The 142,843-nt window shown below is 48.0% G+C and overlaps 4 protein-coding genes across 7 annotated transcripts in view; 2 read left to right on the top strand and 2 right to left on the bottom strand.

Annotated features, from left to right (window-relative positions):
* The window catches only part of TESK2 (testis associated actin remodelling kinase 2), a 113,081-nt gene extending 68,952 nt beyond the window's left edge, over positions 1-44,129 (bottom strand). For both annotated transcript variants that reach the window (XM_054036893.1, XM_054036894.1), the window contains exons 1-4: positions 43,858-44,129; positions 33,022-33,331; positions 11,229-11,350; positions 1,027-1,075 (exon numbers count right to left, since the gene is read on the bottom strand). In XM_054036893.1, coding sequence (XP_053892868.1) covers positions 1,027-1,075; positions 11,229-11,350; positions 33,022-33,243 — 393 coding nt within the window. In that variant the 5' untranslated portion in view covers positions 33,244-33,331; positions 43,858-44,129. The remainder of the gene's footprint in view (positions 1-1,026; positions 1,076-11,228; positions 11,351-33,021; positions 33,332-43,857) is intronic.
* A 19,864-nt stretch (positions 44,130-63,993) lies between these two features.
* LOC128841843 (putative protein TPRXL) lies at positions 63,994-97,851 on the top strand. Its single transcript, XM_054037315.1, has 5 exons — positions 63,994-64,163; positions 85,939-86,400; positions 88,049-88,357; positions 88,575-88,741; positions 95,410-97,851. The coding sequence occupies exons 1-5, from the start codon at positions 64,091-64,093 to the stop codon at positions 95,452-95,454; spliced, it is 1,056 nt and encodes a 351-aa protein (XP_053893290.1). The 5' UTR covers positions 63,994-64,090; the 3' UTR covers positions 95,455-97,851.
* Positions 97,852-108,484: 10,633 nt separating this feature from the next.
* On the bottom strand, positions 108,485-128,638 carry LOC128842416 (golgin subfamily A member 6-like protein 7). 2 transcript variants are annotated; one of them, XM_054038405.1, is made up of 12 exons: positions 128,552-128,638; positions 125,192-125,377; positions 123,469-123,502; positions 122,841-123,001; positions 121,852-121,933; positions 121,093-121,273; positions 120,928-120,995; positions 119,313-119,389; positions 117,381-117,481; positions 114,255-114,349; positions 113,549-113,683; positions 108,485-110,608 (listed from the first exon to the last, which is right to left on the bottom strand). In XM_054038405.1, the coding sequence occupies exons 2-12, from the start codon at positions 125,255-125,257 to the stop codon at positions 110,472-110,474; spliced, it is 1,137 nt and encodes a 378-aa protein (XP_053894380.1). In that variant the 5' UTR covers positions 125,258-125,377; positions 128,552-128,638; the 3' UTR covers positions 108,485-110,471. The 2 variants fall into 2 exon arrangements, with proteins under 2 accessions (XP_053894380.1, XP_053894381.1); XM_054038406.1 differs by having other exon boundaries at positions 123,469-123,499.
* A 350-nt stretch (positions 128,639-128,988) lies between these two features.
* Positions 128,989-142,600, top strand: MMACHC (metabolism of cobalamin associated C). 2 transcript variants are annotated; one of them, XM_054036460.1, is made up of 4 exons: positions 128,989-129,086; positions 136,961-137,155; positions 140,786-140,938; positions 141,680-142,600. In XM_054036460.1, the coding sequence occupies exons 1-4, from the start codon at positions 128,997-128,999 to the stop codon at positions 141,989-141,991; spliced, it is 750 nt and encodes a 249-aa protein (XP_053892435.1). In that variant the 5' UTR covers positions 128,989-128,996; the 3' UTR covers positions 141,992-142,600. The 2 variants fall into 2 exon arrangements, with proteins under 2 accessions (XP_053892435.1, XP_053892434.1); XM_054036459.1 differs by lacking the exon at positions 128,989-129,086 and having other exon boundaries at positions 135,953-137,155.
* Positions 142,601-142,843: the final 243 nt, after the last annotated feature.

Below are 142,843 nucleotides of genomic sequence, written 5' to 3'. Positions count from 1 at the left end.
TTTGGGAACATTTGATCTAGCCTACCTCTGCTGGATGGATGGTGGCCACACCACAGAGCCCAGGAAGGGACAAAGAAAACATTTTGAAAAGGAAGAAATTTGTGATTTGGATGCCCCTCCCACAAACACATGAAAAATAAAGCATAAATGCCAGGTGCCCCAGAGGGAATGAACAGAGCAGGGAATCATCAAGTGATCCATCCCCTGTCGCCCATTCCCAGCTTCTGGCAAGCAGAGGCTAGGGACACCATCCCTACTAATAGTAATTGATGGACTTATCCTCCATGAACTTATCTACAGTGAAACCCCGCTATAAACACGATGATTGGGGTCCAAAAAATTCGATCGCGATAAAAGCGGGGTCGCAGTATAGCGGGGTTACAAACATTTACCATTTCAAGCCGGTCAGTTTCAAGCTGGTCAGTTTCTCTTGGGCAGAAAATGACTTGCGTACGCGAACTGCCCATAACAGTAACTGAAAGGGTGCAGCTCCAGCAGCGGGGGCTCTCAGCCATGCAGCGAGAGAGGGAAACACTTGGGGAGAGCAGGGGAGACGTGCAAGGGGCAGAGGAAGAGCGAGGAGCAGCTGGGGAGGAGAATGGCTCTTCTCGCCAAAAGGAGAAGCGGGGGTACAGAGGGAAAGAGGCAGTGGGGAAGGCTTGGGGCAGCCGGAGCGTTATATCCGAATTCGCGTTATCGCAGGGCGCGTTATAGCGGGGTTTCACTGTAGTTATTTTTTGAACCCTGTTATAGTCTTGTCCTTTTGGATACTCTGTTAATGGCCATTTTACATACCTAAATGTTGATTTTTCATCTAATTAAGGGCCCGTGTTTGAAAGTTGGGTGTTAGAAGTCTATTACTGAAATACAATTAAGAAGCCTGATTCTGTAACATTTACAGTAAGTGATCCTATCAAAGCCAGTGGGACTACTTGCATGAGTAAGTGCTACTCAACAAAATGTGGAATCTGGCCCCAGGGGAGTACACACAACAAACGGTTCAGTACTGAACATAAACAGTCTTACCTCAGTCAGTGCATGCAGTTGTCCTTGATGTACACAGACACCCATAAACCTACAAAACACAGAACAAAGGTTTTTTTAAAAATATATAAATAAAAACAACAGAAGTGAAGAGAGGAAGTGGTTCAATGTTCAAGCATTAGAAACAAGCAAGAATCAGTTCAGTGAAAACTGCACGTCTCAGGTCAGAACATTTAAAATCCTAGCTTAACAGAAGGGTGAGGGGCTATGGTACAATATTTTGAATGCCCAGTTCAATAGAGCTCAGGAGACAAGACTCAAACTCAAATGGAAAATTACTCACTAAGGGGTAAATTGTCATTTTCTCCAAGCCTTGCGGAAAGGCCAACATATAGCTACATCACCAGGGGAAAGGAAAGGGGTCAGAGTTACAATTAATTACCTTGCTTCCCACTTGCTCGGGGAGGGACACCCAAGCTGAGTAATTGGCTACAAGCCAATACAAATAGCAAATTACTTCCCCTTCTGCACTGGCTACATTGTGCTGGCTGTTATTGAAAGGCATGGGGAGAAGAGAAGCACTTTATGCTCCCATATTCTCCTGCACGGTCACATAGGGCAAGTGAACATTTTACCCTGAATGACTGTGTCATCATATGATTTCAAAACACCCAGACTGTAATCAACTACTTAGATTGTAAGCTCTTTGGGGCAGGGACCATCTCTCCGTGGTGTGTTGGTATAGCACCTACCACAATGGGGCCCGTGTCCATGACTGGAGCTCCTAGTATTGGTACTACAGAAGCACCTATCGTCCTTAGTTTTTAAGCACAATGAAGAGAATAGCATGCTAAACATTCAGCCTTAGGTTACAGGAGTGCAATCAGAATCTCACTTCCACACCTCGCCTTCCCACCAGGTTAAGCTCCTTGTGTTCACCACAAAAGGGCAATTTGTGTAGCAGATGTCACCCTGGGTGTGGCAAAATGTGAATGAAGACTAGTAAAGCAGAATGTAATAAATTCAAGGCCTCCCATTAGAAAGTTCATTAAAGCCTGACTTTTTACATACTATATAGACTCCAGAAGTGCACAGTTGATCCCATATCACTGTAATATGAGGTGTTTGCTTCATAATACAACCATTTTCAGTTGTATCATTTACAATTTGATCACTTGGGGGACAAAAACATGTTGTGTTAATGGCTGACTGAGGAACTCTTCCACGCACTCTCAACCCCACCCCACCCCAAAAAAAAAGGGTGTGAGCGGAAATGCATGGTTTCAGTAAATGTGCCCATTCTGGATGTGACAGAGGAACCTTGTGAAGGTCGATTTGTAGAAATAACGACCTTTTATACCCTAACACTTGTATTTAAAAACAAAATGATGCAAGGGACACATAGTACTAGTTAAGCTAAGCTGCTTTTGAAGAAATGAATGATCCCCACTGTTCTCTTGTCTAACAGCTGACTGGTAAATTACAGGCAACCCAAGAAAAACAATATAGATAAGGGCCTTTGCATAAGCCGAGCTGTGAAAATCTGTTTTCTGTAAGCAGGAGAAAAAATGGAACTTGCACCATAAACTCTGGTTTTCCATCGCTCTTGCCCCATAGAATAGCTTTCTTTACCATGGGGGAAAAAGGTGAAAATGTAAATACTCTCTGGTTCCTATAATGCCAAACTAGGGTGAGTTCAGAAAGAGAGACTTTTGGATATCCAGTCTATACAGCTGCTGCCTCTTCTCTCCTACGGGCAATTCCTTCCAAGGAAATCTGTACACAGGTCATTCAGATTTACAAACCTTGAAAAGGTCAGAAATACACCCATTCAAGAAGTAACTGACATCATGCAGCAAACTCTAAAATACATTTGATTAAACTAAGGCTATGGAGCTACACCACACAGACTGACAGCTTCATTCACAAAACAACCACGTCTGATACGCAATTCTGGCCTTCCAGGACATTTAGATCCCAGACTGCAGCGGATACTCCTGCACAAGTTCTGAGCGCTTGAAAATGTATTTTGTCCTTTGTGAAACAAAGACGACTGATGATATATTGCTGTTAATAACGTTTATTATTGCAACATTTTTGCTCAGTTAAAAAGGTTGCACCTTGTGGCAAATACATACACTAACATTTCCATCAACCCCAGATATCTAAAACAAGTTCTAAAGAATCTACACCTCCTTTTCTTTCAAGACAAGAATCAAACGGTTTGTCGTAGGAACACAAGTCTCATGGCTTATGCAATATATCTGACAAAAGAAGCTGGACTCAGATTATCCATTTTAACTACTTGTATAATGTGGAAGTTAATACAGTACATCTAGGCAGTAGGAACTCTATAGTAAAATTTGTAAAACAGCTTCCAACAGAAGCTCACACACTAACTCACTCAAACCCACAAAATCCAGATAACTCTACTTTGCTCCTAAAAAAATTACATTTTTTTTTCTAAATATGGAACTTCCATCTAAGAATCTTCAAACATTTCACATAAAAGAATGAATTAACCCCACACATCCATGACAGACGAAGGTCTTTTGGAAAAGAATGGGGTTTTAAAATGTATTTAAATCAAGTCTGATGTTAATCCAACAAGATGTCTGTGAAACAAGGTTTTTCTTTGTCGAAGGGAATGGTGACCACAAGAAAAATAATGCCAAAAAGCAGGTAAAATTCAGAAGTTTCAATGGCGTTAGCCTGTTCTGGTGGAATTTGTAAATTTTGTCAGCTAAACTGCTTGGGTCACAGGAGATCTCAATATCAAACCAGCAAATTATTTGATTCTAATTTTCTTATTTAACATATCTTTCCACATCCATTATAGTAAAAGATATAGTCTATATCAGAAGAAAAGTAACCTACAGCAGGTTTTCACAAAGGTCTTTGCTTTTTAAATACTAAAACCATTAGTAAAATTGAAACAGCCATTTAGGCCTTGGCTACACTGGTGCTGTACAGCGCTGCAACTTGCTGCACTCAGGGGTGTGAAAACGTCCCCCCCTCCCCCCCGAGCGCAGCGAGTGCAGCGCTGTAAAGCACCAGTGTGATCAGAGCCTGCAGTGCTGCACGCTCACCCACAGTGCTGCAAGCTACTCCCCTCGGAGAGGTGAAGTACTTACAGTGCTGCGAGAGAGATCTTGCAGCGCTGGCAGCACAACTACACTCGCGCTTCACAGCGCTGCTCCTGTGTGTAGCCAAGGCCTGAGTGGGTATTCACACACCCACATCTAGGTTGAAGAGGAATAGAAAGCAATAAACGCAAAGCACTAAGATAGTGATGTGACAGCTTGTGGTTTTATTAAAAAGAAGAAAAGTTTGAGACCAAAGAATTGCTAATTTTATCTGTTCATTCAGGAGGTATAAAAGCTAAGATAAGATAAGGCCAGTAAGATTTGACAGTGTCTCTATCAGAGGGAAACAAACAGAAAAAGATGCCCTGTTCTGCAGCCTACTACTATGAGCACTCAGATACTGCAGGAATAGGCAGCAGTTCAAAACCTAGAAACAAGAACAAAATTAACAACAATGAGAAATACTGGTTTTCTGTCTGGGAAATAAAGAATCTACCCCTTAAATAGAACTGAAACACGGCTCAGTAGCTATGAGCTCATACAAACAGGCTAGATCACAAATACATTTCTAAAACCCCACACTATTAGAAACTGCCCTGCAAGCAAAAAGAAACCAAGACAGTGTTGTTAATATATTTACAAGCAACATAAATTGTATCATTTAATCATTAGGAAAGAAACTAAGTTTTTTAAAAATCTGGAAAACAGATTTAAAGGACAAACAACATAGCTCCATCAATCCAAATGCCTGGATAACTTGCTCCTGTGTGTGCTGTGTCAGGCAACAGTGAGCCTCCAAGCTAACCCAAATACTGCTGAAAAATAATTGTGCTGAAGATAATGTAGGCAGCTACAATTTAGAAGATACAACTACTTAGTTAGATTTAGAAATTCTTTGCCCCGAGTGAGATTCCATTTCTCTGGACGAGAAGTAGACCTGATTGCTGAGCCATTAAGGATTATTCCTCTTGGTAAGAGAAACAAACAATCTTAAACAAAGACTGCCTTGCTAGATTGAAAATACACATCTAAAAGTCTAAAATTTACTTTTATTTGCTTGTGACCATTTCTAGCTTTCTTTCTTTTATTTGGTATCACTAAGCCTACGTCCCATTAACAAATGTGTTTATTTTAATCTAAACCAACCCAGTGCTGTGTTTAAATTGAAGTAATTGTTAACTCCAATTATTGTGGCAAGCTGCTAGGTGCTGTCTCTTTAAAGCAGCAAACTAACTTCATTATTTCTCTGAGTGGTCCAGGAGAGGACTGGACACTTCAAGGCAGGCAGTTTTGAGGGAAGTTCAGGACTGAGGCTATGCTGGGGTCACTTGGCTAGTAGTAACCAAGACTGGCGGAGAATAGTGTAACAAGCAGGCTGCTGGAGTCAGAATGACTGAACCAGGGCTGCTTACAACACAGACACTCAGTGCATGTTTGTATGCTGGCTGGGAGTGTCCAGACAAGGGAGCTACAGCAGCAGAGCATTTTAAGGCACCCCAGGTAACAGGGCAGGAGATGACAAACCTTTAACTGGTCTGGATTGCACCCCAAAATGTGACAACAGACACAGGGAAGGACTTCACTAAATCAGAATTAAAAACCTTCCATAGTTAATTGTACTAGATGTAATGCTAAATAAAAATGCATTTTAACAACTTTTTACTGTTGACACTGTAATCCATATCACATTTTAGTCCAAAGGTAAGTCATCTCACCGAGCCCCTTTTCAACTTCATAAATTTGTATTTATATTTATATATGTTATACCAGTATGTGCAAACCATTTTTAAAATAATTATTTTGATGATCCAGGTTATACGGGAAAATGAATCTGTTAAATCATTTTCTGACTCCCATCTGTTAATTACAAATCATGGTTCAGCATAAACATATTGAGGGTGCTAAAATAAACAATGCCAGCAGTCAGCCTATTGTAACATACTCAAATCACAAGTTATTCCACTGATGGGTGGGCTTGATGGGGACCAACTGCAGCAAAAGGAACTAGACTGGCATTATATTTCAAGGAGCTGAATTTGTATGTGCAAGCAGATGAAAGTAATTCTCCTTCAAGACAGCTCAAACTACACACATACACAGACTTTATTTTAGTTTTATTACATTTGCAGACGGTGGGGTTTAATCAATGAGTCAATCTGCCTGCATGTTCGCTGCCAAACAGCAATATTTTAAAGTGCTCCCATGAGGACATTTAAGACATGAGCTAAGACTTTCTGTGTCTAGAACATTTTTATATATAAAGGGCCCTGAAGTACTTATTAAATAAAGAAGCATTTTTCATTCAAACAGTAGTGATATTAAAGACTGAAATTCAATCACATACTGAAAGTGCACTAATCTAAAAGACAGACAGCACAGGAGAGGAAGGACTTGGGTTAACAGACTCCTCCATTAGTGAGCACTGTAGAACACAGAGCGGGACAAAAGAGCTTTGATCTCACAAGGATCAGAGTCCTGTAGATTGCCTTGGGTTGGAACTCCTGGAGATGATTGCATGTCAATATCAGCAACCAAGATTCCTCTCCTACATTTCTCTTTAAGGGTTACATTGTTCAATAGATGGTTTCAAGTAAAGTTATGGTCCAGAAAATGATTATGAAAAAATGGCACCTTCTTACTCAACAGATCTATTCCCACTGTGTGTTCAGAGTCATGCCTGCTGACTTAATGGCAGAACTAAGTTTATACTGCTTTTTATTTCTGTTAGCTCCACCATGCTAATATAGCTACAAGAGAAGGTACCAAAATATATTCAAAAATATCCCTTAAGAGAGATGGACTAAGTGGCTCCATTTTTGTTTTATTTTTGTGTGCGCGCAGAGATAATCCATAGGGTAGCACTGGCAATTTTTCATTTTCCTCAAAGGTACATTTGTGTTGGAGACCCCAAGATTCTATTTTTATAGATTCTCACGTTCAACATATACATGAGGTTGCCAGAGGTGGCAGCAAGGTAGCTTGGGATGTATTATCTCCAACAGGTGGAAACCCAGATTTAACTTTCCACTTCATCTGACCCAGCTGTGGTAGCTTGCTGGCTGAGGGCAGAGTTTGGGCAGCGGAATCTTTTAATATTGGTGATGATATGAAAGACAAAGAACACAGCTAGACTACTTATTCCACTCCCAGAGCCAGGGGCAACATATGATTCTAAAACCTTGGATATGGATAGAGATCAATACATATTCACTAAGCCCTGGGAAACAAACTAGAGCATCTTGACATTCTTGTGCCTAAATACTACTTTGAAATAAGAAAGAGACAAATCCACAGGCATAGCAAAGGATGATGATGGGCTTCACCTTAGCTGCACGCAAACTAGACGCTTGGCAATAAAAGAAAAAAAAATAAATACTCCCCATAAAACCATGAGTTGAAGAAATCCATCAAGTGCTGAGATGCACTTGGGTCTACAAAACTGTAAGTGGCTGTGGGTTAGGAGAAAGAAACTAGCCAGGAATTTCCAGCAATAAGGATGGGACAATACAGCCAGCAGACAAGCAAAAGCAGAATTTCAAACAAATTAAAATTAATTAATATTAGTGATGACAGTGATTTTATCAGTAAAAAAACAAGTAACTTTATATTAGAATATTTAAGCTAAGTGTGGGTTAACAGGAATGCTTGTGAAAAGAAGCCATCTAATTTAGTGTCAGACAAAGAGTAGAACAATAAACATCAATAAAATAAAGAGGTTCCTGGCTACTAACTACACCAGGAAGACATGTTAATGTAGAGAGGAAAGAGATATAATTTTGCAAACCACTTCCTAGGAGAAAGATCCTCCCAACCACACAAAAACCCCCACACAGCATGGCTCTCAAAAGGTTTCAGTCTGCAGAACAGAAGGAAGAGGGCCAACTGGTGACGTAGAGATCATAGTTTGAAAACCACTGCCATAAAACAATTGATTTTTACAGCATGTCAGAGCTTATAAGAGATGGGGTGACTTATATTTGCCTATTATGTAAGACCAAAGTTCACCTCAGAGTCAAGTGAAGAAGATGCATTAGTTAAAGATTGACCACAGAACAATTAGGTTTGATATCATGAGAGAGAACACCTTCCCTAGCAATAACAAAGGAAGAGAATTTTAGGGGGCAGATTTAAAAAAAAGTAATGAAGAAAAGAGTGTTAAAAGCAAGCTGAAGCACAGAATAGTCTTTAAATCCCTGGAACTGAAAAGTTACATATTCAAAGGACGTAAAATTTACTAGGAAATAATGGTTCTCTTTAAATCCAAATACAAGAATCCCAGAAAGTCATCCCAGAAAACCCTTCAACATAACCATATTATTGTAGAACATTCTCCTAATGACAGAATCTACATCGGATAGTGCTCCAGGCTACTGTTAAATGAGACTTACATGTGTGTTTTTTCCCTCACCACTATATATTGCAAAAGCAAATGCATGTCAGGTATGAATACGTACATGAACAAAAAAAAGTTGTACTAAACAGGATTAACAGTCTGTCGGCTCATTTCTTACAACAATGAATTAGAGGCACAGATGGTGTATAGACCTCTGTACAAAAATAAATAAATGAAAAGGAGTAAAGTAAAATACACATGTTGAACAGAGTAGCACTTCATGTTATTAGTTGGGGGACAGAGAGGGACAACTTCTTAAAAGGTGGAAATCCTGCCACAATCGTCCTAAGGAGACTGGAAAATACACTGTGCCAGGTAGGGCTCAAGTCTGAAATAAAATTGAAGAGGACAAACACAAAGTATCAATTACCTAAAATAGAAAGAAAAAACAACTGGCATGGAGTAAGTGTGAGAGAGATGAAGAACTGGCAAAGTGAAATACAATTTTTATATTGGTATTTACTGTAGACAATGAAGAAATTCCTATTTCAAGGGCATTTTCCAATGGGGAAGATAAAATCAGCAATTTTAATAGACAATGAATTTTTCCTAAGGAGGAAGCCTCAACTCAAGCAATTTGAAAAACTTAAGTGAATTCTACTCTGAAAAAGTGAACACACACAAGAAAACAGGTGAGCTGAATAAGAAGGGGTCATTTTTACATAATCAGAGTTGTATGTCCTTCCCTAAGGTGAGTGGGAGGGAATAAAGATCTATTACTGTCAGCCCTGCAGAACCACTGGGAGAGCAAACTGGATTATCTTCTGGTTCGCGTATAATCAACAGAATTATTGTTCCATTTCAGAGCCATCTGTGCAACACCATTGTCTTTAAATTATTCATAAATTCATAGAGTTTAAGGCCAGAAGGCAACATCAGATCATCTAGTCAGACGTCCTATGTCACAGGCCATTTCACCCAGTTACCCCTGTATTAGACCCAATAACTTGTGCTCTCACTGACACCTGTGCAACCCCACCAAAAGCAACAGGGCTACTCAGATGTAACTGAACGCAGCATTTGGCCAACAGATTCTCTACTACTGGTGATGACAAAGCACAGGCCAGAAAAGAAACAGGTTGACTTTCAGAGCAAGTTTGTAGGACTGGTAATTAGAACATTCATCTTTTTTGCAAACTTGATATGGAAAGCACTGAGATACACTGATTGTAAAACAAAGTCACTTGCAAATTGTATTCCAGTGCAACGATCAGCTGCCCAGGAGGGCCACACACCTGAGTATTCAGAATGAAATGAAGTGAGGAATATTCTTTATAAAAAGCTATTGTTCCTGAAGAACTGAAAGTTGCCCACCTGATGCCCCTAAAAAATATAAATAAAATAAAAGAGAACACCAACAGAAATGCTGGGAATTAGACCAGTGAGCCCTACCTTGGTAAACAGAAAATGGACTGAGAGTTTGATTAAGGGTAGATTAGTTTAACACTGATAAGGTCAAACCAGCATGGTTACTGTAAGACAAAATTGTGCCTCTCCAAACTGTTATTTGGAAAAAAAATAATAAAATAGATTGAACTGGTGGGGTACTTCATGGGGATTTCCAAACACTTCTGGTAAGTGTTCCTCATAAGTGACTATTAAGGGAAACAAATGAGGTAAAGGGGTAAAGTATATTGCCTTGCATTAATAATTGGTTAAGAGTCGTTCCAAAGAACAGAAAAGTTAACAGTGAGTATATTCCAGGGGTTGATACTGGGACCTGAGTTATTTAAGAATATGGAGGAGGAAGAGGAAACTGTCATTTCAATTTAATAAGTATTACAGATTTAAACATTCTGGGGATATTTTGCAGAGTAATGTTTCAATAAATTAACCTAGTGTAAACGTAAGGTAATGCACATTGGCAAAATGAGTCTGCACTTCTTACAAACACTGACGGGCTCTGAACTTGATGGACTCCCCAAGGAAAAACTTTAGTCATCATCATAGCTCAGTCAGGATGTTATGATGATTATCATCTGTACAGTGTACCCATGTTACTTGGGTACACAGTACAGATGATAATCATCATAACATTAGATTCTAACAATGTTATGGCCTCAGCTGAAGCAGTGCCTGTTGCTTGTCACCTAACCTTCAGGAAAGTATGGCTGAGACTGAAAAGGAACAAAGGGTGGCAACAATAATAGCTGCTTAGAAGTCTTTAGAAATGACATATGACAAGCTATTGCAAAACGTGGATGATTTACCCTTGAAAAGAGAAGTATTAATCAGAGCAGACTAATTTAACTCTAGTTTCTATTCTTCAATCCTTCTTATCCTGTCTCACAATACAAAAACAAGGGAACCCTCAAAATTAGAGGGCAGCAAGTTTAACACAAAGCGGAAGGAATACAACTTTGCACTAGGCATAGTTAACCTGTGAAATTCACCCCCACAGGTAGTTATCAATTAAAATACTGAAGCTTGATTATTATGTGACCCTTTCACAATAGTTTTAACTATGCACATTAAGACAAAGTAGAAATCAAATCTCTCCCTTCATATCAGTTGATTGCCTGTAGGGACAATTATGTTATGAAGACTTTCACGTGCGTCTGAGGAAACAGTTATTGCTTATTACTGGATGCAAAATGCCAAACTAGGTAATATGCGCTAGTATGAAAAATCCGATTTTAAAATTAGAGGCTCTCTATCTTGTGGATCCATAAAGTTCTAGATATACACAAAACCCTTTAAAAAAAGGTTCTTAGGAACCTTCTCTCGCCCTCTTCTACCCAATAGAAAAACAACAGCACCAGTACCTTAAGATGTTTGGATGCGACAGCCTGTTCATGAGCTGGATCTCTTTCAGCATATTTGCTCTGTTACTGCTCAGGATGTTCATCTTCAAAGCCATCACCTGGTCTGAAGTTTTGTGTCTCACCTACAGAATAAAAGCAAAATGAGCGGCTGACATTTTAACGGCAGGAAATGTAAGGTCAACGAGCCATTAACAGAGTAGCATATGACAAGCAGCAGGACATATGCCCTTCGTGTCTGAAACAAGTTAACAACTGTGCCATCTCTAGCCTTTAACATGGCTTTCCATTACCAGAGTGCTTGAGTACCTCCCAAGTATTTAAAAACCACCATTTCTCCCTCTTCTGTCACTACTCGCAGGAGAAAAAGCTTGGGAAATTTGCTCATATTTGTATGAGCAAGCGTAAAGAAACTGAAGAAAAAGTACACTGAAGAAATGTTTTTTTTTATTTAGTTCCAAATGTAGTTATTTCTGTGGTCACTCAGTCTCTTGAGGGAGGGAGTTCCACACTCGAAATCCCCTGAAAGCTGTCTCCAATGCAGGATAGCCCCGCTCCCTCCTCCGTCTCAACCAGGGATGACAGTTTCATTGTTCCTGTGGAAGGCTGCTGTCATGAGAAATCATGGTGGCTGATACAGAGGTGATCTGGAAGGTAGCTAGAGCCAACCCTACAGAGGTCTTTGGATATCAGGACAGACAGAGGAACTCTTCATCTATATCGCAAAGCAGTTCCATTTTGTTACATAAGTTCCACACACACACACACACACACCCACACACACCCACACCCACACACCTCCCCGCATGAGATTTTGGCTCCATTCCCACTTCTAATTACTAGAAGTTTTGAAAAAGGTTGAGCTTTTACTTTTTTTGTGCAAGAAAACACACAAAAAATACCCTAAGCCAAACTGAGCAATGGGAGTAGAAAAGCATGATCAGCCATGTATTCCTGCCTGACCCCCCCAAAAAGGCTATTACCAAGCAATAAACAAATTGTCCTTTACATTATAAAATTCCACAACCATTCCTCTTACGCTGCTAATGGCACATTGTCAAGGTAAAAATCTTGAGTTGTAACAAGTGTTTACCCATGTCACTACACAACAGATATTAAGAGAAAATGTTAACAATCCAATTCATTTGTCATCATTTATGCTTTCTACCTCTCAGGTTGGGCAACAAAAATCAGTTTCACTTTCAGATACTTAATGTTGCAGCAAATATTTAGTTTTCAACAACTGCAGGGGAATGTTTGCCTAAGTATTGTTTGCATTGGAATTAAAATCAATTGTCAAAGTATTTCTATTGGTCTTAGACTTTATTATAACTGGGTTTTATAAAATTAATTTTGAGGCAAATTTAAGCTGACATAGCCCCTTCAGATACATTCTGCTCAATTCCACTACCTCTTTTGGAGGACTGTTCAGTTTATCCACCACTTTTATAAAATAAGATTTCAGGAAGTTATATTATTATATGTATTAATTCACTTTCCACAATTTAAACCTGAAGTTCTGCTGTGCCTAATAACCAAACAGGTCAGGAATGGTGTCCCAGGCCTGTGTTTGCCAGAAGCTGGGAATGAGCGACAGGGGGATGGATCACTTGATGCTTACCTGTTCTGTTCATTCCCTCTGGGGCACCTGGCACTCGCCACTGTCGGAAGCCAGGAGACTGGGCTAGATGGACCCTTGGTCTGATCCAGTATGGCCACTCTTATGTTCACCAATTTTAGGTTTTATAATAAATCTTAGCTAGTTTAAATACTTTTATAAGGTCATCTACTCTCAAGATCAATAACCCCAGTTTTGTTACTTTCCTTACAGTTGGTCCCTCTGTGCCCTTAATTTTAATGCCCTAAAGAGTACTCTCTCTTGTTTAGCTATAATTTTTCTTTGAGTAATGTGAACAAAACTGGACACTGTACTCAAAAAGTAGTCTTTATAAACAGTTAGCACAAAACCCTGGGTCTTCAATAACACCATCCACTCCTCATAATGCATCCTATTCAGTTGTCTTTACAGTCACTACACACTTGAAAAGAAACTCTTTCCTCTACAGCATTAACTAGTTCCACTTAAACTACAACCTTGTTTGGACAGGATTTCTATCCAAGTGCATAACTTCAGACTTAGGCACGTTAAATTTCATAATCCATCCCCCTCAAAGTCTGATCACCACATCTATCGAATATACCCTGTAAAACAGCTACATCCCTCTGAGTCTTTGTCTTCCCTTTTGGAATCCTCCAAGTTTAGTGATTTCATTTGTTGCAGCTTGAAGAGAGGGGTGTTTTGGTGTGGGTTTTTTCTTGTTTTTTTAAAAAGACAGTACTAATTAAAATACAGAGCCCTGTAGAATCCTTTCCTACAACCTTGCACAAAAGAATATACACTTGTATTGTCAACTCTCTGCTTTCGATCCACTAAATAATTCCTTACCTCTTTAAATATGGAAAAAAGAAAAACAGGAGTACTTGTGGCACCTTAGAGACTAACAAATTTATTAGAGCATAAGTTTTCGTGGACTACAGCCCACTTCTTCGGATGCATATTCCATAGAAGTGGGCTGTAGTCCACGAAAGCTTATGCTCTAATAAATTTGTTAGTCTCTAAGGTGCCACAAGTACTCCTGTTCTTCTTTTTGCGGATACAGACTAACACGGCTGCTACTCTGAAACCTTTAAATATGGGTTAGGCAATTGCTTACTAACAGTTTATAAAATAATCCATTATGTGGAACTGTAAAAGTTTTCTGAAAAACAAACAAACATTAAATCTATTGCTTCCACTCGACCTAAGTCAGTGGTGGGGCAACCTGCGGCCCGTGGGTCGCACACTGCCCGTCAGGGTAATCTGCTGGCGGGCGGCGAGACAGTTTGTTTACATTGACCATCCGCAGCTTCCAGTGGCCACGGTTTGCCCACCACTGCTCTAGTACCACAACAGACTGGTTATTAGGAACTAAACCAAAAGCCAAGTCCGACAACTTGAAGGTTACTTCATATAGCTGGTCCTGCAAAGCAGTGAGTTTACAATTACTGTGATATATTCTACACCTAAGGTCAAATAAGTTTTACCCAATATTTCTTTGGCGAACCAAATTAAATTTTACAACTAATGAAAAAGCAATACAATTTGTATTACTTTGTAAATCCATTCATTATATGCTTTAAAAAAAAAAAACACTTCATTTTTGTGTTAGGGTTATGTTTGACTCCACAGTGCACTGTAAATTTAGAACCAGAACCCACAATACAGTAGGTATGGGGTTTTGGTTTGGTTTTTTACAATCCATTTATTGATACAGAACTGTGTATATTTCCCTTTCATTAGCTTGTTCTTGGTCAAATGAAGAAAGCCAAAAAGGGACTACAATCTTATTTTAAGAGAAAGCACACAATTCAATCAGAGGACTACTGTTCCAGACTTTGGCATTAGATATAAGCAGGCACAGCCGGGGGGGGGGGGGGGGGGGGAGGAGAAAGGGGGGGTTATTCGGCTGAATTAGGTATAAAATTTTCTACATAAAACTGCCCTGAAAGACCTATGAGCAAACTCAGATTCAGACTTAGAAGTGGCAATTGGGAGGGGTGTGGGTGTAGAAAAGAAACCCGGGAGTTAGTTTAATTTTTCATTATGCTATAAAAGTCATGACAAAGCCAAGATAAGGAAAGCAACAAAGTGTGTTGAGAGACAGCATAGGGCTGAGAGTCAATTCCCAAATTTTAACATCAGCTCTGTTGCTAACTCAAGTAGCTCTGGGCAAGACACTTCACCTCTATACTTCAGTCTCCCCATCTATAAAACGAGGATGACTAAACTCACCTACCTGCCTAGGGTGTTGAGAACTTTAAATCTGTGGAGCACTCTGAAGATGTCCATGTACCACTCTCTATAAGGCACTCTATAAGGTGCCACAGGACTCTGTTGCTTTTTTCAGTTCCAGACTAACACGGCTACTCATATACTACTCAGTATCATCTCACCACCCAAATTAAAGCATCTGCTAAATATTCCCTTGATTGTGCTGGTTTTATAATGTATAACCAAAATGCTTATAATATTATTACAGTATTTACATAAGCTACAGAAATTTTCTAAGATTAAGAAAAGTTAAAACAGCTCAGTTTGTGCACCAGTACTTTGATAAGAGAAAACACAAACTATCCCTTCTCTAATAGGTTGCAGCACAAGATTTGGCCTCAAATGCACACCATCAGCTCTCTCCATTGCATAAAAAACTTGTTAGTCATGAGGTAGAGGTACCCCAAAAATAGTTTGTCGATCTTTAAATTCCCCAAGCAGATTCTGAAAAGAGGAAACATTTCAAAGCAAAACTTTTTTTGGTAGAAAGCATTTTCCCTGCATTCCTTTTTAATCATTGAAAACATTTGTGTGTTTTTTAAGAAGCTTCTCCTTCCTCTTTGAGCCTGCAGTGAAGTCATGATCCTATGTTTAGGATACCAGTCTGTTGCGACAGAAGTGATTTGTATCACAAATACAGATTGAGGATTTCACCAGAGCCTCAGATAAGAGAAGATTAGGGTACCAGGGAATGGCAATTTCGTTATAAAAATCACGTAACTGATAGTAGAATTGATGCATCTAAATTTGCATCTTCCTGAAGGCCTTTCTATAGTGCCACAATGACATTTTAATTTTAAAAAGTTACAAATAAATAATTTCCTAATACACTGTTATGTTAAGTATTTTTATGATACAGCCTCCAAGAAGTAAGTTTTCTTGGCGGAGCACCACAATTTAGCCACACAACTCCCCATGTTATAAACATCTGGAGTTACAGTACATGCCATGCAACATCTTGGGACAGTATCTTCCAGTGCACTGTACTGCACACTGGGAACGAAGGGGAAGAAGTGTATTATTACCACCACACTGACACGGTCAGCCTATCTGAGCCCTGTAACATTCATCTTTCTGACACACGTGTGCCCACCGACACAATCAGCTGTCTTGAAATGATCAAACACACCAAGAACAGTTTCTATCAGAACCATCTGTCCTCTCACCAACCTTTACCATATCTTCAAACACCCACCCACCCCCAAGAGTCCCACAAATAGGAGGCCTAATCAAGCAATTCAGAAGAGAGAAAACTACTCATCTGCTGATGACAGAAAGCTGGACCTGACAGAAGATGGTAAGAGTTTTAAATAGAAGCAATTTGGAATTCTCTCCTCGCCTCCCAACCTCTTCACATCCACTGTCAAGGTAAAAGTCTATCCTAAGCATCTGGGATGGAAAAGGAAAGCGTTTCAATTTACTACAGTACATCCATAGTAGTTTCTTTGAACTTTTCCTTTCTATACTTGATATATTCATCAATGGCACAAACATGCTCCATCACTATAGCACACAGATAGGCGCTAGCCACAAAGCATTAAAATCCATCATCTGAGAGGCATCCTATTTCCCTGTTGTATTGTCACTACAAGAAACAAACTAAAAATTCCCATATAAAAGGTCCATCATAGAGATCCTCCCGTGCTATGTACTCTCTTCCATAAGGTCACTCACATTAATATTGGAAGTATGCCAACGTGGTCCACTTATATGAACAACAGGAACCCTGCACCTTTCCCTCAGTACCCTGCTGTGAAAGGGCTTACACAAACATGGATGTTTTGCCAGCTGGCAAAAAATCAGAAAATCCCAGTGCAGCCAGCCCACCATATCTCCATCCAAGAACAGAAAGCTCACAGATCATTTTAATTGTGCTTGAAAAGTTGTGAGGTCTAAGACAAGAGAGACATATTTTTGTGCCAGTGTAGTCTTGCCACCTGCTTTTCTACTGGAAAACCACACAATGATAATGACTCACATTGACATAGCCCTTTCAGCCAGAAGGAAAGCAAAGGCCTGACACACTTCACAAATGACCAACAAAAAAATAGTGACTGCACTTGTTGATTGCAGTGATTATCTAGTTTATTCTGTCTTGCCTGTTGGCTAACAGGCACGTCTTCACTGGCAACGTTAAAGCGCTACAATGGCAGTGCTTTAACGTGGTTTGTGTAGTTGCAGCACAGCTCTAAAAAAACCCACCTCCATGAGGGGAATAGCTGTCAGCGCTGGTGCACTGTCTACACTGCACTTTACAGCGCTCAGGGAGGTGTTTTTTCACAAGTTGCAGTGCTATAAAGTGCCAGTGTAGACAAGCCCGTAGTACCTAAACACCTTTATCATCTTGTAAGTACGTACCCTATTTAACTGCAATACACCAACAATTTAGCATAGGAAGTTTTAAAAGGTCAAAACAAACAATTAGAGAAGTTTCCATGTGGCTAATAACGTTAATATTTATGTAATTAATTGAAGCTTTTTTAAAAAACTAAAAAAATTCTCACTGAACATTTTTTAAATAGTGTGGCCCTAAAAAAAAAAAAAAAAAAGTTTAAGACTGAAATGGCTGTTCTGCTCCCTTCTTGATGCTGAGGAAGGGCTTTTCAGCCAGGAAGAAGCTGACTGACTAAACAGGGGAAAGAAACTCAAAAAATAATGTTTTTTATTAATTTCTTTCAGTCACAGTAATGTTAAGTCTTACTTGTAACAGCGGTAGGTACAAAGTTTTCTAGACAGAAATGTGATGTTCAAGTTGATATTTTAAAGTTTTTTCAAGACTACCACAAATCAGAGAATTTACTAGATCAGATAAAAGTTGGATTCTCTCTAGTTTCTGCTGTGTGGTGGCTGCTTAAGAGAAACATTAGAAAGATGTCCAAATTGTCCCTAACCTCTGTTTGCCACAAGCTGGGAATGGGCGACAGGGGATGGATCACTTGATGATTCCCTGTTCTGTTCATTCCCTCTGGAGCACCTGGCATTGGCCACTGTCAGAAGACAGGATACTGAGCTAGATGGACCTTTGGTCTGACCAAGTATGGCTGTTCTTATGATGGTACAAGTAGACCACTAAATACACATCTCAGTAACCTCTCTCTAAGCTTTCATGGCCCACATAATAATCAAACAGAATTTATTTTGGATACCAATCACAAAAAGTCTGTGCCACCACTGTTCTCTTCCCCCCCTCGTCCCCCACCCCCGCTGCCTGTCACATTCTGGGGGTGCAATCCAGACCAGTGAGCAGTTGTGTCACTGCCTGCTCTGTAACCCTTATGTGCCTTAAAAAGCTTTACTACTATGCCTGCCCAGGACATTCAGAGTCAGCAACAAGCAAGCCTAAGTCTCTGTGTGCTGTGCATCCCTCGATCAAGTACTGACTCCAGCTGACCCCAGCACCATATATCCATAACTTTTAACACACACTGCATACATATATTATGCAAGAATATTAATGATCTGTGAGTTATATAGCTTTCCAACGACATATTACATGACACCTTTTAGATACAGATTGTAACCATAGAGAGTTGGGGTTCACTAAATTGGTCAGACCTGCTGAAACCTGATGTCAGTGAGCCCCTGGCCCTGGGAGGCTCTTAGGGTCACACACACCCCATTACACTTGGCCTACAGTTTCTCCTATGCCTTAGCAGCTCAATTCTGGAGCACTGCTCCTTCCTACCTGTCAGGTATATACATATAGTACATAGTGTAAGAAAACATCCCTCCCAAACAAAATAGGCACCTAGAGTGCCCATCACTGAGTGGCACTGAAGTGTCATGTCAGGGGCAGGTCCTTAATCCCAGAGATTTTGCTTCTGCTATTTTGATAGAGCCTCGTATCAGGGGAGAGGGGCTGGGGTTCCTAGCCTAAAAACCAGAACCTGACTAAAATAAGAAATTTGGTGAGTGGGTGTCAGTGTCACCAACGAGCAACAAGACCAGTCAACCAGCACAGCATGCGAAACAGCAGGAGGACAAAGCAAGGATTCTGTCTCACTGCCATAGGCAACAAGAAGGAACTGGGGGAAGAAGATCAGACTCCCTCAGCACCGCATGCTCTTGGGCGAGGAGGTGCAAGGACATCTAGGCCATAGGCACAGCCCTAATGGACACTGTTGGCCAAAAGAATCCAATCTCTCATGCATGAGCCTCATATGTGGAATCCATGTAGACAATCACTTGAAGAACCACCCATGTTTGTAATCTGCAAGCAACAGGACTAACAATCCAGCTGCTGAAGCTTTTGACTCATGAATGTCACTGTGAAGGAGAAAAATGCCTTGAATGGGAGGTCTCCACTGAACATCTAGATGCTACAGAAAACAGTCCTGGTAGTAGATAGAATTCTTCCCTCAAGCTCGATAATGAATCATTGTCCCCGGATGATGTTAAAGGGATCACAATTTTACTGAATGAGATGTAAAACTGAGGTGATCACTACCTGCGGTCATGAAAGAGCCCATATGCATATTTTATATTTAATATTTGTTTTGCCGCTCAGTGTCCTGGCCAAATTCCTCTGAATTCCCCCTACAGTTTCATCTGAATACAGTAATATAGTTCACTGCCTGCCCTAAGAGTTTGAATAGTGTTGCTGCATTTCAGTGATGGGTCAAGGGATCCCTCTATATCCTTCACCTACCTCAAAGAGGTTATGGAACTATCTGAATGTTGAAAGGCATTAAAGAAATGCAAAACCATTATCAGTTCAAGGGGCATCCCGATCAGGCAGGCAGACTGGTTCCTTTTCTCAAATATCACTCCATGTCAACATGCAAAAGCCCTTTGGTTATTTTGTAGTACTCTTTCTACACATCTCCCTTAATGCCTACATTTTTAAAAATTCTAGTTAGTAGTTATATCCTAACCCTTCCACTACTTCTGTGAGTGAGGGACAATGCACAATAAAAGATACTCTGTGAACTACTGGGTGTGCATAGGTCTTGATGGGCAAAAAGGGTGGGGGTTTTCCATCATGATATTTCCATTGGGTTAGCATAAGGCAACTGAAAAGCCTGAATTTTAATAGGGTTTTTCACTTATGCTAAGCTAACTCAACTGAGCTAATATGATGGCAAATGTACCCTATTTTTCCCCTTAAAACAAAGCCAAGGAGGATAATTCAGTATAGCTAGTGAGACAGATGAGCAAGGCTACAATTCAAATTACACAGAAAACAGGAAAGGGGTAAAATGCACAGATTCTGCTTTCAGCCAGAACCGGATCACCTTGCGCCGCTCCCCCAACTTAATCTGAAATAGTCCAATCACCTTCCGGACATGTTGCGAAGCTTCCCTTTTTTTCCCCACAAGCATCTGAAAATGGGAGTGCAGTGGATTGGAAATTGTAAGGGAGGAGAATTGTTGGAGGGAGAGGAGATTAAGTTGCATGGCGTGGTGGTGGTGGTGGTGATGATAGTTATACAGAACTCTACTGCTGCAATTAACTTATTCATAGACTTTAAGGCCCGAAAGGATCATTAGATCATCCACTGACCTCTTGTATACCCCAGACCATTCAATTTCACCCAGTTACCCCTATTCTGAGCCCAATAAAACTTGCGTTTGACTGATGTACGTCTTCCAGAAAAGCATTGATTTGAAGACACCATCACTTCCCTTTGTAGTTTATTCCAATGGCTAATCACCCTCTTAAAATTTGAGACTCATTTCCAATTTGAATTTGTTTGACTTCAGCTTCCAGTCATTGGTTCCTGTGCTCCTTTTCCCTGCCAGACTGAGGAGCCCGTTAGTACTCAGTAGTTTCTCCATGAGAAGGTACCTATGCACTGTGAATCATGTCACCGCTCAATCTTTTTTGATAAACTAAACAGATTGAGCTTTATGGCCCTCATTGTAAGGCATTTTTTCTTCAGCCCTCAATTCATTTTTGTGGCTGTTTTCTGCTCCCTCTCCAATTTTTCAACATAATTTTTAAAAGGTGGACACTATAAATGTACACAGTATGCCAGTACTTACATACATCACAAATAATATGCTATGTCAACGGTATTAAGAGCATGTGAACAGGTGCCCTCTTAACATTTATATACATCTACATGAAATAAATAAAGTCCTTTACACACCAGCCAAACGGATTTATGCAGGACCCACAAATATCAAGGGTATTTTGCATCCTCACCTCTACATTTTAAGCTGTGTTTGAAGACTGCCTACTCCATCAGTTACACTAATTCAGGCTAACTCAAAGGACATTCCTCAATGCAACAGACAAATTCATCTTCCTAGTACAGGCCTAGTGATAGTGCTGCTCAGAAGGACATGTCAGAAAATGATAGAGAGAACCTTTAGATTAAGTAGTGACAAGCAGAAAATGCAGATGTGGGTTTGAGGTTTCCTGTGTGATTTGGCTGACTTAGCTGATATTATCAGCTGACTTCTACTGCAGTTCTGCCTTTATATTATTTTTACCCACAATTAGAAGTGCTATTAGTTTGCTTGAAAAGAAACCTAGAGAAGTTACACCTGTATCTCTGGATGAAAGCAAAACAGAGTCTGTTCTATTGTAGATCTGCACGACTAGCCCTTCAAACATTTTGACAGAATCGCCAAGTCTTCCACAAATAGGACAAAGCATGCACAGGTCACCAAACAGAGAAAATATGCAGGATCCCTTTACATATAGATATACCAGAAAGCAACACATCAGGGTACTTCATATAGCATCTCAGAAATGCCTCCTTCGCATTTGTATGTGACTACCTTAATTGCCTGCAGATTTAGAGTTTCCGCAAAGTTAGGTGCACGCATATGAAGCAGTAGAATATAATGTACAAATGTGACTCTGCTCAGTAACGGCAAACGGGGAAAGAAAAAATGTCCGAGATATTAGTGTAGGCAAGGGTTTTTCACGGTTTGCCTCTTATTTTGCCATCTTATTTCTAAGCGTAATCAAATCATTTCTAAGGTTTTTGTTGGGGGAGGGGACTTCAACAAACCTTTACTGCCACTGATGTAGAAGACTGCTCATTTGCGCCACTAGTTCCATTCATGATTAATTATTAGAGTCAGCTCCCTAGGTGAGTGGCTGAAATCAATACTTTTCTACAAGAAAATCTTTCCTCAATATCTGAGCTCCCTCACCTGTGTTTGACAGTTACAGCAGCAGCTAAGAACCAACTGTAAGGAGAGAGAAACAAATAAGAGTTTAGATGATATAAATGATGGAAATTGGTTAGGAAGCCACTCTCTGCCCAATGGCTCTCCTTACAAAGTTTTATTTTACTTTGGAAGGGCGATATGAAGCAAGGGAAGTATAAGAAAGATGCATCATCTGCTGCATTTACAACGACCATGGTAGGTGGAAAAGAAAACATATTTTATCATTAAGTCTGTACAAACAAAAACATAGCAAAGGCAACACTGAAAAGAGCGATTATATCTAGTGGCCAATACAAAGACTAGTTCTTAGGAGAAACTAAATGCAGTGGTGTCTAATGTACTAAAAAAAGACAAGAAAAAACACAGTCTGCTTAGTATGCTGCAAGTCCAGAAAGCCAAAAATATTAACTTGCATAAGCAGCATGAAACAAGCTGTGGTTACAAGTAGTTAGCATCAGTAAACCTCATATCCCAACAGCTAATATGCTCAAAACCAGCATTTTTCCTGCCTTCATTTATAAAGTGAAAATTACACACAAGTACTCTTCCTACTCAATGATTGTGAATATTATCATCCCTTCAAGAATGCAACCATGGCTTCAAATGTGGAGACAAAACGGGAGGGGAGGGAAGTGTGGTAGAGGTTATTAAAACACATACAACCGTACAACTCAGTATTGTACTCTGGGTCAAATTCATCCCATAATCCCATTTAAATCAGTTATAATTGCACTAGTTATGGATTTGTCTCATTACACTTTAGCTTTTGCATGTTTGTTTTCAAATGCCATAGCAATCCTAACATTTAAGATTAATGTTTAAATAAAATGTGAAAAATAAAAATATATTATAAAAAACACAAAATGATACATTTACTCTGAACTCCCAGAATCTCCTCCTTTTTAGTAGTTTTTTTTTTTTTTTTTTTTTTTTTTTTTTAAGGCTTTAAATTAATTCAGTGCAACTTAAAGGTGCTGGCTTGACCACCTGGAGACTGAAGTCCTATTTATGCAGAGAACAGGTGCCGCACAGACAGTAGCTATTAAAGCTTTATCACCCAGCCAATGTGACCACCTCCAATGATGAGAGTGCAGTTCAGTCTCCATGTCAATTCCATCTTTGGCCTTGCTGATGAGACTGTCAACAATGTGCAGATTTATATTTATATTTAAAACATGAAGGTTCAAATGGTTTATTGTTTATTTACCTGCTAACACACAAGGTTAATTAAGGATTCCAGGTTTGAAGTGTGCTCCCTGAAATGTCCCATGTCTGTGGTTTCCAAACTCTTTCCCAGTTGGGCTCCTCTTTGAATAGATCGAGGCTTGACATCCTCTCACCCATGTCTTCTTGTACTGTACCCCTAGTTCACATGTTGCTCTTGCTGCCTCTCCTTTCCATCCATTTTCTCCCCACCCCCTTGTCCTTTTTGGTGGGTGGGTTGTTTCTCCCTCCCTCCCCACACCACACTTTTTTTTATTCTCTGCATTTCTATTTTCCCCTGATATTTGTTCACAGTCCTGCTCATTTGGTGACTCCTCCTTTATTTCCACCAGGCAAACATGAAGGTCACATTACTGCTTTTGGAAGGGGACATGTGTTGGGGACATCCACTGGCCTCTTGCACAGTTGATCTGAACATCTCAGGAAAAGAGAAGCTTGGGCTGAAGGCAGCCTGCTGTTTGAGCCAAACACATGTAGCTAGCCCTGGAATGAGCTCAAACTGGGTCCAACTGCAGTCTTATACATAGCATGGCCCTTCAAAATCAGGGTTAGGCTAAGTTAGCAGGGCATCAGAGGCGAGGGAAAGAGGGGTTAGGATGGACAAAGTTTGCAATGAGTTCTATGAAAAGAGGATTCCATGACTGTCAATCCAGCACCTTAAATGAGCATTAAATTCAGTGAATGGTTTGAGGCTTTTAATAGGTGAGTGTTGAAAGGTTTTTATTAAAAAGTATGTTTTAAAAACAGATGTACTTTATAGCAAGATGCGAGACTCCTGACAGAAGTAATATTTAGTACTTATGCTATGCATTTATAACAAAGAAAGAGGGTGTAAATACAGACACCAGGAGCATGAACATCTACTAAACCCAGAACCTCCAGCACCAAAAATACAGGAGTCTACCACCTGATCTAAAGTGAATTCTCACTTCCGTTAAGATTCTGGGTTACGGTGTCTAGTATGGCTTATAGTTAAGAGTGCCAATCTCAGGTCAGACTCTCAAAAACACAAGGCAGACACCCCAAACCGGTGGTATAGCCCATAATTAGATTTCACCAAGCCCGTAACAAATGTGCACTCCTGGACTACTATGTTAGTCTTACCATGGAGCCACGGACAGTCCCCTTAAGCTCTCCAGCCCCTCTTTACCATCCAGACAAAATGAACTTTATGATGAAATGTTACTAGAACCAAAATTCACCACACATTAGGTTCTTCCAACCCCAAAGGGTCAGTCACTCACTCCAGGTCAATGGATGCTCCAGATCTCACACCAAAAACAATGCTGACATCCAATTTCTTTAGTAAAATAAAGATTTATTAGCTAAGAAAAGAAATGAGATGTATTGAGAGGTTAAAGCAGGTAAAATATGTAACAGCTGGGCTCAAGTTTGTAAGTTCAATTGATAACAGAGATGTAATGTCTGCCAGTACCCATAAGTCTCTGAGGGTTACCCGGTCAAAGAAAGCTATTAGGTTTCTGGGTAACACTTGTGGATGGGGGGGAAGCTGTAGATGTGGTTTATCTTGACTTTAGTAAGGCTTTTGATACTGTCTCGCATGACCTTCTCATAAACAAACTAGGAAAATACACTCTAGATGGAGCTACTATAAGGTGGGTACATAACTGGTTGGAAAACCGTTCCCAGAGAGTAGGTATTAGTGGTTCATAGGCAAGCTGGAAGGGCATAGACAGTGCAGTCCTGCAGGGATCAGTTGTGGGTCCAGTTCTGTTCAGGAGTGGTGGAAGCCCCCTAAAAGTGGGGGAGCCACAGGCTCCCTAACTGGGCCCCACCCCCCCAAAACCCCACCTCCGCACTGCCCCTTCTCCCCAAGGTACCGCTCCCATGCCACCTCTTCCTCCAAAGAAGAAATTCCCCACTCGCTCCTCTCCACCTCCTCTCCCCATTGCTCGCCGTTATAGCTGTTAAAAAATGGGGGGGCATGGACCCCAGACCCCCCCATTCCAGCACCCTGGTCCTGTTCAATATCTTCATCAATAATGTATATAATGGCTTAGAGAGGACACTTATACAGTTTGTGGACGATACCATGCTGGGAGGAGTTGCAAGTACTTTGGAGGAGAGGATTAAATTTCAAAATGATCTGGATAAACTGGAGAAATGGTCTGAAGTAAATAGGATGAAAATCAATAAGGACAAATGCGAAGTACTCCATTTAGGAAGGAACAATCAGTTGCACACATACAGAATGGGAACTGACTGCCTAGGAAAGAGTACTGCAGAAAGGGATCTGGGGGTCATACTGGATCACAAGCTAAATATGAGTCAACAGTGTAATACTGTTGGGAAAAAAAAAAAAGCAAACATTCTGAGATATATTAGCAGGAGTGCTGTAACACAAGAAGTAATTCTTCTGCTCTACTCTGCATTGATTAGGCCTCAACTGGAGTACTGTGTCCAGTTCTGGGCGCCACATTTCAGGAAAGATGGGGACAAATTGGAGAATGTCCAGAGAAGAGCAACAAAAATGATTAAAGGTCTAGAAAACATGACCTATGAGGGAACATTGAAAAAACTGGGTTTGTTTAGTCTGGAAAAGAGATGACTGAGGACACATTGTAACAGTTTACAAATTCATAAACGATTGTTACAAGGAGGAGGGAGGTAAATTGTTCTCATTAACCTCTTGGGATAGTTCAAGAGACAATGGGCTTAAATTGCAGCAAGGGAAGTTTAGGTTGGACATTAGGAAAAACTTCCTGTCAGGGTGGTTAAGCACTGGAATAAATTGCCTGGAGAGGTTGTGGAATCTCTGTCATTGGAGATTTTTAAGAGCAGGTTAGACAACACCTGTCAGGAATGGTCTCAATAATCCTTAGTCCTGCCATGAGTCCAGGGGACTGGAGTAGATGACCTCTCAAGGTCCCTTCCAGTCCTACATTTCTATGAAAATGGCTTTGGGGACCTTTGTCTATTCGCTCAGAATTTCCCCATCAGAATTCATCAGTCCAAAGATACAGGATCATGCCCAGGGTTTATTCTTATAGCTGTCTTCCCTGGAAAGCAGTCTGGTGCATGTTCCCACCACAACATGGGTTTGTAGACTTCCCATTTTTGAATGTAAGGACCCATGCTTTGAAGTTAGCATGCTTCTCATTTACTGTTCTAAGGCTTCAATCCAATTGCATTTAGATACACCCACCCAGACAAATTTTCCTTAGTTTACAGGAACAAAGATAGCCAGAAACAATCCTTCGTTAGTTTTCATGCAGTATTACATATTAAATAAATTATTTTCCTAATGCTACCACACCTTTTGATTTAGAGCTAAGTGCAAAGTAAATCAACAAGTTTCAGATGAGTGAAGATAATAACATTAGCATTTCACTAGTTTTCAAGCATTTGGGGCAAATGTAATTATCAGGCATATGCCTCATATATGTAATGTGATGCAGCCGAAGAAGTGGGCTGTAGCCCACGAAAGCTTATGCTCAAATAAATGTGTTAGTCTCTAAGGTGTCACAAGTACTCCTGTTCTTTTTGCGGATACAGATTAACACGGCTGCTACTCTGAAACCTGTGATAACATTCTCATTTGTTCTATTCTAACAAGTGAATTGGCTTGAACACACTATGACCTTTTAACATTTCTTTTGTTTCTATTAGCATGTGAGTGCTGCCTTGGCTTGAGCTAGCAGCCTGCTGGGGAGAGTCACACACTGAATATTGGAAAGTCTTTTAAGCTCAGGCACTAGAGGCCTCTCATTTTTGATGCTAAAAGTCCCAAGTTTGGCCGCACCAATAACCATGGCATCTGAGAGTATTCAGCCACCAGATCATATGGCCACTTTACTTTCAAAATAAAAGAACATTACAAACTCATGAGATCGTGGAATTAGAAAGTGAAACTGATTAGTCCTTTGCTTTTACTCAAAGAATATACAACACTGTTATTCCTGGATTCAGCAAGAGGTGCAAGAATGTGCCTATACATATATACAAAAATAAAGCATGAACAAAATAATTACAAAATGTACTTTCCTTTTAGTTCTATGTATAAGAGAGCTATCAAAGATTGACAAACTTTCCAGTATGAATTATAAGGAAGTCACACACACATAGTGCAGTGTGGCTATCTAGTATGTATTAACTTAGACCTAAAGGAAGTCCTTGTAAATGCTCTTTTTTTTTTTTTTTTGTAAGTGACATTTAGGGCTTGTCTACACCTACATTTTATAGCGCTCTAACTTGCTGGCTCAGGGGTATGAAAAAATCACCCCCCCGAGTGCAGCAAGTTTGAGCGCGTTAAAGCGCTAGTGTGGACAGGCTCGGAGTGCTGAAATCCGTGCTCTCAGCGCTCAGAGCTATTCACCTCGTGGAGGTGGATTACCAGGAGCATTGGGAGAGCTCTCTCCCAGCACTCATGCGTGACCACACACACTTCAAAGCGCTGCCGCAGAAGTGCTTTGAAGTTTCTAGTGTAGACGTAGCCTTAGATTTTAAAAGGAACTGAATCAGCACAGTGAATTTTAGCTTCAATCAGCATAGAATCAAAGGAAAGTGGCCCACCACACTTGAATTAGTGTGTGCTAAAATGTTTAAATGTAGGAATGCGGATACTGTCATTATTTGAGTGCAATGGAAATAATCTCTCCTTCCCACACGCCACCCAAAATAAAAACTCTTAATAATTAGGTCCCCTCCCCCATTAACAGCACTGAAACTTGTGCTTTAATGGTTTGAGATCAGTGTCTTCCTCAGTCTTGAGAGATCATCCCAGCCACATTTAGGCAAACCTCCAAAAATATAATTTTTGCTAAAAATGCCATTACATTATTGAATAGTTTCATTCTATTTCCTCCCCCAGCTTTTCATTCATTCCCAGGAAGGTGATTATAAATGTTCAATCTCTTGAGGCATAAACGAAGTTGTCAAAAAGGAGAAATTTAACTGCCAAGTATATGAATTGTACATTTCTATATAAAGAAATTCTATTTTTAAAAATTCCTTGTAATTTTAAGGTGTCTAACACAAAAAAACAACACAGCTGAAGGACCAGCCCCTTATTCTGTACTCTAAATGTACAATACAAGTCTGCTTTACACCATTATTTACCTTCCTCTCACTGCACTTACACAAGGCCTCAGGAAATACTGTAATAAGTCTGAAGATTATATCTTAAATTAATCTAGAAGGGTATCGAATGCCAGTGTGACATGGAATATACTGAAACCTTCAGCAGATTGCTCAAGAGCGACATTTTAAGCTAAATATATGGGATTCAACTGATGACATTCCTATCCTTTAAGTCTTTAATGCCAGTCAATCTGGTTTTATGGAAAATCGGTCTTTGTCAAACAAACCTGATCACATTCTCTGAAGGGATTACAAGTTTGACTGATAAAAGTAACTGCATAGATGTAATGCAGACTTTTGTAAGGTGTTTAGCTGTCAACATTAATTATTTCACTGAAGATCATTTTAGCAAGGAAACCCAGCTAGTGTGCTTATCCCACAATCCCAACCTACTTCTCATTCCTTCCTGGCTTCCAAAACCCGCTATTGTCCCTTCATAGCAGCCAAAACTTCCAGAATCCCTAGTAACAGGTTCCACAAGACAGTTCATTATGCTGTCAATACAAAAATCTTCAGCACATTGGAAACTGAAAATTCATGGGCAGAGTGAATTAAATAGAATCAATATTAAAATAAATGCCACAGGGAATTCTGGGCTGGTTGTATTACTCATATTTTGGTGAGGGAAAAAAAACTGTTTTTAAAATCCACCCAAGGCAGCTGAAGAATTTCCAGTCTGTCACAGAATTCAGGAGCCTTACCACAGAGTTTAAGTACAACTTGCTGCAGAGTACATAAGGCCTTGTATAAAGCTAATAGCACAAAATGCTTTTCGCAGAAGGAGTTCTGAACAAACGACAAATTAATCGTTCACTTCAGTCTTACTGTATTATATAATGAACAGTGTGTGTTTCATAGTATGGTATTTAGTTTCAGTGTCTGACGCACATCTCCCCCACATTAAATTATAGCTCTATCAGTACCTGACGGTCTTGCAGTACACTTGCCTCCTAGCTGGAAACTTAAAGTTTTTGTTTTATTAATAAAAGATTTTTCATGCCTAGCCCAATTTGAGAACAATCCTTCATGTTCTGCACGGGCCTGTGGAGTCTAAGCCAGAAGCCAATTATTAGCAACTACTTCTAACTATACCAGCTATTGCAGTATGACAGCTCAGAAGAATATTTAGCTCCAATTCCATATTATATAACATTAAGGATGCTAGAATTGCTACACTGCTGGCTAATAATATGCCAGATTAATACTCCATGCTGCGTAAACCCCCAAACACATCCATTTGGATTTAAGTAACTTGTCACTGTTGAGTATCAGAGGGGTAGCCATGTTAGTTTGTATCCACAAAAACAACGAGTCCAGTGGCACCTTAAAAACTAACAAATTTATTTGGGCATAAGCTTTCGTGGGTAAAAAACCCACTTCTTCAGATGTACTTGTCACTGTTGCTACATTAAAAGCCCTTAAAGTTCCACTAGAAATTTTATCTGCAATTATTATAGGAAATGTGTAGAACAAGAATTCAATAGTGCATTTTAAGAGTTGCCTTGGTACACAACCATCAATAGAAAACCCAAACAACATGTGTTGTACTTGCTGTTAGCTATGTTTTTCTCATGATTTTCCATTAATAGGTGTTATACATAAAGATACTTTATTTTAAACTAGTATTTATTTCAACCCCCAATTTAACAACAAGCAATTGCATCCATTGTGAAGGATTGTACTTGGAAAAGAGTTTTTTCAGCTAATCACAGAAATTAGACAAATAAAATGAACTGTTCACGTTGCAACCAGTTAGCCTTTCAAAGTATCCTTGGTTGTGTTACAGGTACAAAGCCTACTTAAAACAAGCAAAAGGAAGTATTTTTTCCACACAACGCACAGTCAACCTGTGGAACTCCTTGCCAGAGGATGTTCTGAAGGCCAAGACTATAACAGGGTTAAAAAAAAAAACTAGATAAATTCATGGAGGATAGGTCCATTGATGTCTATTTGCCAGGATGAGCAGGGATGGTGACCCTAGCCTCTGTTTGCCAGAAACTGGGAATGGGCGACAGGGAATGTACCACTTGATGATTACCTGTTCTGTTCATTCCCTCTGGGGCACCTGGCATTGGCCACTGTCGGAAGACAGGATACTGGGTTAGATGGACCTTTGGTCTGACCCAGTATGGCCATTCTTATGTTCTTAATCCAATGTTTGATGTATACTTCAGAATGGTGTCACCAAAGCTCTTATTTCATATAATTTCATTAAGCTAGAAAGTTGGATTTTCTACCCACTCACAAAGCTGCCTCAGAAAAAAAAAGTCTAGAATTATTTGGATTTTTCTTGACTTTGATTTTCCATTTTAGAGACCGCAGACCAAGATGAACTAGTAATCCTTTGAACCACGAAATTGTCTCTATACTGGACATACATCAAGAAACTTAATATGAAATCAGAGCATCAGTGAACTTGGATTAATCACATCGGTGGCCCTACTGACATCATAGCAGAGCACAAACTTACCATCCAAATGAGCACTAAAACTGCATCACAGAATATCATCTTAAAACATTTCTCATCCCTTTTGCTCCACAGCAATTGAAACAAAGTTTTGTCCTACAGATTGGGGGGCAGGGGAGGGAGGGAATTGAACCAGACTCCACCATTTGGGCATCTTTTCTCCCTGCAGATGATCTGCCGTCACTTTTGGAGGAACAGATCCCAGAGATATTACATTTTAAATCCACATCACCACCATAGGTCAAATGCATGCCTCGTGTAACATGCTCATTCAAGAGACGGGCTCTGCAGTGGAGTTACAAGTTAAATACCTTCGTCAAAGGACTAGAGAATGTCAAGTAGATTGATTTTTCAAAACCAGGGTCAGTAGGAGCCATTATTTGCCTACACTAAACCGTATATAGAAGCAAAGATCTTCCCTGTGGCCTGTCATGATAAGATCATCTCATCTAGAAAACTAAAGCAGTAGATCAACTAGCACATATGCTGGTAATATATCTTTCCTCTGCCCACACCTTGCTCCTAACTGCTCCCACTGAATCCCTCACCAACTTTTGTTTCCTGACATTCTTCCATGCTGCCTCTTCTGCCTGGAACATTTGCCTTCTCCTCCTCATGAAACTTTTCTCATTAAATCCATCAGTATTAGGTGGTAGATTAAGAACGAGCAATTTAATCTAAAAAGCCTGTTTGCACAGCACGTACAGGGCCTGCTGAGGTTACAGTAGCTCCTAGAAATGAAAACAACAAACAGCATCATCCTGTGTACCATTAGAACATAAATTCACTTTCTCTAGTTACTGATAGGCTATTCCATGCAGTGCTGTTCCTTAACACCAAAAGCAGATAGCTACGTATGCAGTGTTGAACATTTCTGTGCAAAGAGGTGTAAATAAAATTTAAAAATCATAATTTATGTAACGTAACCTTTATTTTGATTAGTAATTTAAGCACTTAACCACAGAATTAGGAGTTTTTACAATTTTAAAATACACAGTACAAGACTATCAGAAGTGTTATGTCACTAGTGTAACATCTGGAAATGCTATATCTCATGTCAGAGATGTAAATACAATTTGGAGTATGACTTTATTCAAAGCCATAAAATCAGGGAAAGAAGCCAATAATCTCTGCAACACCTTAAAGTTTAAAAGTCAATGCATTTATCAATTCCTCTATAGCAAAGAGAAGAGCTTTAAAAATATTTTGCCTGGCCTAATACCTAGCAAAAATCAAAATGGCTATAAACCTTACTAGAAGAGCCAGAACTGCAGAACACTGCTGACACAAACTTGAGATTACACAATCTCATCTTGGCTTTACAGTGCTTACTGACTTTCCAAACACTGAGAAGAAGCAGGTGACTGCCACAACCCCAGATCTGCTCAAAGAATAAGAGATTCTTTTTATTGAAAAACTGAATCAGAAAAAGAAAGCAGGAGGGAATGAAGAGAAGAGATGGAAACAGAAAAAAAAGAGGAGGAGGGTATGCATTGTGCAATAAACTACAGCATGTTGTTTCAGATTCCACAATTACGTGCCAACATCACAACACATCTACTTCTCCTGTTAGGAAGCAAAGAAGATCAGCAACCTGTACTAAAGAAACAAGTGCAGTTCTGCTGGCCCAATTACAAAGCCAAATGGAAAACATCCAGACCACAGTTTCCCCAGCATATAAAAGATACATATTTAATGTGTGCATGCACTTAATAAAACATAGATAAGAAACAAAAAGCCAATCCAAAAATTTTCCACCGTTTCCCCCATCCTCCTCTGCAACTTTCCTAAAATAAATGACACACCATATTGTAAGTGGTTGGGGAAAATGTTTATGCTACTTGCCAAGATCCCCACCATTCACTCACCCTAGGCAAAGCACATACAAGAACTCCAGATGACTAGCAGACCAGGAGAGGCCCTCCTTCAGAAACTCGAACACAGCCTCTGTACAAAATGCTGCATCATTGACTTGAAAGAGGAGAATCACTAAGGTTAGCCACCCACCTTGAACACCTCAGAGAAGAAACCAGAGCCTATTTTCTCACAGGTGAAGTCATCAAGACGTGTAAGTCTGGAAAAGGCACTTATCAGGGCTCTGTACGAAGAGGTCCAAACTCTCCCCACCTGGGACACAGTCCCGTCACCTCCGCCACCCCCATCAAAGTCTTCAATGCGCTCCAAGCGTGGTGGAAATCCTGCTATTGAATTCCGTTTACTTCGATCCATTTTGGAAAATAAATGGTTCCTTTTGAAAAAGGAAGGATTTCTCACATCTTAGGTGCTTGAGTAGTTTTTCTTCTGCTTTGGTGGGATGCTAAAAAACAAAAAGAAAATTACATAAACTTCATTAGATACTACTATTAGGGACATATCCAAAAAGAGTCCAACTCTTCATTCACACCTCTTTAGCCTGACAAATTTAACTCTCATTAGGAAAAATAATCAGCATCCTAGTAAGCGTACAAAAGGGAACATACAGATGGACTGGGACACCTTAAATGGCCTTTTCTATCTTTAGATTCCAGAAATACCTTATATTTCTGGCTATAAGATTAAAGAGACACATACTTAAAGTATTGGGCCCAAACACGGTAAGAAAAATCCTTCTATTCCTACACAAGGTTTTTTTAAATTAGTCAAATAAAATACATTCTCTATTTCACTAAGATTTTTTAATACTACAGTAACTCCACGCTTAACATTGTAGTTATGTTCCTGAAAAATGCAATTTTAAGTGAAACCATGTTAAGCAAATCCAATTTCCCCATAAAAATTAATGTAAATGGGGGGGGTTAGATTCCAGGGAAATACACAGCAATGATGATTGGAAGAGGATGGGATATTTCCCGGGGAATGCCTTAGCGCTAAATGATGAACTAGCACTCAGCTGAGCCCTCAAGGGTTAACACATTGTTGTTAATGTAGTCTCACACTCTACAAGGCAGCACAAATGGAAGGAGGGGAAACAGCACAGCAGACAGAGACAGAGACGCACACCCTGTGTGTGGGAGAGAGCGAGAGAGAGAAGTGCATTGCCCCTTTAAGTATGCTGACCGCACTCTAAGTACATTGCCTTTTTAAGTAGATCAGGAAGTTGAGACAGCAGCAGCTACCAGCAAGCTCCTTCCCTCCTGAGCCCTGTTGTGTCTCCTCCCCCACCCCTCCGCTCTATGGAGATAGTGTAAGCAGGGTGCAGGAGCAGGGGGACACCCTGGCATTAGCTCCCCCTTTTTCCCCCCACACAGCAAGCAGGAGGCTCCTGGGAGCAGCTCCAAGGCAGAGGGCAGGAGCAGCACATGGCAGTGGGCGGAGGGACAGCTGAACTGCCGGCAATTGATAGCCTGCTGAGCGGCTGCCGCACAGGGAACTTAGGGGAGCAGGGAGCTGATAGGGGGCCTGCTGGTCCACACTGGTTCCAAACCCCCACCAGCTAGCTCCAATGGGATGCTCTTTCTGCAAGAGGTGGACAAAGCAGGGGGCTGCCAAACAACATTTAAGGGAGCATTGTGCAACTTTAAACGAGCATGTTCTCTAATTGATCAGCAACGTAACAACGAAACAACATTAACTGGGACGACTAAGTGAGGAGTTACTGTACTAGTTTTAGGGACCCGGCGAGAAAAATAATGTTTTATGCTTTACCGTACTAGAGTAACAGTTAATGAATATTTCCCATAACTCTGCTACCATCACAAGAAAACCGCTCTGCACTAAGACTTGACTGAGGATCCCTGGTCCAAAAAGCAGCACATCAAAATCAGAAAAGGACGATCTGCATTAGGTGTCAGTAGCACCTACATCCTTTATTCAGGTTTCCATACACTACAACTTCAGAGCCAACTCCCTTAATCTCTAAAAAGAATGAGGAATACTTGTGGCACCTTAGAGACTAACAAATTTATTTGGGCATAAGCTTTCATGGGCTAAAATCCAATTAATCAGATGCATGGGGTAGAAAATACAGTAGGAAGACACACACACACACACACACACAAAGAGAACATGAAAAGATGGGGGTTGCCTTACCAACTCTAACAAGACAAATCAATTAAAATGGGCTATTATCAGCAGGAGGAAAAAAATCACTTTTGTGGTGGTAATCAGGGTGGCCCATTTCAAAGTTGACAAGAAGGTGAGAGTAACAATAGGGGGGGAAATTAGCATGGGGAAATAGTTTTTAGTTTGTCTAATGACCCATCCATGCAAATTACACAATTTATAAAGTTAGTTTATAAATGGGCCACCCTGATTACCACCACAAGTGATTTTTTTCTCCTGCTGATTATAGCCCACTTTAATTGATTTGTCTCGTTAGAGTTGATAAGGCAAGCCCCATCTTTTCATTATATATATTATATAAATAAAATACACACACACATCTTCCTACTGTATTTTCCACTCCATGCATCTGATGAAGTGGGTTTTAGCCCACGAAAGCTTATGCCCAAGTAAATTTGTTAGTCTCTAAGGTGCCACAAGTACTCCTTGTTCTTTTTGCTGATACAGACTAACACGGCTACCACTCTGAATCCCTCAACCTGTGTAAATTATCACAGGCTATGTCTACATAACTGCAGTAAGTCGACCTACGCTACGCATCTCCAGCTACGTGAACAATATAGCTGGAGTCGACATAGGTCAAGTTACCACCGGGTCTACACCGCGGGGGGGTCGACAGGAGAAAATCTCCTGTCAATTTACCTCACTCTTCTCATGGGGGGTAGAGTACAGGGTTCGACTGGAGAGCGATCTGCAGTTGATTTGGCAGGTCTTTACTAGACATGCTAAATCGACTGCCAGTGGATCGATCTCAAAGCTTCAATCCCTGCTGTAGTGTAGACCTGCCCACAGTTCCATTGAAGTCAATGGAGCAATGACAGTTGAAGATTTAGTTCCAAGTCTATTATAACATCAATGATGTTACCACTCAAGGTAAAGTTCCAGAGTGGTTTTGGGGTTCTTTTTTCCTTGTTTATTTAAAGCTACATTAATTTCCGTTCAATTCAAAACACAGAACATAAACTATGTTTGCCAAGTAGAAAAGGAAAAAAAAACACCAGTAAGAGAATGTCCTCTTTAAAAAAAACAAAAAACCAATGAAGTAATCAGGATGACTCTGGAGCCTATCAAACCAAACTTGCGCTGGCAAACTTGACAGGTGGCCTACTTTTTTGTTTAAACCTTTAGGCTCACTAGGTTGTTCATCTTTTCATATTTAACTGCTCATTTACAGCAATTCAATGTGTCCTTGGAGAACCTGAGTTCATCACAGAGTGAATAGATTTTTAAGGGTAAAGAGAAGGAAAAAAAGAGGGGAGCCTGAAGCAGAAAAAACAGTGATGTATATTGAAAAGTGGACAAGTGAAGTCACTAATGAGACAAGGAACAGATGAGGCAGTTATCATAGAATATCAGGGTTGGAAGGGACCTCAGGAGGTCATCTAGTCCAACCCCCTGCTCAAAGCAGGACCAATCCCCAATTAAATCATATACTTCTATTTACACAGATGTAGGAACTCTAAACCTGAAACAGTTATAAATGCCAATTTAAAAATAGTCTATTGAGTTTTAAAGGGCATTTAAAAAAAAACAGAGGCTCACCAGCTGTCCCTTGGACACACAGCAATATTGTTTATAAGCATGTTTTGTATGCAATGCATGTCTTATTTCATAGAAGATGTTACTTCAGTGCCAAAACGCCAAGAAAACAGATGGTAACCCCTTTTCTGTTCAATAGTGAACTTTACTTTGCAATGCCAAATAACATTCAGATTATACTCTCAAGAAAAAGGAAAGAAGCAGTTACAGAATAAAAAAATATGTTGCATTGTTCAAGTATCCTACCACTTATTTGACTAAATCCTTGAAAATCAGGGAGAAAGTATTAACAACATTGGCTAGGGATGACTTGATCTCCACAATGCAGGATATGGTGATGTTCCTATAAAACTAAGCTGGATTTACCATGCAAATTCCCACAACATATGCAAGCTGACCACACTTGGGTTCTGTGCTTGTTGAATATTATGCTGTTGTGGCCCACTGATATGCACGAGATCAAGGTTCATTTTCTAACCTCATATTCTTGCTCTGAGAGCTATTGACTGAAAGTGCTACAGAAGCAGCAGCACAGGCATGACGCCTGGCATTACTGCAACTGATAAGAGCACAGCACCAATGCCTCTGAAAAGCATCCCCTGCTGAGCCAGAAGGCTGATGCCCCGACAATTTCTGAGGTAGGTTAAAAATTAATAATAATAATTCTTAGTGCTTCAACTGAGATCTGAACTTAACATTTGGTTGATTATTTAGAGAGGCACTAGGAAAGGAGACAGGGCATTGGAGCTGTGCTCCGGCTCCGCTCCAGCTCCAGGCAAAAACCTGCAGCTCCACTGCTCCGGAGCTGCTCCACACTCCAGAGCTGCTCCGCGTTCCAGCTCCGGACTCCACTCCAAAGCCCTGAAAGGAGATGAAGAGGAAAGTGCTCAAGAATAGTGAACAAGGTGCAAAGAGGAAACGCAGCAGCAACTCATTTATATTTCCTGTTTAAACAGAGCCCATCTTGGAGAAGGACTAGATAAAATAGCACTAGTGGAAGGCACAAAGTTGGGATATGACTTATTTATGCTGCAGTAGCACCCATAACGTGCTAGGTGCTGTCTCAACAGAGGATTGTCACAGTTCCTACCCCAAAGGGCTTACAATCAAAGCCTCGCTTCTGCACTGGATTTCACATGAAGTAAGTCCCTGAATTTGCACAAGTTAGGTCTACACTAGTCGCTTAGCCCAAGTCAACTCACATGGGCGTCTAATTGCATACCCACAGAGCTCCTCAGACTTCAGTCAGGCACCATTTGGGCACAGGGGTCCAGCCACTGGAGTTCTTTGCACGCTTGGGGACACAGTTTGTTAAGTTCTTAGGTGAAACTGTATATAAAAATAAGATACAAGAGTCTATTGTTGTCCCCTATGCTAGCAATCACCAAGCACAACAAAGGTGATGTCAGATCAAGCAGGAGAGAAATAGGAAAAACCTCATAAGCAACTGGGTACCATAAAAAAAAAAAAAAAAAAAAAAAAAAAAAAAACACACCACACCACTACCTGAGAATTCTGTGAAGAAAATCCAACTGGAGGTAAAAGAAAAAAATATATATCAGTCTCTCAATATGCTTTCCCTATTAGTTTGTTCTTTCAAAAAAAGAACTACACATGCACCATCCTTTATTACTGAAATCACATGGTGAAAACTTTGGGAAGGTCTATATATAAGTCCCACATTGAAAAATTAAAACCCGAAAGGTTTTACCATCTGGATTCTCAAGTAACCCAGTCCTTCATCTAGGCCACCTAAAGCTAGTCTAATTTCCAGACAGTTACTCAGTGTAAAAAATATCCATGGAAATTACTAGGGTAGGAATTGTATTAGTCTCATTTTCTCACTAGGTTTGTACATGCAGCATTAGAAAGAGGAAAATTTCAAGTAAGAAGCATTCCAAACAGGCCTAGTGTCATTTTGGCCAATTACACTAATGCTCACATTCTCAATTAAATCACCCAGGGTTTAACTAACTGTCACGTAAGTCTGAGGTACTTTAATTAACCATACCAAGTAGTAAATTAAAGTGCACTGAACAGAATCCAAAACAATCCCGTTGCAAATGTAGAGCAAGAGCTGTCACATTTAACCCAATAGCACTTGGCTACACTGAATGTTATACATCAAGTTAGTTAATGCGTTCTAATACAATACAATTTCCTAGGTCAGACAGTCCAAGGACATGTCATCTATGCAGACAGCTGAGGTGACTAGAGAGGAAAAGGGGATGTACAATCATTCCCCATCCACTTCTTCTTTTGCAGCAGAGTCCTTAGCTATGGGAACACAGGCTCAACTACCTTTGCAAAGATTTAGCAGTGACTTCTTCCCTATGCATCACCACATGTAGCCCAAACACTGGTCCACAATATTAGGACACATCTATTAGTAAAGCATAATTAATTGCATGTCAAACCTGGAAATATGGTGGATTTAACATCAAGAACTCAGAACGTTGTTCCAGTGTCAATGATTTTCCAGTGTCAATGCCCCTGACTGCACAGTTACTCTGAAACCTACAGAAGCTTGTATAGTGTAGTAGATTCAGCATGAAACTAGAAGCTAGGAGCACAAGAGTGCTAAGCCTTGCATGGCCACTGACTTGATGTGCCATTTCAACAGGTAACTTAACTGCTGTCTCTTTTCCCCCACCCCCAAATCAGTAAAATGATAATATCTACCTTACTCCTTCACCTGGGGCTGTGAGAATTAGTTCTCTTTTCAAAACACTGTAAAACCATTAAAGTGCAAATATACACAAGTGCCATCATTAGCGCTATAGGACATCAGACATTCGGCCCTGCTAAACTCAGGATATGAGCTACAAACAAATGCTAAATCCTGGATTTTTAATTTTACATTCATATCATATTTCTCTGATCTTTGTTGTTCCTGAAAGAGCCACTTTCTGACTCTAGCCAGTGCTATCATAATGTATGCGTTCCACAAAAAGACCCCAAGTTCCTCAGAAGTGACCTGCATCACCCTTGCTCCACTGGTCCAGAGACTGTCAGTTGGCTAAACTGTGTGGTAGTTTGTGAGGCCAATACACGGCCAAAAGAGGCTGAGCTGAAACAAACATCTCACCTAATTTGTGAATCCAGCCAAGTCTGAATTCAGTAAAAGGGACTGGCTGGTCATTAACCCCCTACACAGAACCTGGGATTCAACCAAGTACAATGGTCAGAAACATTTTTAAGCATCTAACACTCATTCAGGAAATGTAAATACAATAATAAGCCTGAAATACTAACTTTTATGTCCTTAGTGTTCCTGCCAATAACTTCTAGGGTCCATTTAATTTAAAGGTAACCCTATTAAGGGACTTGGTAACCACCTACTAGTCCCCTAACCTAGTTGTAACAGTTCCACTTTGTAGCACACACAAGACCCTATGCTAAGCAGGCTAAAGACAGGTTTATGATTTGCTTTAGCTTGGTTACAACACATGGTTGCTGTATTTAAATAATCCATTTCAGGCATGGTACATATCCCTTTTGAGAGACAGGAAATGTGAGCTGTCTAGAACAGTGGTCTCCAAACTTTTTTGATCGCCCACCCCTATCAGTAAAAAATTTTTGAGCACGCACCCCCGCCGCACCGAAGCAAAGAAAAAAAAAAAAAAAAAATCTGCTCGGACTCCCACCTGAACTGCTGAAGCACAAAAAAAAAAAAAAAAAAGGAAGAAGAAAAGAAAAGCAAAAGCCGCTCAGACTCCTCCTGGCGCGCACCCCCAAGGATCCTCTTGCGCACCCCACTTTGGAGACCACTGGTTTAGAAGGCATAATGACCCCAGTTTATCCATCCCTACACAGAGCAGTACTGAGAGGAAGTGGCTTTTGCCTCCTGAATTCTGGAGTTGCTGGGGCTTGCTTAGGCACAACACAGGTTAGGGTAGCCCTAAATAATGCCAAGGAGGCCAAGACACCTAATAGTCAAGACCTAGGAATGCATTGGTCATATCCCTTCCCACCCCTTCACTGGGGCTATCCCCCTCTGCATTTGGAGTATTCTTAGGAAATAGGAAGCAGCATTCAGGTACTTTGCAGCCCGTTCGCATCAGCACAGCCAATGCAAACAGGCCATAAGGCAATGAAGAATCCCAGGAACAAAAGATAAAGAAGTGCTGGGAAAGATAAAACGAAGAGATGAGAGATGTATGTATCCTTGAGTGTAAAAAGGGAAGAGAATCACGTGGTCTGTTAGGTTATTCCCATTCATGAGGGATAGTCATTTTAAAAACTTTTATTTTTCAATTTACAGAACATAAACAGAAGATTAAAATCTCTCCTAACATTTCAGCCAGAGGAAAGATAAGAACCTGGCTGAAACAACAGATGATTTTACTTCATGTCACAATAATGCAGACTTGGCTTTTATATGTCGTCATTTATAAACTCACAGAGCTAAAATACATAAAGCATGCCTTCAAAAGTGTGCCTTGAAAAGCACAGGCAGTTTAGTTATTTACCTTGTGACTACAGAGATCACAGAAGTTCTGCATATCAACTATTTACAACAACTAGAACAATAACAATATATAACATTGTTTATTTAGCATGGTAGGTGTGCAATAAAAAAGGTCACAGGTCCATGTGACAAGAAGCTTACAATCTAAATCAGACATAACACAGGGAGGCTAGACAACAGATGGGGGTATAGCGGGAGGGATACAAGTGACCCATCATGAGATATATTTATTGCTACATATGCATTTTGTTAGTTCCTTTTTAATAATATATTAAAATTTGAGGAGAGAATGAAGGTCAGAGCAGAGGTCAGCTTACATAATTTACATTTTTCAAAGCTCTACACAAATATTGACTGTTCCCCCTCCACCCCACCCAACCCCAGAAGAGAGTCATTTTTGCATTCATTTGCAAAACAGTACTCTTTCATTACATCCTTATATGCAAAATTCTGGGTTACAGGAATAATAAAAAAAAGGAACCAAATAAGCTAATAGATCATAACCGTTTGTTGTTCTTTTCTGATTGTATGCTTAATGGAAGAGCCTCCACCTCTAGCTTTGTGACCTATCACAAGTATTTGTGAAATCAATGCATAAAGAGCCACAATTATAAACAGACATGTTTCAATGCAGTGGATCTTGTAATAGTTAACCCTTTTCATTATTAGTGACTATTATGAAAGGATAACGTTTTAAATTACAGACACTGTACACTTTCAATTTTGGATAATTTCATTTTTGCCATGTGCCTCCCTAGATTATACACTGAAGCAAGAAATACCCATCCTCATCTCCCCCGCCCCCCAATCCCTCAACCCTTCAGAGTAGAAACAGGTGATGTACTGGCACAAGAACGGCTTAGCCCAGTGAATTTAAAGACAGCATACACTTTCCATCAAGTGTTGAACAATGCCACAAAGATCTGCAGTACAAGCTAATCATGTTTTATATGCAGCTATTTACATGAAGCCAGAGAAAAACTAGTGCAGGTGGAATTATATGGCAGGTGTCTGTGGCCAGGCGGTAAGGGCCAGACAGCGGTCACACACCTTCTACTGACCTAGCAGATTATACAACAATGCACACATTTTCAAGCCAAAAAGACTTGGTAGAAATGTTTATGGAACATCCACTGGCATGTCAGACCTTCCCACAAAACACTTTTCTAAAGTTATAAATTCCAATGCAACATTCATGTGCAGATTATAAATCTACTGATCTGCAGATTGAGTGAGATGCTATAATTCTGATCTCAGATTATGAAAAATGATTATTACTTCAGAGGATATGTAAAGCTCATTTTTAAAGAACAGTTCATATATTAACCTAAATAATGGTTATAAGTTTCAACCTACTACCACACAAAAAATACAAAGAAAAGTCTCTAAGTGAACTCAGGATAAGATACAAAAACAATTCCATCAAATAATAACTGCAATTGTTTCAACTCACAAGACTCAGTATTCACCTGAGCACTTAAAAGTTCCACAGTAACTGGAATGGCATGTACAGTACTAAGAAATATCATTTAAATTTAAAAAGCATCTTTCATCTGAAAACCATAAAAAATATAAACATACACCTGCATGGCCAAGTCTGTCATTAACACAAGTTTGGTGGTGTGCCACAGAAAGGAATACTAACAGTGAAACGCACACCAAGCACTGCCTTCCTGGCACTGAAGTGATAACTTTAAAGTATGGACATGCAGTGGTAACAAGGACGGCTCGGATGAACCCTCCCCCTACCAGAGTGACTGGATTTGTGTTTGTACCTTAGGTGGCTGCTTAAGGAGCTTCCACTGTAATGCTATGGATTTTAATAGCACCTTTCATCCAAATATCTCAAGGCAAACACACCCACGTGCACCTGTTTAACCAAGCCCAGTATTATGTTTTTTGGCAGCAGACTGCAAAATAACTCGTGGGGCAGGAAGACACGATGCTGCCTCGGACCCACTGCTCCCCACCCGACTCTGTGACATGCTGGTCCCCCTCCAACCTCCTGCTCCCCCAAACACCCTGACAACCTGCCCCCTGACAAGCTGCTCTTTCCCCGCCCCATGACCCCCTGCTCTTCTCCCAACCCCCTTCTCCCCCTGCTCCATGACAAGCAGCTCTTCCCCCAACCCCCTGCTCCCTCCCGCCCCATGACAAGCTGCTCTTCCCCCAACCCCCTTCTCCTCCCCCCGCCCCATGACCCCCTGCTCTTCTCCCAACCCCCTTCTCCATGACAGGCAGCTCTTCCCCCGACCCCCTGCTCCCCCCGACCCATGATCCCCTGCTCTTCCCCCACCCCCCTGCTCCATGACAAGCTGCTCTTCCCCCACCCCCCTGCTCCATGACAAGCTGCTCTTCCCCCACCCCCCTGCTCCATGACAAACTGCTCTTCCCCCACCCCCCTGCTCCATGACAAGCTGCTCTTCCCCCGCCCCCTGCTCCCCCATGACCCCCTGCTCTTCTCCCAACCCCCTTCTCCCCCTGCTCCATGACAAGCAGCTCTTCAGCTTCTACTCCTCCCGCCCCCAAGACAAGCTGCTCTTCCCCCGCCCCCCTGCTCCCCCCCGCCCCCATGACCCCCTGCTCTTCCCCCGCCCCCATAACCCCCTGCTCTTCCCCCGACCCCCTGCTCCCCCCCGCCCCCATGACCCCCTGTTCTTCCTCCGACCCCCTGCTCCCTCCAGCTCTAACCCCCCCCCGTGCCCCCACGCACCCTCCAGCCCGCCCTGCAGCAGCAGTGACGGACAGCCGCGGCAGCTCCCCGCCCTCACCTGCAGCGAGGCCCGGGCGGCAGCAGGGCCCGCGCGCCGGGAGGTGTCTCATAGCCGCGTCCCGCACGGGCAGCCCCGGCCCCTCAGCGCCCCGGGGAGGGTCTGTCGCCTCCGCCGCGAGCGAGGGGGGGCCATGTGGGGCGAGCCCCCCCACCAGTCGGGCCCAAGGGGAGGGGCCGCTGCGCGCCCGCCTAGACCCCAGCCTCTACCCCGCCAGCGCCTCGCTTCGGCCCAGCCCCCCTCGCCTCAACGCCACCGCGCCTCCGCCTGCGACTGAGCGACCCAGGCCCCAACCCAGGGGCGGCGCCGAACGATGAACGCCCCAACCACTGCCTCCAATCGGCACCGCTGGATGCTTGATGGACAGGCCCAGATCGACCAATCAAAGAGCTCCCCCTTATGGTTGGCCAACATTATTTGATTGACAGCCATCTCGGCCATCCACAATGAAATGCAACAACGCTCCGGCAACCGCCGGACCCACTAGGAAGCAAGGGACGGGACTGAGTGGGAGGGAATGGAGGGGGCGTTGCTAGGGGCGCCTCAAACCGATTGGCCAGCCGTTGAAGGCGGTGTGTAAATAAAAGATTGTCCAATGAGAGTGAGTTTGATGGTGATTGACACATATAAGAGGCAATTAGAAATGCCTTTGAGGCGAGTGGGCGTGAAGCTGTCAACAGCTAGTGCATCAACGGCGTGGGAGGGGTGATGGGCGAGAGCCTAGTCCGGAGCCGTGGTGCGAACAGGACCCAGCATGCACTGCGCCACCGCGTTCTAAGGGCCAGGGGGGCACAGGGGCAGCCGGGCTGTGTGCGGGGGGGGGGGGCATAGGGGGAGACAGGGCCTGACCTGTGGGGGGGGGGGGGCACAGAGGGAGACAGGGTCTGTGCGGGGGGGGACATAGAGGGAGACAGGGCCTGACCTGTGGGGGGGGGGGGGCACAGAGGGAGACAGGGTCTGTGCGGGGGGGGACATAGAGGGAGACAGGGCCTGACCTGGGGGGGGGGGCACAGGGTCTGTGCGGGGAGGGGGGGGGACATAGAGGGAGACAGGGCCTGACCTGGGGGGCGGCACAGAGGAAGACAGGGCCTGACCTGTGGGGGGGGGCACAGGGGGTGACAGGGTCTGTGCAGGGGGGGGACACCGAGGGAGACAGGACCTGACCTGCTGGGGGAGGGGCTGATGCACTCTGCCTCAGACAACAGCGAAGCCTTCTGCTTGGTTTACTAGTGGCTGTCTAACTGACCATGGCCAATCACCCAGGGTTGTCTGCAGGGCTCAGTCCTGTGACCTTCAGCACCAAACGCACAAGCCTGAGTACCACCTGTGCTAAATGAGTGTTAGCAATCAGTGAGTTGTTATAATCCCAGGGGACACACACTACACTGTGCATGGTTATTACATATTCCTCCCCAGACAACATGGTCCCAAGTAGTAAAGGTTCCTACTAGTTAACATTCCCACTGGGGCATCTTGTGGTAAATCACCCCGGTCACTTTGTTACAGACCCCACAGTGATCAATGCGGATGGAACGCTGCTCATTCAGCTCCCCAAAACTCCCTCTACTAGTTCAATTCAAGAGTTCCCTGAGCCGGGAGCAGGTAGCAGGCTGTTATCCTTGTTGCAGACAACTACTGAAGGCACAAGCAGAAGCATTTAATCCAGAAGTATTGTGATAGCTTGCTGGTACCTGCCATCTTTATAGGCCACATCTCTGATCAGATTGAGACAGAGCTCTGCATGCCAGGACCTGTTGTCTCCATAGGGCCGTACCTCTACTTTAAATATCAGAATACCTGCAGCCTCATTCATTTTAAACAAGTTAATTGGTCTTCTGGAAAATTGTCAACATGGTTCCATTAGGTGAGCAAAATTTAGATGCCCCTGTTTGAGGGTATTTACTCCTACCATGTGCCAAGCTACATGTATCTGACGCAAGTATAAAGTTATGGTGACACCTAGTGCTCAAACAAATAAACATATGTGGTGACAGAAATTACATAGAAAATAGAGGGGAAAGATGTATTAGGTCACATATTAGCCATCCTCTGAGGGGGATGTAATGATTTCAGCATTTTGGAAGTAGTCAGGCACATAAAGCAAGGGGAAGAAATTTTGCCTGATAGCAAATACCAACCTGGAAGTGGACATTTTGTGCACAGAGGGAAACATGCACAGAGGAATACAGAAACAACAAGGAGTCCAGTGGCACCTTAAAGACTAACAGATTTATTTGGGCATAAGCTTTCGTGGGTAAAAAACCTCACTTCTTCAGATGCATGAAATGAAAGTTACAGATGCAGGCATTATATAATGACACATGAAGAGAAAGGAATACAGAGTCTGCACTAGTTTGCACTGTAAAAATCTGTTCAGGTTGTGGGGACATGATGCTGTGAAGAGTAGCTCTCTCCCAGTCTTGCCTCCATTGCCTTCACTGGAATGAGTTATACCTGGGACAAATTTGGCCCTCTGTGCCTCAGTTTCCCCATCTGCTAAATGGGAATTATGACATCTATCAACCTCACAGTGGGTTGTAAGTTTTAATTCATTAATGTCCATAAAGTGATTTGACTGTCTCAGATGGGAAGGCAAAATATTATAAACATACACACTCATCTAAACCAAAGGAAAAGCTGACTGCAAAAAAACTCTTCATCTCTTCATTCTTTTTTGAATGACTTCTGCTGGGCTAGTCTCTCAACAAATGTCACTTCATTACAGTTTAATGGAGACTTACCTATCCTGGGTTTCAGTTAATTGCTTTTGATGCATAAACAACATACAATTTCAGCCTGAACAGTTCAAGTTTGGCAAAGTTATGAGCAACTTAAAAAAGCCATCTCAGAACAGGAAGTGTCAGGCAACCTTAACTATCACAATGCTACCAGTTCTGTCTACAATATATGATATTTTCTCTGTGTATTGTCATTGATACTGCAGTCTACTCTTTCTAATTTAGTCTAAAAAAAGTTTGATTCACATTCATAATGGAAGCATCAGTAGCAACTCCATTGTTCAAGTTGCGTTGAGATTTACACTTAAAGCATGATTAGAGTCTGTTTCACACTTCAATCACTAAATTTAGTCTCCAAATTTTGCACAACTTTTCAATGGACTTTTCTATGTCAATTTAATGGGAAAATCTTGATTAACTTTTTCAGAGGAGACATTTTTAAAGCACTCTCTCTTTTTTTTAATTGTATCTTATTTTTCCCCATTTTTCTTTTGAGTTCCTCTAGCTAAAAAATAACAGAACAGTTACCACTTGTAAGGCAACTCCCATCTTTTAATGTACTGTGTATATATATACCTGCTACTGTATTTTCCACTCCATGCATCTGATGAACTGGGTAGCCCACAAAAGCTTGTGCCCAAATAAATTTATTAGTCTCTAAGTTGCCACAAGGACTCCTTGTTGTTTTTACCATAAACTCAAAACTTCACACATTCCCCACATACTCTAATGTGTATTCTGCTAACATCTCAGCCATAGAGCACTATCCAATGTTTACAATTAAACAGAGAGAATTATTAAGTTACTCATCAGAACCTAATTCAGCTGTCCCAATAAAGCAGACAGAACTACTCAGATCTGTTAGCTACTTCTGTTTTCTGATGCTCTAGGGGACAGCTGCCTTTATAGCAAAATTGCAAGTGTCTGCCCTCTTGACAGCATGAGTTCAAGAATGGCCCCTTTCACTCAAAAGAAATTCCCTTAAGTTACACTTTGGGACTTTACATTCAAGTGCAGTTTATTCAAACAGTTCATTCTCAAGCAAAATTTAAAAGATTGCGTAAACCAAACTTAAACATCTCAGTGTTTTCATGTCCATGCAGCAGATTGTGAATATTCAGCATGGTGGGAATCCTGTAGAATTAAGTGTCCATTGCTGCTTCATTCTCAGTGAAACTACCTGCAACACATTTGTTTTTAATCTAGCTATTCCCCAGAACTCTCTTATACCAGTTGGTATTTTAAAGCAGATATTAATTAGCTCCAAGGTGACACCTTGTGGTAGCCATTCCAACTATTTGGGATATAATGCCTATTATACTGAAGCAAAAACATTCTCTTTCGCCCACTCTGTCCTTCCAAAAATGTCACCCAGTTTCTGCATTTCAACATGATTTCAATCTGTGTCTTTAATATAAACTACAGATGTCTTTGTTGGCAGCTTTCATATGCAGGAATTTATATGAACTGGGGGTGTGGAGTAACATTACTACCCTATGCCAGTGCAATCTAGTAATCACAAGCCTCATTTGCTCTGTAGAAACACTGTTCATCTGTCTCAGGGGTGGCCAACCTGAGCCTGAGAAGGAGCCAGACTTTACCAATGTACATTGCCAAAGAGCCACAGTAATATATCGGCAGCCCCGCATCAGCTCTTTCCTGCCCCAGTGCCTCCCTCCCTCCGGTAGCCCCACCGATCAGCGTCTCCCCTCCCTCCCTGCACCTCCCCATCAGCTGTTTTGTGGCGTGCAGGAGGCTTTGGGGGGGGTAGAGCGAGGGCATGGCAGGCTCAGGGGAGGGGGCGGGAAGGGGTGGAGTGGGGGCAGGGCCTGTGGCAGAGTCAGGGGCCGAGCAGTGAGCACCCCCCGGCACGTTGGAAAGTTGGCGCCTGTAGCTCCAGCCCGGAGTCGGTGCCTGTACAAGGAGCCGCATGTTAACTTCTGAAGAGCCGCATGTGGCTCCGGAGCCGTAGGTTGGCCACCCCTGATCTATCTATATTTAATGTGCCCATCACTTGTGACATTATGCTCATAATTCTGTGAGGAAATGATCCACATTTGTAAGAGGACTTAAAAAGGGGATATTTTTATGAGCCCCAGTACTGCTGACAGATAACGGAAACTCTTCTTTACCTCAAGTGCTAGAGGCCTGGAGCAGAAGAGCGTGGGTTGAGCTGATGACCACATGTGTACATACATCAACAGCGACAGCCTGGTCTGAAACCAAAGTTACATGCTGACTATTTGCAGCTCCCCAGCGAACAGGTCTGAGCGACACTTGCAAAACTCTGGTACTAAAGCCTGCAGAAGGTGAATGGCTTATAGAGCTTTCCATTGTTTCCTGGAAGGAGGAAAACTAATGTTGGATGGAAAGAGATCAAAGAGAAAGGTCTGCAGAGATCACAGTGCTGCTTTATTTGTAATGATCTTTTGTTTGCATTCAGGAAGAGCAGGCAAGAGTTACACATCCTGAAAACACCACTACAGGAAGCTCTGTTCACTATGGGGGCTCCCCCTTCTCCCCCTCCTGCTGCCCTTGTGCTGGTTGTCCTGCTTAAAGATCAAATACTCCAGAAAACAGTTCTGTAGTTTGTGGTTTACATCTTTCTTCTTTCAGTATGACTGCCTTCCCCAAAGAGATCACTTTATCTGTCTGAGCGTCACAGGCCTTCCAAAGAGCAGGCAATGGTTAATGCACCCAGTGGCACTAAAAACAGACATAAAAAGAACTCTGGTAATAGGAGACAGGAGGGGAACTCCCTGCCTCAGAGCATTTGAAATGCACCTGGGACAGTGGGATGAAAGAAGGATGTTTCTTCTTTACAAAATAATCAAATCTCTGACTACCCATACATTCCAGATGGCTGTTAACATGAATGCATAAGCGGGATGGGGGAGGAATACTCAGGGCCGGCTCTAGGCACCAGCGCCCCAAGCATGTGCTTGGGGCGGCACTTTTCAAGGGGCAGCAATTCGAGCGCTTTTTTTTTTTTTGCTTGGGGCGGCAAAAAACCTAGAGCCAGCCCTGGGTATATTAAGCCAGAGTAGGGAAGTGTTATTACCGCTGTCTAGGTGAGACTGTTACTGGAATATTGTGTTCAGTTCTGGTGTCCACAATTTGTAAAGAATGTTGAGAAATTGGAAAGGGTTCCGAAAAGAGCAACAAGAATGATTTGAGATCTGGAAAATATGCGTGAGAAATTTGTCGTGAGAAATAAAAGAAGCTTCACAAAACGAAGATTAAGAGCTGACTTGATCCCGGTACCTAAATGAGAAGAAAATTTCTGAAGTAAAGGGCACTTTTCATCTAGCAGACAAAGGCAGAACAAGTTGATGGCCGGAAGCTGAAGCTAGACAAATTAAAGCAAGAGATAAGGTGCACATTTTTAACAGTGAGGGAGTTAACCTTTGGAATAACTTACCTAGGGATGTGGTGATGGATTTTCCATCAGCTGAAATCTTTGCATGAAAACTGGATGTCTTTCTAAAAAAGTGCTAGCCCAACTAGAAGTGATGGGCATGATACGGGAGTCACTGGGTTAGGATCTCTCATAGTGGTCCCTTCTGGCCTTGAAAATCTCTTCATATAAGGAGGTCACTTCTGGTAATTGTAACATCTACACTCTGGGTATCCTGCACTGATACCACAACATCCTAATCACTGTAGACGTGATCACAAACCCACTTGTGTTAAATGATGCTGTCAGGCCTGATCCAGCAAAGCCCTTAAGATGTGCTTGAAGTGAAACAGCTGCGTAAGTGCCTTGCTGGACAGGGGCCAGAGCACTCAGCACGTTGTAGGATCACGTCTATAATAAATTGACTAATGATTATTATATTTGATTTGTATTATCGTAATACCCAGGAGCCACAGCTCTCCACTCCTGTCTTCTTGCACAATTGGCTCTGACACCTCTGGTTTGTAACAGCTGCTGGGTACTTTATTTGTGTTTTACCAACCATGCCCCTCTCACAGTCCCGTGCAGCAGTTCTATTTACAGAGTCCTACAATCATTGTTACTTTTTTCCAAAGACTGCTAGCCTCTCTCTCCTGCGTAGCCTTCCTGTGTTCCTTTTCTACTCTTCAGTTAACGGGCTAATTCTTTCCTTAGCTCTCCCCAGGTCAGGCTGATCTAGTAATTAACCGCCCTTCCTTCAATCAGGAGCTCTTGGAGAAACTAATTGGATTTACAGTGAACAGTTTCCCAGTAGCAGCCGTGTTAGTCTGTATCCGCAAAAAGAAGAACAGGAGTACTTGTGGCACCTTAGAGACTAACAAATTTATTAGAGCATAAGCTTTCGTGGACTACAGCCCACTTCTTTGGATGCATAGAATGGAACATATAGTGAGGAGATATATATACACACATACGGAGAGCATGAACAGGTGGGAGTTGTCTTACCAACTCTGAGAGGCCAATTAAGTAAGAGAAAAAAACTTTTGAAGTGATAATCAAGCTAGCCCAGTACAGACAGTTTGATAAGAAGAGTGAGAATACTTACAAGGGGAGATAGATTCAATGTTTGTAATGGCTCAGCCATTCCCAGTCTCTATTCAAGCCTAAGTTGATTGTATCTAGTTTGCATATCAATTCCAGCTCAGCAGTTTCTCGTTGGAGTCTGTTTCTGAAGCTTTTCTGTTGCAAAATTGCCACCCGCAGGTCTGTCATTGAATGGCCAGACAGGTTAAAGTGTTCTCCCACTGGTTTTTGAATGTTATGATTCCTGATGTCAGATTTGTGTCCATTAATTCTTTTGCGTAGAGACTGTCCGGTTTGGCCAATGTACATGGCAGAGGGGCATTGCTGGCACATGATGGCATATATCACATTGGTAGATGCGCAGGTGAACGAGCCCCTGATGGCATGGCTGATGTGATTAGGTCCTACAATGATGTTATTTGAATAGATATGTGGACAGAGTTGGCATCGGGCTTTGTTGCAAGGATAGGTTCCTGGGTCAGTGTTTTTGTTCAGTGATGTGTGGTTGCTGGTGAGTATTTGCTTCAGGTTGGGGGGTTGTCTGTAAGCGAGGACAGGTCTGCCTCCCAAGATCTGTGAGAGTGAGGGATCATCTTTCAGGATAGGTTGTAAATCTTTGATGATGCACTGGAGAGGTTTTAGTTGGGGGCTGAAGGTGACAGCTAGTGGTGTTCTGTTATTTTCTTTGTTGGGCCTGTCTTGTAGGAGGTGACTTCTGGGTACTCGTCTGGGTCTGTCAATCTGTTTTTTCACTTCAGCAGGTGGGTACTGTAGTTTTAAGAATGCTTGACAGAGATCTTGTAGGTGCTTGTCTCTGTCTGAGGGACTGGAACAAATGCAGTTGTATCTTAGAGCTTGGCTGTAGACAATGGATCGTGTGGCGTGTCCTGGATGGAAGCTGGAGGCATGTAGGTAAGTATAGCGGTCAGTAGGTTTCTGGTATAGGGTGGTATTTATGTGACCATCGCTTATTAGCACTGTAGTGTCCAGGAAATGGACCGCTTGTGTGGATTGATCTAGGCTGAGGTTGATGGTGGGACGGAAATTATTGAAATAATGGTGGAATTCCTCAAGGGCTTCTTTTCCATGGGTCCAGATGATGAAGATGTCATCAATGTAGCTAATACTGTGCTAATAAGCAATGGTCACATAAATACCACCCTATACCGGAAACCTACTGACTGCTATACTTACCTACATGCCTCCAGCTTCCATCCAGGACACACCCATGTCTACATTGGCCATTGTACATTGGCCAAACCGGACAGTCTCTACGCAAAAGAATTAATGGACACAAATCTGACATCAGGAATCATAACATTCAAAAACCAGTGGGAGAACACTTTAACCTGTTTGGTCATTCAATGACAGACCTGCGGGTGGCAATTTTGCAACAGAAAAGCTTAAAAAACAGACTCCAACGAGAGACTGCTGAGCTGGAATTGATATGCAAACTAGATACAATCAACTTAGGCTTGAATAGAGACTGGGAATGGCTGAGCCATTACAAACATTGACTCTATCTCCCCTTGTAAGTATTCTCACACTTCTTATCAAACTGTCTGTACTGGGCTATCTTGATTATCACTTCAAAAGTTTTTTTCTCTTACTTAATTGGCCTCTCAGAGTTGGTAAGACAACTCCCACCTTTTCATGCTCTCTGTATGTGTGTATATATATCTCCTCAATATATGTTCCATTCTATGCATCCGAAGAAGTGGGTTGTAGCCCACGAAAGCTTATGCTCTAATAAATTTGTTAGTCTCTCAGGTGCCACAAGTACTCCTGTTCTTTTTACAGTGACCAGTGTGCTTCAGCTGCTGTTCTCAGTACTCTATCACACAGCCCGTCATGGACCAGGACCCCAGTGTGCTAGATGCTGTACAAATCCAGAACACAAGGACAGTCTCTGCCCCAAAGAGCTGGCAATACAAGTATAAGATGAGACAACAGATGGATACAGACAGACCAACAGGGAAGTAACAAGGAAACAATAAGTGTCTGTCAGAATTACTCTGTACTGTATAAACCTGCTCAACTGTATTATAGATCCTATCCTACCAACTGCTAATGCAGTTTGCCTTTAGCTCAAATTGTAGGGGTCTACGCTGTTGTATTAGGAGACTCTGAGTTCTATTCCTGCTGTTGCCACAAAATCCCCAATGACTATAGTAGTAACTAATCATCAGTAGTCATGCAGTTGTGAAGATAATGATTATTTTGCATTCATATTACACCTTTTATATAAATATTTGGAAGATATGACAAAGGTAGATATATATTCCCATTTTGCGGGTGGGGAAACTGAGTCACAAAGCAAGGCCGTGACTTACTATCACACAGTCGAGGGGTGGCAGAGCTGGAAATAGAATCCAGGAGTGTTGACTCCCAGCCCCTGCTCTGGACAGGAGACCACCTCACCTCCCTTTGATCTCGAGTCTTACTTCAAAAATAGTGTCTCTGTAGCTACCTACATGATGGAATAGTGGCAGCTGAACCTAAAAGATTGGAGGTTCTGTTTGGATATGTTTGGGTGCTTTGCCAGCCTCTCAGGTTTGTAAATGGGAATATGAATGTCTGCATGGAGATTTACTCTTTAAAATCACAGCCTACCTTATACTGGGATAACCTCCCCTTGCAGACAAGCTAGGAATGAAAACTCATAGAGTTACCTGTGGAATTTGTTCCTGGACTTCTCCACAGAAGGGGACAATATGGCACTCAGATGTCTCAGAAATTCCATGGAGGCAAACAGGCCCAATTCAATGGAAAAATATTAAACAGACATTGTAAAGTAATTTAGATCCAACATACATTGCTGTTTGTTATTTCTGTTTGGGTAAGCCCTAAGGATCCCAAACAGGGACCAGAGTCATTGTACTAAGCAACTTAAAAATGTAATATTTATACATTCTAATAAGACCAGACACATTTTAATGAAAATTGTTTCTTTCCCCCAATGGAAACATATTTTGGGGGAGAAAGAGGTTTTTAAATATCCCCATACGATGTTTGCAAACCGGCACACCACAGCATTGTGTTAGTGAAGATGCATCACAAAATTAAACTGACTAAAACCAGACTAATCTGGTTTCCATATGCCCAAGAGGAAGGAACTGTAAATAGCAAACAAAAGGTGAAAATCACCTTGTTCCTATGCAGAGACCTGTAGTGGGACGTAAGTGGTGCAGAGGCATCACAGCCTTCAGTGATGAAAATCAACATTTTTACATTATTGTATTAGGGAATAATCTTCTGTGTAAGAAACACTGTTAAGGAATATTTTGTTTTTAAATGTAATGGGTCAGATTCCACTCCTACTTACACCAATGTAAATCTGGAGTAATTAAATTGAAGCCAATAGATTTACACCCGGGCGCCTGTGAAGAATTTGGTCCCTGTTGTGTGTTGATCGTTTTGTTGTATTTGTTTGTTTTAACATTGTCCTTTTACTATCTGCTGTCCCTGCTGAATATCAAATAGGACAGCATGTGGAATTAAGCCTCCAGGGTTTCAGCAACAGATCAAACTCTCGGGATTTGAAAAGGCTTCTTGATGAGCTCTTCTGGAAGATATTTTTATCTATTCCACATCCCTTGATGTGATTACAGGTGGGCTTTTCAGATGAGATGAGATTTATTTGCAGATAAAAAAGAATTCCCACTCTGCTTTCAAGTGGTAGAGCTAAGAGCTGATGCAACACTTGGTCCTCCTTCCCCTGCCTAGTTATCTCCATGTTTGCATGTTTCTAGCCACATGAACAATTCTGAGCGTTGGCAGTTTGAGTTCTTTCCTCTGTGGGCCTTGTATAGACTTGGATTTACAGCTCTGATGGTAGACGGTGTTAGCTACCATTTGCTAATTAACATGTTTGAAAAGTCTAGTGTGGAGAAGGCAGCATAGCACATGTTAAAGTCTAAGGGTGTATCTACACTTAAAACCAGGGCACTTCAGTGAATGCTACCTACGCTGATGGGAGGGGTTCTCCCGTTGGCATGGCTAATCCACCTCCACAAGAGGTGGTAGCTAGGTTGATGGGAAAATTCTCCTGTCGACATAGCACTGTCTACTCCAGGGGCTAGGTCATTTTAACTGCCTCGCTCAGGGGTGTGGATTTTTCACACGCCTAAACCATGTATTTATAACAGCCTAATTTCCTAGAGTAGACCAGGCCTAAGGTAGACTTTATCTCAATTGGTTTAGCACATGTTAAAGGCAATGCACCATGTCTACACTAGACTTTTCAAACATGTTACTAGTTAGAATATGTTCTAACAACAGTCCTTTTCCCCTAGTCTAGACCTGGTCTACATTAGAATTTACATCAATATAGCTACTTCTGTCAGGGATGTGAAAAATCCACACTCTCGAGAAACGTAGTTATACCGACCTAACCCTGGTGCAGACAGCAATCTGTCAATGGAAGAATTCATCCATCAACCTCACCACCGCCTCTTGGAGAACCCCTCCTGTCAACGTATGTGGTGTCTACACTCAAGGGCTACAGTGGCGCAGCTGGGCCTCTGTCGCATTTCTAGTGTAGACAAGCCCTAAGCGTATGTCTACACAGCAAAAAAAAACTTGCAGTAGCAAGTCTCAGAGCCCAGGTCTACGGACTTGGGCTCATGCTGTGGAGCTACAAATAGCAGTGTAGACATTTGGCTGGGGCTCGCATCTGGGCTCTGAAACCCAGCGAGGGGGAGAGTCTCAGAGCCCAGACTCCAGCCCAAGCCCAGACATCTACACCGGTACTTTTAGCCCCGCAAGCCGAGACAGTTGACCCAGGCTCTGAGATTTGCTGGCGCAGGCCTTATTATTATTATTTTTTTTACCTGTGCAGACCTTCCCTGGGTAGCTAGAGGTTTGTTGCAGTGTGAGGAAAGTCTGGATTAGAAACAAATAAAGAACTACCTGGGCAGATGGATATTAATGGCTAGGCAGCTGGTGTGCGGTGAGCACGGCTTTTTGCTCATTGTTCCCTGGTGTTCCCCCTGGGTGTTTTGTCAGACCCATCTGGTGCCTCTTGTCTTATACTTGCCTTGGCTTGTAAGGTCTTTGAGGCAGGACCATCTGTCTGTGGAGAGCCTAGCACAAGGGCGTTCTGGTCTATGGGTGGGGTTCCTAGGAGTTACCACAATATAAATAATACATTAAAATGCAATAACCTCAGCTGGGTTGAGACAATGTATTCTTGATAGGGGTTATGGTCACTGTATTTCTCCCGCACTCACCTCCCGCCCCATTTTATGGGACATGTTCAGGTTAGACGTCTGAAATTTTGTTACCAATAACACCTGAGACGATCTCGACTGAAAGAGTTTGAAAAAGCAGATGTCATTTTGCTCCACTTATGCTGTTTATTGTCTGCACTTTGCTCAGCTGGGGGCAGTGAAACATCACAGCAGGGAAGTGATATCCGTGAGCCAGCTTTGGTGTGTACATGAGGGCACAAAAAAACTGGTCCTCTATTTTGAACTCCTGTTCAGGGGCTAGCCAGAATCCCAGAGACTCATGTGTTTCCTAACGCTTCCACTGTGAGCAGTGAAGGAAGGATGATGGCGGAGGGCATGGCCCCAACCCTTTCCATTAGCCTGCAGAAGAGGCCAGGCACAAGAGGAGGAGTTTTCTTCACCCTTCCCAAGGTGGACCTGCTATACCACGTTCACGCTCCAAGAGGAATTCTCGCTGACTCAAAGGGAAGAATCTTCGTCCAATGCAGGGGTCAAACTGGAAGGAAAAAGGCAGCGGGACTTATCCAAGCTCCACCCATGCTCTGCCATTTGAGTCGCAATAGATTGTGCGGATGTTCAAAGGATGGTCACGCAGCTCCTTGAGCTCCACTGGGCTCCCTGAGCAGTGCTTTCCCTCTGGGAGGCCTGAATGTGCCCATGGATTCGGCAGGGCTCCTTGGGCTTGGCAGCATTTTGATTGGAGGAAAGACAATAAGTGCTGGTATCTCCCCAATGCCACGTGGCACCACGCTTAGCGGTGAGTCACAGTGCATGCTGCGGTCTGGACGCCTGCTTCTCCTTTCCCACACGAGGCATGAAATCGTTAGCAGTGTTGACATTTAAACTCTCCTCAGGGATCAGCTGAATTAACACTTCTCTGAGATGAACGGGGCAGCTCACACCTCTCAGAGTTAGGGTTGCAGGTTGTCTGTAGACTTATGTCTGCTTTCCTCGCACTCTATTCACATTCGTTACGTTTTCTTCGCAACCATAACAGCTAGAGACGTTTGTTTGTTTTTTTCAATTGAAAGCTGAGGTTCTTTAGAACAAGAGAGCAGTTTGAAAGAGGGGCCAGTAGGCCGCACTGCCATGAATCACTCAAATCCAAATCCTGACCCTATGTTAGTTGCCTCAAACACGTTCAGTTGTTGTCTGTCTTTAGGGTCTGCTGCTGTTAGATTCCTCCACCGATTCGTGGCAGTCCGGCCTACTGACCCGTCTTTCAAACTGCTCTCTTGTTCTAAAGAACCTCAACAGTTGAGAAGGAAAAGCACCACACAGCGGTTCCTTAACTGAGCTCCCCTGGTCTTCCTCCCAAAGGGTAGGGAGGAAAAGGAGAGACTGTCCTGTGGCTAAACTTCCAGACCTAGTGCTCCCCCAACCTGCCAGCTGTTTAGCCCAGTTCCAATCCCTTGAGTCATCAGAGCCACCCTGCTTGTTATGTCTCCCCAAGCATAGCTCTGGAGCTATTCTGTCTGATCTCTTTCATTGAACTGTTTTTATCCATTCTTCCTTCCCACTAGGTTACGTAGCCATGAAGTGTCCTTGTGGGGAAAAAGATGAATGAGGAGCGATAGACAGAGGGAGAACAAGAAGCCTCCAGCCTTGTAGCTAGGCTTATTGCTTGCGTCACAGTTATCAAAAATAGATTAATGGCATCTCTCTCCACATTGGAGGCAATGACAGAGGAGATGTAATAGTCTGGAAAAATGCAGAGCAAATGCTCCCTTTTGCTGTGCTGTTAGTGACCTGGGGGCATCTTCCCTTCTCTGACAAATTCCTCTCCCTAGGTTGTGATTTGCTGTTTATCAAAACTTGCTCGTCTTATGCACTGACCCTGAAAAAAATAATCACACGGGCTATCTTTTCTGCTTTCGTTATTCTGCTGCCAGCAATATTCCCTTTGGTAACAGAATCCCCCTTCTGCAGAGAGTTTATAACTCAGCCACACAGAGTCCCACTTTTGAGTAGCACCCCAAGTGTAAAGCACTTCCAGAAGGGATATGTAGTGCATACCGTTTGGGTGCCACGTCGATATGTCTGTCTGATCAAAGATGAATCCTGATGGCCACCAACCTTTCTGTGATCAGAATGGAGCTAGTAATTTTACCGAGGGCATGTGAGGCAGAATAGAATCCCACTCATACGTCTATAGGGCTATAGGGCATAGTGAGATTAAGTGACCTGCCCCAGGTCATGCAGCAGGTCAGTGGCAGAGCCAAGACTAGAATCTAGATCTTCTAAGTCCCAGTCTAGTGCTTGGAACTGCTGCTCCTTGCCAATGCACCAAATGCTCTCTCTCCCCACACTTCTCCCATGCAGCCTCCTATCCTGATCTTGTCCCTGACAATATCTCCATGACTGATGTCTGAACAGCTGTCCTGTGTGTTGTAGTGCAACCAATCTGTGGCCCCCAAGGACTTCACAGTTGTCATTATGTTGCACTCAGTGACTGCTTGGAATGTCATGACAGCAGTGGGAATAACACTCAGAGTCTTCAGCTCTGCTTGCGATGAAGGGAAATATCGTATAATTGTTAACTGTTCGGGGCCTGTGAAACCAGCTGAGCCATTCCAATAGAGGCCAGTGTCACATCACTGTATTTATGTGTCTCTCCCATAGTTACAGGCTGGTAAGGTTGTCTCTCTCCTGCTCTTTCTAATTCCCTTGTTTTCCCCTGGTGTATCTGCTTCCTTGTATTAAATTACATCATCATAATGATAATCTCTGGTCTGGTCCATACATTGGTTTTCAGCCAGAAACAAGCAGACGGAAGCTAAAGCACATTGCAAAACAGAACACGACTTTGGCAGAAGTCAATGCATTGATCATTGCGTGTGTAACTTTATTTCAGAAGCTGCTATGGATACCACATGGTATTTTTCGCTCTGTATTCATTGTTGTTCTACCTCCCTCAAACTGTGAACTCCAAATCTTCTGCTAAATGGAATGAAAGACTAGATTCACTGTAGCTTCCAAGTTCCTTTGTATCTTCCGCTGACTACTGTGCTGTTTTGTAACATCTAATGATAATATTGAATCACAATAATTAACTCTGCACCAGTAATAGAATGAAAAATAGCTGTCTAGTGTTTCCCCAGTGATGGAAGAGCAGTAAGTGTCATCACAAAGGTGGTGTTACTTCGATACAGTAGCTTCCAGTGTACTTTCTGTATTCTACAGACGTGAACATACTGAGAGTGCTCAATTATGTGTATTAATAATAATTAATAATGAGCAGAACTGGTAAACTATAGCAGTGACCTGCAGGGGGTCGCCTTTGCACATATTTTTCAGGATATTTACTACCGGCCTCTAGGGCAGGAGTTCTCAAACTGGGGGTCGCAACCCCTCAGGGGGTCATGAGGTTGTTACATGGGGGGTCGTGAGCTGTCAACCTCCACCCCAAACCCCGCTTTGCCTCCAGCATTTATAATGGTGTTAAATATATTTAAAAGTGTTTTTAATTTATAAGGGGGGGGCGCACTCAGAGGCTTGCTGTGTGAAAGGGGTCACCAGTACAAAAGTTTGAGGGCCACTGCTCTAGGGCATGATAGCAGCATGATGCTCTCCATAATCTCTATGCTGTTGAAAATATCTTGTATCCAGTGTCACTGCTTAATTAAAGCAAATGGACTAGTAACCTGGACAACTCAAGGCCTCTCTATCCATAGGACGGCTGTAACATATATAGTCTCAGTGTCTCCAGAGAGACTACCTTCTTGAGAAGTGAGGAGTCAGGCGCTTGCAAGACCTTGGCCCGTATTTCAACAGGGTATTAGAGACAGAAGAGCCAATGGGTTAGCTACAGTCATCCTTAGCAGTGACTTCCTAGGAAAAAGCTGCCCTTGAATCCATCTTACATCTATCCACCTAGATGTCCTTGTGTTGCACACCATGACCACTCCGAATACTGTGGTGGAAAACGTTCAGATGCTGTTATTCCAAAAATTCAAATGATCTGCTGGCAATAGAGGGTCTATGTACAACACAAAGTTGAGCAATTCTGATTACATCCAGTAGAGGGCAGTAGTGCACATACATGGTGTAACAGGGCAATTTCCTGTGATGTCTTTGGGAGATCTTACTGTCTGAAGTTTACGTATCATTGTGAGTCAGGGATTGTATGTGATTGCATGGGGGAGGAGAACCAGGGCTTCTCCAGAGACTAGAACAGTGGGAGGTGATTAGGCAAATTCACTCAGGCGGTAACGCCTCCAGCGAAGTCCCAGCACCTGGAAAGGCTCGCCTAGACTGGCTCACACTGGATTCTCCAGAGACCAACAGACAAAGAAAGGACTGTTGGATAAATAGCCTGAGTTTAAACTGCCTCAGGGCCTTCTTTCCGATCCAGTCAATGGAAAGGACCTTCTGTCCAAGTTGTCCCCCAATTCTTCCCGGAAAGGTCTTTCGCCTACAGAGGTCCCCTAAGACCAATGGGTGACTTCTGGTAAGCTTTTAGCATTCTTGTAGGAACTTGTATTGTTTTTTTAAATATGTTTTCTGTATAATACTTTTACCTCAGGAATAAATGGTGCTTTGTTAGAAAGGGCTGTGTGGTAACTTGTAACGGCTGGCAACTTCGCTGTTTGTAAGTTTGCAAAGAGAAAGCAAAGTGCAGATGCTGGCCTATTTAGGCAGTCTGGCTTGCTGGGGATATCCCAGTGTAGGCAGGGAACTGTGCAGCCCTGGTCAGGAGGGAGAGAGACATGGGTCTTTACCCAAAGAGGTGACAGCTGAGGAGCTGAGAGCCTAGCATGGGTGCCTTCGGTGGACCACAAGGGGGAATACAGGTGCAGTTGCCCTGAACTGTGACACATGGTAGTGCAGTAGCACCTAGGAGCCCCAGGGTACGTCTTCACTACCCGCCGTATCGGCAGGTAGCAATCGATTTATCCGGGATCGATATATCGCGTCTCGTTAAGACGCGATATATCGATCCCCGAACGCGCTCACCGTCGACTCCAGAACTCCACCAGAGCGAGCTGCGGCCGTTGATCCTGCGTCGTCTGGACCCCAGGTAATTCGATCCAAGATATTTCGACTTCAGCTACGCTATTCGCGTATCTTGGATCGATCCCCCCCCAAGTGTAGACCAGCCCCGTGTCACAGACTGGAACCCCACTGTGCTAGGACCTGTACAAACACAGAACTTGCCCCAACTAAAATATACACTTTCACGGCCACCTGACCCCAAATACGTTTTCTCAATTGTTATAACTTTTTACCAGATTCTAACTATGATTTCTATACAAGATTACCACCTAGTCACTGAGAAATTAAAAAAACAACAACAATTACTTCTGTTCTGCTCGAATCCATACAAATCCACTCTGTACTTCCGTTGGTGGCTCAGCAGCAACACGGAGCTACCAAACATCTTTCCAAGCGTTCTGGTGATAGTCACTGATGACAAAGATGTTTGATAAGAGGCTATAATCATTTCAGCTGCTGTTAAACCCACAGAGCCGTGTTAATTTCAATCCCATTTATAACTCAGTAGGTGAAAATCTATCAACATTTGCCAAATGAATAAAGAAAGGCAAAACCATTGGGGAAAATTAGTTTTCAACCTTTTTTATTTGGGCCCTGTCTAGGTGTCAGATTGGAGAGTGAGGAAGGAAGAAATTGGAGGACTATACTCAGGCTCCATCCATCCACAGTCCCAAACACTGTCCATAATTCCAGGACAGCCGGCTGTTTCTGCTAAAGTGGTCAGAAGTAAAGTATTTAAGAATTAGGCTTCAGAGTTAAAACCCCCCTGAGATGCAGTAGGGAAGTTCATATCTGTTGGATCTGTTGCTTCAGGATGCCTGTCTGCAGACTCAGGCAGATAACTGCATTATGTCACTTTGGTGAAGTTTTTCTCATAACCACAAGGGCTTGAAACTTAATTTATTTTAAAAATAAAATCTTTGAGTCTGCAAAAGCTGAGAGGGCATCAGAGAAGCGCTAGTTTTGCATGGCATGTGCCAGATCAGTTCCACTCGTTGATGAAACTGTGGTGGCTATCAGGGAAAAATTACACTGTAGACTGGAATTTTATTTTTCTGAGAGCAATGTGAACCAAACTATGCTACGGCCAAGCCCACCTCAGCTGGCTGGCAGCATGGCTTTACAATATGTTTCCTATTTTTAAATGTTGACTAGACAGGTCAGCCAATTTTCAAAAGAGCTCAGGGTCAGATTTTCAAGTACTCTGCATTCATACCTGGTATTGGATCCAGCATCCATTGGGGTGCTTGCTAAAGGGCGGATTTGCAAGAGCTTAGTGCCCAATATCTACAAGATGTGTAGAGCCCCTTTGAAGAAGATGTTCACTTATTTTGGTGCCTCAGTGGGAACTTGGATCCCCACTTGTAGGTGTTGAGCACTTTTGAAAATCTTGGCTGCAGATAACTAGGGTGTGGGTGAGATCTGTTCCAAAAAGATCTGTCCGACAGGATGGGAGATGGGGTGAAAAACTGCCACGTTCTAAATCCTGGCCCCGAGGCAGCTAAATGTGTCTGTTGACCTGGGAAACAATCTGGGAATAAACAGGGCTAAGGGCATACATTACATGGAACCCTGTCAGCAGATGAAGATCTCTCTTTAGACATTGAGCATTCTGTCAAAATGTTGTGCAACAAATATCCTTATTCCTCTACCCCAAGAAAGGAAGGGGGTCATCAGTGGGCCAAACATCAGAGCATAATAAGGCTCCTATCTCACCCCTTGGCTGAGTGTCCACCCCCCTCACCTTAGCCAAGCCTTATAATATATAATATAGTATGGGCAATGGGGGGGGACTCCTAGACCTTCCCCCCCCCCACCCCCCAATAAAGGCAGCTTTGGCCAATGGCAAAGAGCCCAGCCTGCCTGGGGTTAGAAAAGGTGATTGGTGGAACAGCAGGACATAAGTGGTGGTTGTGGGGTGAGGAGGGCAGATCAGAGGGGTGCCCCCTGGGGAGCTGGGGGGAGGAAGATCAGCGCAGGGAAGGCCCCAGCAGAGGAGGGAGGGGGAGGGCAGCAGTGCAGTTCAAAGAGAGGAGCACCTGGGGGTGAGGTTAGAGAGAGGAGTCCAGGGCCAGAGTATGTATATGGTGGGGTAACCTGGGGAGGGCACAGGGTGTGGGGCAGAGGATCATCATGGGGGAGGGGAGCAAGCGGGGAGGGGGCAAAGGGTCCTCCTGGGGGAGAGGTGGCCGGGGGAGTCCCAGGGGAGGGAGCACAGTGGGGGGGACATGGGGAGGGGAGCACGGGACACAGGGTCCCGGGGGTGCGGGCAGAGGGAGGGGAGCATAGTGGGCAGGTAGGGGGTGGGGTTCCCTGGAGCACAGGGGAAGGGGAGTCGGGGGGGGGGGAGTCTGGGCATAGGGGAGGGGAGCACAGGGGATGGACAGGGATGGGGCTGATCCACTGAGGGTCTGGTGGGCGCAGTAGGGGGCAGGGGTCCCAGGGCACAGTCAGGGGGTGGGGAGCAGGGGGGTTAGATGGGCCGGTAGCACGGGGGGGCATGGGGATGGGGAGGCGGCCCGGAGGAGGGGACGGGGGTCCCGGGGGAGGGGGCAGTCAGGGGGTGGGAAGCGGGGGGGGGGGGCGGGGAGCACGGTGGGAGGGGCGGCCCGGGGGGTGGGGCGGCGCGGCCGGGGGGGGGGGGGACACGCCCAGTGTGTGGGGGAAGGAACCACGTGGCAGCAGCCGCCCGCCCCTGACTCAGCGCCGGGCACCGAGACGCGACGGCTCCGGGCCCCCCGCGACCCCCGCCCGGGTCCTTATCCCCCCGCGCCGCCCCCCAGCCCGGCATGGAGGGGCCCGGCCGCGCCCTGCTCCGCCTCGCCGCCGCCGCCTGCCTCCTCTGCGGGGTGCTGCTGCCAGGTACCGCCGGCCCCGGCCCCCCGCCCGTGTCCGGGGGGGCACCCAGCCAGCCCCCCCTCCGCCCGTGTCCGGGGGGGCACCCAGCCAGCCCCCCTCCGCCCGTGTCCGGGGGGGCACCCAGCCAGCCCCCCCCTCCGCCCGTGCCCGGGGGGGCACCCAGCCAGCCCCCCCTCCGCCCGTGTCCGGGGGGGCACCCAGCCAGCCCCCCCTCCGCCCGTGTCCGGGGGGGCACCCAGCCAGCCCCCCCCTCCGCCCGTGCCCGGGGGGGCACCCAGCCAGCCCCCCCTCCGCCCGTGTCCGGGGGGGCACCCAGCCAGCCCCCCATCGCCCGTGTCCGGGGGGGCACCCAGCCAGCCCCCTGCCTCTGCCCGCCCCGGCGGGGGCACCCAGCCACCCCCCCCCCTCCGCCCGTGTCCGGGGGGGCACCCAGCCAGCCCCCCCCCTCCGCCCGTGCCCGGGGGGGCCACCCAGCCAGCTCCCCCCTCCGCCCGTGCCCGGGGGGGCACCCAGCCAGCCCCCCCCCTCCGCCCGTGTCCGGGGGGGCACCCAGCCAGCCCCCCCCCTCCGCCCGTGCCCGGGGGGGCACCCAGCCAGCCCCCCCTCCGCCCGTGTCCGGGGGGGCACCCAGCCAGCCCCCCATCGCCCGTGTCCGGGGGGGCACCCAGCCAGCCCCCTGCCTCTGCCCGTGCCCGGGGGGGCACCCAGCCAGCCCCCTGCCTCTGCCCGTGCCCGGGGGGGCACCCAGCCAGCCCCCTGCCTCTGCCCGTGCCCGGGGGGGCACCCAGCCAGCCCCCTGCCTCTGCCCGTGTCCGGGGGGGCACCCAGCCAGCCCCCCTCCGCCCGTGTCCGGGGGGGCACCCAGCCAGCCCCCTGCCTCTGCCCGTGCCCGGGGGGGACCCAGCCAGCCCCCTGCCTCTGCCCGTGCCCGGGGGGGACCCAGCCAGCCCCCCCTCCGCCCGTGTCCGGGGGGGCACCCAGCCAGCCCCCCCTCCGCCCGTGCCCGGGGGGGCACCCAGCCAGCTCCCCCCTCCGCCCGTGTCCCGGGGGGGGCACCCAGCCAGCCCCCCCCTCCGCCCGTGCCCGGGGGGGGCACACAGCCAGCCCCCCCCCTCCGCCCGTGTCCCGGGGGGGGCACCCAGCCAGCTCCCCCCTCCGCCCGTGTCCCGGGGGGGGCACCCAGCCAGCTCCCCCCTCCGCCCGTGTCCCGGGGGGGGCACCCAGCCAGCTCCCCCCTCCGCCCGTGCCCAGGGGGGGCACCCAGCCAGCCCCCCCCCTCCGCCCGTGCCCAGGGGGAGCACACAGCCAGCCCCCCTCCGCCCGTGTCCGGGGGGGCTCCCAGCCAGCCCCCCTCCGCCCGTGCCGGCACCCAGCCAGCTCCCCCCCTCCGCCCGTGTCCCAGGGGGGGCACCCAGCCAGCCCCCCCCCTCCGCCCGTGCCCGGGGGGGGCACACAGCCAGCCCCCCCCTCCGCCCGTGCCCGGGGGGGGCACCCAGCCAGCCCCCCTCCGCCCGTGTCCCGGGGGGGGCACCCAGCCCCCCTCCGCCCGTGCCCGGGGGGGCACCCAGCCAGCCCCCTGCCTCTGCCCGTGCCCGGGGGGGCACCCAGCCAGCCCCCCTCCGCCCGTGTCCGGGGGGGCACCCAGCCAGCCCCCTGCCTCTGCCCGTGCCCGGGAGGGACCCAGCCAGCCCCCCCCTCCGCCCGTGCCCGGGGGGGCACCCAGCCAGCTCCCCCCTCCGCCCGTGTCCCGGGGGGGGCACCCAGCCAGCCCCCCCCTCCGCCCGTGCCCGGGGGGGGCACACAGCCAGCCCCCCCCCTCCGCCCGTGCCCGGGGGGGGCACACAGCCAGCTCCCCTCCGCCCGTGTCCCGGGGGGGGCACCCAGCCAGCCCCCCCCTCCGCCCGTGCCCGGGGGGGGCACCCAGCCAGCCCCCCCCTCCGCCCGTGCCCGGGGGGGGCACCCAGCCAGCCCCCCTCCGCCCGTGTCCGGGGGGGGCACCCAGCCAGCCCCCCTCCGCCCGTGTCCCGGGGGGGGCACCCAGCCCCCCTCCGCCCGTGCCCGGGGGGGCACCCAGCCAGCCCCCTGCCTCTGCCCGTGCCCGGGGGGGCACCCAGCCAGCTCCCCCCTCCGCCCGTGTCCCGGGGGGGGCACCCAGCCAGCCCCCCCCTCTGCCCGTGCCCAGGGGGGGCACCCAGCCAGCCCCCCCCTCCGCCCGTGCCCGGGGGGAGCACACAGCCAGCCCCCCTCCGCCCGTGCCCGGGGGGGCACCCAGCCAGCCCCCCTCCGCCCGTGCCGGCACCCAGCCAGCTCCCCCCCTCCGCCCGTGTCCCGGGGGGGGGCACCCAGCCAGCCCCCCTCCGCCCGTGTCCCGGGGGGGGGGCACCCAGCCAGCCCCCCTCCGCCCGTGTCCCGGGGGGGGGCACCCAGCCAGCTCTCCCCCTTTCCACCCATGCCCAGGGGGGCATCCAGTCAGCTCCCCCCCACCCATACCCCAGGGGGACCCGCCCAGCTCCTCCGCCCCCTCTCTGCCCATACCCGGGGGGGCACCCCGCCCCATGGTAGTAACTCCGCATGGCCCCCAGGGGGCTTGCTGGGGTGTGGGGCTGGTGCATGGTGCTCTCACCACCTCTGTTGCTTGAAGCCCTAAGCACTGCCCCAGCTCCAGGCACTGCAGCCCCGCCACCCTCTGCACAGCTGGGTGGGTGCCTGGCTGGCACCCGAGGTCTGCACCAGGCAGGGCAGGAGCTGGTCTTCCCCTCTAGTGATGGGTGCGCTTGGTGCCAGAGCAGAGTGCCTGGGGCTGGCTCTCCCATTGCCTGGGTCCGATCCCATCCCGCAACGCAGGTGTGGAGGAGAAACGCGGGTCATCTGGTGAACGCCACCAGGGATAAACTCCCTTGCCGGTGCTGTTCACCCGAGCTCCAGCTGGGAAGTTGGCCCAGTCAGGACCCGCTGTTAATGTCTCTCCACCTCTGACATGGCTCTGCCGTCCTTTGAGTAGACAGGTGGGATTCATCTAGATCAGTGGTTTTCAAAGTTTTTGGGCTCTGTTCCCCTTTCCAAACAACATAGTCTACCACGTACCCCCATCTGAGATAGGTGTATTGTTGTGACCCTGTGATTAGATTGCCAAGTCTTCCTAAATGAAATGCGTTGTCTGTCATTACAGGATTTTTCTCATGTACTCCCCAAGAGCTTGTGTACTGCTAGGGGTACGCGGACCCCAGTTTGGAAACCACTGATCCAGATCCTTCTGGGGCCCAGTCATTGATCTTCACGCTATAGATTTTGCCGCTATTGCCTTCTGCCTCAGGGTGCTCACCCCTGCCTCTTGTACTTCTTACAACATACAGCAGTGAGTGCCGAACAGGACACTGTTGCTCATGGTGCTGATCAATGCCCTCGGATTGTTTCCTTGTACACCCGGTTGCTTATTCTTAGATTGTGCGCTCCTTAGGGCGGGGGCTGTTTGTTCTGTGTTTGTACAGCTCCTAGCACAGCGGTGTCCTGGTCCATGGATCAGACTTTTAAGTGCTACAGTAAAGTACAAATACATTGTTTAAAGGGGCTCAACAAAGCTAGGAAACCCTTCAGTATTTGATGCTGAATGCCTCCCAGAACACTTCAGTGCATTGGAAGGGGGTTGCTCTTGCAGGTTGCAGGGTTAGGAGACCTGAGTTCTGTGTAGGTCCAGCGGGACCTATCTTGGGGGTGGGAAGCAGTGACTTTACAGGGCTGAGTCATTCACCGTCACAAAGTGCTTTGAAGGTTCTGTAGAAGGGCCAAAACAATTAACAGTAATTTAAGTACCTGTCTCTGCTTGCTGGGATGCCATGAGATACCAAAGCCACCATTTACCAGCACAGAGTTGGGGTGAAGTAAACCCGACACGTTGGAAAAGCGATCAGCGTTCTTCGCTCAGGGTTGTATGTAGCTCTTATGCCTAGGGGATAAAAACAGGAACGCTAACTTTAAAAAAGTGCTCGATTTGTATGAGTATTAGAGAGCAGTCTTTCACTCTTGTAGTTTATACCAGGTACTCACAAAACTCACGGTAATGAACAATCACTGTTAAAAGTCACATGCTACAGCATAAATTGACCCCATATCAGTGAGACTACTTAAGAGTTAGGGGAATGTTTCCATATTCCAGAAGGGAGACTAATTTTGTAAAGCACTATTTCAGTAGTGGGATTTGTCCTTGTCTTTTTGATCTAAGCATTTAGGGAACCTTAATTGCCATCAGAGCCTTGCCTGTGTGCGATAGTAATCAGTAGCGCTCGTGCTAGGGGCTCCCTGTGAGTGGGAGCTATGGATTAGGGGGAAGGGTTAGGTGTCTGGGGCCTTCGGAAAGAAGAAGTGGCAGAGATGGAGGAGTCTGAGGGCCTGATCCTCAGCTCAGTGAAGTCAGGGGAAAGTCTTCCATTGACGTCAGTGGGCTTTGGAGCTGGCCCTAAGCAATTGTGCTGAAATGACGGGTGGAGTATTTAGCACATAACCCTAAAGGAGGGTATGGATGGGTTGACTCATCCCTGGAGCCTCACCCCCATGGCTGGGCATGACATAGCAGCCTCTCCCCAATCTAGTGCACCCCACTGACAGCTGCTATGGCCCTGTAGCGGTCAGCCTCTTCTCATGCCAGCCCTCCAGCCAGGTCAGATTTTGACCTCTCTCTTCTGGGCCAATAAACGGGACTCAGACATAACTCCTCACCCTTAGCAGGGCTCACTCCTTAGCAGACTCTTCAGGGCTCTATTCTGCATGGTTGGTCTCCTGGCCTGGTGCTGCGCATCACCTCCCAGGGCTTTCTTCCTGAAGCCCATCTCCTAATTCAATAGTGCTTCTCTCTCTTTCCCCCCCATCAGGGTGTTTCTGCACCATCTTTCCCAGTAGTCAGCAGGGGAACCCAGGCCCTTCCTCTCCCCTGAGTTCCAGTCCAGGGACCCTGCAGCCAACAGCTGAGATCTGCTTCTGCTGCCTCCCTTGACTTCTTCCTACTGTGGCCTTCCCCAGAATCCCCTCCTGGGCTTCTGTACATCTGCCACCCACCAGGCCCTTCCTTCAATCTCCAGCCACCAGAGAGAGACTATAGGATCCTTTCCCCTCTGGGCTTCTTCCCTTTATGCTCATCACCCACCTCCTCCTGCAGCTGGGCCTTGTCTTCAGATGGGCCTTCCCAGCCCTGGTGCCTTCATTAAGCTCGCTAGCTCCAGTTTAACCCTTTTAGTGCCAGTGTGGGGTATCCGAGTAGCAGCCGTGTTAGTCTGTATCCGCAACAAGAAGAGGAGTACTTGTGGCACCTTAGAAACTAACACATTTATTAGAGCATAAGCTTTCGTGGACTACAGCCCACTTCTTCAGATGCATAGAATGGAACATATAGTGAGGAGATATATATACACATACAGAGAACATGAAAAGGTGGGAGTTGGCCAACCAACTCTTAATTAAGATGAACTGTTGTCAGCAGGAGAAAAGAACTTTTGTAGTGATAATCAAGATGGCCCATTTCAGACAGTTTGACAAGAAGCTGTGAGGATACTTAACATGGGGAAATAGATTCAATGTGTGTAATGGCTCAGCTCATCTTAATTAATTAAAGCCTCTTAGAGTTGGTTGGGCAACTCCCACCTTTTCATGTTCTCTGTATGTATATATATCTCCTCACTATATGTTCCATTCTATGCATCTGATGAAGTGGGCTGTAGCCCATGAAAGCTTATGCTCAAATAAATTTGTTAGTCTTTAAGGTGCCACAAATACTCTTGTTCTTTTTAGTGTGGGGTAGATACCCCATCACATGAGGCTTCTTTCTTCCCTACCCCCCCTGGTAACCTGTTTCAAGGTATAAGTGGGTGATCAGCTGGAGATCAGAAAAATCTCCACTTCTGGGCTACAGCCAGGTACAGTATGTGGCATTCTTCATTCTTTTGATTATTTGCTTTTGGCCACTGTTGGAGACTCGGCTACTTTGCCCCTGTGTCTGTTCTAATGTGGCAGTTTCTATGTTCTTGGATCCTTAGCCAGAATCCAGGAGGCAAATCTCTTGAACTTTGGGGAAGTTCTGGTTAGGATCCAAACTTCTTTGCAGCTTGGGCCCAACTTTACTTCAAGGGGCTGATCCCTGACTGGTGCCAAGGGCCCTCAACCCCCTGCTCCGTTTGTCAGAGGAGAAGCTTGTCTCATGGGATCTGCTGCCAGAAGGGATGTCACACCTTTCTTCTACCTCACACTGGACCCAGTGAAAAGCTGTTTGTTACTTACCCCTGCCCCGAATATGACTTGTGCATCCCATGCCCCTGCCAAACGGCTTGTGCGCCGTGGCTGATGCGGGGTCGCTCAGAATCTAGGCTCCTGGGGAGGAGAAATCTACTGAGGATGACACTGGGTTGTGCCTTGCATGATGTGTAAGCAGTTGTCTGGGGGAGAAAAACTCCCCCCCCCCCCCCCTTTACTTTTCACTTACTGTAGAATTGCAGGGCTATCAGAAACTTGCCTGTAGAAACTGCCATGTTCAGTTAAGCCTTCTTTACCCTAGATGTGCGGAATTCTTCTTGTTGGTCCTCACTGCAGTGCCCCCAGACACACATGGGCAGGCGCAGAGACGGAAGGACATAGTAACATGGCTGTGGCTTTGCAGTGGGAATATTCACTCCCGGCCTAAAGAAGAACAGGAGTACTTGTGGCACCTTAGAGAATAACAAATTTATTAGAGCATAAGCTTTCGTGGACTACAGCCCACTTCTTCGGATGCTTGGATCAGGCTGCAGATTAATTGTGCAGTGCAGACCTAGCTGAGTGTGTAATTTGGTTGACTTAACACATGATCCATGTTAACACCTGCCTCCACACTCCTAGCACAACACTCAGGCTGCATCCTGGTTCTCACAGCTCTGCTGCTGTACGGATTCGGCCTTCTAGCAGTGCCTGGGTAGTGAGGTGAGACAGTCCTAGCTCTCTGTGCAGGGAGACAACCTGAAAAGAGTCCACCGTGGGAGACACCCGCTTGCCTCAGCCCTTGGCCCCAGCAGTTGAGGCAGTAAAGGAGAGCTGCCTGTGTTTTCCCAGAATGCACCAGCACAATTACACAGTGTGGTGGGTGTGTGGCCAATGCAGAGTTGTACTGGGAAAAAATCCTGTGTGCATGCATTAACCCGTATCGGCTGTAACCACATCAGAGTAGTGTGTCTGTATTTTGGCTATGGTAAGATACCAAGCTCCTGTCACAGTCCTAGGAATTGTCATATGGGTTTCGGACGGTGGCCATCTAGACCAGTATCTTGTCTGACAGTTGCCAGTTCCAGTTGCTTCAGAGGAACGGCAACACACCCTGTAGTGGACAGCTGTGAATAACCTGCCTGTACAGGGGGCTTTTTTCCTACTAGCTGCTTTCTCAGTTAGCCATTGGTCAGCTTATGACCTGGACAGGAAGGTTTATCATTACGTCAGGCAGGATTTTTAGACAGCTTGTGAATGAGATAAAGGACATTCTAGCCGTGAAGGCACTAGTCTTGGATTTGGGGGAAACTGTTCAGTTCTTGCTCTGCCACTGATTTCCCGTGCGAGCTTGAAAGTCGGGCCCGGTCTACACATAAACGTGTTGCTGGCATAGCTGGGAATGGGAAAAAATATCACCACCTGAGGAACCGACACAGCTGTCCTTGCAAAACCCCTAGTGTAGGCTTGGTTATATTACTAACAACCCCCTTTGGCAGTATTGCTTATTTAGTTGCCCATGCAACCATAATTCAGTCCTCTTGTGTGTATGCTTTAGGATCCATTCTTTAACTACACAATTGTAGGGTTGGCTCAGTGGTTTGAGCATTGGCCTCCTAAACCCAGGGTTATGAGTTCAATCCTTGAGGGGGCTATTTAGGGAACTGGGGTAAAAATCTGTCTGGGGATTGGTCCTGCTTTGAGCAGGGGGTTAGACTAGATGACCTTCTGAGGTCCCTTCCAACCCTCATATTCTATGATTTTTTCCATGGGACCTCTGCCTCATTCATTGCACAGAATAGACCTGCTCTGGGGTGCAGCAGGGTTGTGCGCAAAGGAGGCTGTTGTTTAGAGGATCCCTGCCTCATCGGTTGTGGAAGGTCTGTAGTGCTGCGGCAGGGGATGCAGGAAGAGAAAGGATGCTGCCCTGGAGAATTGGATTCTGTCTCTGCCTCTGTCACAGTGTGCCTATGGGATGCTAGTCAGATCACCTTAAACCAAACTTTTCACAGGAGGTCACTAACTGTGTGTTCCTCATTTTCTGGGTAACTGACTTGAGACCCTGGGATCTGATTTGAAGAAGGACGTTGCAGTTGCAGTTAGTGGGAGCTGTGCTTTGAACACACAAAGTGCTATATCATGCTAGGCATCTCAATTAATGGATATTTTTTTGAGTAATCTCTCCAATGGGGATAATCGCATTTCCTCATCTCACAGGGGCTGGGAAAAGTAATTGCAGTGTGTGAAGCACTCAGATACCCTACTGATGGGCACCACAGAAGAGCCCGCGAGGCAATGAATAACATTGTCTTCAGAGCCGGGTTTGAATAGTGTGTAGTAAATAAGGCCCAGGGCAATACATTGAACAATATGGAGAAAACAATATTGAATAGCTGTTCATTGATTTTTGTACCATCCGTCCTTTGCCCTGAATGAGGCAGAGGTCCTGTGGAAAAAATATCATCTGATCATGTAATTGAAGATTGTGTCGTAATGCAGCTGCACAAGGAAGCTGGATTAAAGTTGCATGAGCAGCCTTAATTCTGACTTTGCCTAACATTGAAGTTCTTGGCTTTGCAGCGTTCATGTTCTTTTCATGTAGGTTTCAGAGAGAGAGAGAGTGAGAGTGTGTGTGTGTGTGTGTGTGTGTGTGTGTGTGTGTGTGAGAGAGAGAGTCATCTAGAACTCAGGATTTTTGGAACATCCTTTGACCCTCTTTGCCTCTGTGACCCCGTTTCCACCAAGGAAACTTTCTAAAAATTGCCAGCCGTAGTCACCCTGCTGCAGCTCCACCAGCACTTGCAATGTTGGGATCTCTAGTGCAGGTGAGGCTTTGGCAGGTGCTAAGTGCTGCCGTTAGGGGTAAAACTTTCTAAAGTCCTTAATGCCCATTTGCAGAAGTTCCGCAGGCTCCTGACTTCCAACGAGACTCTGTCTTGTCTAGTCACAAGAGTTTTAGTGCTCCAACTATATTGGTACAAGCTTTAGTATGAGCAAAATTATACTGGTATAAAAGTGCCTGTATGGAAAGGAGAATAAACTACTGGTGCAAGGCCCCGTAACTGTGTCCACATTAGGGCTTGTACTGGTTTACGTATGTCAGTTAAGTCCCCCCTAACTGACATAGTTGAACCAATACAAAGTTTGTGTAGACCAGGCCCTGGAAGCTTCTGTCACTTTTGAATTTGTTCCCCTAGACCAAGCTGAGCAGGGCTACATGGCACTTCTAAAAATGGCTGGGGCAACAGCCCGCATGCCTATCCAAGGACTTCCAACATTGCTAACACTCGTACCTATCCGGTCCCATTACTGCAGTCAAGCTAGAACTCTGGCAAAGTCTGCCTGGTGATCGGTATTTAAAGTGCTAGAGACTTGCATTCCATTTAAAGACCTCTTTCTTTTGTTAAAAAAACCAAGGGACTTGGGAGGATCCCTCTGGAAATGTTCCGGCTGCTGCGAGCCATTTGTTATAACTCGTCCGTTCATTCTCTGCCGAGAGAGCGAGGATTTGGCCTGTGTTCGCTTCTTTCAATAGTGTCTTTCTTCGCTGCCTTTGGAAATCCGCTTCCTTCGGCAGCATTGGGCTTGATTTTAAAAATAAATGTGTAGAGTATTTTGGTCCATGAAGCCAGCTTGTTCTCCCCGCCACCTTGGGCTGTGCTGGGGTTGCTTTGTTTGTTTTGCTCCCAGGATAGACGTCTCCACTAGGCGTCTGGGCAGCAGCAATGCATAAAGCTTGGATTGTCACAGCTCCAACTCCCTCCCATGCTGTCTCATCGCTGTCCTGAGGCGAGAGATGCATAGAACCGTGGTGTGCACAGGAGTTAAGGTGGAACGGGCAGTGCTAGCTCCCCTTGCCAGCTCTGCAAGTGAGGTGGAAGGCCTGTGATCTAAGAGAGCCTGCGTTTACAGCCCAGCCTCGACAGAAGAGCTTATCTTGGAGGGCAGGAATGTGGCCCCCGAAGCTAGCACTCCCGCTCTAAAAACTCCACTTGGGCAGGGTCTCCGTTACAGGGTGAGGCTGCACTTTAGATCCTGTTAGTTCCCCTTGAGGGCACCCCCTTGCTTCCTTCCTCTTCTACCCCTCATGGGCTAGCTCTGTGGGCTCCAGCCCCCTGGTCACCAGCTGTCAAACTGACAGGCCCAAGTGAGTTTGCACTTGCAAGCCTTTTTTTCCCTTCAGGAGCCTGTGATAGCAGCTGATTAAAGGGACTCAAACCGCTTCTTCAGAACAAAGCCTTGTGCAGGGCAGTCAGAGGCAAGGCCGGTCCACCTGTTTCCCCTTAGGTAAGCCTTAGTCGTTCATTGCACGCTTTAGAAAGTCCCCTTCAGCCGTTACTTGTCTCCCTAGGCTGCAGTTAGCGGAGCAGCTCCTGACGGCCCACTGAACCCTCCCTTTTTCCCTAGGCCAGCGTCTCCAAGGTTTGAGTAACCCCGCTGAGTCTAGTGTCGGGTCTGGGACGAATCAACCTTGCTAGACAGGCGGGGGACATTTCCCAATTAATACCTGCCTCATTGTTTCCTCTGTGACCCTTGGTATTCTCTGGACTGTGCCGCATCTTTGTCATTGATTCGCTTCCTCCTAATGGCCTCCTTTCATTTAAATCCCTATTGTCAAACAGGATAACCTCAGACAGGCAAACTGAGGCACATCGGAGCTAATGCACAGAGCTCCCTCACTCTCCACAGGGAGCAATAACCTAGCACGTGCATGGGCAGGAAGAACGTTTCTGCAAGAGAGTCTCTCCAGAGACGAGGATAGTAGAGGGGCCTGTGATGGTGATGGATGGGAGAGGCGAGTGGCTCTGCTGTGACCCCTCTGCCATCCCTGAATCAATCCATCGCAATTTGTTATGAAGGGTGACCAGTGTTTCCTTTAACAGTGAAATGTGTTAGTGCTGTGAAGCTTTTGTTTTAAAACTAGTCAGCCCCCGTCCCCCCGGCGTATGTCTTAGTGAGGGAAGTGACCAGGATTGTCTGGGTAGCGAGCAGTGCTCAAAGATGGAAGAAAAAGGAGCTCAGAGTAAGATGGGGGAGCAAGGATCCCACCCTGTGACACTGCAGGACAAGCTGAGATGGGCTACAAGGGAGCAGGAGAATTTAAGGGGGGCACCGTGCTAGGTTGCAACAGACTTACTGTGTGATGTTGGGCGAGTCCCTTTACCTCCTGTGCCTCTGTTTGCCCATCTGTAAAAGGGGGCTGTGGACACTGGAAAGCGCGTGAAGATCTGCAGACGAGAAGTGCTAGGTGGCGTTAGTGCCGAGAAGCAGACTGTTTCCTCTGCCTCCACGGCCCAGGAAATCCTTGGCCACCATTGCGGGAAACGCCAGCAACGCTGCCAATTGCGGGAGTGGTTTTTGTGATGTGGACACTTAGCCTCTTATGAAACCACCAGCTCATTTCACACCGGTCCCCAAGCAGCCATCGGACGGTAGTGACCTCTGGTCCTTACCACCCATGGCTGGATTTGGAGCGGCAGTCAAGAAGTGACTGATGCTGTAGTCCGTCCCCTAGCCCTCTGGATCATCCCATTCCCCTGGTGGGGTTTGGTTTTGTAGTGGGGATGTGGGTGAGACTTGTACTTGTTGTGGTGCTGGATACAGAGTTATAGCTGACTGATGCACAGGGGCCCCATTGTGGGGGTTAGTTTTCTGGTAACACTCGGAATGCTTTCTTGCTGGTGGCTCTCACTCTTGTATTTTAAGGATCAAGGCCAGGTCTCAGCTGATGCCAAGTCTTCTGTCTATTCTTTGATTAAGCTTGCAAGTTACAACAAGGAACCGAATTTAAAATCCCAGCTGGGTGGGCACCCAGAGCGCAATCTCCGCAGTCCCTTGTGGGGAAGAGAGCCCAGTTGCTATAGCGTGGCCAGGGACAGTGCCCAGGTGTGAACTAAACAGAGGGGCAAGGCTTGGCAAGAGGAGATTCCCAGAACCCCTCTCCCAGGGGCGAGGAGCAGGGTGTCCTGCTCTCACGGGATCTTTCGCTGACTGGCAGCAAGGACGTCACTTGATCAAGAGCAGCCCTGAGCCAGCCTTCCCAACCTTCGTCTCAGCATTAGGTGCGGGGCCTCCGCTGGCTAAGCCGTTGCCTCCCCCTCTGAAGCGATACTTGTTTACCCTCACACCTGTGCTCAGCATCACAAACCGCTTCTGAGCTTTGCTCTTCCCATTATGCCACCTCCGAGTGTCACCATACCCTGGGGGTATGTAGTGGGGATGTGGCCGCCTAGCGGCTCCGGAGCCACATGCGGCTCTTCAGAGGTTAATATGCGGCTCCTTGTCTAGGCGCCGACTCTGGGGCTGGAGCTACAGGCGCCAACTTTCCAATGTGCCGGGGGGTGCTCACTGCTCAACCCCTGGCTCTGCCACAGGCCCTGGCCCCACTCCACCCCTTCCCACCCCCTCCCCTGAGCCTGCCGTGCCCTCGCTCCACCCCCCCCCAAAGCCTCCTGCACGCCACGGAACAGCTGATCGCGGCGGGCGGGAGGCGCAGGGATGGAGGGTTAGGTGCTGATCAGCGGTGCTGCTGGCGGGTGGGAGACACTGGGAGCTGCTGGGGGGCGGCTGACATATTCCTGTGGCTCTTTGGCAATGCACATTGATAAATTCTGGCTCCTTCTCAGGCTCAGGTTGGCCACCCCTGTCGTACCCGATCAGACCACTGGTGTCTCTAGGCTGGTCCCTGGCGCTGGTCTCTTTTTGTTGGCACCCCATTGGAAGGGCTTAGTGCAAGATACATCCCCCATACAGGGCTGAAATGCATGTGAGGGGGGAATGGCTGTCCACTGTCACTCTGCTTCCTGTAGCTACTGGCTAGGAAGTCAGACTCTCCTGCTGGCAAGCGTGCGGACATAGGGGCTGGAACTAGGGGCGCTGGGGGTGTGGTAGCACCTCCTGGTTTGAAGTGGTTTCCATCATATCCAGGCTTTACAGTTTGGTTCAATGGCTCTCAGCCTCCCCACGATACAAATTGTTCCCGGCGGGCTGTGACCTTTCCTGGGAGGGTGCGTTAGCACCCGGGAGGCCAGTGCTGTTTGTTTTACAAGGCGCTACCCTGCCATTGTCACAGGAGACAGTTCCTGGCTCTCCGGCTGTTGAGACTGTCACATCGATATGTAAGCTGTCTCCCTCCCATGCCTTTTACGCTTGCTCCTTCCTGGCTTGTCCTCAAGCCCAGGCACGGTGTCTGGTTCATTAGGACTCTGAGTAACTCATTAGCCTGGTCTTCATCTCTTTAAATGTTTGCTTGGGTAATTGTAGTGCCCATGAATGGAAAGGGCTGGTGGCCTGGCTAGAGGCGTGCAGGTTTTTTTCCTGATATGCAGCTCTCGGCGTGCCTGCGTCCCAGCCCCTGCTCTTCCAGTGCCGGGGCTCTGAGCAGAGACGGACACTTTTACCCTGTGCCTTTGGTTTTGGGGGTGGATTCAGTGGAAGCGAGGCTGGTTCCACTGAACTCCTCCCGGAGCAGGTCATGCAGCCTGAGGTGGTGCATTTCCCCACGGTGCCAGCTCGTGCCTTCCCGGCTGCAGGCTGCACACGTACACACGCAGGAAACCTCGTCTGGGCAAGTGTGGTCAGGTTCAGAAAGTGTCTTCAGGGCTGGCGTATAGGATGCCACCTAGAGTCGTTTGAACCCGGACTTCCCCTGGTGAGGGGAGGGCGGGTTGGAGAGTGACTGTGCTCACTAGTTATATACTGAGCGGTATGTTTCCCATGGGCTGCAGGAAGTGCAGGGTTAGTGACGCAGCCTTTAAGTAAAGCAGGATTCTCTGACGGAAGAGCCTTAATCCTAGGGCTGCGGCATGGACTCCTTGATCATCTTCTGATGGAGAAGGCGGTGAAACCCTGCACCTGCTGGACACAGCCCCCAGCTGCCAGCATCTGCTATCTGCCTACCAGGGACTGGTCCAGCATTCTCTGCCAGCATCTCTGCACCCTCATCCTCAGTCCAGTACTCCCCCCTGCAAACCCTCCCCAGGAGCCCCTGCCTTGTCGGTACCGGCCCCCACTTCCACAGCTCCTCCCCCAGACCGGGGTAGAGCTCCAAGTGGAAGGAGAAGCAGAGTTCGGGGAAGGGGGGGGGGAAGAAGAGGCAGAGACTTTCTGCACACGCCCCGTCTCCTTAATGCCAGCCGCTGATGCTCACAAACTCCTCCAGCACAGCTGCTGCCCGAGGGTGAACTTACTTCTCTTGATGCTGAGTGATGGGGTTTCCGCAGAGCCGTATTCCCATCTGTGCTACAGTGTAGGGGCTGGGGCTGTCCTGCGGGGCTCATGGGCGGGGAGCTAGCAGTGATTCCTAGGTTAGGCAGGGGAGCGAGGACCTCCAGAAAGCACTGGATAGTCCTTTAATGACCACTGAATATTGGCCTGGGTAGCCAGGAGCCTATCAAGAGTGGAAGGTGGGGCGGGGGAGGGGAGACAAATTGCAGTTGGTCTAAGACTCGGAAGGGACTCAGTGCACGTGCTGCCTCCCCCTGCTGAAACCCTCCAGACCTAAACACCTCGCTGCTGCAGAGAAGAGAGGGCACATGCAGCCTTCGCCGCAAGGCTGCCAATTCAAATCCAGCCCAGGTCAGCAGTGCCTGACAGCTTTCCCCCAGATCAGGAGCTGGTGGGCAGGCATCCCGTCTAACAACCCATCTCAATTGGCTTCCTGGGCAGAATCAGAAGAAGTGCCCCAGAGTGAATGGGTCAAGGAGATTGACCTCCTCACGCCTGGGCTTCCCAGGGCAGGGTTGAGGGGGAGCATAGAGGTCCCTGGCCCTGCCATTGTATGTGCTGTATCTGCTCGGTGGATAAAGAGGGGACAAGCGAGCACCTTTCCCCAGCAGTGATTCCAGTGGGAAGAACAAGAGACAGATGCACTCAGACTGCTCTATACTGAAGGTCCCATAAACCCATCAGACTAGTTAAGGCCGTGCCAGTCAGTCACCTGCCCCCTGTGTAACAGATACGCATCAGAGTCCCTCTGACCCTTGCTGTGCGTTTGATCCATTGGGGTTTGACCAGGCGGTTGCTGCTTTATTGACTGGAGCTGGAAATATCTGCAGGAGCTGCTGTTGAGATTTCCTCCTGGTCCCTGACCTTTGGAGGAAGATCCAAGTCCGTTGTCCGTCACTTAGGGAGCTGGGAGGGCACAGGCCTTGCTCGGGGTTGAAGGGTCATATGGAGCTGCTAAGTGCTTGTCAGCAGAATGCTGGGCGTCCTGAGAGTCTAGGACAGTGGTTGGGGTTAAATATAAACCTGGTCCCTGCAGGCTGGAACCAGCTGTGCCTCCCACGCAGCTCAATCTCACGGGGGAACAAAGGACCCTGCTACCTCGGTCGTCTCAGCTGGGGAAAGGAGCCTGGGTTCAGGCCCAGCTGCTGCTGGCCACGCCCTAGTTTAATTCAGAGAGTGGCGCTTCCAGCTTTGGACCTGGCTGATGAATTGCTTCCGAAAGGGAGCCGGGGGGGGCTCCTGGCTGGGATTCCAAGAGACAAGGCACATGGAATTGGGGGGTTCTGGTTCCTCGGGCAGACGGGAGGGCGTCTGTCCCTGTGTGAGGGGAACCCTGCTTGTCTCTGGAATGGCCTTGCAGACCTTGGCTCCGAGCGGGAGGCTGCCTGTGCCGGGAGATGGGGGGTGAAACCCGCTTTACATTGGACTCTCCAGGAAAGCGCAGGCACAAAGCAGAAGCCTTCGGGACAAGGCCCAGCAGCAGCTCTGCTCGCGCCCCTGGTGCAGACGTCTCCAGCCTCACCGAGGAGGCAATTTAGATCTGGAGCTGGTTACAGATTCTTATTTATTCATAAACCCCTCAATCGCTTAGCCTGGCACACTGCAGCCGGATTGCTGGGGCACGGCTGTGAAGTCTGAGCTAAGCCTTTGCAGCTCACGCTCAACTGGCTTCCTTCTTCTGTACTATGGCACATTTATAGTGTATTAGCCTCAGAGCTGGTGTCAGCTCAGGTTAACACTGGAGATCTAGTATTGTAACAGCATTGCATCACAGAGCCGTCTGCAATACCTAGATGGCTCTCGGCCTTAGCAGATAGTCCTCTCCTCTCACCGTGGAGTAGGCTGCATCTCCCACCAGTGTCTGCAACGGGGTGCATTTCCCCCCTCAAATGGTTACAACCCTCCTCCTCTAGGACTCCCCTTGGTCAGGAAACTCTATCCCCTCTGGTTCCCCAGCCGGAGGTCATTGCAAGGAGCTGCATCTTTGCTTGTGTTGGTGCTCTTTGCCTTTCCTGAAGTGCCGGTTTCCTCGAAGGGAGAGGCTGAATCCAGTAGTTAGAGAAAAGTGCTGAATCTTTGGGTAGGAAAAGGGCTCTACAACACATTTGGTATTCAACAGGAAATAGTTGACTGGTCATCATTAGGTTTCAGAGTTAATATCCAGTGAGATGAGTGGGGCAGCTGTTATGCCGCTGAGCTGTTGCTCCAAACTGATCAGAGGCGGTTTTTAAAAGTGATCACATTACAGACAGAAATGTCGTAGTGTTGCGTGTCGTAGGTGGGTGCAGTCCCAGAGCACTGCCTCAGGGTCTGGAATGGTCCTGCAGGCACTCTGCCTCAGTTTCCCCTGGAATTCTGAGAATAAGCCACTTATACCCACCTACATCCAGACTACAATATTCCCCCTGCCTTGGGACTGTTTTATTCAGATTAACCAGCTTCTCTCTCTCCCCCCAGAGCTCCCTTTTAGGGATGTCTACACTGCAATGTAAGCCCAGAGTTTGAACTCAGGTTCAAGCCTAACCCCCCTTCTGTCTACACACAAATCACTCTAACCCAGGGCTCGGATACAGGGTCCCAGGACCCCATGGGGTTGGAGGGTCTGAGCCTGTCAAGCTGGGACCCAGGGCTCAAGCCCTATTGCTTTGCAGTGTAGATGCAGCCCCAGTGGACTCATGTTCTGGGAGTCTGCCAAGAGTATCCCACAGGCTGATTTTTCTTTGTCCTCTGGACAGTCAGATTTGGTGGACAGTCAAGTTTTCACTTACTGCACCATGAACAAAGGGCTAGAGTGGCCACATCTTGGAAGGGTGCTAGGAAGTCTGGGATGTGGGACTCAGCCCACATAGTGCAGTGTAGATGCTAGAGCCCTAGGTTAACAAACTCAGGGTCTGCTGCCTCAAGTTATTGCTAGCCCTGGGCTTACACTGCAGTGTAGACATACATACCTGTAGATTCAAGGTTTCACAGCCCTCCTTCTTGGGTTTCTTGGGTCTGTGCAGTTCCAAGTTTAGGCTTGAAATTAGACGAAGGTTTCTAACCATCAGAGGGGTGAAGTTCTGGAACAGCCTTCCGAGGGAAACAGTGGGGGCGAAAGACCTCTCTGGCTTTAAGATTAAGCTTGATAAGTTTATGGAGGGGATGGTTTGATGGGACAAAGTGATTTTAGTCAATAGGTCAATAACGTGCCATCGCTGGTAATTAGTAACAATGGTCAATGATGGGATATTAAAAGTTACTACTGAGAACATTTTCCGGAGGGTCTGGCTAGAGAATCTTGCCCGCATGCTCGGGGTTCAGCTGATCGCCATATTTGGGGTCGGGAAGGAATTTTCCTGCAGGGTAGATTGGCAGAGGCCCTGGAGGTTTTTCGCCTTCCTCCGCAGCATGGGGCAGGGGTCGCTTGCTGGAGGATTCTCTGCGACTTGAAGTCTTTAAATCATGATTTGGGGACTTCAACAGCTGAGTCAAGGGAGAGAATTATTCCAGGAGTGGGTGGGTCAGCTTTTGTGGCCTGCATCATGCGGGAGGTCAGACTAGATGATCATAATGGTCCCTTCTGACCTTAAAGTCTATGAGTTCCGGTCCTGGCCCTTCCTGTCCTGTAGACTCTCCCCTCAGGTGCTAGCGGAGTTCTTCCTCGTGGTCTCAGGAGTTTCTTCCCTGGCTTAGCTTGGAGACTCCTTTTCTGAGTCACCCACTCAGTCAGATAGTCAGGCTCTTGACACTCTCCAGGTGGGTTTAATAACCCCACCCCTGTTTGTGCTGGCTGGGAGAGAGGGGAGCCTTGCCCTTACGGGAACAGTGGTCTGGGATAGCCCTGTACCTTCCTTCTCCCAGATGCTAACTGCCCCCAGGACCATCTTCCAATAAACTACCTCCTCTGGCCTTAATGGCCACAGCATCCCGTTAAAGGGTGAAGGCCGCGCTTTGCTCAGGCAACTATGAGCTGGCTGTAACCACGTACTGGTTAGGAGCAGGAGTGAGTGTTTTGCTGTCGGTGGTGCAGAGCCTCTCCTGTAGCTCCGGGCCCGGCGGTCTGCTTCTTGGAGCAGACAGCTCGGAGTTCTGCTCTAGCTGCTCATGTGACGTTCCGAGTAGCCTCGGTGTGCACCACAGGGACAGCTGAACAGATCAGCGGCTCCAGCTACGCACAGCTTCTTTGAATCCCTTCAAGTGCCCCCTTACGTGCTGCTTCCCTGTACCATGCCCTCTAAACCACAGCTCCAAGGAGCCCCTCAAAGACGGTTGCACTAAGATCCCTGCGGGCTTCACACCTCAGTGGTCTTGCTGGGGCAGCAAGAAGAGACAAAGCCCAGCCCATCTCACCCAGTCCCCCCTGCTAGTTCCATATGCCCCCTCTCCCCTGCAGGAGGGAGGCCCACAGGCAGAGCTCCTGAAGGGAGGCGAGAACCCCTCCGGGTGGGTGTGTGTGGGTGTGTGATCTGCTCCCTCAGCCCAGCCAGGTAGACTCTGTAGGCCCTGTCTCCTGGGTACAGCACAACCCCCAGCAGTGAGAGGAGGGCCCTGCCCGCCGTGGGAGTGGGCAGGGGGTACACAGGGACAGATGAAGGGGTTTCCTGTACCCAGGGGTCTGTTGCACCGTGAGCCAGCAGAGACCAGCTCCCCCAAGCAATATAAATCGCCTAGAGCTCCCACAGCCCAGCAGCAGCTAAAACCCAAAGGCTGTTAGCCTAGACAAGCCCCTACCTGCACCCCCAACACCCCCTGACTCCCAGGAGCTCAGTCAGCCTCCGGGGCCAACTTCCCTACAGCGGGCTGAAAGGAAGGGAGAGGAGCTGGTATTTCAAGGGCCCCCAGCTCCTCCCCTTTCCCAGCATGCTTTGCCATGGAAAGCGCGAGAGTCAGGCCGTCCCTTTCCCTACTCCGAGAGGGCCTCAGCCAGCCTCCCGTGGCTCCGCACCATGCCCTGACTCCCTCCACCCGTCCGCTCTGAGCACCTCCGCCTCTCCCTGGAACCAGCGCACCCCAGCCTAGCACTGGGGAACTCAGCCCCCGGGCCCGGGAGCTCAGCGCTTCCTCAGCACGCAGCTTCGCGCCTTCCCGTGGGAGGCAGGGCTAGTCCGCCCAGCAGCGGCAATGAGGGTTGGGCAGTGGCGCAGCCAGCACCTGAGAGGCGGGAGGTCGTGGGTTAACCCCGCACCCTGCTTTGGTCCAGGCTGGATCTCTGAAGCTTGGACTCTAGGGGCACTTTGCTCTTCTGGCCTCCAGCTGGGAGCCTGCCCTGTCCTTGGAAAGGCAAAGCCGATCCTCCCCCCTCGGCTCCCCCTTCTCCAGCTAGCCGGCTGGGTGAGCGTCTGCACGCATCTCTGAGCAACTTCCGAAATTGTGAGCCTGGGGCAGTGCTGGCCCCCCAGCCCCTCTCCTCTCACACCCCCTCCTCCTGCCCCCATACAAGTACTGCCTGTTTATAGTGCTTGTGAGTAGGGCAGGGTAGCGGTAGGCACACAACGCTTCGGACCCACTGTCTTAGACCGTCCCACAGCGCGAGCTTAGCGGGTCCATCTGCCAGTCCCTAAGCCCCTACTTATGCCGGTGTATTTTTCAACCCTGTTATTACTAGATCTTAGTCCTCTGCTGTATATTTCCCTTCAGATATTTATAGGGCTTTCACAATCCCATAAATACCATTTCCTTTAGCCTGTATAAATTTAGCTCCATCAGCCTCTCCCTTCTAAGGCCTCAGCTTGGTGCTTATTGTTGGACACACACACTCTCTTTCTCTCTCTCTCCTCTCTTTCATGTCTTCTTAACATGCAATGTCCTTGCTGCGTCACCAAGAGAGCCCAACACGATGCTGGCAGCGTTTCTCCACAGTGTTCCTTGGGAGCCAGATTTGTAAGGGAGACACGATGGGGGCGGGTTAAGCTCTTGAAACCAGCCTAAGCCGGACTGATGCAAATTGCAGCGAGTTTTACCTACACTAGGGGTTTGTACTGGTGCCAGGCCGCTGATGGCTGGAATCAGGGCAAGACCTACGTGAGTGTAACTGACACCGTCTGGCCTCTCACTGTGTGTGGTGCACCACTTGGGCTCCCCGCTGTGGCCGCAATACTGCAAATACGTAGGTGCAGTTGGCATCAGTGGTATTATTAGGGTGACCAGATAGAAAGTGTGACAAATCAGGATGGGGGTGGGGGGTAATAGGAGCCTATATAAGAAAACGCACCATATATCGGGACTGTCCCTATAAAATCGGGACATCTGGTCACCCTAGGCATTATATATGTGCTTAAAGTTAAGAGCATGAGTAAGTACTTGCAGTATTTTCAGAGTCACTGCTGTCCAGGATGTTGTCCCCCCTTTTGTAGGTATGGGGTGCATTCCTTGTTGCTAGATGTACAATTTTGCATTTGGCTGTATTAAAACACATTGTGTTTTCACAGACTAGCTTACTGAGTCATCCAGATTCCTCTGTATGACTGCCCTGTCCTTCTCATTATTGGCCATTCGCCAGTCTTTGTGCCATCTGCATATTTTATCAACAGTGATTTTATATTTACTTCCAAATCATTGATGAAAATATTGAATAGCATGAGGCCTAGTGCCCTGCAGAACCCCACTATAAACACCCCCATTCCATGATGGTTCCCCAGTGACAGCTGCTTTTTAAGATCTGTCAGTCAGCTCTCAGTCCATTTAACATGCATTTTGATATTGCAGAGTGCTAATATTTTAATCAGAGTGACAGGATACTGAATTAAGTGCAGTACAAAATGTATTTATTACATCTACACGGTTGTCTTTATCAACCAAATGTATAATCTCATCAAAGTGAAATCAGATTTGTTTTGACAAGACCTGTTTTCCATAAAACCATGTTGAATGGCATTAATTATATTCTCATTAGTTATTTATTGAATCCTGCATCAACTTTTCCATTATTTTGCCCAGGATAGATATCAGGCTAACCAACGTACAGTAAACAGGTTCGTCCTGCTTGCCCTTTTTGAATACAATATTGGCCCAATATTAGCATTCTTCCAGTCCTGAAATTTCCCTTCTAGGTGTGGAGAGGTTCCAGAGTCACGTCCATCCTGCACAGTGCGATAGGAGCGGGAGGTTTGACGGTGGAGCTGATTTGGCTCCAGCTGATCAGGCATCCTGCCTTCGGTAGAGACCAGCGCCTGCTGCTCCAGAGGCAGGCTTGCTGCCCGGACCCCTTCTCTGGTCCCTATTATTTGTGTGATGCTGTATGCCAACTGGGGATTGGTTCCTGCCCTCCTTCCCTAGCCCACCTACACCCTGGGTCCCCTATCTGATGTGGCATGGACATCGCCCCTTTCAGCGTTTCTTTCTTTCTTTCCTGCACTAGGAGATGGGCAGGAGACCCTGACTGACCAGGCGGTGTCACCAGCTCAGCCCAGCCCCGGGCCAGGCTCACTTCCACTCAGTGAGGCTGGTGGCTTCAGCCCAGAGGCAACCGCCCCTCCTGTGACTCACGCCGATAAGGACGGGGCGGCCATGCACCCCAGTTTTAGCAGCCCCCGCGCTGTCGAGCTGGATGAGTCCATCCCACCCGATCCCAACGCAACCACCACCAACAGCGTCAGGCTGCCGACTCCTGCCCCAGCCGTCTCAGCGGATGCTACGACGGGGCTTCGGAATAAGAACCTGTCGGCCAACAGCAGCTCGGAGCTCCCCCCTCCTGCTCTGGCTGCCAACACCACAGATGCAAACCAGCCTGGCCAAAATGGAACAGAGCCCTCCAGCCCCACGGGGCCGACTGGCGCCGCGACTGTGACTCCAACGCATCAGCCACCAAAGGACGCGCTGGGTGAGGCTTCTCGCTACCCCGCCGCTCACCCGTGCGTAAGGGGCACCTTCTCCCACAGCACACCCAGCCTGGGGACTTAGGGCCTGGCCCCGTGCGGTGCTGAGTGCCTTTCTGCTCTCATTGACTTTGCCTGGAGATGGGGGCACTCAGCACCTCACAGGATTGGGCCCTTGGTAAGTGAAAGGGGGATCCTGAGACTAGGGCAAGTGGGAAAGGTTTGCGGCAGCTGCTGGTTCCTCTTCCATATGCAGATAGGGAAGCTGCTCCCTGGCTTTTACCACAGCAGCCAGCTGTCCTGGGAGGGGGAGAGTTATAAAGGCCCTTACATCTTTCCTCAAAAGTACAACCAATTAACCCTTTCCTTCCTAGGTACACGCACACTCACCCAGGGGCCGCATGCTGCTCTCCTTTATACCCGCGTCGATCCAGAGCAGCTCTCGTGAGGTCACACCAGTATAAGTGAGAGCAGTACGTGGCCCGGCTGGGATCTGGGGCTGGCAGCTTGCACGAGCAACCCCTAACTTCTGTAGCATGGGATAGATAGAAGCTACCCCCGCCCCCCATCATCAACCAGAAACTGTGAGGAAAATCCCAGCATGCAGTGCGGCTAGGTAGCTCTGAGCAGGGCGCATTGCATGCTGGGATCCTTAATGGCAGCAGGTCACAGCTGCCAGCGTAATCTCTCTTCTCTGGCCGGACGACGTTTCCAGAGAGGCTATTGCTGGCGATTCTAGGCCTCGTGTTAAAGGGCAGGGTGGCCAAGGGTGACCTGGTCTGCCACACTGCCCTAAAATCCCATTGGATGGCATGGGGACTCTCACTGACTTGGTTTTCTGGGCATTGCTGCAGATTAGAGAGGGGTTCTCAGCTCAGAGACCTGTTCCCCTCAACACGCCCGGGCTCTGAAGGGGGCTCTCTGGCTCTGGCAGGTTGTGAAATACTTACTGACTTGGTGATTAATCTGTATGGCATGTGTCACGGAGAGTGGTAGGCAGGCTCCCCTGAGGGCAGCGCCCCGGCTGTCCTGTCTCGTGTCGTTTATTCCTGACCAACAGTCCTGTCGCCCTTTTCAGTGCCATAGCTGTCAGGCACGTCCACAGGCTGCTGGGGATCCCTGCTCTTCCTTCTGGGGCGTTGTCGTGGGGATTCCTCTGCTAGGAGATGAGCACCATTTGGTGGCCACCTGGAGGTGATGGGACGTAGCCATGGAGAGGTGGGGGGAGGACAAGACAGGGTGAATGGCCTTTTCAGACTCTCTCAACCTCCAGAAGAAGTAAATGTTCAGTGGTGCTAAAAAATCTTCTTCGATAGGGGAATCAGCCTGCTAGCCTGAAAGGCTTGAGATGCCCTCCCAAGCCTTGCCCACGTCCCACCCCGCTCTGTTCTCCGGCACAGAGCCAGGGCTCCAGTTGGTGGCCTTCTGAACAGCTCGACCAGAACAGAAGGGGGCTCAGGGCCTCTCCACTGCCTCCCTGAGGATCCCAGGGGGAACCTGGAGCAGAGAGCGCTCTGGGCTCATGCCAGGAGCTGGGCATGTCCCCTAGGTGCCAGCAGCGCCGCCTGCCACCCATTCCAGGCCATGCAGGGTGGGGATGGGCAGACTCAGGATTTCGCCTTGTAGATAACTGCCTCTTTTTCTTCTGTGCAGCAACAACGGGCAGCTCCCCGCTGGAGCCTTCTGCATTCAGCACTTTGGGGCCCACAACAGGGAACCCTGAACCCACCCCACAAACAGCCCAGGAGAATGCCACAGAGGAGAGCACCACAGGGCCCACTACCGTCCCTGCTGCCATGACAACAGGGAGCACACCTGCAACTACCACCCCCAGCACCACCACGGTAACCCCCAGAGCTTCCTCCACCAACAGGGCAGCCACAACAGCCATAGGGCAGTCATCAGCCGATCCCGTGCATGAGAAGGCTTCTGTGTTGGATGTGGGAGACGACGATGGTCAAGGTAAATGCTCTCGAGACCCCAGTGCTCCAATCTCTGCTCTCCCTAACTGGTTATTGAGAGCGCAGCAAGTGCAGGGGCATGGGAGAGGCATTTGACCTGTGGGTTTGAGCTGGGGGAGCCCTTGTGGTGCTGTAGGGCAGAGTCCAGAGGGAGACTGGGATTGGCTGCTCCAGCCCCGGGACCTTACCCTCTCGGTACCGTCTTCTCGTCCCTGCAGACCTGCCCAGCTCTGCTGTTGCCGGCGCGATGGGGGCTGACCCCCTGGTGATCGGTGTCATCTCCATGTTCGTCGTCATGGTGGGGATCCTGGCCCTGGTGGGCTTCCTGAGATACCGGCAGCACCACAGCCGGATGGAGTTCCGGCGCCTGCAGGACCTGCCCATGGTGAGCAACGCCCCCGCCCTGCCCAGGGTCCTTGTGCCTTGAGCTCCTGGCTGGCTCCCAGCTGTGTGGCCAGGCCACGCTGCAGCTCCCCTTTAGCCGTGCTAGCAGCGACGGCGACAAGCTGCACAGAGGGAATTCGGCTCATTCCTCATGCCAGTGACTGGGAGGGGAGCGGGGCTTGGGGGGGTGGGTCTGGAGAGCCTCCTCCAAGGTTCATTGCCAGGATGTCAGGTGACGAGAGATTTAGTGACAGGATCCACCTTGCCAGCCCTGTTCCAGAAGACAGACGGACAGTGTGAAGGCAGCCTGACATCCAGAGTCAGTATTCTTCCTCACTCCTGCCCTGGTGTGTTATGCAGTGTTCCTGGGTGGCTGTTAAACAGCTGCTATGTCCCCCCAGAGGAGGTTGCATTTCCATGGTGGGTGAAGCGATCACTCTATGGACGCTTTGAGAGACAAAGTTCTTCTTCGAGTAGATGCAGCCATGTATTCCAGTCAGGTGTGTGCGCGCCCAGCACACGGGAGCCAGAGAAATTCGCCTAGGAGTACCCAGAGGGGGCAGTGTGCATGCTTCATGGCCACAGCCCCTCCCCTGGCTACATGAAGCAGCGCTGCCCTGAGCCACCCTCAGTTCCTTCTTATCACCCCTGGGCTGGAGTCAGAGCTTAAGGGTCTTAACCTCCCACTATCTCAGCGAGAGTAGTTTTTCCCTCTGATAGCTAGAGAGATAGTACCCTTTGTGTTAGTTGTATTTGTTTGTTTTCCTCGAGGATGCCCTCACCAGGGTTTAAACGTTGTCCTTCGCGTGGGGGAGCGATCCCCACACACGGTGCTTGCTCTGCCTTGGCGAGGCCCACCTTAAAGAGCGTTGTGCGATCTGCACGTCGTTCAGGGGATAGGCTCAAGTGGCTTGGGACCTTCGCCTGACGCAGCGCCTGCTTCGGTCCCGAGGCGCGCGTCGGGTTGGAGATCGCCCGTGGACTCAGAGTGCTGCCGCTTCACGTTCCCGAGCTGTTGCCTCCCCGAAGAAGCGGAGGAGCCCTTCCCTGTCGCCTCTGCCAAGGAAAAGGTTGCATAATACCACTCCGGACTGCTCCAGATCTCGGGGTGACTCTTCTGCCTCCCCCAGGAAAAGCGTGGGCTGGCACGGAGTAGGTACCGGCCTGTGGGATGGCGCGAGTACTGCTAACCCTTCTGAGTAGGGAGCTTAGAAACCCTGTACCGTTGACTCCCGTTCTGGACCCCGGGTGTCTGAGTCTGGCACCAATGAGGAAGATGCCAGTACCAACTGTTTCCAGGTCAGCGGCATACCAGGCAGCTACAGACCTCCTTTGCCTTTTGGTCCTGATCTCTTCTTTGGTCCAGGACTGTTGTCTACAGTCCGGTCGGTCGACTGAACAAGCCACTGAACCCTCAGGTCTGTCTGCACCGCACCCCAGCGTGCAGAGCTAGTACCGGAATTGGTATAGGGGACCTCGGAGTGGGATTCTGCTCGGCACCACCGCAGTCGGCCCAGCAAATGCTTCCATGGCGCCTTTCACCGCCCTCGACATCGGTACCATCAAACACTCCCGTGCTGCTGCTGCTGACTTTGGGATTGACACTGCTTCCGGCACCAGCATGCTCGGTGCCGACAGTACCGCTTCCATGGGCAACGCCGCTTCCTGCCTCGTTCTGGGCAATGGACGAGTCGGTTACTCACTTCTTCTGGTCTCGCTCCACGCTTATCCCCGGGATCCCGAGGCTCCCCAACCTCCGAGTCAGAGCTGTCATCCTCCTGCGCTCCATCCCCTGACCAGCATGGGGGACCGCTGACAGACCATTATGGGTACCAGGATTGGCGTTCTTCTCTGGCTCGGTGTCTGCTGGCTAACAATGCCTTATCCGTGCCAGTGGCCTCCATGGAATCTGTGGGACACTCTTCCTTTGCGGAGGTCCCACTCTGTCTTGCTTGAAGGCGAAATCACTGGCCAGGTCTGCAGTGGTGACTGTTGGTCCGCTGCAGGCCCAAGCACTGGTGTAACCTCCATAGTCATCCCATCCGGGTCCGTAAGCCCTTTAACAGGGTCCAGCTTTGGTCAGTTGAGGGCCTCGTCTCCGTGTCCGGACGATGCTGTGCTGCCTCGCTCATCCTTGCCTTCGATACCAGAGGATTTTAAGGTGTGCCAAGACCTTTTGTGGCATGTAGCTGCTTCCCGCAGTATCCAAGTGGAGTTCTTGCGAGAGAACACCCACAAATTGGTGGACATCCTGCAGCCGTCTGCCCCTGGGAGAGTCACCCTCCCGATCAGTGATACCCTCCTTGAATCGGCTAAGCATGCCAGCTTCTGTATTGCCGGTGGCTAAGCAGAATTTGGGCATTGCCCCAATGTCCAGTAATCCATTGAGGATTTGGCCTTCGACAGCCAAACACTGTTCTTGGACAAAACTGACAAGATGCTGCGCTCCTTCAGGGACTCCAGGCCTCCCCTGCAGTCTTTGGGGGCCGACTATGCAGAGACGTGCAACAGCAGCAGCAGACTTTCACTCCTCCGAGGCACTGGGGCTACCCCAGAAAGGAGCATAGTTCCCACAGGAGGAAGCAGTCAGGCTCAGGGTTCAGCCCGTCCACATGCCCTCTCTGGAACGCTGGAACTTCCAGTGGTTGCTCCTCCCTCATCTCCCCACTTTGGGGACAGGCTGGCCCACTTTCATAATGCTTGGGGCTCGATTGCTACCGATAGCTGGGTCCTAAGCACTGTCATGTCGGGTTATGCTATCCAGTTCCTCCCTATCCCTCTTCAGGGACCCGTCTCATGAGATATTGCTCTTCGAGCAGGTCCATTTTCTGCTGGCTTTGGGAGCAGTGGAGGAGGTTCTGCTGGAACACCAGGGTCATGGCTTCTACTCCCAGTATTTCCTGGTACTCAAATCCATGAGAGGAGTAAGACCTGTCCTCGACCTTCACAGCCTCAACAAATATCAGGTCCATGAGGTTCCGAATGGTCCCTATTGACTCCTCTCCCAGCATGGTCTCAGAACGACTGATTTGCGGCTCTTGATCTTCAAGATACCTACTTAAATGTGGCAACTTTGCCAAGCCACAGAAAGTTCCTTAGATTTGTTGTGGCAAAACACCACTTCCAGTGCACAGTGCTTCCATTCGGCCTCTCTTCTGTCCCCCCAGTTTTTATCAAATGCATGGCGGTTGTTAGAGCATCCCTCAGGAAGAAGGGAATTCACATCTTCCCGTATCTGGACGGCTGGTTATGAAGGGGAAGTTCTTGTTCACATCAGCATCACAGTGCACTTGCTCCATCATCTGGGTCTCATTCTAAACACTGGAAAGTCAACCTTGGCTCCCACTCAGAAGAGAGAGGTCACTGGGGTCCCGTTAGATTCCACAACGTCCAACGTTTCTTCCAACCGACCATTTTCAGGCAATTCGCCATCTTTGCCTTAGTCTGCAGTCTCAGCCTCCCACAATAGTTCAGATGTGTCTGAGGCTCCAGGGCCCCATGCCTGCTTGCATGCACGTGGTCCAGTTTGCAAGGTTGCGCTTTTGCCCCCTTCAAATGCGGCTCAGGATGGTCTACTGTCTTACTCTTCACCCTCTAGATGGTTTGGTTTGTCTTCATCCACTGGTCCTGGACTCCTTGCAGTGGTGGATGTGTACAGAGAACATTTGCCAAGGCGTTTCCTTTGTCTGGCCCTTGCCAACCAGGTTGGTTGTTAGCGACGCGTCCCTGATGGGTTGGGTTGGTGCACCTGGGAGCGCTGACAGTACAGGGGCTGTGGTTGGAGCGGGAGGCCTCACTCGATATCAATGTGCTGGAGTTTCGGGCCATCTACAATGCATGCTATGCCTATCAAGAGATTCACACAGTTCCCACTGTGATGTATTATGGGAACAAAGAAGGGGGAGCAAACTCCAGGTTGTTTTGCCTAGAGGTGATGAGCGCTAAGGAGAATGATCCGATAGCCGTTCACTTGCCCAGGGTTCAGAACCATCGCGCGGACTGTCTCAGCGGGTATTTTTCCCTGAGTCACAAGTGGTCCTCGAAGACGAGTGCTCTCCGGGTCATCTTCACAGCTTGGGGCATCCCGACAATCAAGCTGTTCGCTACAAGAGACAACAGGAAATGTCATCTGTTCTGCTCTCCGGGGGGACCTCGGGTCCAGGTTCCCTGTCTGACTCTTTCCATCTAGTTGGCAGTGGGCTGTCCTGTTTGCCTTTCCCACGATCCTGATCGTCCCTCAGGTCATCCTCAAGTTCAAGGCGAATCAGGCCAAACTCATTCTCGTTGCCCTGGCCTGGCCAAGACTGTGCTGGTTCTCCGACCTTCTCGCACTGTCTATTCGGCCTCCCATACCGCTGCCTCCCCATCCCAACTTACTCAGAACCAAGGCCACACCTCTCATCCTGTGCTCAGCTCCCTGGATCTCACAATGTGGCTGAAAGGGGGAAAGAGCAGCATTTGGCAGCTGTCCAAGTCCTCCTCAACAGTAGAAGACACTCCACCAGGATGGCCTATTCAGTGAAATGGAAGCGATTTTTGGTGTGGTCATTAGCCCGCAGAATCCAACCGTGGCTGGTCTCTATCCAGGACATTTTGAAATACCTGCTGTAACTTCAGTCACTGCAGCTTGCATTCGGTTAATTGAAAGCACGTCTGGCAGCAGTATCAGGATTTCATCCCCGCATTCAGGGAAGATCTGTCTTCTCCAGTGCCATGGTAGCAAGATTCTTAAAATTGCTCCTTCGTCTACATCCCCCGGTCCGAGAGCCGGTTCCTCTATGGGACTTTAACTCAGTCCTAGCGACCTTAATGGGACCTCCCTTTGAGCCCCTGGCATCTTATAGATTCATAGATTATAGGACTGGAAGGGACCTCGAGAGGTCATCGAGTCCAGTCCCCTGCCCGCATGGCAGGACCAAATACTGCCTAGACCATCCCTGATAGACATTTATCTAACCTACTCTTAAATATCTCCAGAGACGGAGATTCCACAACCTCCCTAGGCAATTTGTTCCAGTGTTTAACCACCCTGACAGTTAGGAACTTTTTCCTAATGTCCAACCTAGACCTCCCTTGCTGCAGTTTAAACCCATTGTTTCTGGTTCTATCCTTAGAGGCTAAGGTGAACAAGTTCTCTCCCTCCTCCTTATGACACCCTTTCTTGTCCCTTTCCACTTTTGTGTCAGAAAACTGCATTCCTAGTAGCAAGGACCTCCACAAGGCGAGCATGAGCGTTGCAGGCTCTGATGGCAGAGCCTCCTTATACACAATTCTCCAAAGACAACGTGACTTTACGACCACATCCAACATTTCTGTCTAAAGTGGCTTCTCAGTTTCATTGGAACCAGGCGGTACCTCTGTTCTTTCTTAAGCTGCATTCATCTCCGGAGAAGCAGCGTCTCCATACTGTAGATGTCTAGTCTTCTGTCTGGACTGGACTAAACCGTTTCATGCTTCGTCTGCCCATTTGTGTTATATGCAGATCAGATGAAGGGTCAGGTGATCTCTTCACAGACGATCTCCGAATGGATAACACTCTGCATCAAGACAGCCTATGAAATAGCTTCAGTTCTGCCCCCCTCAGTAGGTGTGAGCTCACTCTACTCGGGTGCAAGCAATGCCCATAGCCTTCCTCAGTGACGGTCCATATTGGATGTTAGCAGGGCGGCTACGTGGTCGTTGATACGTAGGTTCACAAACCATTACGCCATAACTGCATCTTCCAGGGTGGAGGCAGGCTTTGGTAGGCTTAGGTAGACTCCGAGCCCTGCCTCCTGGAGGCGTGGGGGGAGGTACTGCTTGTGAATACGCGTCCACATCTACTCGAAGATGACGAAACGGTTACTTACAGTAACTGTGGTTCTTTGAGATGTGATGCAGGTGTGTTTTCCACAACCCACCCTCCATCCCCTCTGCATTGGGCTCTCGGGTCCTGGCATTCGGTGTGAAGGAACTGAGGGAGGGTAGCCAGGGGAGGGGCTATGGCCACAAGGCGTGAGCGTTGCCCCCTACGGGTACTGCTAGGCAAATTTCTCCAGCTATGAACCACAGTTACAGTAAGTAACTATTTCATACCGGTCGTCCTGCCTAGTGATGCCACAGAGGAACAGCGATACATTCACCATCCTAGGACCTCGCGGCTTGGGCTGGGAGCAGTGTGGTGTTTGCCTCGCGTCCTTCCGCAGAGACCACCCATCTGTTTGATGAATCCTGCTGATAGGGGACCTCACTGGCCGGACTGGTGGTGGCCTTGGGGGGGTGGGATGAGGGAAAGAGCCCGGTCCCAGGACACCTCCAGGGAGAGGCTGGGACCAGGCGTCTCTCTGAGACTCTCCTCTGCCATCTGAGCTGCATGAGTGGGCCTGTGGGGGAGGGGAGTCTCCCAGCCGTGTTCCTACACCTGCCTCCTCCGGCCCCTTCCAGAGGCCATAGGAGGAAGGGAAGGTAGCGCCTCCAGAGAGGGTGAGCCCTTGCCAGGGACTAAGGGAGGCACTGCTCGGGGAGCACAGGGGCTGGAAATGGCAAAGCAGTTACACTGTGAATGGAGGGGCTGTGGGCCTGGCACTGGCTGGACCCCTCTCCTCGGATGCAGTTGCACCCCAGATCTAGACCAGTTCCCCCTCCATGCCATGACTGATACTAATGTGTGTCTTTCTCCTTTGCTCGTAGGACGACATGATGGAGGATACGCCCCTCTCCCTCTACAGCTACTAGGCAGCAGGAGGACCCTCCATCCAGGTTTGGGGAAGCGCTGGAGTTCCCTGAGCAGTAGGCCCCTGAGGACCTGGTCCAGGAAGATCCCCTGAGGATGGGGGGAAGGCGGCTCTGATTTTGCACTTGACTGAAACACTCATTGCAGATGGGTGGGTTGGTTTGCTTTAAAAACTTTTGTAAAAGTTTGGTTTTAAAGTTTATTCTGAGAGCTGGAGCCAGTTAGAGCCCAGCACTGGCCCTTCCCTCTGCTCTCCGTACGCCGAGGGTCCTAAGCCTCCTCAAAACGCTGAGGCGATGGGAGAGGGGCTTTTCACCTTGCATTTTAGCCTGAGGGCTGAGCTGATGTTTTGCCGACTCGCTTGGACGTCTCAGAAGCTGCTGCTCTCAAAATGCGCCTTGTGTCAGGAAATGCAGTGTCGGTCCTCACAAGGCAAGCAAAGGAGAATGTTACTTCCCACTGGGAGACGAGGGCGGGGAGCAGACTGGCTCCCTCTTGCTTTGTGTTTTTTTGCACGTTGTTCCTATTTCAACTTCAGCAGTGGGATCCACTCCTGAATTCCCAGAGAATCTAGCAGGACTGTGGTAAACTGCAATCCCCTCCTTGCCCCCCAGAAAAACAGCCCCCTGGCTGCGGGAGGAGAATGTGCCCCTGGGGGTGGGGGTGAGCGGGAGGTTTTTCATCACGCTGGTAGGGAACCAACATAACTGGGACTTGTGTGGCCTTGTCTTGGGTGGGACTCTCCTGTCTGACTCAAAAGAAAACAAAATCCCTGGTTCTCTCCCTCGAGGCAGCAGTACAAGCCTAAACCATTCCCCGCAGGCAGGCTCTCCCGTGGTCGCCTCAGCGTGGGAAGGGAACTTCTCCCGGGTATCAGAGAGTCGCTTGCTGCACTTAGTACCTTCTCTGGCGGCTGCCCTGCGCCATGACTTCCCTCCCCAGTACTGCGAGCTGGGAGCTCCTTAGTTCACTATCGAAATAGCCTTGCCAAGGCTGCTTGGTGGCTCTCAAGGGCACTTTATGCCCCGCACCCCCGAACTAGCCTTTGCCATTGTTTTGTGCCTTGTCCCTCCAGTGTGTTGGGTTTGGAGGTCAAGAAATGCTGCTTCTCTGCTTCTGAAGTCCCTCGAACAGTCCCAGCGGCTGCCAGCTCTGCCCCTGCGTCTCCTGGGAGCCTTTGTGGCTGCATAATAAGCAAACAAACAGGAGCGGGTCTAGGGGCAGCCAGCTGCCTTTGGGCTCCCTAGGGACAGACGTTAGCGTGTTGGGCAGGATGCGTCTCGACCATGTGTGCAGCTGGAGAGAGGCTGTGTGGTTTTTTCTGTTCTGTGTTACCACCTGTCCCCATTCTCCAACACACACACACACACACACTGGGGTTTCTCGCTTCCCATACAGTGGCTCCTGCCTGTTTCTACTTCCTATCTTGTTACGCCTTCTGAAGGCTCCTCGGGGGTCCCTCTCAGCTGTGCCTGGGACCTGGGCAGCGGTTGGCGAGGTCTCGCTGTGGAGAGTGATGCTGGGATAGTTGGTATCATACCTCGGTTTTCTCAGGTCTCAGCCTGTCGTCTTGGCAGCCGGTGCTTGTGCTCCCTCAGGCCAGCAAAGTCTGGGGGAGTTGTGGGCAGTCAGCATCTCTTCCGGCAAGGCCCCCGCCCCATGAAGTTGCACCGTTTTCACAGCCATGCGATGCACACATTAGCTTTCGGGAGGGCCTAGTCTCCCACCAGCAGGGCATAGATAAGTCCTATCCTTGGCTGTAATGGAGATTATTCGGGCCATGCAGCTGGAGAACTGGTCGTCTGGAACCAGGGCAGACGAGCTGGAGTAGGTGACTTCCCCACTCCCTGCATTGCTCTGTGGCTTTGGGAGTAGTTGGTGAAGAGATCATGCAGTAGTTAGGGTTTTCCTGTTGGCTGCAGACTTGGGTCTGTTGCCTGTGATGAGACACCCCCAAAAGTAACTGCAGGAGGGAGTGTAATAGATTTTTTTTTTCCCCCTCTCGTTGTGTGAAAATTAGAGGGCAGTTTTCACAGGCATCAAACTCCCAAGTCGGAACCACAGAAATTTCACTCATGCTGCAGCCTTGTTTCCCCGGCTGGAGGGCAGGGTGCTGCCAATTTTTGACACCAACAGATGCACAGACAGTACTGATGGAAATAGCGGAACCTCCTCCTGGCTGAAGCTGGCGCAAGGGTGTCAGTGGAGCTGTTGTCCGAACGAGCCGCTCTACACACAGCTTGAAGGGAGAGGACTGACTGTCCCAGCCACGCCTGCGTCTCTGCCCCTCAGGGGCGGGAGGGGGGCGGGGAACAGAACTCGCCAAACACCAAAGTGCAACTTTCTTTGTAAAATATGTTAATAGTGGATTTTTCTGCAATAAAGTTACAAATGCTGAAGGCCTCACGTATGGTGATTGCACTTAGCTCTAGCAACTGATCTGAGTCGATCATGTGCTGCGCAGCAAAGCCTGGGATGGTTAAATGACTGCTCGTCGGGACAAGAAAAATTGCAGACATCAACATAACCAATGATAAGCAAATCTAAGGGAAGCCTCTGACTGTGCTAGTCCTGGGGGTGAGGGAGAGTACAGTTAGGGAGACTGTCATAAGCACAAAAGGCAGCTGAAAGTCAGTGGGAGTGGGCACCTAACAGCCCCTTGTACCTTTGAAACGTATCCCTTCAGTGTTTTAAAGCAAGGAGAGGTAAAAAGCATACAGGCATCCAACATCCTAAAGCCATCTTTATACCTTGGGTAGCCTTGGCGTGATCATCCCGCAACACTGGTCTCATTGTGTGCTAGCTTGCAGCCATACAGCGTTAATGTAGGCAAGACACACAAGCCCAACTTGCTCACATCTTACAATTGGCTCCTCCCCCCACCACCCCCTCGTGACCCACAGTATCTTGGTCACACCTCTGGGGGCTGCTGCGGTCTGCATTACTGAACGCCAGGGTCCTGGCATCCCGTTAACTGGAAGCCTGGCCCCTGTAGTGCATGATTTCTCGCCAGTTCTCCCATCCGTGATTGCAACTCATCTTGATTTAACAATGGCACCAAATGAGGCAGCGATGCCAAACGCTGCTGGTTGGGCCCAGGAGAGCGCTCGGGAGCACCTGAGCTGATGAAGAAATTCTGAGCCTCCTAGACTCAGCGACCAGAAACACCCAATTCTCTAATACTTTGGAATGAAGTTAGAGAAATGGCTGCCACAATTCCACTGGGCTTCCGGGTGCCTTTCAACTGCTCCCTGCAAGCCGCTGCACATAGACATCATGCTGGGAATCGGGACAGTAGGTTTCTAGGGCACAAGCAAGAATAAAGACATTGAGAACGCGAGGATGAGTGTACAATGCAGACAGACACCACAGCGAGCCAGAAGTTCTTGCAGGTCCCAAGCCAGCACTTGAATGAACAAACTCAGACCCAATCTATGCTGGGGTTTGCCCCATTTATAGCCACCCTTGAAACTGTGCTAAAGCACCACAGGGCACTGGATGGCTGCTTCTGGCTACGTTTGGGGTTTGCAGCAGGGCAGCTACACCAGGGGCTGGAATCTGGGCAAATCCACGGTGCAGATAAAACCTCAGCCCTCCTGAAAGACGTTGGTACTGAAGCTTTAACCACAGACCAAGTGCCACAGGGCAGCAGTGGACCAAGCTTCCTTCCTACCACCACGTTAGTGTCCCCCCATCCTGACCTGTAGGAAACCATCTCCACAAGGCACGGAGACTCTGCCTCTGTGACCCACCAGATTCGGGGCCTCCCACTTGGCACCTAGATTGTTTCTGGTGCTGTGAGCCCCTTGAGATGGACCACGTGGGGGCCTCTTGGGCTTGATTTTCCCCACCCAGCTGAGCAAGCTTCTATGTGTCTCTTTGAACACAGCACAGGCCTTCGCTGGGTTTGGTTTGTGCGCTTTTCAGGCTTATAGTTCAGTAGCAAGGGGCCAGAAATCAGTCTGGCCAGTTACGTTTGAAGCTGAAGTGGGTGGGTATGGAGTGCAGATAAGAGATCGGAGCCTCAGTGACCCACCTGCCTCCCATGCTTATTGGTGGGGGCTCACGTTCTGAAGGGAGGAGGGCAAAGGCCAACTAGTCCTGAAAGGTGCTTTGTCAAAGGATAGCTCCGTGCGGCATGACATTCCTGCACCACGTGCCAATGGCCTGTATGCTGGGCTGCCCATCATAGTTTACCGGCTGCAAGTTCACTTGAAGCTAGCATGTCTCGCCCTGCGACACAATGCAGAAGAGAAACCCGTGAATGAGACGGTAGACAAATTGTTCCAGGTGAGCATAGGCGCTCTAATGCAACTTAATGGAGCAGAGAGCAATTAGCTCCAGATTAGGAAGTACTTGCAGAGGGCAAGACTCTATACTGAGGGTCTCCCAAGGGAAACGGGCAACAGCGCTTGAAACCTTTACAGGACAGCAGGAAATACGGGTGCAGGGTGGGTGTGACTGTTTTATTTAGGAGTTAGAATGAAGGCTTGAGAGTTTAAAAAAAAAAAAAAAAAAATCAGGAATGTCCATCCCCACCCCCACCACCTTTTTTTGATCTGAGGACATGTTCGGCGAGTCAGAAGTGCAGATCAGGAGATCTCCCAGCGCTTAACTGAAGAAACAGGGTGTTGAATCCTTAACAGGAAAAATTTCTCTCTCAAGCAACAAAGTACACTCAGTTTTAAACAGAAATATTCACACGCCCACACCCCCGTTCAATCTGCTTTCCCTGCCAGGGCATACGTGATGTAATCCTACCAGTTCTCCAGCCAGCCATACCATCTTCTAGGGCAGATTCATAGATAAGGCTAGAAGGGACGACTGTGATCATCCACGCTGACTTCCTGCATCACCCAGGCAACCCCACAGGTAAACACAGCCTGAACTACTAACCCCTTTCACAAAGGGAAATAAGAACACCCTTCTCTTGTTACCGCATCATAAGGACACAAAAGGAGCACAACCGCTCTTTCCCCCTCCTTTACAGTTCATCTTTAAAACAAGGCTGGACAAAGCCCTGGTAACAGGGTTCAAATGTGTTTAGAGCTATAAAGAGGAACGGAAGGCAGGACAAGAGGCAATGGGCTTAATCTGCTGCAAGGGAGATTCAGGTTAGATGTTAGAAAAACTTCCCAACTCTAAGGGGAGCTAAGCTCCAGAACAGGCTTTCCAGGGAGGTTGGAATCCCGTCACAGGAGGTTTCTAAGAACAGGTTGGACAAATACCCGTCAGGGAAGGTCAGGGTTTACTTGGTCCTGTCTCAGCGCAGGGGGCTGAACTAAATGACCTCTGGAGGTCCCTCCCAGCCCTACTTTTCGATGAATAGGCTGCAGGGAGATATACCTATCTCATAGAACTGGAAGGGACCTTGAAAGGTCATCAAGTCCAGCCCCCTGCCTTCACTAGCAGGACCAAGTACTGATTTTTGCCCCAGATCCCTAAGTGGCTCCCTCAAGGATTGAATTCACAACCCTGGGTTTAACAGGCCAATGCTCAAACCACTGAACTATCCCTCCCCCCTTACCCTGCTCAAGGATGGGATTAGTGACCTACTGCTGTTTATCTGCTAAATTATAATTAAAATATAATTTTTGGGTTTTCCCCCCCTCTCCTTTTATATATTAAATTATAATTAAAATATAATTATAATTGGTAGATTTGTCTAATACAATTCACAATTACATGGTTGTTTTCCATCTCCCATTTCTGGGTGTCTGTAACAGGGATATGATCACAGTGTACAGCTTATAAAACTCCTTCAGATGAAAAGTGATATAAATTCAGGCGCTTCTAGTAGTGTCCCGATGGGTGCTCCGTTTCAGGCACACGTATGCCTCTCAAGCCCTGGATCAGAGATTTTCTGCTGGCAGTGTGGTTCTGCCCGCGCACACGCTCTATACAACCTCATGCCGCACACCAAGGGTATACAGATCTGCACGGGCAAACAGCCCGCAGTTCCTTCTCTACAGCCTCGGCCTGAGATGGAGCCTTGAGTGTTCTACAGTTGTTCTTTTAGTTTCGTGTTTCTAGTTCCCGTTAGTTGTCAGTATAGAATTAGATACAGTGAGTGGTTTGGGTTTTTTCCCCCCCTCTCCTTTTTCCAGGAAGCTTATTTGGCCTGGCTGGGCACTCCCGGCTCACCAGACTTCAAACACTACGTCTCCTGGTCTGTGACGGGCACTCTAAGTGCATCCGTTGCTTGTGAGAGTCTGATATCTGTCAAAAGTGTAACTTTCACCTAGCTCTCAAATCTAGAGCACAGACGCATCGGGAGACCAAACTGAGGTTTCTGATGATGGCATGCTCCCTTTGACCTGCTTCCGAGTCAGGAGACTCACTCCCCCTGTATATCTGTCTCCAGACAGATACAGTGCCCCTTCGACCTTAGCTCCGGACTCCCCTAAAAGGGCGAAGACTTCAGGGAAAGCTCTGAAGAAGAGAAGCTCAGTCTCCCACCACCAGAAGATGGCTCCCAAAAGGCCTCGATCTCCCAATAAGTCTGTGCTGTCGGAGGCCTCAACCTCTTGGTTTCGTACTGTGAAAGCGAAGGATTCTTCCCCCGGTACTGGCAGGACCAGGAGATCCCAGACTGCTTTGGAGAAGCACAGCTCCAGCGGGCCCACAGCACCATGTATGAAGGACAATGAGGTCCAGGACAGACATTTCTCTAAAACAGCACCATCTACATCAGACTTACCCTCAGTGCTTTCTCACTTGGCACTGTTGGTACTGGGAAAAATTCAAGCGCTAGACACCTTTGGCCCCAGCATCTATGTGCTCCAGGTTAATGGTACCATCCAACTCAACCACTTCGTTGGTACCTACCAGAATTCTGTTGCACCAGGGATTGTCAGTTTTAGACGAGCCGGAGTCCTCACTGCTTATGAATACCGAATGACTATTGGTACCGAGACCCCGATTTCTGGATTACTGTTGCTTCCCAATACCGCAGGACTCTCCTCCTTTTTCTATGGGGGCCTCCCTGCTGGAGGACACTGAGGAAGATCTAAGATGACTCAACAAATTTGCAAAGTCTCAGAAGTTCCGGATGGTGATTCTGGCAGCTATATTTCCTTCTCTAGATGCAGGAGATTGGTTTTTGGCCCTCGACCTACAGGACGTCTATTTCCATGTAGCGATTCACCCAGGAAATAACTATGTTTTACCATGGGACAGGAGCATTTTCAATACTGAGTACTTTACTTCAGCCTCTCTTCAGCTCTAAAGGTGTTCTCAAAAGTTCTAGCGGTAGTGGCCGCTTACCTTCAGCAAGAGGCAATTTTAGCCTTTCCGTATCTCAACAACTGACTACTCGAGGGCCGATCTTACGAAGCAGTGCTGACCTCCACCCAGAAATCTCTTGCTTTCTCCTAGGACTGGGGTCCCCAGCTAAACGTAAATAATCCATGTTAGCTCCGGTACAGAGAATACAAGGAGTGTACTTGGATTCAGCAGCAGCCAGAGCCTTCTTTCCGATGGAGAGATTCATGACCTTGGCAAATCTGGTCATGACAATTCAAGGCAGTCCCCGAACTACAGGAAGGAACGATTTACAGCTACTAGCTCATCTGGCAGCTTGCACCTTTGTCACCGAACATGGAAGATTGCACCTCCGCTGCTTTCAGGGCTGGTGCAGAAGGACCTCTTGCTCAATCAGAGAAAAGCTTGGACAAAAAGGTCTTGAGAACATGACTTATGAAGGAAGGCTGAAAGAATTGGGTTTGTTTAGTTTGGAAAAGAGAAGACTGAGAGGGGACATGATAGCAGTTTTCAGGTATCTAAAAGGATGTCATAAGGAGGAGGGAGAAAACTTGTTCACCTTAGCCTCTAAGGATAGAACAAGAAGCAATGGGTTTAAACTGCAGCAAGGGAGGTCTAGGTTGGACATTAGGAAAAAGTTCCTAACTGTCAGGGTGGTTAAACACTGGAATAAATTGCCTAGGGAGGTTGTGGAATCTCCATCTCTGGAGATATTTAAGAGTAGGTTAGATAAATGTCTATCAGGGATGGTCTAGACAGTATTTGGTCCTGCCGTGTGGGCAGGGGACTGGACTCGATGACCTCTCGAGGTCCTTTCCAGTCCTAGAATCTATGAATCTATGAAAACACGTCACGGTTCCCCTCCAGGTGAAGAACTCCCTAGACTGGTGGAAAAATCAACTCATTGTTTGTGCAGGCATCCCTTCTATCCGCCTAACACCAACAACAACTGACCATGAACGCCTCACTGGTAGGTTGGGGATCACAGCTCCAAACCCTTGCAACTCCGGGCAGATGGTCACTTCAGGAAACTGCTTTCCATATCAACCAGTTGGAACTCAGGGCAGTCAGGAATGCCTACCTTCAGGGCTTACCCCTCAGCAGTTGCAACTTAATCAGGATCATGATGGACATTGTGGCTTGCGTGTTCCAGATCCACAAACAGGGAGGAACAAGATTTCCCCCTCCTTGTGTACCAGAGCGATAAAGTTATGGGACTGGGGTATAGCCCATCCGATTCAGATCTCAGCCATTGACCTTCCTGGAGCCCAGAATGTCTCAGACGACATGCTCAGCAGGTGCTTCTCCCAGGACTACAAATGGGGAGTTGGACTCTCAAATCCTTCATGGGATATTCCAAAGATGGGGACTTCCAGAAGTGGACCTATTCACCGCTTCAGCAATAAGGAGGCCTAGGTTGCTACTCTTGGGGAATGCTTTTCTCCTTCCCAGGATAAAGGGCCTTTTCTACACATTCCCTCCAACACTGTTATTACTAAGAGTGATGAATAAGATCAGACAGGACAAAGCCAGGGTTATCCTTATAGTACCGACCTGGCTGAGACAGGCTTGGTCTCCTTACCTGCTTCACCTGCACGTCCTGACAGGGTTCAGGCATCCGTCCATCCCTCACCTCCTCTCCCAGGATGCAGCTCGTGTGATTCACGCCAACCTAGAGGTCCTCTGCCTACCAACATGGCTCCTAGATGGTTCACAAGATTAGAGTCCACCTGCTCAACAGAAGTACAACAGGCATTACAGCAGAAGAGAGTCAGCCTGGATTTCTTACCTTCAGAGATGGAAAAGGTTCAACCACTGGTGTCATCCTCACCATCTTGTGCCTGAATCCTCTTCGCTCTCAGCCATCTTGTAGTAAAAACTTGAAAAAAATCACCAAGGAGTCCGATGGCACCTTAAAAATTAACAGATCTGTTAGTTTTTAAGGTGCCACCGGACTCCTTGTTGTTTTTGTGGATACAGACTAACACGGCTACCCCCTGATATTTGAAAAAATCAGGTTATCAACGAGCTCCATTACGGTTCTTCTGGACACAATATCAGCATTTCATTCCCTACTAAAAGGGTTTTCCCTGTTTGCTTACTCTGTGTCCTCAAGATTTATTAAGAGATTAGGGAACTTTACCTCCAGGTTAAGGATCCTACGCCTTCTTGGGATCTCAGCCTGATACTCAGATACCTCATGGGACCTCCATTTGAACCTTTACTTATCTATAGGGCCCTACCAATTTCACGGTCATAGGGTTTTAAAAATAATAAATTTCATTATTTCAGCTATTCAAATCTGAAATTTCATGGTGTTGTAATTGTAGGGGTCCTGACCCAAAAGGGAGGAGTGGGGGGGGAGGAAGGGGCACAAGGTTATTATAGGCGGGTCATGATATTACCACCCTTACTACTGCTCTGCTGCTGACGGTGGCGCTGCCTTAAATGCTGGGCAGCCGTAGAGCTGCAGCTGCTGGCCGGGACCCCAGCTCTGAAGGCAGCAGAACCACCACCACCAGCACAGAGTAAGGGTGACATAGTATGGTGTGGTATTGCTACCCTTACTTCTGTGCTGCTGCCTTTAGAGCTGGGCGTCTGGCCAGCAGCTGCCACTTTCTGGCCACCCAGCTCTGAAAGCAGTGCAGAAATAAGGGTGGCAACACCAGGACCCCCCTACAATAACCTTGCAACCCCCCGTGACCCCTTTTTGGGTCGTGACCCCAGTTTGAGTAATGCTGGTCTCCCCTGTGAAATCTGTATAGGACAGGGTAAAAGTATACATGAGACCAGATTTCACGGTTGAGATAAGATTTCACGGTCCATAACGCTTTTTTCACGGCCATGAATTTGGTAGGGCCCTACTTATCTATGAAGATAGCGTTTCTACTAGCCATCATGTCAATTTACAGGGATGGGGACCTTGATGGCAGAACCCCCTTTTATGGTATTTTTCCAAGGACAAGGTCTCTTTATGGCCAGACCCTAAATTCTTACCTAAAGTGCTGTCAGATTTCCATCTTAACCAGGCCATCCATCTACCAGTATTTTTCCCTAAACCATATACATTTCAGCGTGAAACCTCCTGTCATACTTTAGATGGTAGATGGGCATCAGCCTTTTATCTCTGGGTGTATCATCGCTTGCTGCAACACGGACGGTGCTCTACCCGACCCCAGAGGATAACAACATGCTCTTCCAGATCACACGCAGCTGCCAGAGCTTCAAGAGCATTCCAGTCTTGGAGATCTGCAGACTGCCTACATGGGCCACCATGCATACTGTTTCTAAACACTATGCCTCGGTCCATGCCGTGAGCTCTGATGCGGCGCTTGGTACTGCTGTACTGTCGTCAGTCTTGGACTCAGTTCCAAAGCTCTCTCCTCCTTGTAGGGGACACTGCCCAGGAGTCACCTGAAAGTGGAGCACCCACAAGGACACTACTCAAAGAAGAGGTTACTGCACAAGGTGAGTAACTGCGGTTCTTCAAGATGTGTCCCCTATGGGTGCTCTGCTACCTGCCCTCTGTCCCCTCTGCTTTGGACTGCCCTTTGTTGGACGTTTGGATAGAGAAGGAACTGAGGGCAGTTCGCCTGCACAGCTCTATGTACCCTTGGGTGAGGTTATATAGAGGTTGTGTGCGTGGGGGGGAGGGCAAATGGACACTGCTAACGAAAAATCTCTGATCGAGGGCTTGAGAGGCGCATTCACACCTTAAGTGGAGCTCCCATAGGGGGAAACATCTCAAAGAACTGCAGTTACTGCACAAAGTAACTGCACCTCTTCCTTCTATTGTCCTGGGAGCAAGTGTCACAAATACAGTCTTCCTCCTGTGAGCAGCAGCCACAGATCAATGCTGAAGGCCGAAACTTGAAAAGGGTTTCTGCCCTATTTACCATGCACTGCTGTTTCGGGGAGCTGGAGCTCAAACCAGATCAAGAGGCAAAGTAGGAAACTTTCCTTTTGTTGTTAGGTCCTATGAATTTGTGTGAAATGCAGGACTTTTTAACCATGCCACTAGCAAAGTAGGGCTCTGGCCTCTTACTCCAGAGTTTTTCCCTTGGGCATGGAAAATTCCCAGCATTATTTCATATAACTCCACAAGGGAAATCTGGAGACAGCAGCACTAGACTGTTCCCTTTTCCTGAACCCTCTACAAATGTGGGTTCAGGAAAAAAAGATTGCCCAACCTGTGTCAGTATTTCCCCATGTAATTGACATAACTCTGATCAGTTGCAGGAAGGACTAAGAGGGTGATCTTCCCCACCCCCCCATCAAACAGAGAAGGAATCATTTGTTTATAATCTGTAAAAGAACTAAACCAGTGACCACGCTGACGTTCCAGCGAGTGACCAGGTGCCAAAGCTTAAAACAAAGAGAAGAAATGCAATTGCCTAACAATAGGCCTGATCAGCACTAGCCCCCAACTCTCATGTGCTACATTCAGGGCTAGACCGTTAATGCTCACAGACCCTGATCAATGGGAATGGACTTTTTTTTTTTGCACGGAGACTCCTGTGAGCCATTTATGCTAGAGCTGCCCTCATGTCTCCGGCATTTAAGTGAAGAGTCCTGCCGCCCTGCCACTTTGCTGAGGAGGGCACGCTAGCTCCCACCTCCGCTCCAAGAATCAGCCATGTCTAGCAGCTAACTTTAGAATGCTCTGAGAAGATGGTTCAAGCACTTAGTCCTGTTCATTGTACAATAGGAATCCTGTTTAATGTTGGTTGTGACACTTAGATTGTGATCAGGTCTCCTGCCATAGTTGATTTTGCAACATCAATAGGCCCTTACTAGAAATAACCACAAATCCAGCATGGTGTTGATCACAGATGCAATGGCGGTAGGGTGACCAGACGGCAAGTGTAAAAAATCGGGATGTGGATTGGGGGTAAAAGGCACGTCTATATGACAAAGTGCCAACTATCGGGACTGTCCCTATAAAATCAGGACATCTGGTCACCCTAAATGGCAGTCACAGCCATGAGGGATTAAAGCCACTTTCTGCAGAGCCCCCAGTTCCTGAATTTGCAGTTAGATCCAGCCCAGCTCAGATAAAGGAAGAGGTAAAGAAGTTACCCTGTACTTCCCCCAGCTGTAAACCAGCTCTCCCTGTTAGAAACTGCCCAGCATTAATATGCTCTTGCAGCACTGGCTATGTGCCAACACTCTTTCAACTGTAATGCAACATCTGTTCACTTAATCTCCCACAGGCTAATTTCCCCCTTCCCCCACCTTTTAATCCTCTCCTTCTGAAGCACTTTTACCCTGAAATTGGACACGCTTTCCCGTTCACACAGGCTTTCCCAGCAGCTGAAGGAAGGGAGATGAGTGCCATCAGCCCTATTTGATGTGTTCTTAACAACCTGTTGTGTCAGTGCCACAAAGACTCCGGATGCTAAATGACAGGCTGTGCGTGGAACAAGATGAGGCTTGCGCACTCAGGAATGCATCCCTCAGTCGGTTTTAAGCCGTTAGTGTGACTCAGCGACTCATTAAGAAGTGTTTTACTGGGCGCAGCTATAGACAATTGAAATTAGTGTGGGACTCCTAGGTTCTAATCATAGCGCTGCCCCAACTCACTAGTAAATTGCTCCGTGCCTCGGTTTCCCCATCTGTAAAACTTCTTGCCTGCCTTTGTCAAGCATCGTGAGCTCTACGGGTGTAAATACTAGAGCCACATACAATAACCCCCATAAAAAAACAAATCAAACCAAACCAAACCACCAACCTGCAAAAGTAAAAACAATACAGGAAGAAGTCCAGCAGCAGAGAGGAGGCTATGCAGTTTATTGCATTGAATGCAGCATGTAAGATTACCTGCCTGTGGGCAGGTGGCATATGCGTGTGGTGGAAGGGACGGGGAATCGGGCATCTTCCAAAAGGGACTGTGCGGAGCTTTCAGGGAAAATCACCTTATTCATTTTTCAGGCAGCCTCGTTGTAGGCCAGCTCGGAGACCATCCAGCCCAGGTGCTGGGCAACGCATCATCATTCCGTTGGGTCTTGTCCGGTTTTAGTGTCTGGAATCAAGGGCCATGAGAAAGCACCAAGTCCCTACTCGGCTCCAGCAGAGTCTCCCCTCCATCCAGGCAGGCTCTGGTATCCCAACCAGAAGCTAGTGGCCGCCATTCACTCCCTGCAGTCCTCCCCAAGGAAGCGGAGCTGGGTGCTGGGCAGTTGGGAAGCAGCCACTCCCCGTTTAGAAGGTGACTGCTGTCAGCCTAATCTCTAAAGTGGCTGTAGCTACCACCGTGAGAGGCACACTGTATTAGCGCCTGAGATAATTCCTGCCTTTCCACCTCCCACCCATCGTCACTCGGCCAAGCCCTGCCTCATTAGCAGAGCTAACCTCTGCTCCTCCGTCAGTCCCCGCAGCCCCCTTTCATTCCTCTTGCTCCTCTCTGGCCTCCGACCAGGGTGGGAATAAAGTTCTGGCAAGGAGATGCCAGGCACTGACGCCAGTATGGCGGCAGGGGTCAGACCACAGTCATTGAGAGAGGGAGCATTCTTCACCCTGCACCAGCCTTTCTGGCAGCCATCCCCCGTTGCGAGATCATGCTAAACATGGCCTCCACTCTCACCACAGCAGGTCTCTAGCAGGGTCACCGCTGCCCAGCTTTCCTGTCCCTTCCAGGGTAGGAATTGTCATTATGCTTCCCCACGTATACAAACTAAATGGCACTGGAGCACTTTCTGCCTGTGTCTCTGCTCTGTTCGTCCTCGATGACTCACCTGCTGCTCCCAGTTTAGCACCAACAATGAATTTCATTAACAGGCTATTTATTCCCTCCGCTGCCTGTTCCAACACTGAGCTCTGCCACATTACACTAAAGAGTGTAACCCCCCAAATCAGCGCCACCTCGCTTTCCTACCCACTTTTCAGGATGAGCAACACTGGCATCTCGGGGAAGGATAGGAGGCAGGGAAAGGTTAGTGGCATTTCTGCGTCCCTCCTGTTTCACAGCCCATTAGATTCCTCCTCTCGCTGGCTAACGCTGGACCTGGAATGTCAAGCACATCCACTCTCCGCTCCTCGCCCTTGACTCTCACCCAACACAGCCTCTTCCTTCCCCTTGTCCTCCCCCACGCCCTGCTATAAAGTAACTCCTGTAAAATCAGAGTAGTTACTTAGGAAAACTTTATTTAAAACACCCCAGATGTGCAAGGCCTGAAGAATGGGAACAGCAGGATTTCAGGCCACAGCCTCTCTCCATTTCAGCTGTCTTCTCCTGTATTAAAGCAATTTTCCCTTTATGATTGACATGAAAACACTGTTCCAAGAATGGAGCTTTTTAAACCACTTCAATTACCTGCATGGGAAGGGATTTACCAGCCCCTGGCAAACTCAGCTGCCACTTAGAGGCTTCTTGGCCCTTATCTGAGTAAATTTATGGATCATCTACTAGGGCTCTGTTCCCCACCCAGGCAGAGAGGGCAGAACAGGTCTCCATATACGTGCCCAGCAGTTAGAACAAATCTTACAACCTGAAGCTCAGGAATACACAGCCCAATCGGTTTCTTCTGGAGAGTACTTGAAAGTCAAAGTCAGTGGAGGTGCGGATTGCCCGATACCAGGCTGTGCAGAGCCCGTCTCCCCACAAAGGGATCTCTTTGGGCCACTGCAACACCCCTCCACCCCAGCCGCCCAAGTGGCTGACAGTTCAGGAGAGGAGCCTGTCCATTTTGAGACGCCAATTCCTTTTCCATCTTTAATTTTTCTTATTTGACAGAAGGGGGCTTTCTTTGGCTAAGCATTAAAGATCACTCAGATTAAGTTCAGGCAGACTGTCAAACAGGTCACTGCTGAGGTCCTCATCCGACATGCTTCCAGCCTCCTCCTTGGGGGTGCTGTCCTCCTGCTCCAGGCTTGGGGTGGAGAGGTCTTTGGATCCTACAGACACATTGCAGAGGAGTTAGCCACACTCTGGACTCTGAGGCTCAAGTCCTCATCATCAACCGAGAAAAATGGCCCACGACCTCCCTGTAACTGCAGAGTGATGGCAAAACTGATCTGCTGCTGGTTTGGGGTCACCAATGAACTTGAAGCAATGCCAATTCATCATCTACTCAGGCAAATACAAGAAAACACATTGACAATGTGGGTTTGACTAATTTGTATTGGCAAATATTTTTTAATCATGGCCCCCTGCCTCCTAGCAGCCTTTGGGCACTCCTACTATAATCCCGACCATGGCCTCTGGGTATCAATAATTACTACCAATAATATAGGATAACTAGCTTCCTCTTATGAAATTATGCATGTTATCTGACACAGGGCTTTGCTGATCAAATATTAAACTCAGTCCCTGACATGTGCCTGCAAGTAATATTGGAGAAGGGAATTTAATCCCTTGATATGGCCTGGGGAGATTGCTTAGAGAACATCCCAACAGCAACTGGACATGTTACAACTGCATCTGCAAAGCTGTTAACCGTAGCAGCTTTACTAGTAAAGACTGACTCAGCGCGATTTGTACTTAGCAAAAACAGAACTCAAGGCAATTTCATTGCCTTAAAGGCCCCATTCACGAGAATCTTAAGCATCTTACTGAAGTAGGGCATGAATTTCCTTTAAAAGAACATTAACCCCTTTGTTCCTGGAGCTGGGAATTCCCCCAAGGCTACCTGTTAATGAAAACACAAGGGTCTTTAACATCCTGAAGCAATGTTGAAATCCAAAGGGCTATATAGTGTAGAAGATGAGCCTTTCGAAAATCGGTGATTTTCACCTTCCTAACCTCATTGGCTGAGGGTACGTCCAGACTACCCGCTGTATCGGTGGATAGCGATCGATTTATCGGGGATCGATATATCGCGTCTCGTTAAGACACGATATATCGATCCCCAAACGCGCTCCCCGTCGACTCCAGAACTCCACCGGAGCGAGCGGCGGTAGCGGAGTCGACGAGGAAGCCGCGACCGTCGATCCCGCACCGTGAGGACGGGAGGTAAGTCGGAATAAGATATGTCGACTTCAGCTACGGTATTCCCGTAGCTGAAGTTGTATATCTTACATCGACACCCCCGCCCCCCGCCCCGTGTAGACCAGGCCTTTGTGTCAGCCCCAAACCAAACATGGAGTGACATTAAAAACTGACCTCCTGGCACCCCTGGGGAATGCTAAGTATTATTATTATTGGTAGTATTATAATTGGCCCTCATATTGCAGCTTAACGTTACCCTGAAACAAGACTGGAAGGGAGGCTCAAACAACGGACACCACAGGGCACCACAGTTTTAACCGTGATCCAAGAGCTTTGGGTGCCAGTATCACAGGTCCAGTCAAGCGCCCCTCTTGGCCACTCACCAGACTGTTCTGAAGAGAACCCATGTACTGTCCCTATCCTGGGGCCTCTAGGCTCACCCTCAGGGTGCAGATCCACTATCTAGCACGCCCTCCTGAGAGCTGTGGAAACAGTGGTGGCCACTCAGGTTTTTCTTCCTCTTCATCCTCCTCCAACCCCCCTCAGCTGAAACATTTCCTCTCCCAGAACACCAGCCGGGGGGTGTTCTGGGTCTGTCATTTACTTCTTCAAGGGGCGTGTGTTAGGAGCAACATGCAGCGCACAGACACTTTGCAAAGGACTCTAATACCACAGCTTGTTACTTAACTGCACAAGAAATACACAGATCGATACAAACAAACTCTATTTGCATTTCCCTGCCTCAGTTTCCTCACTACTCCTCAGCTTTCTTTGGGCTAGGATCAGAGTCCTCTGGGGCCATCCAGGGTCCTTCTGCTGCAGTGCCTAGCTTGCGTTCTGAAACATGGAATCTTCTCTCCCCACCTCATCTCTCTGACCCTGGCTGTTCTATGCCCTTACCCTCTCCTGCCCAAAACTCCCCATGTGGCTCTCAGGGGCTGTTTAAACTCCCCCATTCTCACGTCTGTCTTTGTCCTTTCCACTCTCCCCACTCCCTGCAGACAAGTTGGGGAAAGTATCCTCAGCCTCAACTAACCCATTTTCATTCAGGTGTTTCCACCTGGATAGGCAGCCGTTAAATTCTAGCCACCCACCCCTGTCCCTAGTCTGGAGAGACCTGACAGAAGCATGGTGGACACCATATACACATAAAGACATTCCGTGATACAAACATTTCTTAACTTCACAATACTAATCAGTTCCCAAGCTGTGTAGATGGAGTCCCCAAATCATCACAGCCAGCATTCTAGATTACCCTTGTCAGATTAGAGAACAAGCAGCATAAAACGCTTTGGTACAGGGGAAAAGTGAAGTTCTACAATGCAGACCACAAACAGTCTTGATCTTTAGTACACAACTTGGACAGACTAGACACCAGCACGCAAAGGAAAGCCGCTGGATCACTGCATGCTAGAAGATACTGTCCCTCCCTCCTCAAGGCTGCCACTCAAGAGTAACGATTGAGAGGCTGCAGTATGCTCTATTTTATGCAAAATAATACTTCTGTTTACACAGCACCTTCTACCTGATTAGGCCTGACAACAGATAGACAAGGAGCCCTGGAAAGTAAATCTGTTAACAAGTGGAGAGCTGGGATTAGAACCAAGAAGTCGGACTCCTAGTCCAATGCTCTGATCATTAGACCATGCTGCCTCCCATATTTAGATGCCAAATACATACACCTAAATTCAGCACAGCCTTAGGGCTCTTGTCAAGTTGCGAGTTTGATCTTAGTTTGGGCATTACAAATACTGAAACACTTTTAGGGACACAAAATAGGGACTGGACATACAAAGAGATTCCCCACTCCCCACAAGGCAGTCACACATCTAACATCCACATTCCCACTGAAAACAACTATATTCTTAGGATATCAAGGGCTCCTAAGCCAGCCATACTTCTCTTACCTTCAGACTCCTTAATCTCTGTGGCACTAGAGAGCTCATCCGAGCTGACATCTGTGAGACTGAGCTCAGAGGCAGAATCATCACTCAGGGAGGAAAAAAATAACTCCTCTTCTCTCAGCAAATCATTGCTTTCCACTAAGAGAAACACACCAACAAGCAGGATAAGTTAAGAGCTGAGCTCATGGTTAAAGACCATAGACCCGATTCCTCACTGTCTTCATAGGCAATACAACCATTCTGGTTTCACAGCATCATACTCCTACTCTGCACTGGTGTAAATAACTGAACAAAGGGATGGAGAGCCAGGCCCCGAATCATGTAAATCGAGACTGGACGTGCACTGGAGGCAATGCCCCTGCACTCCCATCTCCCATCTCTGACTCCATGCTAGGACTTCTGAGGCTCAGGCAGGGAGCCTGGAATCCCAGACATGGTAGGGCTGCCCAGAGTCACACACCCAGGAAGCCCCCTGCTCCCTACGCAGTCCGCATGGTGGGGCTACCCCAGAGCCATGGACCCTAAGAGCCCACCACCAAACCAGGCAGGTTTCCATTGGAACCCTGCCTGTGATTTGATGAAAGTTTGTCAAACCCAAGGATGTTTCCACAAAACATTTCAGGTTCAACAAACCAGCATTTGCCAACAAAACTCTATTTTGTCAGAAAATTCCCAACCAGCTGTACCCGAGAGGACTAGCATCACTTACTCCCATGAGCACTTTCCTTTCCTACGGGCTTAGTGTATGACTTCTCTTCCAAGGGCAGATTTTTCATTTGGTCTTTCAGGTCAGTGACGGTGGATCTGATTGAAACAAAACCAACAACACTGATTAGCTCCAGGGACAGAAACAGCTGCCAGGAGAGAGAGAAAATTCATTCTTGGGATTTTCTGCAATGAGGGATTTTGGTAAACTCATAGTTCAAGGTGGATTCAGCTCTGCTGAGCAACTCATTGTATGTGGGGTGTAGGGCGTGGGGAGACCTGAGGCTTTTACAGAAAGGGAAAAAGAATCAATACTTAATTACAGGAGAACTGCAATTAAATCTCATTATTGGAGATGACTCACTGAATTAATGTAACATCCTCCACGGTGGGTTATTATAGTACAGGAGACAAGTTTGATTTCTGATGTCAGAGCAAATTCATCAAGAAGATTCTAATAACAGAGCCATGCTGGACCATGGATGTTTTCACAGATATTTTCCACTAAGAACATTAATGGTTATTTATGGATTTTGGGGAGTAGGGGTGAATATAAGCGACTAATGGGGTATCAGAAGAGAGAACAAGAAGTCAGGACACCTGGGTTCCAATCCCAGCTCTGGTACTACTGTTCCTTTCCCCATCTACCTCGCTGGGGTGATGGAGAGGAAGATTGTGAGAATGAACTGTGTCTGAAAAGGGCTTTGAGATCCTTGGCTGGAAAGCACTAGGGAATGCCTAATGTTTTTAGTATCATTTCTCATCAGTCTCCCTCAAGGAGAGACCAGGACACAGCTCCTTGCAGAGCCAGCCAGTGCTACATGTGCCCATCAGATGGGGCACTGCCGAGTGATGTGAAGGGCTCATCCCTGCAGGGGCCATGCATGCGTCTAGTGTCCCAGCTCAATTCTATTTGCAATCCAGCAGAACCTCAGAGTTAGGAGCATCAGAGTTACAAACTGAGCAGTCAACCACACACCGCATTTACGTACGCAACCAGGCAGCAGCAGAGACCCAAATAAAAGCAAATACTATATAGTGCTACCTTAAACGTAAACTACTAAAAAAATAAAGGGACAGTTTAAAAAAAAAAAAAAAAGGATTTGACAAGCTGAGGAAACTGTTTCTGGGCTTGTTTCATTTAAATTACGATGGTTCAAAGCAGCATTTTTCTTCTGCACAGTAAAGTTTCAAAGCTGTATTAAGTCAATGTCTAGTTGTAAACTTTTGAAAGAACCAGAACGTTTCGTTCACTTACGAACAACTTCCGTTCCCGAGGTGTCCGGAACTCGGAGGTTGTACTGTAGTTATACTCTGCCTTCTTAGACTCCTCCCACCCCATGCATTTTCAGGTGGATAATATATGCTTCACATCCTGCCCCAAACTCTTGTAAAGTGTTGCTGTTGGGTGTTCAAGAGCCTACCAGGTACAACCCCAGTAGTGACGGCATTGTAGTGGTGGGTGTCACCACGCTGCACATTGTTTGAGATCCTTCAGGATGAATGGCACTATGCGATTCCAAATAAAGACCTTTCAGGAACAAATATTTAATAAATAGTACCAGCCCTGCTGTATTGCAAAGGTCTTCCGTATCAGCCTGATGTTAATGAATGGAGAGAGTGCTCCCCTAGGAAGGGAGGTCTGGGGCACACCATCTGGGGAACACTGCCTGCAACTGAAGGGGTGGTTGGCATTCCTGTGACACATTATCCCATTGTGGCACCTGGGTGTGTGGGAAAGAGGGTTAGAGACAGTGGCACACACAGAATCCCCAGATACCCCTGGGCCAGTTGGATTGGAAAGACAAGGGCACAATTAAAGGAACAGTAGCACAGAGCTAAGAATCATTGAAGGGGAAGCTCTAATGTCACCGTCCTCTCCAGGGAAGAGGCCAGAGCATGCAAGGCCAGCTGTGTGGAGATCACAGCCAAAAGGTAGAGTCAGTTTCCTTTCTCGGAATGGTCCATCATGGGACCGTGACAGCACAGGAAAGCAAAAGGAGAGCAGGGTGACGCAGGGAAAGCAGGGGTTTAAGGGACACAAGTGGGCGTCTCTTCAAGAGAAGAGGCCCCAGGCAGAAGGGAATTCCTACTGAGGTAATAGAAAGGGAAAGAACTAAACAGGGGAATCACCACTTTCTGAACAGCATCAAGTGGGTTCACTCAGCGAGTGACAGAGAAGGAGCTTCAGAAGTCAGCCAGTGCCCATGGTAGAGGGCTTGTGGAGGGGGAACATGAGCATGCTTGTTTACAGTGTATACCCACATGGACTAGAGGGCACAGGAGAGCCGTGATTAGATATGGAGCCTTTCATCTCCAGGTCAACAGTCTAGGGTTAGCCCAGAATAGAACAGCAAGAAGTCAGTCACACTGGATGGCTGCTCTGTGCCTGTGTGAAGTGAAGTGGGGTACTCCGTCTAGTTCCCATGGTATAGGTGTCTCCATCACAAACAGATACCATCACAACTGGTCCCCTTGTTAGCTGCCTCAGCAGAGACCAAAGACTGAATGGATCACGGAGCCTGAACTCTCCACATGCCCCTAGTTGGGACTCCTCGCTCAGGCAGTGGGCAAGCTTGAACTGAGCTGCCCGCGTTCTGGAACCTCCAGGGCTCGCGGTTCGGCACTTTATGCATTTAGAAACCGAAATGCCTCATGGGCCAAAGTGCTGGATTGCCAACCCTGGAGATGGATGTTCTCTATCAACCAAGCAGATACAGTGACGGCTTCCCCACACTGCCTCGATAACAGGTCTCAGTCGTAACCTACAGAGACCCCCTCTAGAAGCAAGAGAGGAATTCAGCTCTGCCTTCTCTGAGGGTGCAAGCAAAGGGTCTATTAGTGCTAGTTGTGACGTGGACACCTGCCTACTAGCAACTAAGCTGATATTACCCACAACTCCTTTCACACAGGGGCACTGAACAGTGGTCACACAGCAGCGCACACACTTGTGCCATTCCCATGTGGTTTGTGGTGAAATATCTCTTGGATATACAAAGAGCTGCACTTGCAGCTGATGTGCCGAGCTCAGTTGGGTGAGGAATGCACCCCATATTGCCAGCAATGTATGGTGTGTGCACATGTGGTGCCACATGTCCCACAAGACCCGTGGAAGGTGCATTTCCCCTACTTGATGTGGCCGAGCTCCTGCTGGGTGCTCCGTGTCTCCAACCTGGCTTTGTCCAAGTCATCAGATTGAGTTTTGTGACTGTTCATCAAATCTTCCAGCATCTGTGGATGAGGGGGGACAGTCAGTCACTGCCAAAAGGGCTCCCCACAGAGCGCCTCTGATTCTACACAGCAGTGCTGTGCCCAGCAGAACATGCATGTGTGACTTGCTCAATGTACAGACCTGGAACAGCTTGGGGAAAGCACAGCTAACACAAAACATGCTATCCGTGGCAACAAGCACTTCACCTTTCCAACACAGAAAGTGGTGGGCTTTCTCCATTAGATCAAGATGGAGTACAGCATACTGGAACCTGTACCCCTTGACCCAGCCTCCTTAATGGAAATTAGGGCCACACTGTACATCTCTGCTGTCCATGCTTGGCCCACAGACTACATTTTGACCAACCACAATGTATAAAAACACCGATCAGTTTGAGAATGTGCCGCCAGAGTCTCTTGGGCAGCAGGTTATGGGGGCTACTTGTCCAGAGGCACCAGACAGCAGGTGGTTTCTAAAAGGGTTAGAGGGGCTGCAGCTAGCTGAGAAATATAGCCAGGTCTGATCATTAGCTCCGATGTATTTTAGGCCCTTCACAACTCTGCCCCTTCCTACTTGTCCATGTGTTTCCCACCGCATTATCCCTTCTCTCCCTCTGCTCTGCCAGCCTCAATCACAAATGTCTTCACACCTCATGCATGGAATGCTCTCCCTGAAGTGACCCATAAGGGCACTACCTTTTGTTTCAAATCCCGCCAACTTCTGCAGTGACGTCTACAAGAAATCAACCAAGTCCTGATGGCTATGATGGGGACAGACAGAAACTTTTAGATATATATGGCTTTTTTCTACGAACATGAACACTTGTATATATTTTGAATATACTCTTCTTCCCAACCCTTCATATATCACTTGTCTTCTTACATTGTTAGCTCTTTGGCTACTGCAAAACCAATAAGTCATCCTCTGCAGACTGTAACCATACTGATCTTCGTTTTCTACATGGCACCTAGCTACGCATATGACAGGTGTCTTAGAAATACTGTGAGTATGCCAGTATTGTTTGATAAACACTTAAATTACACAGGAAAGAGAATTGCTACAGTTGGGCCTCACTATTAAGTCTCAGTGTTTAATTTCATTAATGTGGCCCCTTATAAACAGGGATTACAGTGACCCCTCCCATAATTCCAGGTACACACAGGAGTTGGTTCTATCCTAATGAATAAATACTGAAATCTGAAGCACACTGGAAAACATAGTAATGTCCTGGTGTTGATTAACATAGCACCAATAAACCTTTTCGATTATGATTATGCAGGAAGCCTGAGAAATAACGGCTCCACCATATGGGAACAGATCATCAAATCCATGATCTTTTCTCCAGTCTTCAGAGGAAGATATAAAACTCCCATAAATTTCCTGGATAGTTTTACAATACTATCCAAAGAGAAGATATACTTCCTGCCCCCAGCTGGTGATCAGTATACGCCAGAAGCATAAGGATCGACAGCCAATGTCATTTACTCTAGCTGCTTGCACTGCAGATGCTATTCATATATGTGCCTAACCCCTCTTTTAAGAACTTACAATTTTCCTATCATCTGGAATCAGGGAATTCCACAGGTTATCAAACTATCACATGCTTTAAAAATGCATGTAATCATAGAATCATAGACTATCAGGGTTGGAAGGGACCTCAGGAGGTCATCTAGTCCAACCCCCTGCTCAAAGCAGGACCAGTCCCCAGACAGATTTTTGCCCCAGATCCCTAAATGGCCCCTTCAAGGATTGAACTCACAACCCTGGGTTTAGCAGGCCAATCCTGAAACCACTGAGCTATCCCTCCCCCCGGATTTTTCCTGGGGAAAGTGAACCTGTAAAGCTATGTACCTTGCAGTATCGACTTTGAGTTCTCTTCATTTCATCAGTTTCAGACATCTGATTGACTAGGTCCTCCTCCTGTCGGTCTAAGAAGGAAAGCAATGTAACTACATAGTGAACTGGATTGGTTTTGGCCATGGAGCTCAGTCATAGCAGAATCTACTTCTATTCTGTGCCTGATTTTTAATAGTCACCTCAGCACTCACTTTTCTCGGTGCGTATTCAGACAAAAGCTCAGTGGGCACCTCTCACGCCAGGACTACATTCTACTGAGGAACTCATGTGAACAGCAGGAGCAGCTGCCAGATCTCCATGGGACTCATATACAATACCCAGATCTATTACTTTCACAGCTATACAATAGGCACAAATGGGAAAGCTGTTATTGACCCGAAGCCCTTTCCATACAGTTCTACTCTGACAAATGACTGTGAAAATGACATTGGTGGTTCCCCATTTATTGCCATTCAATGACTATATTTGACATGCTCAGTTTATAAGAAGTAAAAAAGATGGTTATATTCCTTTCCCCTAGTCTGTGTTTTGTCTATTCAGATGGTAAGCTCTTTGGGACAGGGACTGACTCTCACCATGTGTTTATACTGCACCTAGCACAATGGGGACCTGATCCTGGCTGGGAACTTTCGGCCTTACTGGCATGCAAAAGAACTGCTGCAGTAAATTCGGCTTGGCATCTGAGAGTCAAGCTAGGTTCCTTCTGTTTCATGTAATTACCAAAGATTCTGCACCTCAAATTCTGCCCTTGGTTACAGGCGGGACACTTAACTGCCTCCACAGAAGCTGCTGCAATATAGGGAGAGGAGAATTTAGCCCATAATTGGTGATTCTATTTATGATTCAAGTGCCAGAATAGAACCCAGCTCCCTCTCCCATGGTTATGTCAGCTCTGCACCCCTAATAGGAGTGAAGTAGTTACTACAAACGGACAATCTGACTGAGTGGTGGCTTATGAGTATGAAGGGGTCATTTTTACAGTCGCTTTGAAGAGTAGAGAGACAGTGTGATAATCTAGGACCAAGGTATTTTCAGGGCTGTCTCTGGTCTATGCCCAGCCAAGGTACCTGACATCCCATAGCATCCTTGAGAAAGGCCCAGTACAAATAATGCCAGCCAGCTCTCACATAGCACTTTGCAGCAGTAGATCTCAAAGCACTTTACAAAGGAAGTCAGTATCATTATGAATTCCCTCCCCCTCTTGCCTCTCTAAGGACAGGGCGGGGGTGAAGTTTGAAAAACAGCTACAGAAGTGTATTGCAATGCACCAACCATTCATTGAATGGACCCTATCTCTCAGAGCACCACAATGCACCACACAGAGTCAGACAGAGTGGGGAGACCCAGTGCATGTTCCCCTCCCACCACTCTGCCCATGCCCTGGTGGGAGTCTGACTGAGCTAGCAAGCCCTGTGCATGCTCCCACACTTCCCCTCCAACTCTGCCAATTCACCACAGCATCTCCTACTCTTCCATTCCTGAGGGAACTGTCCACTACAACAAATAACATGATGCTCCCAACTGCAGGCTGCTTCCCCGCCAGTTCCAGGCATCTGTCAGGCCCACAGGGCAGGGACCTGCACTGGGAGCAGTCCAGAGCAACACTCACTGAGCTTGTGCTTCAGTTGCTCCACCTCTCTCCTCACACACTCGTATTCTCGCCACAGGAGCTTTTTGCTAAAATCAAGGAGAGAGAGAGGGTTACCCCCTGGGGAAAGGAAGCAACAGCCTTAATTTCCCATGACCCACACGGCTGTAAAGGCCCAGAGCTAACCTCTCATGCACCTCCTGCATGACGCTGGAGCTCGGATACACATCCGGGGTGCAATCTCCATCTGGCTGGTGAAACACTTGCTGTCGCAAGTTACGAAGCTCGCTCTTCAGCCCTTCCATTCTCCGCCCCAGCAGGGACTCCAAGCCACTCTGAGGGCTGTTATGCAATCGACCAACCTCCTCTGCAACAACAAACAAAAGGACGGAAAACGATTAGGCTTCAGCCTGCAAAGGGAAAGGGTGGGGTGGGATAATACACAGTACAGTGGTCTCAAAAGTCAGTTCACTGCTGATGTAAGGCGCTGGACTGACCACGCAGGCACTGGGGGCCTCTGCTGATCCCCTGAAACGGTACAGCATAATCAGTGCCAGTTCAAGAGCTCCCTTCACCACTCTGCCAGCACACTCCAGAGGCATAAGGGGAGTCGGTCTTCATGGCATATTCTGAACAAGTGATACTCTTGGGTAGAACAGGTGAGAGATGCAAACCAAGGGTTCCATTGCCTGAGCCAACAGCCTACAAGCATCTGTACCAACAGACGTAAAGGTTGTATTTCGTAAGGGTTAGAGCAAAGGACTGTGAGTTGGAACGCCAGGTTTCTGCTCTAGGTTTGAGCTCTATATAGTCAGCAGAGTAGAGAACTGGACTGTGCCCCACTGGGGAGCTGCACTCACAGCCTGTTGTCACCCCGAACGGTCAGATGGGGAGCGAGCTCTGACCATCCCAGAATGACTGCAAAGCCAAATGATTCATCAGTACCTTCCAGGTTATGGATCTGCTGCTGCTGGCGCTCCTTCTCCTGCTTCAGTCGATTTACTGACTGGGTGAGGGACTCAATGACCTGGGGGGAAGAGCAGGACTAGAACGAGTCTCACATGGAAATAATTTAGTGCAGGGAAGAACTCAGTTGCTTTGTGCAGTTTCAGAAGCTGGGAATGTTGCGGGGCACCTCAAGACGGATTCTAAAGCAGGCCTGCACAACTCGTAAAGTGGCGAGGGCCATATTACTCCAAAGAAAACAGCTGAGGGCCGAATCCCCCCGGCCCTGCCAAACCCCCTCCCCCCCAGCGCCGCCCAGCCCCCCCGAAACACAACACCCCCCCAGCGCGACCCTCCCCTTGGAAACAACCCACCCCAGCGCCGCCCAGCCCCCCCGAAACACCCCCCTCCACGGAAACAAACCCCCCTTCCCCAGCCGCTGCTTGCCTACTCACCCCCCGCAGGCCGCATGTTGTGCAGGCCTGCTCTAAAGCAACCACAATCGGTTGAGCAGGATAGAGGGGCTTCCAAGGAATCTCCTATGACCCTCCTTGTTGGAAGGATGAAGGCTGTGATGAGGGGCAGGGAGAAGATTCAGCGCTCAGAGGGATAGAGGGGATCTCACAGAGAGGAAAGGAAAGTGAGTACTCCTGGAAAGTTACTTTGCTTTAAAGGACACATGAAGTGTCCCTGCAGCTTCAGCCATGTGCTGGCAGGAACTGGGAGTGCTGCAGAGGCAACACACTCTCAAGGAGGGTGATGGGGAGAGAAAGGAACACCTCAAATCTTCATGTGGAGACCTTTCCAGCTGTCTCAAAGAGCAACATTCACTGGCTCAACAGGGAGAGGCTTTTCCCATCATGTGACAAAGAGAGGATCGCCACAGTCCAGGGCATCCAGTGTAAGGAATGTGTATTTTAAGCTCGCTAGTTAAACCTGTCTCTTTCCCCTTAGTAGAGAGGCGAATGTCATCAGCACTCTGGAGTTACCTTAGCTTGCGAACGCAGCTGACTGCTGATTGCTGCAAGCTCCTCTGTTGCCATCCTGCAGTGTGGAAGACTTAGGCAGGTAGGACCCGGTTGCCAAAATCCAGCCAAAGACTCATCAAATGCAACCTTCTCAGTGTTTATTCTGTCAAGCAGCAAATCCACTAAGAGATCAAAAGTAACGGGAGTTACGAGGGCTGCAGGGAAGGGAACCCACTTGTTTACCACACTGTTAGACTTGCCTCAGCTAGTGCCCAACTCAGGGAACTTGGGAAAGGCCAAACTGAAGTTTTAAAAAGCAGAAGCTAGATTCTTTCCTCTCTCTGCTTGAATTATACAATCACATGTAGAGTCACTAGAACAGGCAGGTCTGCGCACCATGGAACCACTGTATGGATAACCAATAAGAAGGGCTTGAAAATGGCCATTGCTTTGCTACATGGGTACAGAAGTTGCCTGGATTTTAAACCAAAAGCATCAACAGCTCTTACAAAATAAAAATAAAGAAGGTATAATCATCCATTTGAGACAAGCAACAACATATGATTGTACAACGCATTGGATATTCCTACAGAACCTTAATGCTAGGGTAGCAAGTGCTTTTCAAATGCTTGAGACAACAGATTGTTACCTTTGGAAGAGATGCTGGTTGTGTTCAGACGCTGCTGTAATAGAGAAAGAGAAACCAGATTAAGTAGTAAAGACACTAAAGGACAGGGGAAAGTTACACACAGGAAGGAGTGGTAGGGTATCTCACACTGCTTTCCATTTTGGATCTGTCTTTAAATCGAAGCAGGATGGGGTGTTAACACCAAAGGACAGATTAGGAAGTGCCCTCGTGTTCTCAATGGTGATTCCTCAAATCAACTAAATTGCAACAACGGTGATTGAGGAGTGGACAGAGGAACAGAAGGGTGAAGTATGTGGGGAAATCCAGGAGGGAAACTAGTTGAAACAGAAATGAATTCAGGGACGTCCTATGGTCTGTGTTATACAGGAAGTTGGACTAGATTTCACAGTGGTCCCTTCTGACTTTTTAATCTATGAAAAATGTTCACAAAAGACATGGTTTTAATTATGTGAAACAATTACCATATTACGTACATCAGGATAGTCACAGAACTTGGAAAAATCTAACAGCATTCCTAGCGCTCTCTGTAGCCAGACTGAAACTGCAATGTAAGTTTCCCCCGTGGCTGATTACTTAGGAGTAGCACCAGTAGCTTTAAAACAATAGTCTACTTCTAGCACCCTCTTTGCCCATAATCTCCCATTTTATAGATGGGGAGAACTGAGGCAAAGAATAGTTCAGGGCTTCTCCAAACAGTAAATTGGGGCAGAGGTGGGAACAGAACTCAGGAATCCCAAAGCACAGTTCCTCACTCTAAGTACTAGACCACTCTCCCCCTAATGTTATTGCTGCCTTCTCTATAACACAGCCATCTGTCCTGGCTCTAACGATAAAATAATACATCTCAGAGCTGCATGTCATACTGCCCACAAATTGGCTCCCTTTCACGTTAATCCACGCTTTTATGGGGTAGATAGCGCAGCAAGGCCTGACCAAACCCGAGGTGCTCATCCACTGGTCTTTAAAGAAAACCACTTGCATCTATTCAAAAGAGCACACCCCATCCTCTGAAGTGTTGTATAATAAAGGTTCTGCAGGGCTGACAGAATAATCCTGCTCAATAGAAAATCCAACTTTCTTGGGAAAGTCAAGAGAATCTCTCTTCACTGAAGGGACAAAAATGAGCTACACAGAGGACCTTGAGGACATAATTTCCATAAGTATCTGCAGTAAACATGGAGGTGGATTTTATTTGGGCAAAGAGGCCTGGATTGTGAACAGTGGACAGCCATCCAGTTCTAGAAGTTGCTTATTACACAGGAATTAGGTACTTCCCCTCAGTCCAGTGCCCTATCCAGGCTGCATTCCCATTTCATCCCTTTTCTCTTCTAGAGCCTTGGATCACCCTGAGGAATCGCTCCCTCCTCCTGAGCATTTTTGTCCTTGAAATATTTGCAGAAGCATTTCAATTTTCATCCCTTCTAAGGACACTGGAAGCCTTGATCGCTCCAGTCTAGCACTGAAAAAGACCTGTGTGAAAGTCATTTTTCCTGAATCCAACCATCAACGTGAAACATTCAGTCAGTCTCTAGAGGGCAGGGAACTCTACAACCATTACAATACTAGCCAAAGCAGCTACAAAAACCAGTCCTGGTGACTTCACCTACAGCGATGTTACCAACATAGTTCAAGGACCCAAGGGATCCAGCACTTGTTTAAATAGGACTTTCCTGGAGTGAGAGTCTAAGCCACAAGAAAGAGATGACAATGCAGCTGAACTTGCCTTTATTTTAGCCACGTTGCTGTCTGTTGCAGTCAGTATGGAGTTGAGCTGTGTGTCCCAGTTCATGTGGCTGGTAGGCAGGTGCTTTTAACTGTTTACCAATGACAAAGTAATCTAGGATCAGCCCTTGGTGTATAAAGCTGAGGGATGGAACAGAGCCCAACGTGGTGAAGATATTGGATTGACCTGTAAAACCATCAGCAAAGAGATTTTTCTCTATATACAATCTATGCTCCTATTACAGTTCAAATAAATATACATGTATATTAAGAGAAATAAATGGGAGGATATAGGACTGAGGGCAAAGTGCAGGGTCTAAAAATCCTGAGACTCCTACATAATTCACACCCAGAACGGATTTCATAAGCTAGGCCTGATGGAGGCTCACTGGTAGTGGGCCAGGGCAGTGCAGAGCCCAGAGCAGAAGCAGATTTCCATACGGACCATCTCCTAGGGCCAAGCACAGCACCCTGCCATAGCGCTGGCGATGCCGTAAAATACACACCATCCGCTTTGTGTGAGCCTTAAACTGACGCTGGGGCAGGGCCATTCTGGTCTCCCATGTTCAAAAAAGATGAACTCAAACTGGAATGGGTGCAGAGAAGGGCCACTAGGATGATCAGAGGAATGGAAAACCTGTCATATGAAAGGAGACTAGAGGAGCTCGGGTTGTTTAGTCTGACAAAACGAAGGCTGAGGGGGGATATGATTGCACTCTTTAAATATATCAGAGGGATAAATACAAGGGAGGGAGAGGAATTATTCCAGCTTAGTACTAATGTGGACACGAGAACGAATGGATATAAACTGGCCGTGGGGAAGTTCAGGCTTGAAATTAGACGAAGGTTTCTGACCGTCAGAGGGGTGAAATATTGGAACGGCCTTCCGAGGGAAACGGTGGGGGCGAGGGACCTGTCTGGTTTTAAGATTAAGTTAGATAAGTTTATGGAGGGTATGGTTTAATGGTAAAACATATTAGCCAAGGAATACCAAGCAATGGCAGGTAAATAGTATAATGGCTAACAGGGGTCAGGCTGGAGACTCTTGCCTACATGCTCGGGGTCTTACTGATCGCCATGTTTGGGGTCGGGAAGGAATTTTCCTCCAGGGTAGATTGGCTGAGGCCCTGGAGGTTTTTCGCCTTCCTCCGCAGCATGGGGCAGGGATCGCTAGCAGGAGGGTTCTCTGCCAATTGAAGTCACTAAAACACAGGATTTGGGGACTTCAACAGCAGAGTCAAGGGAAGAGGTAGGGACGGTTTTGTGGCCTGCAGCATGCAGGGGGTCAGACCAGATGATCATAATGGTCCCTTCTGACCTTAAAGTCTATGAGTCCTCAGAGAGGGGTGAAGGAGGCAGGGAAAGCCCAGGGCTCCCACCACCTGCACCACTACAGACACAGAAATCTGCCAGACGGTTTCAGGGTGTTTTTTTGTGGGGGGGTCAGCCCCCCCCCCCCCACCATGGAGCGTGAAGTCTCAGAAGGGTCTGGGGAGGTGCCAGTGGGGGGGAGCGCTGGAGAGGCTGGGGGGGGGGAGCTAGCAGAGGGGCCTGGTGGAAGAGTGGAGTGAAGGGAGGGGAGGTATCAAGGGGGTGGGGAGAATGGCGGAGGGTCAGAGTGGAGTTCTCTGGGGAGGTGTTGGGGAACTTGGCAGAGCAGTGGGGAGGGGGGGCTGACAAAGGGCCTTGGCAGAAGGGTGAAGTGAGAGGGCTCTGGAGAGGTGTTGGGGGGCCTGGCAGATGGGCAGGGTGAGGGGGCTCTGGGGAGGCATTGGAGGGGCTGGCAGATGGGTGGAGAGAGGGGGCTCTGCGGAGGTGTGGGAGGGGCTGGCAGATGGGCAGAGAGAGGGGGCTCTGCGGAGGTGTGGGAGGGGCTGGCAGATGGGCAGAGAGAGGGGGCTCTGCGGAGGTGTGGGGGGCTAGCAAATGGGCACAGTGAGGGGGCTCTGGGGAGGTGTTGGGGGTAGGCAGATGGGTGGGGCGAGAGGGCTCTGGGAAGGTGTTGGGGGGGCTAGCAGACAGGCGGGGTTGGGGAGGTCTGGTAGATAGGCAGGGTGAGGGGGCTCTGGGAAGGCATTGGGGAGGCTGGCAGATGGGCGGGGGGGGCTCTGGGGAGGCATTGGAGGGCTGGCTGATGAGCAGAGTTGGGGGGCTCTGGGGAGGGGGCAGGGGCTGGCAGAGGGGCAGGGTGAGGAGGCTTTGGGCTGGGGCAAGGGTCTCTGGGGAGGTGTTGGGCAGCTGGCAGAGGGGCAGGGCAAGGTGGAGGTGTGGGGGGGCTGGCAGAGGGGCAAGGTTGGGGGGCCTCTGGGGAGGCATTGGGGGCTGGCAGATGGGCAGGGTGGGGCAAAAGGCTCTGGGGAGGTGTTGGGGGGCTGGCAGAGGGGCAGGGTGAGGGGACTCTGGGGCAGGGGGCTCTGGGGCAGGGGCTGGCAGAGGGGCGGGGTGAGGAGCTCTGGGGAGGTGTTGGGGGGCTGGCAGAGGGAGAGGGTGAAGGGGCTCTGGAGAGGGGGACGGGGGCTGGCAGAGGGGCAGGGTGAAGGGGCTCTGGAGAGGGGGACGGGGGCTGGCAGAGGGAGCTCTGGGGAGGGGGGTGGGGCGAGGGGGCTCTGGAGAGGGGGGCAGGGGCTGGCAGAGGGGGCTCTGGGGAGGGGGGTGGGGCGAGGGGGCTCTGGGGAGGGGGGCAGGGGCTGGCAGAGGGGGCTCTGGGGAGGTGTTGGGGGGCTGGCAGGGGGGCGGGCCGAGGGGGCTCTGGGGACGGGGGTTGGCAGGGGGGCGCGGTGAGGGGCTCTGGGGACGGGGGCTGGCAGGGGGGGCGGGGTGAGGGGCTCTGGCAGAGAGGGCTCTGGGGAAGGGGGCGGGGTGAGGGGCTCTGGGGACGGGGTCTGGCAGAGGGGCAGGGTGAGGGGGCTCTGGAGAGGGGGGCAGGGGCTGTCAGAGGGGCAGGGTGAGGGGCTCTGGCAGAGGGGGGCAGGGGCTGTCAGAGGGGCAGGGTGAGGGGCTCTGGCAGAGGGGGCTCTGGGGACGGGGGCGGGGCGAGGGGCTCTGGGGACGGGGTCTGGCAGAGGGGCGGGGTGAGGGGCTCTGGGGAGGTGTTGGGGGGCTGTCAGAGGGGACTCTGGAGAGGGGGGCAGGGGCTGGCAGGGGGGGCGGGGTGAGGGGCTCTGGAGAGGGGGCTCTGGGGAAGGGGGCGGGGTGAGGGGCTCTGGGGACGGGGGCGGGCCGAGGGGCTCTGTGGGACGAGGCCTAGGGCGGAAGTGGGGGGGGAGGGTTCGGCTCCCCGCGGCGACACCGGGCTCGCGCCGAGCTGGGAGCCGCAGGGCGGGGCGAGGGTCCCTACTACCGGCGCCACAGGCTCCCGGACCTGGTGCGCGGCTCCGACGCCCCAGCGCCCTTTGGGCCCCGCTTCTCGCCCTCCGAGGGTTTCAAAACGCGCACCGCCGCCGTCACCGCGCCGCCCTGCCCGGGGGCTGCTGGGGGATGGAGTCCAGCCTGCGCTGCCCGGCCCAGGGCGGAACGGCCTCAGGACTACACTTCCCAGCAGCCACGGCGTCTTGGGCGCTGCCCGCCGCCCTGATGCCGCGACCGCGCGCGGTGTATCATGGGAGACGTAGCCCTCGGCAGACGCCGCTGGCCCTCGCGCAGGGCACGATGGGATATGAGGCCTGTCTGCCCGCACCGCGCGCAGCCATAACGTGGGAGCAGGAGGAGGCGAGCCGCGGGCTGGGGGAAGGACTCTCTTTCCCATGATACTCCGCGCGCGCAGCCATGGCGGACGGGAGACTACATCTCCCGTGATCCCCCGCGCGATGGGCAGCATGGAGCCCAACGTGGCTGCGCTGGAGAGGCGGGTCCGCGGTTGCCTGTGCGACTTCGGCTTCGAGGTTTCTCCCCTCAAGGTATAAGCCGCGTGGCTGGGGCGGGGGGCTGCTATGGCCGCCAGGCTCCCGGGGTGGTGCCCACGTGGCCTGTGACATCATGCAGCTGTCACTGTGACATCACATGGGCACTGTGACATCATGCAGCTGCACTGTGACCTTCCATCCCCACGCCAGCCAGTAGGGGATGGGCGGCCTCACGGCTCTGTTCGTGGGGCGGCGGGTGGACATGTTGTGGGAGGATGGGGTGCTGCAGGCGCTTTGGGGTGAAGGGTCCCGGATGTATTCCAGACGTGGTGGTGTCATTGGCAGTTGCCAATGGGGAAAATAGTGTCTGTCCGGTGGATTTTTGGACAAGTGGATCACAGGGATCCCGCACACGCTCTCTCCCCCGTCAGGCTGTATCCTGAAGTATAGTACAGATGCTCCCCGAGTTGTACGTTGGTGACCTTGTATGGAAAGTACATGGTCTAATTACTTCTTCACTAGGGCCAGGTGCTGGAAAAGCTGGCATTGAAGTGATGAGCAAGATGTGGTAGGTTCTCACCCAGACATCTTCGTGTACTCCTAAGTCTGTAACTCTTCCTGAATTACATTCTGTTGGCCAGGACATCCAGACATCAACTGAGTTTGCCCCATATCTTGCTGCCTTTTATCCCTTCACTTATTCCCATTGATTATTTTCATCTCATTTCCCCTGTCACGCTGTTTAGACCACCTGGGAAGGTGAAGTGCCCAGTCGCCTTCAAAACTGGCATGAGTTCCTTTCTATAAAGGGCCTGATCCTACGAGAAGCTGGGTGTCTCTTGAAAGCTGTGTAGGTCCTTTGACTCCCAATGATATTAGTCCTACCATAGTGTAGTAGCAACCTGTCCCCTGGTGAGAGCTCCAAAGTGTATTGCATCTCCATCCTTTCAGATTATTTCCAAAACTGCCCTTTTGTTCTTCAGAGAGCATCATGGGGCAGCATTTTATTTGTGGCAGTTGATAGTGGTGGGCTTCTGAGAAAGTATAATTTTTAAAATGTGTGGGAGGAAAAAATTCTCCATGTATGTTGTGAAAGGCGTAATCTTGTTGAAAGTACAAGGAAAGAAACAGGGAAACTAGCAGCTGAAAAATTCAGAGAAGTTGGTTGGAGAACCGCAAGAGCAGGTGGAGGAAAGTGTGAGAAGGGATTACATGACTTCACAGATAAGCTGCACAAAATGATACTAAACAGATAATTGACTTCTGCTGAGATTAACATCAAACTGTATTGTCTTGAAAGTTAAATATTGACAATAGTCAGGAAACTGACTACTGAAGAAGTAAAGTTTTTATTGACCTGAGAATTAAATATTAACCCAGGCAAAGGTAAAACTAAGATTTGCCACCAAGGTCAGTGAATGTTGATCTTCACAGAGCGACAAAGTCATAATGTGCCAAGGTACGTACATTCTGAAAGCCTTCATCAGGAATCTCCCCATTGAAACTGTGAATTTCTTAAATGAAGCTTTTTTGTAAACTAACATTTTAGGAGAGATGAAGTTAGGTGACTGACAAATAAGACTATTGTTGACTGCTGACAAACCAATCTGTTAGGAAAAAGAACAAGGAGTACTTGTGGCACCTTAGACACTAACAAATTTTATTTGGGCCAAAACCCACTTCATCAGATGCATAGAGTGGAAAATACAGTAGAAAGATAGATGTATATACAGAGAACATGAAAAGATGCGGGTTGCCTTAACAACTCTAACAAGACAAATCAATTAAAGTGTGTTGTTATCAGCAGGAGGGAAAATCACTTTTGTAGTGGTAATCAGGATGGCCCATTTCAAACAGTTGACAAGAAGGTGTGAGTAACAGTAGGGGGTAAAATTAGCATGGGGAAATAGTTTTTAGTTTGTGCAATAATCCATCCACTCCCAGTCTTTATTCAGGCCTAATTTGATGGTGTCCAGTTTGCAAATTAATTCCAGTTCTGCACTTTCTCATTGGAGTCTGTTTTTGAAGTTTTTTTGTTAAAGAATTGCCACTTTTATGTCTGTAATTGAGTGGTTGAAGTGTTCTCTGACTGGTTTTTGAATGTTATTAATTCTTGACGTCTGATTTGTGTCCATTTGCATAGAGACTGTCCAGTTTGGCCAATGTCCATGGCAGAGGGGCATTGCTGGCACATGATGGCATGTATCACATTGGTAGATGTGCAGGTGAACGAGCCCCTGATGGCGTGGCTGATGTGATTAGGTCCTATGATGATGTCCTTTGAATAGATATGTGGACAGAATTGGCAACGGGCTTTGTTGCAAGGATAGGTTTCTGGGTTAGTGTTTTTGTTGTGTGGTGTGTGGTTGCTGGTGAGTACTTGCTTCAGGTTGGGGGGCTGTCTGTAAGCGAGGACTGATCTGTCTCCCAGGGTCTCTGAGAGCGAGGGATCGTCCTTCAGGATAGGTTGTAGATCCTTGATGATGCGCTGGAGAGGTTTTAGTTGGGGGCTGAAGGTGACAGCTAGTGACTCCCGGAAGCAGTGGCATGCCCCCCCTCCGGCTCCTATGGTAGGGGCAGTTAAGGGGCTCTGCACGCTGCTCCTACCCCAAGCACAGCCCCCGCAGCTCCCATTGGCCGGGAACCGCAACCAATGGGAGCTGCAGGGGCGGCGCCTGCAGACAGGGCAGCGCACAGAGGCGTCTGGCTGTGCCTCTGCGTAGGAGCCAAAGGGGGAACATGCCGCTGCTTCTGGGAGCTGCTTGAGGTAAGTGCTGCCCGGAGACTGCACCCCTGACCCCCCTCCTGGATCCCAACCCCCTGCTCCAACCCTGATCCCCCTCCAACCCTCTAAACCCAGCCCGGAGCACCCTCCTGAACCCCCAACCCCACCCCAGAGCCATCACCTCCAGCTAGAGGCCCCTTCCCCCTCTGCCCCAGCCCAGAGCCTACTCCTGCATCCCGAACTACTCATTTCTGGCCCCACCCCAGATCCCACACCCCCAGCTGGAGCCCTCACTCCCTCCTGTTCTTCAGCCCCCAATTTCATGATCATTCATGGCCCGCCATACAATTTCCATACCCAAATGTGGTCCTTGGGCCAAAAAGTTTGCCCACCCCTGATTTAAGGGCACCTCCTGAAATGTGCTGAGTGCCTCTTGAGAGGGTCCTTCACGTCCTTAGCTTGCACTGGCTTCAGTAGGATGACTAACCATGGACCCAGTCCCGCTTTCAGTAAAGCCAGTGGAAGGAATCCTGCTGACTTCAGTGGGCATTGGAGCCTGTCTGTGGGAGTACTGATGCGGGCCCATAGCTATGAAGAGACAGTAGATGGCGCCGCCTCACCAGGGTTTTAGCACTGAACAGAAGAAATAGCTCTTTCTATCCCTATCACTAGGGTCAGAGGGACTGCTCCTGTCGCATCATATGTTTGCAGGTCCTGGGCCTGACAGAATGCAGGAAATTGCACCTGGTATATCACCGTATTTCTAGGGAACTTGGAGACTTTCCTTTGACCGAAAATAAATCCATACCCGTCCCTATCCCCACAGCCTTTTGCTTGGCACCTGCCCAGGAGTAATGATCCGCACATTGGAATCTACAGATACCTACAGAGAAGCATACTGCAGGGCTAATAATGCAGTTTTAATTTATTATTAATTATTATTATTGTTTTATTATTTATTTTATTATTGTAAAACCCCAAACATACAAGATGTCTGTGTGTGGGATGGTCCCCATTGCTCTTCCCTGGTGAAAAACCCCACATAGTATTTTAAAAAGATAATCCTTCAAAAAGGATATTAAGGGACATTAAGAATACATTCCTCCAGGGCTTTGGAGTGGAGCACGGAGCTGGAGCACGGAGCAGCTCCGGAGCAGTGGAGCTGCAGGTTTTTGCCTGGTGCTGGAGCGGAGCCGGAGCACAGCTCCAAAGCCCTGCATTCATCATACCATGTTATTTCTATACTAGTAGTTAAACTGGATCGTGACTAATAACATGTGCAACCTCTTTTCAACACTGTGTAATAACGTGCAGACCAGCTAATTATTTAAAACAGTGGTTCTCAACTGGGGTGACACATACCCCTAGGGGTACACAGAGGTTTTCCAGGGGTACATCAACTCATCTAGATACTTGCCTAGTTTTACAACAGGCAACATAAAAAACATTAGCAAAGTCAGTACAAACTAAAATTTCATACAGACAATGACTTGTTTATACTGGTCTATATACTATACGCTGAAATGTAAGTACAATATTTATATTCCAATTGCTTTTATAATTATATGGTAAAAATCAGAAAGTAAGCAATTTTTCTGTAATAGTGGTTGTGACATTTTTGTATGTTTGTCTGATTTCGTAAGCAAGTAGTTTTTAAGTGAGGTGAAACTTGGGGGTATGCAAGACAGATCAGACTCCTGAAAGTGGTACAGTCGTCTGGAAGGGTTGAGAGCCACTGATTTAAACAAAGGCCAAAACAAAACTGATCTCCGTTTTACTGGTGTCAGTCCTGAGTCCATTGAAATCAATAGTTATTCCAGATCAGTGGTTCTCAACTTATTACACATTATGGGCCAATGTGTTACCTGGGCTGTAGGGGCCTGGTGGCGTGGACCCCTGCTGTGTGGGGCCGGCCAACTGCCTGCCCTAACCACCCCTCCATGTTTGTAATTGGTTTCTAAAATATAAAACCTAAATGTGGAACCATCTAGATCTTTAAGAGCAATCTCCATTACCCATTACAAAATTAAATGCTCAGTAACACTGCTGAAGCCGGCTGCCCTCAGCCTGCCTCTCCCCCCCACGTGCACACACAGGCAAGGATCGAGAGGTTATTGATTGTCTTGTTTCACCCACATAGTAGTTGTTGGGGGCATTTGATGCACTGATGAGGTACACAACATGTTGTAAGAGAGGCATATGTAGGACGCATAGATCATGAAAGGTGTGTTATGGGGGGTATTTCTGAGCAGTAGAGATATGTCTGCAGGTTTTGCATCTGTCTCAGGTGCCGGTGCTACTTTGAGTTGGTGTGTCCTGGTCTCACACAGACTCTGGTTTCATGACTCATTACAACAATCTGTAACCTACCAGCCCTCCTTTGTCCTATAACTTCAGGCTGTTAATTGCCCACGTCATTTTAAGGCAACTCCCATCTTTTCATGGGCTGTATATTTTATACATGCTTGCTGTATTTTTCACTCCATGCATCTGATGAAGTGGGTTATATCCCACGAAAGCTTATGCCCAAATAAATTTGTTAGTCTCTAAGGTGCCACAAGGACGACTCGTTTTTTACTTCATTTTAAGTAGTTTCTTGCATTATGTGTTAACCCCTTATGCTTAACAGCCTGTCCCACCTTATATTTAGTTGTGATACCCTGGCTTCCCTTTCCAGACCTGAAAAAAGGTCTGTGAAGCTTTCCACTAACAGAAACTGGTTCAGTAAAAGATATTACCTCACCTACCTTGTCTTGATCATATCCTGGGACCAGCATGGCTACAACAACATTGCAAACATACATCAAATATTGATTATTTCAACCAGCCCAGATAGATGTTGGATCAATAGAAAAAGAACTACTGGGATGTTAATCGCCCTTATTCTGTTTGGTTTTAATTGTTAATTATCAGGATAAAAAATTAAAGCATAATTTCTCTTTTGGATCTGATATTATCCTGAGAGCACCATACAGGATTATAACCTCAACTATGACCTGATATAATAGAGGAAGCAAGAACTTTTTTTTGACCGTTTGTAGTAGACTACGTTAATTCTGGAACAACCAAGAGCTTTATATGTAGAAAATGAAATCTTGAGGCCTTTCCTAGCTAATCTCAGGATACAATCCTGGTCTGATGGCCCAAAGAAAACAAGGTCTTGTTAGAAGTGATTCTTCTAGCATTTGGAGCAGGATCTGATACCTTCCCACTTCCACAGAAAGACGAAGCAGAGTGAATGGAAGAAACAGGGAACAAAAAAAGCTCTAGCTACCGAATGAAAGAATGGTAGCATTGTGGCTCCTTTGAGATCCAGTTCTCATATTTCTAGTGGCATCTTATTTCTTGATCTCAGCTGCAAAATCAACAACTTTTAGCTTCAAATATTTCAGCTGATTTTTTTGATGTCTCAGTTCAGCATCTTAAACTGACCCAATTTCTGATTAAACAGTGGGACTGACTTTGCAAGGTGGCTAACTTACTGTACATTTCCTTTCCTTTCTGGATCCTGCTCCTGTGTGGTGCTGGGTACCTTCTACTCTCGTTAGAGTCACTTTCGCTCTTATTCAAAGCTGCTCAGCACCTTACAGTTTCTAAAACCACTACACTTCCTTTTTAAATACTAGCCATGGCCTTTATGACCTCCTGAGGGGCAAAACTGCAAGAAGCTAATAAAGTCACAGGGTCCTATACGAAAGAATAAACTTGCTATGTGTAATCCGGTTGTGTAATATGTTGTTTGTGTATTATGCTAGCATTTTTAGAGTTATTACCTGGCTGTACTTAGCACTCCTGGGGCTGAGTCTCTGTTCTCCTGCTCATGTCTCCCTGCCTTCTTGGCTTGATCTGCCCCCTAATTTCTAATACTGTCAGCTGGGCTGCATTATGACCCATCCAGCCATGAAGGCAACTCTTGAAATCTGGGAGCATCATAATGTGTGTGATGCACCTAATGTTCCGCTGAGGCATTATTGTGCTCTTGGGAGCATCATGTCATTTACCATCACAAATAACTGTTTATGCTTGGAGAAGTAAAGCATGTGGCCTGTCATGTGATTGAGCAGAAGTATTGATTTATTTCCAGCCGGCTGTCATGGCCCTTATGACATCACAAGGGCAGCTGTGTGTGAGCATGCTTATTTGATCCTTGTTTAAAAAAAAAAAAAAAAAGGCCACCCCCTCAACAAAAGGGATGGGCTGCAGAAAACAAGGATCAACCAAACAATGGGGGACAAATAACAAAACACAAAACAAAAACAGCCCCCCCACACCCAACCAGGAACAGGAGTGAGATCACTGGGTCAAAATAAAGGATCCAGTGGGGACACCAGTCAGAGAATCCCAGATAGTGTCCACCACTACGGCTTCAAGAGAGAATCGAGAGGGGCCGTGGATTCCACTCAGAACGAACTCTGTCCCGGTGTGTGAATGGCAAAGTGCCGAGAAATATACTCCACAGTCACTGACAACACCCCCATCCAGCCTCCCCCTGTGTTAGCGAGAATGATGTCAGAAAAGCATTTCTCATTATTTCTAGTAAACTGGCTTGAGGCAGAAATGGGTTGTGAACTCTTCAGCTCAGTGCTGTAATTTGTCATTTATCTCTGCCTCAGTTTCCCTATCTATAAAATAGTGATACTGATGCTCACCAGCCTCAGTGGGGGCCTTATGAGGCTGAATTAATTGAAGCTTATAAAGCGCTTTGAGATCTTTAGAAGGAAAGTGCTACTGAAGGGCCAAGCATTATCATCATGTTATTATTCAGATGTAGTAAGTTGTTGGACCCTTGTCTTGAGTGATGAATAATTGTGGGGAGGAGGGGAGCAGAGAAGACATCATTGCCAGGCATTTATATCAAGGATCTGATTTGCATTGGCAGGTCTGGCTGGTGAGATTTTTAAGGTACCCGTTCCTATGGCAGGGCTGGCCAAAGTGCAGTAAAGGGCTCAGTGCCACATAAGGCCATCCTTTTTTTATATATGTGGAGGTGACCATAGACAGTAAACCCCGACATGCAATGCTCCCTCTTGATTTGAATGGAAGGCAGTGCATTCTGGGCTCTGTAGCCTGGGCAGGCTGCACAGTCTGTATTACATATGAAGATAGCCGCAGTCTCCTTCATGTTATGAAATTCTGCGCAGGCACGGTAGGACAAAATCTAGGGGTCTTTGTTCTAATGGATGTTTGTCTTTATTTGCTGAAGGTTGGGTGGTACAATGCTGTTCTTCAGCCGTCCTTTCACCTCCAATACTCCGAGGACACCCTGGCATTCATTGTCCTCAGCACCCCCTCAATGTTTGACAGAGCCTTTAAACCCTTTGTAGACAAACAGCTGCTGAAAAAAATCAATGACCCAGTGGATCAATGCGTTTCTTATCATCTGTCACTCGTGAAGGAGGTAAGAACCTTTGAAAATAGTGTCCTCTTGCTAATGAGAGTGTGACCTAGTGGCTAGAGTGGGAGACTGGGAGTCAGAACCCTTGGTTTATTTCTGTTTCCTGGCTGTGTTCGTGACCATGGGGAAGTCACTTATCCTCTCCGTGCCTCAGTTTCTCAATCTGTAAAATGGCAGTAATGATATTGGCCTATTTTATGGGCGGAGAGTTTGTGACTGAGGTTTTTGTAAGTGCTTTGGGATCGTCGGATGAAAGATGCCATGTAAGTGCACAGTATTATTCATGCTGCCAGGCTCACGGTTGTACCCAACAGGGTGTCGATTTCCTTTTCTCTCACACGCAACCTCTTTTATCATTATACCCTTGGTATGTACATGGTGCTCTATGGGCATGGATTAAAAACACAAAGCTGTTGTTGGATGGGTTCCGGGGTTGGGGTGATGGTGTTCGCCAGGTCATACAGAAGGTCAACGTGGGTCTGCCCCACCATAAGGGGAATGGACCTGAAGGAGTGATGAGTGAAAGCCTCAAAAAGCTCAAGGCAGGAGTCAGACATCAGAGAGAGGAGGATATGGCTGACAACTGACGCAAGCCTCGATCTATGCTTTCGTGGAGGCTGCACCTCAGTGCTGGAGCTGAGTCGTGGGGCTGGATACCCTTGTCCTTGTGGTACCAGAATCCAACAGGGCATTTGGGCCCTGATCCAAAGCCCATTGGAAGTCTTTCCACTGACCAGAGGCGGATTAAGGTTTCCTGGGGCCCTGGGCCAGAGCAAGTGGGGTCCCGTCCCGACCCCTTCCTCCTGCAGCCCCACCCACAGCCCCACCCATTTCTGCTCCTTCCCCGGGGCCTGCCCCTGTTCCACCCAGGGTCCCCCCATTCCACCCTCCCCCCTGCAGCCCACAACCCCTTTTGCTCCTTTCTGCCCCCTCCCCCACAGTGCGGCCCCAAGACCGGAAAAGCTCTGTCCCTGCGCCATGGCCCCGGGGTCACAGTGGCTCCAGTCCTAGGGCTGAGGTGGGGGTCCGGGTCCTGGAGCTTCCCCTACCACCCCCCGTGCTTGTGTGGGGGCCTAGGGTCGGGGTGCTGGGGCTTCTCCCGCCCCGCCCACCTGGCGCTTCTGCCTGAGAGCGGGGTTGGGTGTGGGGGCTTGCTCTGCTGCCCTGTGGCTTCTGCCGGGGATGGGTGGGGTGGGGGCTGCTATGGGGGGCTCCCCCTACCCCGTGGTTTCTGCTGGGGACAGGTGGGGGCCACTGGGGGGGCTTCCCCCATCCTGTAGTTTGGGACGGAGTCCAGGCATGGGGTCTTCCCCCACCGGTCCAGCCCTGCTGCTGGGGAGTGGGGTCGGGGCGCGGGGACTTCCCCCGCCCGGCCCTGCTGCTCAGTGGGTTTGAGGCAAGGGGGCAGTCACCTGCTTGGTAGCCAGGGCTTTGGGCTTCCGCCACCCTGGGCACGGGCCCTTTCTTCTCAGTGGCCAATCCACCACTGCCACCAACTGCACTGAACTTTGGAACAGACCCTTAGAGGAGATTGTCCTGCTGAACAGATCATGCAAGTATGTATATAAATAAATATCTCACTAAATACAGAAGGGAGCTTGCTGACAGAGAGGTCATCAGAGCCTTTATTTCTACTTCTATGACCACTGCAAACCTGGATCGAGACACTGTAAATCAGGGGTGGGCAAACTATGGCCCGCGGGCCAGATCCAGCCCACCAGCCATTTTAATTTGGCCCTCGAGCTCCTGCTGGGGAGTGGAATCTGGGGCTTCTCCCACTCCGGTGCTCAGGCTGGGGAGCAGGGTTGGGGGCTGCTCCACGCGGTTCCCGGAAGCAGCGGCATGTCTCCCCTCCGGCTCCTACGTGTAGGGGCAGCCAGGGGGCTCCACACACTGCCCCGTCCCAAATGCTGCCCCCGCAGCTCCCATTGGCCAGAAACTGTGGCCAATGGGAGCTGCAGAGGCGGCACCTGCGGACGGGGCAGCACGCAGCAGAGCCACCAAGGGGGAGACATGCCACTGCTTCCAGGAGCCGCTTGAGGTAAACACCGCCCAGAACTTGCATCCCTGAGCCACCCCTTTGCGCCCCTGCCCCAGCCCTGATCCCCCTCTGAACCCCTCAGTCCCAGCCCAGAGCACCCTCCTGCACCCCAATCCCCTCAACCCCAGCCTCACTCCAGAGCCCGCACCCCAACCCCAATTTAATGAGCATTCATGGCCCACCGTACAATTTCTATACCCAGATGTGGCCCTCGGGCCAAAAAGTTTGCCCACTCATGCTATAAATCCTCAAAACTGCATAGGAGTTTTTGGTAGTGGTGATACCCCCACGTGATGACTTTAGAGATCACGGTGTGACAGAAGATTTCAGGATGGAGACTTACAAAAAATAATTAAAACTTCCTCGCTGAATATCTCCATTAATCAGACTGCATTGGCTAGTCACTGGTATCTTTGCATCTAATTCAGTGATACAGTGCTGGCAGACTGCAAGGCTTACTATGTAATCCTTGTGTCTCCTTAATCCGCCGTTTCTGGTGGCTAGCATCTCCCCTGCGGGAGCTGACTTCCTTTCAGGTGAGCCCAGGGATTTAGGTTGTAGTTCTGCCTGCAATTCCCTGTGATCACCTTAGCAAGTCTGACTTGAGTCCAGCACCTGTAGACCTGTTCTCTGAGGGCAATGACTGTGTTAATCAGTGACTAGCCAGCCTCAATAAAGCACAGTAGTTGATCAGAACAAAAGCATTACAGAGAAAATATATGATAGAACAAATGGCTTACACACATGCTTACCAGGTATTTACCACATAAGATCTTAGTAGGTTTCAAAGTACTAAGTTCAAACCTTTCTGCAGGATCTGTCCTTTGTCACATGTCAGTTCTTGGATGTAGTCAGAGTGACCCCTCAGGCTGGTCACATTATACAATTCTCATATTTTTGTTTGCTAGCCGCCTTTAATCAGTTAAACCAGGATATGCCATTCCCCAGGTGGGTGGGGTCTCTCTCGATTTGTTTCCCTGTCCAAGGATTTGCATTAATTACCCTCCAGTGATTTTAGTTCCTGTAGGGAAAACCAGCCCATATAGGTATGTATTTATAAAGCTAATACAGTCTTTGAGTATTCTGATTCTATAGCTCAGTTCACAGGTTGATAGTTCACTCGTGCTTATGTGATGTCTCCCCGCCCATTACTGCGTTGCTTGTCCTGTTTTAAAGAAGACATTAATCCCATCGTGCTGGCTGGTTACAATTCAAGGTCAGAGGGGAAACTGAGACATAAATATCTTTTCATTACAATAAATCAGAAGTTTCCCAGTTCCCCAGTGTCCACTAGATGTACTGAGTTCTATCTTGGGAAAGGAAGAGAGGAGGGACATGCCAAAAAACTATAAGGGAATGAAACATTCATAATGCACCTTTCACTGCAGGGTCAAGGCGCTTAGTATCTGGAAACTAAGGATCACTCAGAAGTCATGTTCGGAACAGGGCCTGATCCTGCAAGCCCATTGATTAGAAAGGGGGAGTTCAGTAGCCAGCTGAGGGAGGGAGCTTCAAACCCATTCCCCGTATCTCCAATGTGTCTGTAGCCAACACTTTTCAGTACTTCTGAGCTGATGCTTTTCTTCCTCCAGAGTCTCCCTGACCAGAGGGTGGACATCATCTATGATTATGAGATCCTGCCAAACAGGAAGCCCAAGTTTCTGGCCCAGACAGCTGCCCATGTGGCTGGAGCAGCATATTACTACCAGAGGAAGGATGTGAGGTGTGATCCTTGGGGAGAAAAGGTGAGCTACAAACCATAGCCCAAGAGTCCCTCGGGAGCAACTGAATGTAAAAGTTTTGTTGGTTCGCTGATTCCTTCTTCGGGGAACTCGTGAGGTGTAAATGTGGCAGTTATTTGAAGTGTGTCTGCCAAGGAGGCGGGAATTCTTTGGAGTGGTACAATGGGCATAACTAGGTGAGGAGAGGAAAATGTAGGCTAAATAGGAGGGGAAGTGTCCTGATCAATGAGATGTATTAACTTCTAAGGGAAGAGATGGAAGACCAATTGCCTGGGACATCTAAAACTAGCCTAGACAAAAGCACAGGCAAATGTAGCATAGGGAAAAATCCTGGCTGAGGACAGGCAAAATGGGCTAGAGAACCAAACAGGCCTTTTCCATTTCTGTGGGCCAAATCCTGCAATCCCTACTCAGGCAAAACTTGCACTGCATTCAGTTTTTATTTTGGAAGTTTAACAAGAGCCTCCCGAGATCCCCCTTCCAGCACATCATATCTGGGGGTGTGAGGGAGAGGGGTGCATGTGCATACAGGTGTGTGAGCCAGATAAGGGGAATCTAATATAATAATGTTTCAGAGTCTAAGGTCAGGAGGGAATTCCTCATTCTTCTCAGACAGCACCGCATCACTTCGCCATGTGCATTAGAGGTTCTCTCAAAGGCCCAGAGATGAGGCACTGCTAGAGACAGGCCAACCCTTAGATATAGAACAGCACGCCTCATACCAGTTCTCTTTCTTCTTTTCAGAAGATCTATGGCGTTTGTATCCATCCCCGGTACGGAGGCTGGTTTGCTATCCGAGGTCTCCTCATATTCCCAGATGTTCAGGTGCCATTCCTGGAGCAGGTTGCCCCTGTTGATTGTGTGGCCTCGGAGGAGAAGCGAATAGAGCTGCTGGAGAAATTCAATTTCCACTGGCGGGACTGGAGCTATAGGGACATCATTGAAGTGAAGGAACGGTACTCGGAGGAGCAGAAAGCCTACTTTGGAGCTCCTCCAGCAGAGAGATTCAAACTGCTAGAGGTGCAGGGAGTTGTCCAGAGAAGTGCGTACTGCTGAGTAACACGGTTCCGAGTGCGGGGTAGGGAATGAACAGAGTGCCCTCATCCTCCATAGCGGTTATGAAGGGGTGGCAGATCCCACATGAATCAGTACTGGGTTTACAATGGCACCATGGTGCTGGGCCCCCACTCAAAAGGTGCCCCAGCCTGGCACAGCCCGCTCCACTTTTGCTGCGCCTGGAGCACCTGGTTTCTCTCTCCCTCCTCCCCCCACCGCTCGCTCCTCTCGGCCCACTGAGGGGTCCTCTCTGCCCCCGTCACCAGCAGGCTGCTGCCGGCAGAGCCAGGGGCAGAGAGGAGCCCTCAGCTACTGCCGCTCCAGCTGGGCCAGTGACCATCCACTTCGGGCTCCCCAGGAGCGGGGCCTGCCTCTCCCTGCCACTCTGCAGAAGCGACCGTCTTGGGAAGTTGGAGGCTGCCTCGCCCCCCCACCCATGCAAGGAAATGCCTCCTCAACCACAAGCACCATCAGTGCCAGGTGGGTAGGGCTGGGTGGGGTCCTGGGGGACAGAGGACGCTCTGTGCTCCTGAGCTTCAGTTGTCCTGCCCCCTTGAACTGTGCTGGGAGGGGGATCCCTGCTCTGCACTGGCTCAGCAGGGTCTTGGGGGCAGGGAGTGGGTCTGCGGGGGGGATACTGGGATGTGAGGGGGTGGGAGGTGCTGGGCAGTGGGGGAGATTTTTGTATTTTGGGGTGCTAGGCAGTGGGGTTCTGTTGAGGGCGTGTTGTGGTGGTAGGGCTGTGGGGAAGGGTACTAAGCAGTGGGAGTGACGTGTTGGGGTGCTGGGCAGTGGGCAGTCTGTGTGGGGTACTGGGCAGTCGTGGTGGGGCTGAGGGCAGGGGGTGCTGGG

The sequence above is a fragment of the Malaclemys terrapin genome, chromosome 8, assembly GCF_027887155.1.
Source record: "Malaclemys terrapin pileata isolate rMalTer1 chromosome 8, rMalTer1.hap1, whole genome shotgun sequence".
Lineage (NCBI taxonomy): Eukaryota > Metazoa > Chordata > Testudines > Emydidae > Malaclemys > Malaclemys terrapin.
This window is presented reverse-complemented; position numbering and strand designations above follow the sequence as displayed.

Coding starts and splice junctions, on each gene's coding strand:
- LOC128841843 (XM_054037315.1), top strand. CDS start 64,091: ATGGAGGGGCCCGGCCGCGCCCTGCTCCGCCTCGCCGCCGCCGCCTGC. Junction 86,401..88,048: donor GCCACCAAAGGACGCGCTGG/GTGAGGCTTCTC, acceptor TCTTCTGTGCAG/CAACAACGGGCAGCTCCCCG. Junction 88,742..95,409: donor GCCTGCAGGACCTGCCCATG/GTGAGCAACGCC, acceptor CTTTGCTCGTAG/GACGACATGATGGAGGATAC.
- LOC128842416 (XM_054038405.1), bottom strand. CDS start 125,257: ATGAACTGGGACACACAGCTCAACTCCATACTGACTGCAACAGACAGC. Junction 121,274..121,851: donor GCAGATCCATAACCTGGAAG/GTACTGATGAAT, acceptor TTGTTGTTGCAG/AGGAGGTTGGTCGATTGCAT. Junction 119,390..120,927: donor GCAACTGAAGCACAAGCTCA/GTGAGTGTTGCT, acceptor TTTCCTTCTTAG/ACCGACAGGAGGAGGACCTA.
- MMACHC (XM_054036459.1), top strand. CDS start 136,775: ATGCTCCCTCTTGATTTGAATGGAAGGCAGTGCATTCTGGGCTCTGTA. Junction 137,156..140,785: donor ATCTGTCACTCGTGAAGGAG/GTAAGAACCTTT, acceptor TTCTTCCTCCAG/AGTCTCCCTGACCAGAGGGT. Junction 140,939..141,679: donor GTGATCCTTGGGGAGAAAAG/GTGAGCTACAAA, acceptor TCTTCTTTTCAG/AAGATCTATGGCGTTTGTAT.